Raw genomic sequence first — 141,011 nt, 5'->3', positions numbered from 1 at the left:
GTGTGGCTCTTGAAGTCTCCACTGCCCTGTTGGACAACTTTGAGGAGGCCATTCTCTCTTTAAATCATTGCTCCAAAGCTTGGAGAATGCATTTACAGTTAAAGTTGCTTGCTTTCCACCTCTCTCTCTCTCCCCCATCAGTTTTCCTTCCCTCCTTCCTGTCGTGCAACTCTCAAACATCTGACTTTTATTCTATGTGGCTCTTATGTTAAGCAAGTTTAACACAAGGGGGATCCTTCCATTCCTTGGAGAGCCCCAGGATTTGGGTTTATTCCCCCACTGGCGTCCATGTGCTCTTATTTCCACCGCTCCCTTTTGGGTTTGTCCTGCCTCTTTCTCCTTGGCCTCCAATACTTTACTGGGTTGCTCTCCCTGACTTCCCAAACCATTTCCCTCATTCTTTATATAAGACGATACTGGATTTATACCCCGCCCTATACTGTGAATCTCAGAGCGGTCACAATCTCCTTTACCTCCCCACAACAGACACCCTGTTAGGTGGTGCTGAGAGAGCTCTTGCAGCAGCTGCCCTTTCAGGGACAACTCCTACGAGAACTATGGCTGACCTGAGACCATTCCAGCAGGTGCAGGAAGAGGAGTGGGGAATCAAACCCGGTTCTCCCATATAAGAGTCCACACACTTAAGCACTACACCAGGGGTGGCCAAACTTGCTTTACGTAAGAGCCATATAGAAAAAAGCATCAGATGTCTGAGAGCCACAAGATATGAACATCAGATGTTTGAGAGCCACGAGACAGGAAGGAAACAAAGGTGGAAAGAAAGCAAATAGATGGGGGGAGGGAGCTAGAGGTGGAAAGAAAGCAACTTTTAACTTCAAATGCATTTCCATGCCATCAGCTGGCTTGGCTTGGATTAGTGATTTAAAGAGAGAAATGCCTTCTCCAAGCAGCCAACAGAGCAGAGGGGGGGGCTTCAAGAGCCACACAGTATGTGTGAAAGAGCAAGTTTGGCCATGCCTGCACTACACCAAACTGGCTCTCATATCCTCGCTAGGGCTGTCAGCTCTGGGTTGGGAAGTACCTGGTGATTTTAGGGGAGAGGTTTGGGGAGGCACCTCAGCAGGTATAACGCGATCGTCCACCTTCCAGAGTAGCCATTTTCTCCAGGTGAACCGATCTTTGTTGCCTGGAGGTCAGTTGTAATCCTGGGAGATCTTCAGCTACCACCAGGAGGCTGGCCACTTTATCACTCCTATCTCTATTCCCTGGCTGTCTTCCTTGTGTTCCCTTACCCCCCCCCCCCCCTTTAGACTCCTATTTTCAGCTCTATGACCTCTATCGTGTTCACGCGAAGCTGCCATATACCAAATCAGGACATTAGCCCATCAAGGTCAGCGTTGTCTATACTCAGAGCAGCAGTACCTCTCAATGGTCCCAGGCAGAGATCTTTCTCATCATGATCCTTTTCATTGGAGATGTGAGGAATTACACGCCAAGCAGAGGAGCTTCCAGTGAGCCACAGCCTGAATTCTTAATTCTGCTCCCTCAAACTCCCCAACTTTCTCCTACGTACGCACCCAGTGGCCTTCTGGACACCGGGTACATCCCGTATAGCTCAAGCTATTAATTAATTTAGTTTGTTTGATTTGCATCCCGCCCTCTCCGCTGAAGCAGACTCAGGGGCAGCTCAAACATAATAGAATAACAATAAAAACAGTTAAATTAAACATTAAAATAAACAGTGTAAACCATTTGGTGCTAATTCCGTATGATTTAGGTGTTCTTGGACATCCAGTTGGATCTAATACTGTGGTGGTGGTCGTCGTTCAGCTAAAAGCTAACCGAAACAATATTGTCTTGCAAGCCTTGCAGAGCTGGGAAATTTGATTTTCTTGGCCTCTTCCGTGGTTTATTTCTTATCCGAACCAATGTAGGAAAAAAATGGGGTAAACGGAAAATTCTTTCCCCCTATCTGGTGACGTTTACTTACTACAACTCAAGTCAGGCTTGCCTCGTCACCCGTACAATCCTATCGATTACTGGGGTTCGGTCACCCTGTATTTTGACTGCATTGCAAAGTGATGGTTCTCGAGGCTGGGGAGAGGTCCGTATTCTTTCGTTTTTAAGTTCCGAAAGGTTTGTTATGTGGCTACGATGCAGGAATATCCACTCTGCTGTTGAGGCTTCCTAAATATCTCAAGGCCATTCGCACACACACACTCAGGGCAACCCAACTTTACAGGCTTGTTTTAGAATGGGATGGAGGACGTGAGTACGTTGGGTGCCTACCAGAAAGAAAAGCAAGGTATAAACAGAGCTTCAGTGGTCTTCGGCATGCGGGAGATCCCAGGCTCAGTCCCTGGGAGCTCCAGTTGAAAAGGTCCGGTGATAGGAAAGACCTGAGACCATAGAGAGCCACTGCCAGTCTGACTAGACCAGGGGTGGCCAAACTGTGGCTCTGGTGCTAAAAGTGGCTCTTTCACACATACTGTGTGGCTCTTGAAGCCCCCAGCACCCCATCAGATGGCTTGGAGAAGGCATTTGTCTCTTTAAATCACTTGTCCTAGCCAAGCTGGCTATTAAAGTTAAAGTTGCTCTCTTTCCACTTCCCCGTCCTTGTTTATTTTCCTTCCTTTCTGTCCCTCCCTCCCAGACATCTGACATTCATGTCTTGCGGCTCTCAAACATCTGAGATTTATTTTATGTGGCTTTTACGTTAAGCAAGTTTGGCCACCCCTGGAGTAGGCAATACTGACATTGGTGGAGTGGTGGTCAGATTCAATATAAGGTAGGTCTGTGCATTCATATGAGAACAGAGATTGAATCAGCCATGATTTTCAAAGTCTGCGATGTTCAGAGTCTGTGGACATGTTTAATTACTCCTCAAATGGTTTTCTTGGTTGTCTCCATGGAAGAGAATATATTTTTTCCCATAGGAATGGTAAGCAACTTCTCTGCTGTTCCGATTAATGGCTTCACCGCTTGGGAATTAATTTATCTGTTGTAAGATACAATCCGTTTTTTAAAATCTGTATTTATATTATCTCAGTTGTGGTTCATCTTAACTTAAATGGTTTTTTTTAAAATAAATAAATAGGTCAGTCCTTTAAAAAAAACAAATTCATGGGGGCCAGGTCTTTGTCGGCACATGCTAGCTCTTGAGGAAAGGATTTGGACTTTGATGACAGGATGCTGGGAATGAAGGGCAGCTGCTGATTGCGGATTTTCTGACAAGGGAATGAGAACATCAGAGAAGCCATGTTGGATCAGGCCAATGGCCCATCCAGTCCAACACTCTTGTGTCACACAATAGCCAAAAAAACCCAGGTGCCATCAGAAGGTCCATCAGTGGGGCCAGGACACTAGAAGTCCTCACACTGTTGCCCCTCCCAAGCACCAAGAATACAGAGCATCACTGCCCCCAGACATAAGAACATAAGAGAAGCCATGTTGGATCAGGCTAATGGCCCATCCAGTCCAACACTCTGTGTCACACAGTGGCCAAAAACCCCAGGTGCCACCAGGAGGTCCATCAGTGGAGCCAGGACACTAGAAACCCTCCCACCCCAAGCACCAAGTACACAGAGCATCACTGCCCCAGACAGAGAGTTCCAACAATATGCTGTGACTAATAGTCACTGATGGACCTCTGCTCCATATGCTCATCCAAAATGAGGAGGGAAGGTGGCTCAGTGGTAGAGCATCTGCTTGGTAAGCAGAAGGTCCAAGGTTCAATCCCTGGCATCTCCAACTAAAAAGGATCCAGGCAAGTAGGCGTGAAAAACCTCAGCTTGAGACCCTGGAGAGCCACTGCCAGTCTAGCTAGAGGCTCTGGCTCAGTAGCAGAGCATCTGCTTGGTAAGCAGAAGGTCCCAGGTTCAATCCCCAGCATCTCCAACTAAAAAGGGTCCAGGCAAGTAGGCGTGAAAAACCTCAGCTGGTGACCCTGGAGAGCCACTGCCAGTCTAGCTAGAGGCTCTGGCTCAGTAGCAGAGCATCTGCTTGGTAAGCAGAAGGTCCCAGGTTCAATCCCCAGCATCTCCAACTAAAAAGGGTCCAAGCAAGTAGGCGTGAAAAACCTCAGCTGGTGACCCTGGAGAGCAGCTGCCAGTCTGAGTAGACAATACTGACTTTGATGGGCCCAGGGCCTGATTCAGTATAAGGCAGCTTCATATGGAATGACTGTCAAAGGCATATATAGCCACGCGATTCTTAAGTTCACCAAACTTTGTGACAACCAAGGCCTCTCTTGAGATCCCATTCCAGAGGTAAAACAAAGGACTCCAGATTGGTTCCTGTGGAGTAGACGGAACCAGCCGTCTGAGTCAGATCCGTAAGAGGCTTAATTAGCTCCAGCTAGGAACCAAGCAAGATTAGCCAGTACTTAAAGGAGATATTCCGGTGGGATGCCTGCAGGGCTCTTGTGAGTTTAATTTATATTTATAGCCCATGTTTTTCTCTGGTAATGAAGGCAGAATAAGTTGGGACAGCCAACCAAGTAGAACATGCAAGAGAGGGTTTGATTTGTAGACATCTGGATGCAACCAGAGATGAAGCCAAGCATAGATATTGACCAGCCAGTTTGGTGTAGTGGTTAAGTGCGCAGACTCTTATCTGGGAGAACCAAGTTTGATTCCCCACTCCTCCACTCGCAGCTGCTGGGAGAGCCCTCTCAGCCCCACCCCCTTCACAGGGTGTCTGTTGTGGGGGGGGAGGCAAAGGAGATTGTAAGCCTCTCCGATTCAGCGAGAAGGGCGGGGTATAAATCTGCAGCCATCTTCTTCTAATACAAAAGTTATGTAGTGGGTACCCAGTTTGGCGTAGCCGTTAAGTGCACAGACTCTTATCTGGGAGAACCGGGTTTGATTCCCCACTCCTTCACTGGCACCTGCTGGAATGGCCTTGGGTTAGCCATGGCTCTCGTAGGAGTTGTCCTTGAAACGGCAGGTTCTGGGAGAGTTCTCTCAGCCCCACCCACCTCACAGGGTGTCTGTTGTGGGAGAAGGCGATTAAGGAGATTGTAAGCCGCTCTGAGACTTATTCAGAGAGAAGGGCGGGGTATAAATCTGCAGTCTTCTTCTTCTACACTTTTATCCCGAGCATCTTTCTGAACCACATAATTACAGTGCTACCCTATTTCCTGTGCACAAGGTCCTCTTGAGTAATTCCCTTTTGCAGGTTGACGTACAAACGTAAAAGTCTTCTCCTTCCTTGACCCTCTGCCCCTTTCCTCTTTCCAGGTTCTGGGGACCCGAGATGGCTGCGCAGTCCGCCCCGAAAGTTGTGCTCAAGAGCACCACCAAGATGTCCCTCAACGAGCGGTGAGGAACCCCCAACGGCCAACTACAGCTCATTAAGATTTTTTTTTTTTCCTCTCTCTGCTTATTTGTCACTGTGTTGAGTATCGAGAACCAGCCTGGTCCTTGCCCTGGTTTTAAATCTATCCCGATGCAAAACGGAACAGGCAGCTGCCGGTTGGCTCCTGCCCGGAATCCCACAACAAACGATGGTGCACGAGGTTAAAAAGGGGCAAAGTGGTCTTGTCTCGTAGTAACACTGAAAACGTAATGTGGTGGGATGTGTGCTCTTTTTTTTTTCCACAAAAAAAGGGAAACTTAGCGCTTTTCCTTTTCTTCCACATGTCGTTCACGTTACATAGGTGACCCTGCGGCGTGGTAGCATGTTGCCTAAGCTGCAGGAGGCCGGCTGCTGTGTCCGAGGCAGACGCACACCCGTGCGGTCTGGCCTGTAAGAGGCAGGCGAGCTGGCCACTCTGATCAGCCCGAAGGCTCCTTGGCCGCCCGCCTTGGACCTTGTAAGAGGCAAGAGCTCCGCTTCATCCAGCGTCTGCTTCCTTTCCTGTTGCATGCCCGCTCTTTTTTTTTTTTTTTACTTATTCCTTTCCTTTCCTTTTGTGTTCGTGAGATTACTTGTCCGACTATTCTCCATCTATGCGACACCCCCCCCCCCTTCACAGATTGATAGAGTTGGGTTTCTTAAAGTCGCTGGTTCCCCCCTTCGTCTGCTGCTTGCCGCTGGCTTCAGAGTGGAGCGTGATTCTCCCACTCCTCCACATGCTGGAGCGACCTTGGGTCAGGCACAAGTTCTCTCAGAGCTGTTCTTACAAGGGCATAAGAACATAAGAGAAGCCATGTTGGATCAGGCCAGTGGCCCCTCCAGTCCAACACTCTGTGTCACATAAGAACAGAAGAGAAGCCATGTTGGATCAGGCCAGTGGCCCCTCCAGTCCAACACTCTGTGTCACATAAGAACAGAAGAGAAGCCATGTTGGATCAGGCCAATGGCCCCTCCAGTCCAACACTCTGTGTCACATAAGAACATCAGAGAAGCCATGTTGGATCAGGCCAATGGCCCCTCCAGTCCAATACTCTGTGTCACATAAGAACATCAGAGAAGCCATGTTGGATCAGGCCAGTGGCCCCTCCAGTCCAACACTCTGTGTCACATAAGAACAGAAGAGAAGCCATGTTGGATCAGGCCAGTGGCCCCTCCAGTCCAACACTCTGTGTCACATAAGAACAGAAGAGAAGCCATGTTGGATCAGGCCAATGGCCCCTCCAGTCCAACACTCTGTGTCACATAAGAACATCAGAGAAGCCATGTTGGATCAGGCCAATGGCCCCTCCAGTCCAATACTCTGTGTCACATAAGAACATCAGAGAAGCCATGTTGGATCAGGCCAGTGGCCCCTCCAGTCCAATACTCTGTGTCACATAAGAACATCAGAGAAGCCATGTTGGATCAGGCCAATGGCCCCTCCAGTCCAATACTCTGTGTCACATAAGAACAGAAGAGAAGCCATGTTGGATCAGGCCAATGGCCCCTCCAGTCCAACACTCTGTGTCACATAAGAACATAAGAGAAGCCATGTTGGATCAGGCCAATGGCCCATCCAGTCCAACACTCTGTGTCACACAGTGGCTAAAAAAGATATATATAGATATACACACATATATACACACACTGTGGCTAATAGCCACTGATGGACCTCTGCTCCTCTTGAAGCTGGCTATGCTTGTAGCCGCCGCCACCTCCTGTGGCAGTGAATTCCACATGTTAATAACTCTTTGGGTGAAGAAGGACTTCCTTTTATCCGTTTTAACCTGTTCTCAGTTCTCAGGAGAGCCCTCTCAGCCCCACCTACCTCACAAGGGTGTCTGTTGTGGCAAGAGGAAGGGAAGGAGTGTAGTACAGGAAGAGTTGCCCAACCTAATTCCTTGGTGCAGCATTCCTGTTGAGCTCAAGTGCTTAGTTATTGACACTGTATTAAAAAAACGTTGGCCCCAACAGTGAAGCTGAAATTAGGCCTACTGAAATCAGGCTGATTCTAATCTGGAGGACTGGGCTTGATTCCCCTCTCCTCTTCCTCCACACGAGGCCTGCTGGGTGACCTTGGGCCAGTCACAGTCCTCTCAGAGCTCTCTCAGCCCCACCTACCTCACAAAGCGTCTCTTGTGGGAAGAGGAAGGGAAGGCAGTTGTTAGCCACTTTGAGACTCCTCAGGATAGAGAGAAGCGGGGTATGTAAAGTAATCCTTCTTTCTTGAAGCATGTTAATTCTCAGTCCGTTCCTCCCTCTCAAGTAACCCTGGGAGTTGCAGTCCTCTGAGGTCTTTTAACTAGGTCGTGACCTGGTATAAAAGTTTGACTAGGGCCAGTCTTCCAGACTTAGAATATCCCAGCCTTGTGGTTCCAACACTGCTTGATTTTAACAACTTGCCCCTGTAAACACCCTGTCTTGGCAGCTTGCGGTCTTTCAATTGGCACTATTCTTCCTATCTCTCTCTCTCCCACTCACCCACCCCGCTTCTCTTGTCTCCATCTCTGCTTACTGCTTCACGTTTTTCATCTCTGCCTTTCCGAAACGCAGATTTTTCAGCTTCTGGTTTTAATAACGCTGCGCCTAATCCGCACCTTCTGAGTGTCCCGTCCTTGCACGTTTCCTGAAAAAAAAAAAAAAAAAACCAAGGAAAAACGCGTCGCTCGTTGGCTGCGCGGCGCTAAGCGTGTACCACGTTGTCGCGTTTTTAAAAAAAAAGGCCCGTGGGACGCGGCTGCCCGCTCTTAAGGGCCGCGAAATGCCGATTGAAATGCTTTGTAATAAACCTCTTTCATTTAAACCACCCCCCGTTTTGTTCGACCTTGAAGCTTCACTAACATGCTGAAGAACAAACAGCCGATCCCCGTCAACATTCGCGCCACTATGCAGCAGCAGCAGCTAGCCAGCGCCCGCAACAGGAGGCTGGCCCAGCAGATGGAGAACAGGCCTTCTGTGCAGGCCGCCTTGAAGCTCAAGCAGGTGAGAGCGGGGCAGGGAACCCCCTGGGACTGAGCGGCCGGGGATGTTTGAGGCGGGGGGGGGGGGGCTGGCGTGAGAGAACAACGGAGGGGTTATCTCAGTCCACGGGCGGTAGGCCTCTCAGCCGAAGTGTAGAACCTCCTGGTTCAGAGGCAGTCTACCCTTGCAGGGCACGAGGAGCGGAAGAGTTTCTGGATGTAAGAGCTCGAAGCCAGGGCAGCTGAGCCTGTTAGGATCGATGCGCCCTCTAAGCCGGGGGTGACCAACGGTAGCTCTGCAGATGTTTGTTGGTTTGTTTTTGCCTACAACTCCCATCAGCCCCAGTCATTGGCCATTGTAGGCAAAAAAACCCATCTGGAGAGCTACTGTTGGCCACCCCTGCTCTAAGCAAGGGGTTAGGGTCAGGGTCTAAGCAAGGGGTGTCAAACTCATTTGTTGTTTAATTTCAACCTGTTGGTTCTGGTCTGACAACGGAAATAACTCCACGCCATCCTCAAGTGCCCCCAGTAGGATGTCCAAGACAAGAGTCTTTCAGAGATGGTTTGCCGTCGCCTGCCTCTGCTCAGAGTCCATGGAATTCCATGGTGGTCTTCCATTTCAGTACTAACCCCTGAGGAATTGTTTATCCCTGCTAGCCTTTTTCAGTTTGGTGCAGTGGTTAAGTGCGCAGACTCTTATCTGCGAGAATTGGGTTTGATTCCCCCACTCCTCCACTTGCACCTGCTGGCATGGCCTTTGGGTCAGCCATAGCTCTGGCAGAGGTTGTCCTTGAAAGGGCAGCTGCTGGGAGAGCCCTCTCCAGCCCCACCCACCTCACAGGGTGTCTGTTGTGGGGGAGGGAGATAAAGGAGATGGTGAGCCGCTCTGAGACTCTTCGGAGTGGAGGGTGGGATATAAATCCAATATCTTCATCTACCTCACAGGGTGTCTGTTGTGGGGGAGGAAGGTATAGGAGATTATGAGCCGCTCTGAGACTCTTTGGAGTGGAAGGCGGGATATAAATCCAATATCTTCATTTACCCCACAGGGTGTCTGTTGTGGGGGAGGAAGGTAAAGGAGATTGTGAGCTGTTCTGAGACTCTTTGGAGTGGGGGGCGGGATATAAATCCAATGTCTTCATCTACCTCACAGGGTGTCTGTTGTGGGGGAGGAAGGGAAAGGAGATTGTGAGCCGCTCTGAGACTCTTGAGCGGAGGGCAGAATATAAATCCAGTGTCGTCGTCTTCTTCAGAAGAGGCTATGAAACCTTCCTTTTTCAGCTGGTTTGAGGGGTTTCTTTTGTTTTATAAATAATTGTTTTCTTATTTTGCCCTGTTGTCGGCAGTTTTGAGATTCTGTTGTCCAAGCCAGGATATGAAGGAGTATTTAAAAAGGTAAAGGTAGTCCCCCCTGTGCAGAGACGTTTCTGACTCTGGGGCGATGTCGCATCACGACATTTTCACGGCAGACTTTTTACGGGGTGGTTTGCCATCGCCTTCCCCAGTAATCTACACTTCCCCCCCCCCCCCCCCAGCAAGCTGGGTCCTCATTTGACCGACCTCGGAAGGTTGGAAGGCTGAGTCAACCTTGAGCCGGCTACCCTGAACCCAGCTTCCGCCGGGTTCGAACTCAAGTCGTGAGCAGAGAGCTCGGACTGCAGTACCGCAGCTTTAAGAGAGCAGCTTCTTTCAGTCTCCCGAGATGGAAAAGAAATCTCTGCTCAAGGGAAAGTTTTGTTTAGCTGCAAGCTGTTTTGTGAACGGGAGATCTGCCTGGTTGGATGCAGTGGTGATTAAATATAGCACTCCACGTCAGTCCTCTAGCATGCGGTGCGGAAGCCCTAAAGGGACTGGCCGCATGGCTGGAATGGTGTTACCAACACTTAGACAAATAGTGTGATTCGGCTGGACCCCGAGAGATTTCTGAGGGCAGCAGAAGCATCTGTCTGAAGGGCTGTCATATAGAGGAGGGTGTGGAATTGTTTTCTGTGGCTCCGGAAGGAAGGACCAGAACCAGCAGGTTGAAATTAAATCAAAAGAGTTTCCAGCTCAACGTTAGGAAGAACTTCCTGAGCGTTAGAGCGGTTCCTCAGTGGAACAGGCTTCCTCGGGAGGTGGTGGGCTCTCCTCCCTTGGAGGTTTTTAAACAGAGGCTAGATGGCCCCCTGACAGCAATGAGGATCCTGTGAATTTAGGGGGAGGGGTTTGTGAGTTAGAGCCCCTTGGCCTAGCATGGTAAAGCTGCAGTGCTGCAGTTTGAGTTCTCTGCTCACGACCTGAGTTCAATCCCGGTGGAAACTGGGTTCAGGTAGCCGGCTGAAGGTTGACTCAGCCTTCCATCCTTCCGAGGTCAGTAAAAGGAGTACCCAGCTTGCTGGGGGTGGGGAGGAGTGGAGTACAGATGACTGGGGAAGGCGATGGCAAACCACCCCGTAAAAAGTCTGCCGGGAAAACATCGTGATGCGACATCGCCCCAGAGTCGGAAATGACTGGTGCTTGCACAGAGGACTCCCTTTGCCTTTAGTTGTGAGTTTCCTGCATTGGGCAGGGGCTGGACTAGATGAGCCTGGAGGTCCCTTCCGACTCTTACGATTCTACGATCCTTTTTTCCGCCCGTGCGAAAAGCCTGTATTTGTGGGTGTCCTTAGCATCCGTTGGCAGCGTAAGCGGCAGCATAGTTTTGCCAGTGAGAAGTTAGCTGCCCAAAGGAAGTGATGCGCGGTCAGACCGTTGTGTACAGCTGGAAGCAAGTCGCCTTTCCGACGGTGCCCAGCCTCTTTATAGAGCCAAGAGAAATCAGCGTCCTGTTTAAAGAAACTGACCTCGGTAAGGAAAACTGCATCTGAGCCGCCCCACAGGGGCTTTCCTGGGTGCCTTTGCCAGCCTGTTGTCTCTTTAAAAGACATCAGGTGATGCTATCGGTACGTGAAGCATTTGATGCTTAAGGGAAGACGACGACGATATTGGATTTATCTCCCGCCCTCCGCTCAGAGTGGCTCACAATCTCCTTTACCTTCCTCCCCCACAACGGGCAACCTCCGTGGTGGGGGGAGAAGATGTAGGCGATTGTATGCCGCTTTGAGTCTCTGATTCAGAGAGAAGGGCGGGGTATAAATCTGCAGTCGTCTTCTCCTTCTTCTAACTAGCTATTGCTGTGTCTGCTAGCACACTGCGTTCGATTTATGTATCAAAGACCGGCAGGCCTCAGATTCGGGAGGAGCTCACAGGAGCACAGCTCCTGAACCTTTCTGAGGGTTCCCCCCCCCCTCCTCCCCACCTACCTTGTCCACTGAATAGGGGGTGCAGCTGCATAACAATCCCAGGATTAGGAGAGCAGGCAGCCGGTCAGCCACCAGGGGCTTTGCCACACCCCCAGCAGCTCTCATTAACCCCTGGAGAAGCCCGTGTGTGATTTTGGGCGGCAGGTAGTTTGTCTGGCCTTTTGACCGGGGCGGGGCACCCAGGAGAGCCCCAGGAGAGCGAGGCCTGCTTGGGCTGGCTGGACCTCTAGCCAATCCAAGCAGGCCTCGCTCGCCTGGGGCTCTCCTTTCTTGCGTTGGGTTGCTTTTGGCTGGTGGGGGGTAGGTAGCAAATGCTAATGAGCTCCGCCTATTTTCCTACAAAACGACCTCTGAAGACCGGAAACTTAATTGTCCGGTATGCATTATGCCGGCGATGAAATTATCTGCGTTGAGGTACGTCCATTGAGACATCCTGGACCTGGCTTCAGTTTCCATTAATCAGCACTCTGAGCTCCGCTTACCCAGACCCAAGATCTGGATTTCTCCCTTTAGGGTTTAAGGGTTTAATAGCCGACTGTTGTTTCCGCCCTGACTCTCTTTCCTCCACTTTCCTGCCCCTTCTCCACAGCCTACACCTCCGTGCTGGTTGGTTTGCGTGGGGCTTTCCCCCTGTTTTAACTCTCTCTTCTTTCAGAAGAGCTTGAAACAACGCCTGGGGAAGAGCAACATCCAAGCGCGCTTGGGCCGACCGGCGGGACCTCTGGCTCGCGGAATGCTAGGGGCCCGAGGGCTGCCCATGGGTCAGAGAGGACTGCCCCGAGGAGCCATGCGCGGCGGGCGTGGAGCGAGAGCGTTGCTACGGGGAGGAATTCCCCTCAGAGGTGAGCGTGCGCGGCTTTAAAAGGACCCAGCACGTACCCGCATGATGCCTGAGTTGATGGCTTAAATCAGGGGTGGCCAAACTTGCTTAAGGTGAGAGCCACAGAGAATGAATGTTGGATGTTTGAGAGCTACAAGACACAAGCGTCAGATGTGGGAGGGAAAGAAAGAAAGAAAATGGGGGAGGTGGAAAGAACGCAACTTTAATTTTCAATGCATTCTCCAAGCCGCCAGCTGACTTAGCAGAGTGCTGTAAAGAGACAGATGCCTTCTGCAAGCCAGCCGACAAGGGTGTTGGGGGCTTTGAGAGCCACACAATGTGTGTGAAAGAGGCACAGTTTGGGCCACCCTCGGCTTAGGTGCTTTTCAAGAAGCACCCTTTCAGGAGACTTGTTGTCTTCCGAATACATCTCCGTTTCTCCCAGCTGATTCAGAATAGGTCTGTGTTCTTACTTGGCATAGTTCCAGTACCACACTTTTTGTTTTTCAGTAGCGTTCAGCAATATTTGAGAAACGCACGTGTGGCTAGCAGCAGGTGGAGGGGTAACAGCTGAAACAGGAGTCCATGAAATGCAAATTGCAAACTTGTAGAGCCTCAATTTGCCTTGAGGCTGTGCCTGAAAGGAGAGAAGGTTTAACCCTTGAACCTCTGAGGGGGGGAAAGCACCACCCTTCAAAGAGAAAAATGCCAACAAGGCAGTGTACCTGGCGTCAAGTTAAATTCCCTCCCCCTTTCCCGCGTGGCCCTAAGGCAAACTGAGCCCCTTCACTTTGCATTTTACAGGCTAAGAGTTGGAATCTTCTAGTCTTTGTGGTTGCAGGTTTCAGGATCGGTGAAGAAGCTAAGAATCCAAAAGAGAATTTTCAAAGACAAATTTAAAAATACAAATCCTATTGCATGAGTTTTTCCAAAACCCCCAATATTCAGTCCTTTAAAACACAGGTCCCCAACCCCTGGGCTGCGGACCGGTCCGTGGCCTGTTAGCGACCGGGCCACAGAGTGAGGCAGAGGCACCGCACGGCACCTTTCGCCCGCCCAGGTGGACCGAAGAGGCAGTGCAGCTACACTCCGAAGCCCCGCCTCTTTGATTCGCCTACATCCCGGGCGGGTCGAAGGGGCAGCGTGGCAGTGACCGTCGCTTACCCCTCATTTAAAGACCTCCATGGGGGGGGGGGACAGGGATGGGGTGTGAGGGCAGCCAAAACCCCAGCACCCCCACTGGTCCGTGGAAAAATTGTCTTCCACAAAACTGGTTCCTGGTTCCTGAGGCACTGCTTTAAATCATTGCATTAAGTGGAAATACCCCCGTTTGAGTCTCTGAAATCAGCTCACTTGTTCGTTCCCTCTCTCTCTCTCTCCTATCTTATTAAAGGACAAAGTTTACTTCGGGGCGGGCGTGGCCTCTCTCCTAGGATAGGCCTGAGAAGAGGAGGCCTCAGAGGGCGCGGAGGGCCTGGAAGAGGTGGGCTCAGCAGAGGCCCCATGGGGCGTGGCGGAATCGGAGGCAGAGGTGAGTGGAATGGGCTCAAAGGGTGGGAACGGCACCATCATATACGCCAGGGGTAGCCAACGGTAGCTCTCCAGATGGTTTTTTTTTTGCCTACAACTCCCATCTGCCCCAGCCAGCATGGCTGGGGCTGATGGGAGTTGTAGGCAAAAAACATCTGGAGAGCTACCGTTGGCCACCCCTGATATACGCTACAAAAACCCACCTGTGGGTTTAGTAGATAATATCTTATGCTTCCCTCTAAGCTGCAGAGCCTTGTGAGCAAAAATTCTACTTTGTGAGCTACTGGCATTAAAGCTGTGGGCTACTGCATAAATTAGTATGCTCTGGGGTCGTCCTTCCGGAGCTAAGACAAAAATGTGTGAGCTGGAGGCTAAAAATCTGTGAGCTAGCTCAGCTTAGAGGGAACACTGCTTATGGCATGGGCCAGAATAGTTTCTCGTTCTCAGGGAGGAGCAGATATCGGGGTGCGAGGGGGGGGGCAGCAACTGACTTAGGGCCTTCGTCAGCGAACGTAAGAGAAGCCATATTGGATCAGGCCAATGGCCCTCTCAGTCCAACACTCTGTGTCACCCAGTGGCCAAAAAACCCCCAAGTGCCATTCGGAGGTCGATCAGTGGGGCCAGGACACTAGAAGCCCTCCTACTGTGCCCCCCCCCCAAGCACCAAGAATACAGAGCTCTATCTATACCCCGTGGCTAATAGTCACTGATAGACCTCTGCTCCAGATGTTTATTCAACCCCTCTTGAAACTGTCTATGCCTGTAGCTGGCAGCACCCACGTGTTCATCGCCCTTTGGGTGAAGAAGTACTTCCTTTTATCTGTTTTAACCCGACTGCTCAGCAATTTCATTGAATGCCCACGAGTTCTCGTATTGTGCGAAAGGGAGAAAAGTACTTCTTTCTCTACTTTCTCCATCCCGTGCATAATCTTGTAAACCTCTATCATGTCACCCCGCAGTCGACGTTTCTCCAAGCTAAAGAGCCCCAAACGTTTTAACCTTTCTTCATAGGGAAAGGGTTCCAACCCTTTAATCATTCCCGTTGCCCTTTTTTGCACTTTACATGCTTTACCGTACATCAGGGAGCCCCAGCACATTTCCTGACACCCGTCAAGCATTTTCAGAAAGTGGGTGGGACTTTTGCCCAGCGAGGCCTCTGATTGAACATTGGCGATCCAACTGGCTGTGCAGGGTTGGTTTGTTTTTTGAGCGTTGCGTGGCAGCAGCTGCCACCACAGCACAAAGCTTTTATTTATTTAATCAGATTTATATCCCGCCCTCCCCTAACGGGCTCGGCATTATAAAAGCAACATAAAATTAAAGAACAGAATATACAATAAAATCATTTCCATACATTTTTATAGTCATTAAAAGTCCAAGATGCTCGTTGATGTTCTGATTATTCTGATGTTTCTGGTTTCAGTTATGTTAGTTCAGTGAGATTGTTGGTGCTGTGGAATAATCTTGACTGAAAGTGAGCTGCGGCAGCCATTTTGTGGCTGGCTCCACCTCCTGCAGCAGCCATTTTGCGGCTGGCTCCACCTCCTGCAGCAGCCATTTTGCGGCTGCGTCCACCGTGCATCCAACCAGACAGATCTCCCGTTCACAAAACAGCTTGCAGCTAAACAAAACTTTCCCTTGAGCCATTTTATGTTGTGAGCCGCCCTGAGCCTGCCCCGGCGGGGAGGGCGGGATAGAAATAAAAAATTATTATTATTATTATTATTATTATTATTATTATTATTATTATTATTATTATTATTATTATTATTATTTTGTGGCTGGCTCCGCCTCCTGCAGCAGCCATTTTGTGGCTGGCTCCGCCTCCAGCAGCAGCCATTTTGCGGCTGGCTCCACCTCCTGCAGCAGCCATTTTGCGGCTGCGTCCACCGTGCATTGTCCGGATTCCAAAGGTGCCTTCAGGCTCCGAACGTTTGGGGACTCCAGCCTCAGAGTTCCCACGCGCACACAGAATTAAAAACTAGGGCAGCCCGGAGTCCCTCGCATGAGGACAAGGCATGTGTATCAGCTGTCAGACCAGCACAGTCAGAAAACCAACCCCTCTTGTTCCCTCCCCACCAGGTCGCGGCATGGCAGGCCGGGGCAGAGGCGGCTTCGGGGGCCGCGGGAGAGGCAGAGGGCGAGGCAGAGGCTCCGCCCGCCCGGCCCTGACCAAGGAGCAGCTGGACAACCAACTGGACGCCTACATGTCCAAAACGAAAGGACACCTGGATGCCGAGCTAGACGCCTACATGGCCCAAACAGACCCAGAAGCCAACGACTGACGCCTGCTGCCCGGAGGCCCCTGTTGAGATAGTCTTGTCTGTTTTCCTCCCCACCGCCCCTTCTGTAAGCCATGAACAGCCACGGCTGATCAGGCGAAGCGTCAGGGGCGGGGGGGGCCTTGCCAGCCTGAGGGGTGGGGAGGGGCAGGAGCTACAACTTTAACGTGTTCCTTTTACATTTTGATACTCTGCTGTTGTACAAATTGTGGGGGGGGGGGGAGTTGTTTTTTTACATAAATATATACAAATGTTTCTTAGCTTGGAACATGAATGTGACTCGACCTGCCGTCCCCAGGTTGCTCGGTGAAGCGAAAGTGCTGAGCTGTAATCCGCCCTCCCCTTCCCTTCCCTATAAAGCAGGGAAACCTTGCATGTGTCACAGCTCTTTCTTTTCTCCACACACACATACATACACACACACAAAGCCTCGCTGCAGAAGGAAGGGCTCTGGTGCTGATGAACTGTGACCTCGAGGCGATGGCAGCTGCTTTACCGGTTGGATTTCCCAGCAGCGGCTCTCGTGTCTGCCGTCTTCACCTTTTTCCGCCCACCGATCCCTCCGTGTTCGGACAGGCTAGCTAGAGCCACAACCTCCCTCCTTCGCCTTCCCTCTGCCTTACCAATTTTTTTTTTAAAGTTGAGTTCTCAAACCGTGATGCAGCCAAACAGAGTCTCTGAACTTTACAGCTACCCTCTCCTTCGCATCGCCACTCTCGTTTCCAGCCCGCCAGCTGGATTTGCGTTCAGGATACCACACCGTTGGTTCGGTTCTGCCACGAAGATTTCTCGTAGGTTTTTTTTTTTTTTAAATCCTGTTCTGTTCCGGCGCGAAGAGCATCCTGTATTCTCTGGTTCACTGTAAAACAAAACCGCAAAGAAAAATAATAATTTGTGACTTTGAGCGTGCCGCTTCTTTATTTGAGCATCCGCGGCCGAGTTAGTTCAGCGTTTGCGAGAAGGCCATCATCGCAAGAGGTCGCAGTCCCTGCTGTATACAGCATCGATCAGGCCACACCTGGAGTGTCGTGTGCAGTTCAGGAGGCCTCACTTCAAAAAAGGATGCGGAGTGGAGCGGGCGCAGAGGATGAGCGATGGGGATGATCGGGGGCCTGGAGACCAAACCCTGGGAGGAAAGGCTTGGGAACGCTCAGTCCGGAGAAGAGGAAGTTGAGTGGGGGACATGATGGCTGTCTTTTGAATATTTGAAGGGCTGGCCCTTAGAGAGCCCCGTGGCGCAGAGGGTTAATGCTGCAGTACTGCAGTCCTAAGCTCTGCTCACAATCTGAGTTCAATCTCTGGGTTTTCAGGTAGCCAGCTCAAGGTTGACTCAGCCTTCCGAGGTCGGTCCAATGAGTCCCCAGTTTGCTGGACGGAAAGCGTAGATGACTGGGGAAGGCAACGGCAAACCACCCCGTAAAAAACCTGCCATGAAAACATCGTGAAAGCAACGTCACCCCAGAGTCGGAAACAACCGGTGCTTGCATAAGGGACCTTTCCTTTCCCCTTAAGAGAAGAGCAAGGAGCTGTTCCTGTCGACAACAGAGGAGAGGACTCGCAATCGTGGGTTTAAATTAAGGGTGGGAAGGTACCGGCTGGATAGGGAAACGATTTACAGCGGGAGTTGTTCAACCGTGGAATGGGCTATCTAGGAAGGTGGCGAGCTCCCCTCTCCCTGGCAGCCTTTAAGCAGCAGCCGGACGAACCTTTGTCAGGGATGCTCTGGGCTTAATCCTGTACCGAGCAGAAGGTTGGACTAGATGGCCCCTGTAGCCCCTTCCTACTCCGCGGACAGCCTTCTGTTTCGCCTTCTACGGACAGCGGTTACAAAATGGGCTTGACTCTTCGACCAAATCCTCCCCCTGCGCGCAAAGGTCTTTGGAGCCCTTCAGCCTCCTTTCAGAGGGTGGCCGTGTGGGCCCTGCTGTAAGATCAGTACTAGATTTGAGCCCAGTACTTCCGTAAAGAGACCGGTCAGATTTTTAGAGGGTTTGCGTTTGAAAGCCAGACTCTGACAAGAAGAGCTTTGTTTCTTATTATTTTAGGTAATTTATAGAATCAAAAGAGTTGGAAGGGACCTCAGGGTCATCTAGTCCAACCCCCCCGCACAATGCAGGAAACTCACAGACACCTCCCCCTAAATTCACAGGATCCTCATTGCTGTCAGATGGCCATCTAGCTTTTGTTTCAAAACCTCCAAGGAAGGAGAGCCCACCACCTCCCGAGGAAACCTGTTCCACTGAGGAACCGCTCTTAACAGCCAGGAAGTTCTTCCTAATGTTGAGCCGTAAACTCTTGATTTAATTTCAACCCACTGATTCTGGTCCGACCTTCTGGAGCCACAGAAAACAATTCCACACCATCCTCTCTATGACAGCCCTTCAAATCCTTGAAGATGGTGATCATATCACCTCTCAGCTGCCTCGTCTCCAGGCTAAACATGCCCAGCTCCCTCAACCTTTCCTCATGGGACTTGGTCTCCAGACTCCTCACCATCTTCATCGCTCTCCTCTGGACCCGTTCCAGCTTGTCTACATCCTTAAAATATGGTGCCCAAAACTGAACACAATACTGCAGGTGGTGAGGTCTTACCAGAGCAGAGTAAAGCGATACCATCACATCACATGATCTGGATACTATACTTCTATTGATACAGCCCAAGTTTGCATTTGCCTTTTTAGCCACCGCATCACACTGTTGACTCACATTCAGCGTATGATCCACTAAAACCCCTAGTTCGCGCTTTCCCAAGGATGGGCTCAGGGTGGATAATAACATTCTAAAAGCAGTGTAAAACAGTTAAAACCAGACAGATAACAACAGATCAGGGCTTTCTTCGAGCAGAAACGCAGTTCGGCTGGCTTGGCATCGGGGATGTGGCCTAACATGCAAATGAGCTGCTGGCTTTTTCTACAACAAAGCCCTCTACTAAACAAAGGTGATGTCAAGGAGTGTGGCCTGATATGAAAATGAGTTCCTGCTGGTCTTTTCTACAAAAAAAAAGCCCTGTAACAGATTCTCTCGGTTTGACTTCGCGAACGAAGATTTAAGAAGGGTGCAATAGTCCACGTCTGCTGCAGGCTCGCTGGTGGCTGACAAGACCAATGTGGGACAGGCAGGTCCGGCCACAGTGGCTGCAGGGAAAAGTCTGATTTGGGGTTGGTGCTGTAGCAGTGCGAGTCTTCCTCAATCTCCTTTTGTCCTCAAGACCAGCTATGCGTGCGTTCTCAAAAGAAGAGACAGCCTGGTGGATGGTGTGCCTCCATGCTTTGCGATCTGAGGCTAGGTCAGACCACTGGCGATGGTTGATGCGACATGTATAAAATTATAAAATGGCACCTCAGTTGGGCACGTATTATATGAACCGAGGATAGTGAATAAAATAAACTTACGTCATAGCACAGATGGGTATAGGGCCAGCCGATGGGAGTAGGACGCCCACTGCCTCAACCATAGGCCTGGTGGAATAGCTTCCTACGGAAGGATAATTCATGTGGAGGCCCAGATCTCAAGAGGGAGCTGATTCCACCAGGCTGGGGCCAAGGCTGAAAAAGCCCTGGCCCTCGTTGAGGCAAGACAGACGTCCCTCAGGCCAGAGACGGTCAGTAGATGTGTGCTGGATCGTAGTGATCTCCGGGGCACATATGAGGAGAAAGCTCATAGCCTGAAACTTCTTGCCGGTCTTTTAAGGTGCTACCAGACTCAAATCTAGCTATTTGCTGTACTTGTTTCGTCCAGTATTCTTCTGTCGCTCCATGGCTCCTTTCTCACTTTTAACATTTCCGCTTCCTCCAGCTTGTTGTCCGCAGCAGTGGCCCATAGCCGCCAATGTTCCCTCTTGTCAGTGAAGGTTCATTGAAGTTTCCAAATGAGCAGACTTGTTGTTTGAAACAAAGTTGCATTTATTGTATACTCCAAAGTTACCCCAACATGATAGTTATTGGAACTGATGGAGAGCAGTTCGAATCATTGGTATTTAACATCTACATCAAAGCAATAGCATCTACGTCCCAATTCCCCAAACAAAGGCTGCTTTTGCATGTGAGAGTTTCACACGGCTTCCCCCTTATCTTTTCCGTTGGTGGTTACAGTTCCCGGAGGCAATGTCCTTGCTGCCGCTGGGGAGGAGGTGAGAATCTGACAGACACTCTACTTCAAAGCAGGCCTAGCAACCTTTGATATTCTTGGGAAGCTACTCTCTACGTTGCCCCCCCTCTCTACTGTTCTATGGCTATAGGTTAGTGAGCATATATGCGCATTGATTCATACGGTTAGTAATCAGCAGTTAGCATTAACATCAATGAACAGAGTCTGACACCTCTAAGCTGCAGAGTTTTATGAGGGGAAAAATCTACTTTGTGAGCTACTGTTATTAAAGTTGTGAGCTACGGCATGAATTATTATGCTCTGAGGCCAATTTTTCCTGAGCAAAGACAAAAAAATGTGTGAGCTAGCTCACGTTAACTCAGATTAGAGGGAACGCTGATACTCGCCACACTGGGCCACAGGCAAGTTCCATAACTGAAAACCACATCATACCTCAAGGCCCCACCCAGTGGTTTGTCCTGGGATCACTGAGCTGCAGGCACAGGCTTGTTTCTGGTTCTGAGGTAAAAAGCAGTAAGTAGAAATGCTGATTTTTGTCCAAGCTGAGGTACAACAAACGTCCCTTATCAATGCGAGAGTTGTGATTCCTCTCTCTTAGGGACGCTTAAAACCTGAGCCTTCTCAAATTTTGGAGCACAGACTTTAAGAACATCAGAGAAGCCATGTTGGATTAGGCCAACGGCCCATCAAGTCCAACACTCCGTGTCACACAGTGGCCAAAAAAACCCCAAGTGCCATCAGGAGGTCCACCATTGGGGCCAGGACGCTAAAAGCCCTCCGTATGCTTATCCAATCCCCTCTTGAAGCTGTCTGTGCTTGCAGCCGCCGCCACCTGTGGCAGTGAATTCCAGGTGTTAATCACCCTTTGGGTGAAGGACTTCCTTTTATCTGTTCTAACCCGATCGCTCAGCAATTTCATTGAATGCCCACGAGTTCTCGTATTGTGAGGAAGGGAGAAAAGGACTTTCTCTGCCTTCTCTATCCCATGCATAATCTTGTAAACCTCTATCATGTCACCCCTGAGTTGATGCGTCTCCAAACTAAAGAGCCCCAAGCGTTTTAACCTTTCTTCATAGGGAAAGCATTCCAACCCTTTAATCATTCTAGTTGCCCTTTTCTGCACTTTTTTCCAATGCTATATCTTTTTTTTTTCTTAAACCAGAGAGAAATTCCTTTGGCAGAGGGGCTCGCCCAATAGCCTAAACATTAAGCGTGCTTCTGTTGTGGTTTTCAGTGGCAAGAGAGCGCTACCCTATGTGCATATGAAACCCTTAATTCCTCCGCGGTGCTGAGCGTCTAAACAACGGAAGCGCCTCTCTGTCACCACTTAAACCTGCTTCAAAGCCGATCCACTTATTTGTTATTTAAGGCAGATTACACAGAATACTATCGCGGCATGGGACCTTCTACAAAAAGTGCAACAGGATTTGACTTGTAGAAAATCTGGAACAAACCACCAATCTGAAACACATGAGGCAAAGCATTAGTATTCAGATGCTCCATTGAACAATGCAAAAATTATATAGTGTGAACCTCTTTAAAACAACAGATAGCTAACACCAGACAGAGGAATTTGGCCAGAAGGGTTCCAAAGGTCTACCCGACATAACATCACACAGAACAGCAGGAAAGCAAGAGTTTCCACCCGAATGCTTGACAGATGGCATTGTTTGAAGAAGTTATTTTAGCAACCCTTTTTTTAAAAAAAAAACTGTCCAGCAAAGCGCTCATGCTGGCCCGTTTGAAGTGAACAAGACTAAGAATCCTGCCCTCAATGAAACACTTAATTCCTCTGTGGCAGTGAACATCTAGACAACGGAGAGCCAGTTTGGTGTAGCAATTAAATGTGCAGACTCTTAACAGAGAGAACCAGGTTTGATTCTCCACTCCTCCACTTCCAGCTGATGGAATGGCCTTGGGTCAGCCATCGCTCTTGCAAGGATTGTCTTTGAAAGGACAGCTGCTGTGAGAGCCCTCTCAGCCCCACCCACCTCACAGGGTGTCTGTTGTGGCGGAGGAAGGTAAAGGAGATTGTGAGCCGCTCTGAGACTCTTCGGAGTGGAGGGCAGGATATAAATCCAATATCTTCATCTACCTCACAGGGTGTCTGTTGTGGGGGAGGAAGGTGAAGGAGATTGTGAGCCGCTCTGAGTCTCTTCGGAGGGCGGGATATAAATCCAGTATCTTCATTTACCTCACAGGGTGTCTGTTGGGGGGGAGGAAGGGAAAGGAGATTGTGAGCCGCTCTGAGTCTCTTCGGAGTGGAGGGCGGGATATAAATCCAATATCTTCATCTGCCTCACAGGGTGTCTGTTGTGGGGGAGGAAGGTAAAGGAGATTGTGAGCCGCTCTGAGTCTCTTCGGAGTGGAGGGTGGGATATAAATCCAATATCTTCATCTACCTCACAGGGTGTCTGTTGTGGGGGAGGAAGGTGAAGGAGATTGTGAGCCGCTCTGAGATTCACAGTGAAGGGTAGGATATAAATCCAGTTTCTTCTTCAAACTTTATAAAGTGGCCACGCTTCAGCCTATAAGTGCGATTTCTCCCCTGCCCTATATATTTAAAAGCATGGCAGAAAATAACCTAGATGTACTTAAACCAGGAGTGGCCAAACTTTCTTAATCTAAAAGTCACATAGAAGAAACATCGGATGTTCTCTACTTTTTATTCTATTGCCCAGGTTCACCATAGCTGTCCTCCCAAGGAGCAAACGTCTTTTAATTTCATGGCTACAGTCATCATTTGCAGCGATCCTGGATCCCAGAAATGAGAAGTCTGTCACTACTTCCATGTCTTCCCCTATTTGCCAAGGTGTGATGGGGCCAGATGGCCATGATCTTAGGGGGGTTTTATGTTGGAACATTTATAATAAAGAACTATAAATTAAAAATATAAATAGTTTAATAAAAATTATAAATGGGAAAAAATGTAAATAGTTTCAACTTTCTCCTACAATTCCGTTGTGGGTTTTTTTTAAAAAAAAAATTTCTGGGGGAGGCGCTAGTGGGCAGCTCGCCCAGGGCACCAAAAACCGGGCCTAGCTGATCTCTGCCAGCTGGAGATCAGTAGTAAAAGCAGATCTCCAGGCCCCACCTGGAGGTTAGCAACACTAAAGTTGCCACGAGTGTGTTTGGGGGAGAGGGAGCAGGATATAGATTTGATACATACGTACATTTTTTCAGACTTCTGAAGAAGAGTGCATGCACACACCGAAGTTTACACGCGTCATTAAACCTTGTTGGCTTCAAAAGGTGCCACTGGACTCAAAACTTGGTTCTAAAAATTGCAGCCGGGCATGATATCCTGCCTCAGATTTTCTTAGCCTTTCACATCTTGCTGGACTCTGGCTCTTTTCTGCTGCTAAAAAGGTAAAGGTATTACCCTGTGCAAGCACCAGTCGTTTCCGACTCTGGGGTGACGTTGCTTTCACAACGTTTTTACGGGGTGGTTTGCCATTGCCTTCCCCAGTCATCTACACTCCCCCCCCCCCCGCAAGCTGGGTACTCCTGGCTGAGTCAACCAGGAGCCGGCTACCTGAACCAGCTTCCGCCGGGATCGAACTCAGGTCGTGAGCAGAGAGCTGGGAATGCAGTCCTGCAGCTTCACTGCTGCTGCAGACCGAGAAACGCGGCTTCCCATCTTGATCTCTCTCCTTTTGTGCCGTGATATTGATTTGGGTAGCCACCAGGGAGCCAGCGTCCCAGCCTCCAACCTCTTCCGAAGATAGCATCTCCAGGGATTTCTGCAAGAGGAATTCGCGTATCAATTACAAGCAGACTCGCCGTGCCACGCCCAACTCTCCACCAGCCTGCTGGGCCGGGCCTTCTGATTGGTGCGGGCGCCGAAGGGCCGCCTGTGCCGACGCTTCTGGTTGGCTGGAGGCCTTCCGAGTTCTCACGCGCTCCATCGATTGATGCTTTTGTTATTTTGGCAGAGAAGCTGGGAGAGGAGAAGGGGGTGGGGGAGGCGGAGCCTATGGCTGTGAGTGGCCAGCGCAAAGCCAAGGGAACCTGTAGGGTTGCCAGGGCCCGCTGAAGAAATAGCTGGGGACTTTGGGGGTGGAGCCAGGAGCAAGGGTGTGACAAGCTTCATTGAACTCCGAAGGGAGTTCTGGCCATCACATTTAAAAGGACCCCATGCCTATTGTAGAGTATTGGAATCAGCACAGCGCCGCGCAACCCGAGCCGCCGCGGGTCGCCTTGCGCAGCGCGGGAAAGCCACCCCAATCAGCTCCAAGGGCGGGAAGTTCAACTGGCCAGGATTGGCTGGCCAGCAAAGGGGATGTTCCGGGATGTTTGTATATATTGGCGGACCCGACCGAGTGTTAACCAGTTCGGTAGTGTGCTAGCTATTAAATACTTATGCCTTCACCACGACTCGTCTCTCAGTACACTACACTGGCGACGAGGATGGGATCTAGCTAGGCCAGGCCACCCCGCGGGGAACCAGCCCTGGCCGGAGACGAGGAAGGCGAGAGACCGACGACCGAGCAGCCCGCCGCCACCATGGCGAACTCTAGCGTAACGACGGGCCACCTTGCTGAATTCAACCCAGAGCACCCCGAGAGATGGGAGACCTACACCGAACGGGTCGAGTGCTACCTGAGGGCGAACTTGATCACTGATGATGACCGGAAGAGAGACGTCCTGCTGAGCGTCTGTGGGGAAGAGACTTTCGAAATCGCACGAAACCTCTCCGCTCCAGAAAGGCTGACCGAGAGATCCTACGGGGAGATCGTGAGACTCCTCACGGGCCACTTTGCGCCCCAACCCTCCATCGTCGCCCGCCGATTCCTCTTCCACAAGAGGGACCAGAAGTCGGGGGAGACAGCGGCGGTCTACCTGGCGGCACTTCGGCAAATCGCCGGGAACTGCAGTTTTGATAAGAGGGACGAAGCCCTGAGGGACCGTTTCGTCTGGGGCCTCCGAGACGAACGGCTGCAGCAGAAGCTCTTCGCAAAAGAAGAGCTCACCCTACAACAAGCCTTCAACGAGGCGACGGCGTTTGAGAGGGCCACCAAGGCGTACGGCCAGCAACGCGGGGAGGCAGTACACCAGGGTGAAGCAGAGCCAGAGGTCCGAGCAGAGGGAGACGCGTTCCAGCTCCGACGACCGCAAAGAACCGACACACGGGCCCCCGCGAGGCCACGAGCAACGGAGAGGCCCACCGCCACCACCGGTTCCAGGTGCGCCAGCTGCGGCGACCCCCACGAGCGAAGGGACTGCCCGTACCGCCACCTGGACTGCCGCAGCTGTGGGAAGGGGGTGGCCAGCGGGCAAGGTGGAAGATGCATTCAGGCCATTCACGTCCAGGAAGGACGAGCTATCGACCCACAAGGGGTGCATACTCTGGGGGAGCCGGGTGGTGGTTCCCCCCCCCTTGCGCAGACAGGTGTTGGAAGATCTCCACGAGACCCACCCGGGCATCGTGAGGATGAAAGCCCTGGCCCGGAGTTACGTGTGGTGGCCAGGCATGGACGAGGAAATAGAGGGGTGGGTTAGGAGGTGCCAACCCTGCCAGGAGTCCAGGCCCAATCCGCCGTCCGCCCCGGTCCACAGGTGGGAGTCAAACGGGCGGCCGTGGTCCCGCCTCCATTTAGACTTCGCGGGGCCGCATCAGGGGCAACTCTTCTTTATACTGGTAGATGCTCACACAAAATGGTTGGAGGTGATCCCGGTCACCTCGACCTCCACCGCAGCAGCCGTCCGGGCGCTCAGAAGGGTTCTCTGCACACACGGGATCCCTGACACCCTAGTGACGGACAACGGCACGGCCTTCACCTCCCGGGAATTCCGAGAGTTCACCGAGAGGTACCTGATAAGGCACATAAGGTCCGCTCCCTTCCATCCAGCCACCAACGGCCAGGCGGAGCGGATGGTGCGGACCACCAAGGAAGCCCTAGGGCGCATTGTCCAGGGGGATTGGGACCACCGCCTCTCCGCGTTCCTGTTCCACAACAGGATCACCCCAAACCCCACAACTGGTTTCAGCCCCGCCGAGCTGCTCATGGGGAGGAAACTGACCACCCGGTTAGATAGGCTCCACCCGGACAGGGCGCCGGAGGTCGCGGGTCCCCCGAGGTTCGCGAGGCAGTAAGGGGATTCTTTCCGGGCGACCCGGTGTACGCGAAAAACTTCGCAAGCGGCCCGGAGTGGGTAGCCGGGAGGGTCCTGAGAGTAACCGGCTCCCGATCCTACGAAGTGACCACAGCAGGGGGCCAAGTACTGCGGCGACACATCGATCAGCTGCGCCGCCGCACCCTGCCCGAAGAGCCGGAGGCAGCCGGGACCAGGGAACTGCCGGAAACGGAGTCCCCAGAAGGGGCCCCGCCGACTCAAGAACAGCCCATATACGAGGTCCCCGGGGCCGCGGAACCCGTACCAGAGCCGCTACCCGACCCGGACCATCCACCGCCAGAAACGGAGCCACCCGCAGCTGGGTCGGGCTCCACACCAATAGCAACCCCGAGGAGATCAACCCGGAACGCAGGGCACCAACGTACCTACAGGATTATGTAGTTTAAACTAGGAGGGGAGGAGTGTAGAGTATTGGAATCAGCACAGCGCCGCGCAACCCGAGCCGCCGCGGGTCGCCTTGCGCAGCGCGGGAAAGCCACCCCAATCAGCTCCAAGGGCGGGAAGTTCAACTGGCCAGGATTGGGCTGGCCAGCAAAGGGGATGTTCCGGGATGTTTGTATATATTGGCGGACCCGACCCGCGTGTTAACCAGTTCGGTAGTGTGCTAGCTATTAAATACTTATGCCTTCACCACGACTCGTCTCTCAGTACACTACACCTATGATGAACATATGAAGCTGCCTTATACTGAATCAGACCCTGGGTCCACCAAAGTCAGTATTGTCTACTCAGACTGGCAGCGGCTCTCCAGGGTCTCAAGCTGAGATTTTTTTTCACACCAGTTTGCCTGGACCCTTTTTTGGAGATGCCAGGGACTGAACCTGGGACCTTCTGCTTACCAAGCAGATGCTCTACCACTGAGCTACCGTCCCTCCCCATAAATGCTTTCTTTGGGAAGCTCATAGAACTGAACCCCCTGGTCCAATCTTTTGGGGGAGGGGGCGGGTTGAGGAGAGGCACCAGATGCCATGCTGAATATTTGGTGCCTCTATCTAAAAAAAAATACCTCCCCCCAGCCTCAGATATCCACAGGTCAATTCTCCATTATACCCTATGGGAATCGGTCTCCATTGGGAATAATGGAGTTCCCAGCAGACACTTCTCTTCCCCCAGCTTTCTGATGACCCTGAAGCAGGGGGAGGGCCTCCAAACCAGGGGGTCCCCTGCTCCCACCTGGGGATTGGCAACCCTGCACATAACGTTTGGCGCTTGAAGCCCTCACTGCTCCGTCAGCCGATTTGGAAAAGGCATTTCTCTCTTTAAATCCTTCTTCAAGCCAAACCAGCCCGCAGCTTGGAGAAAGCAGTTAAAGTTGCTTTCTTTCCAACCCTCTCTCCCTCCCTTCCTTCCTCTGACGTTCATGTCTTGCAGCTCCCAAAAATCTTACATTCATTCTGTGTGGCTCTTACGTTCAGCAAGTTTGGCCACCCCGGGTTAGACAGTTTTATGCAAGATAGACCTATTCATGACTCTCTGGTATGCAGGTAAATGGGACCTTCCATGTTCAGAGGCAGTGTATCTTTGAATACCATAGCTGGGGGGCAACAAGGCGGGGGAAGGCTTATCACTCTGAGCCTTGCTTATAGGCCATCCGGAGGAATATGACTGGACAAGCTAGATCACAGGTTTGATCCAGCACGGTTGTTCTTATGGTCGCTCAAACCAGAGAAATACAGTGTATGTGGCCAAGTTTGTATATGGCCTCGGTTTCCAAGCGAAAATTTTAAATGGCATTTAGGTCGCCCAGCTTCTCCAAGGTGAGATGAGTTCAGCAATCTGCCTAATTATACCAGTGAACTATATTTCCATACATTTGTCCAGGGAGGGACGGGGACTCAGTAGAAGGTCCCAGGTTCAATCCCCGGCAGGAGCTTAGAGCAACGCAACTCCTGAACATTTCTGGGGGTTCCCCCTCCTCCTCCCCACCTACCTACCTTGTCCATTGACTAGTAGGTGCCGCTGCATAGCAATCCCTAGATGAGCTCCACCACCTGTTTTTCTACAAAATGACCCCTGAGTATATCTACTTCGGAATAATCAGGTTGGTAATCGGTGATTATGCAGGGGGTGGTTTTGAGCAGGAACGCAGTTCCAGCTGGCTTGGCACCCGGGGTGTGGCCCAATATGCAAATACGTTCCTGCTGGGCTTTCTCTACAAAAAAGCCCTGTGTGAAACACTGGTGATGTCAGAAGGTGTGGCCTAATATGCAAATGAATCCCTGCTGGGCTATTTCTGCCAAAAAAAAAAGGCCCTGGTGATATGAAAGCCTGAGACCCAGAAGAGGAAGAAGACTGCAGATTTATACCCTGCCCTTCTCCCTGGATCAGAGACTCAGAGCAGCTTACAATATCCTATATCTTCTCCCCCCACAACAGACACCCTGTGAGGTGGGTGGAGCTGAGAGAGCTCTCACAGCAGCTGCCCTTTCAAGGACAGTCTCAGAGCGGCCTACAATCTCCTTCATCTTCCTCCCCCACAACAGACACCCTGTGAGGTGGGTGGAGCTGAGAGAGCTCTCACAGCAGCTGCCCTTTCAAGAACAACCTCTGCGAGAGCTATGGCTGACCCAAGGCCATTCCAGCAGCTGCAAGTGGAGGAGTGGGGAATCAAACCCATTTCTCCCAGATAAGAGTCCGCACACTTAACCACTACACCAAACTGGCTCTCTGGAGAGTGGCTGCCAGTCTGAGTAGACAATACAGACTTTGATGGACTAAGGGTCAGATTCAACCTAAAGCAGCTTGTTATGTTTATATTCTGATCTCTGGACAGCTTTTGAAAACCCCTTCCTAGACAAGTGGAATGTGTCACAGGAATAAGCAGCTTTAAAAGGGGATTAGACGGATTCATGAAGGGTAAGTCCCTTGATGGCTACTAGCTAGTGTTACCAGCCTCCAGGTGGGACCTGGAGATCTCCCACTTTTGAGAGCCAGTTTGGTGTAGTGGTTAAGTGTGTGGACTCTTATCTGGGAGAACCGGGTTTGATTCCCCACTCCTCCACTTGCAGCTGCTGGAATGGCCTCAGGTCAGCCATAGTTCTCGCAGGAGTTGTCCTTGAAAGGGCAGCTTCTGGGAGAGCTCTCTCAGCCCCCCCACCTCACAGGGTGTCTACTGTGGGGGGAGAAGATAAAGGAGATTGTAAGCCGCTCTGAATCTCTGATTCGGAGAGAAGGGCGGGATATAAATCTGCAGTTTTTCTTTTACAACTGATCTGCTGGCAGGAGAAAATGGCTGGAGAAAATGGCTGCTTTGAAAGGTGAACTCTATGGTATGGTACCACGTTGAGACCCCTCCCCTCCCCTCCCCAAACTTCTCCCGGGTCCACCCGCAAAATCTCCAGGTATTTTCCAACACAAACCCAGCAACCCTACTTCTAGCCATAGTGACTGAGGGGAATCTCCCCATTCAGAGGCACTAAGTCTCTGAATCCCAGAGCCAGGAGGCAACCTCAGGGGAAGGCCTCGGCCTCTCGGCCCTGTTGTTGCCCACCTAGAAGAATTGGTTGGCCTCTGTGTGAGACAGGATGCTGGATTAGATGGACCCTCACTGGTCTGATCCAGCAGGATTCTTAGGTTCTTATGGTGGGAAGGCTTCAGCCCCTCTGCCCTGTTGGCCCTCCAGAGGAACTGGTTGAGGCCACTATGTGAGGCAGGAGGCTGGACTAGATGGACCCTCACTGGTCTGGTCCAGCAGGGCTCTTCTGATGTTCTTATGAGGGGAAGGCCTCAGCCTCTCTGCCCTGTTGTTGACCTTCCAGAAAAATGGGTTGGCCATTTTGTGAGACAGGATGTTGGACTAGATGGACCCTCACTGGTCTGACCCAGCAGGACTCTAAGGTTCTTATGAGGGGGAGGCCTCAGCCTCTCTGCCCTGCTGTTGGCCCTCCAGAGGAACTGGCTGGCCATTTTGTGAGACAGGATGCTGGACTAGATGGACTATTGGCCTGGTCCAGCAAGACTCTTCTGATGTTCTTATGTGTCTCCTCATTTTGGGTCTGAGAGAACCCCAGTCTTTTCCCGTGTCACCTCCAAAATCTTAAGAACTAGAAACCTGAAACCAAAGATGAATTTCATTTTGGTTGGAGAGCTTTGAAATGGGGGTAAATTGCCATTGGTTTATGAGTTTGAGCCAGAGGTGGTGAATCATCTGGTAACCTATTCCATTCCGATTGGGTTTTTTTTTTTTGTGGAGGTTTTTCCCCCTCAAAATTCTTGTTTTCATTTTATGGTTTGGATAAGGAAAGTGAGTGGGGAATGGGGTTGAGAGAAGAAGACATCCTGAGGCTGAGGCTGTGAAGAATCGTTCTCAGAAGTGTGCTCTCAATCACCACAGACTGGATTCCCACCCACCCCCCTCTTGTTGTGTCTGCTGAATCACCAAGGATCTTCCCAGCCGAGCTGTGTGCTGTGCCTGATCGTCTCTCGCCTGTGACTCAGAGATGGGCCAGGCCAGACAGTGGCCAACATAACAAAAACAGAGCAGAGGGGAGGGGAGGGGGAAGAGAAGACTTGCGCACAGGTTCTGTCTCACACACCAACGCACAACAGCTCTTGCCTGGCGAAGGCAAGGCCTCTGGTGACATTTGTGCTATGACCCGGATTGGAATAGGGGGGAACCAACCTTTCACTTCATCCCAAAAGTTTCATTGGCTGTGAAGGGAATTGGATAGCTTCATGAAGGATAAGTCTATCAATGGCTACTAGCCATGGTGGCTGAGAGGAACCTCCGCATTCAGAGGCACTGAGTTCTCTGAGTCGCAGTGCCCGAAGGCAGCATCACCGAGGAAGGCCTCGGCCTCTGTGCCCTGTTGTTGGCCCTCCAGAGGAACTGGTTGAGGCCACTGTGTGAGGCAGGATGCTGGACTAGATGGACCCCCACTGGTCTGATCCAGCAGGGCTCTTCTGATGTTCTTATGAGGGGAAGGCCTCAGCCTCTCTGCCCTGTTGTTGGCCCTCCAGAGGAACTGGTCGAGGCCACTGTGTGAGGCAGGATGCTGGACTAGATGGAGCCTCACTGATCTGATCCATCAGGGCTCTTCTAACTTTTTTTATCAGGGGAAGGCCTCGGCCTCTCTGCCCTGTTGTTAGCCCTCCAGAGGAACTGGCTGGCCACTGTACGAGAAAGGATACTGGACTAGATGGACCACTGGTCTGATCCAGCAGGGTGTTCTTATGAGGGGAAGGCCTCGCCTACATGCCCTGTTGTTGGCTCTCCAGGGGAACTAGCTGGCCACTGTGTGAGACAGTATGCTGGACTAGATGGACCACTGGTTTGATCCAGCAGGGCTCTTCTGACGTTCTTATGAGGGAAAGGCCTCGGCCTACATGCCCTGTTGTTGGCCCTCCAGGGGAACTAGTTGGCCACTGTGTGAGACAGTATGCTGGACTAAATGGACCACTGGTTTGATCCAGCAGGGTTCTTCTGATGTTCTTATGATGGGAAAGCTTCAGCCTCTCTGCCCTGTTGTTGGCCCTCCGGAGGAACTGGTTGAGGCCACTGTGTGAGACAGAATACTAGACTAGATGGACTCTCGCTGGTCTGATCCAGCAGGGCTCTTCTGACATTCTTCTGAGGGGAAGACCTCGGCCTCTCTGTCCTGTTGTTGGCCCTCCAGAGTATCTGCATGAGACAGGATGCTGGATTAGATGGACTACTGGTCTGATCCAGCAGAGCTCTTCCTGATGTAAAAGAGACTAAATACCCTTATCCAGATAGCCCAGGGTAGCCCCATCACATCTGATCTCAGGTGTCAAAGCAAGACCAACCCCAGTTAGTCCTTGGGTGGGAGCCCAGCAAGGAAGCCCAGGGTCACGATGCAAAGGCAGGAAGTGGCAAACCACCTCTGAGCCTCTCTTGCCTTGAAAACCCTACAGCATCACCATAAATGAGCAGTGACCAGACAGCACTTTGCAACAACGCCACTCTGACCTGGACCGCCCAGGCTAGCCCGATCTCTTCAGATTCTGGAAGCTAAGCAGGGCCGGTCAGCCCTTGCTTAGTCCTTGGATGGGAGACCTCCAAGGAAGTCCAGGGTTGCTGTATAGAGATAGGAGATAGTAAGCCACCGCTGAAATTCTCTTGCTTTGAAAACCCAATGGCAGGGGTGGCCAAGCTGTGGGTCAGGAGCATCATGTGACAGTTTGGTGTAGTGGTTAAGTGTGCAGTGCAGTGGTTAAGTGTGCAGACTCTTATCTGGGAGAACCGGGTTGATTCCCCACTCCTCCACTTGTGGCTGCTGGAATGGCCTTGGGTCAGCCATAGCTCTGGCAGAGGTTGTCCTTGAAAGGGCAGCTGCTGTGAGAGCCCTCTCCAGCCCCACCCACCTCACAGGGTGTCTGTTGTGGGGGAGGAAGGTAAAGGAGATTGTGAGCCCCTCTGAGACTCTTCGGAGTGTGAGGGCGGGATATAAATCCAATATCTTCATCTACCTCACAGGGTGTCTGTTGTGGGGGAGGAAGGTAAAGGAGATTGTGAGCCGCTCTGAGACTCTTCGGAGTGGAGGGCGGGATATAAATCCAATATCTTCATCTACCTCACAGGGGTGTCTGTTGTGGGGGAGGAAGGTAAAGGAGATTGTGAGCCGCTCTGAGACTCTTCGGAGTGGAGGGGCGGGATATAAATCCAATATCTTCATCTACCTCACAGGGTGTCTGTTGTGGGGGAGGAAGGTAAAGGAGATTGCGAGCTGCTCTGAGACTCTTCGGGAGTGGGAGGGCGGGATATAAATCCAATATCTTCTTATCTTCTTCTTCTTCTTCTTTTACACTTATTGTGAGGCTCTTGAAGTCCCCATCATCCTGTTGGCTGGCTTGGAGAAGGCATTTCTCCCCGTCTGTTTTCTTTCCTTCCCTCCTTCCTTCCCTGTGAAAGAGGGGGGGGAGAGATATATTCTGGGAAGAAGATCATAGATTTTATACGCCGCCCTGCTCTTTGAATCCGAGTCTCAGAGCATCTTACAATCTCCTTCCCCTTCCTCCCCCACAACAGACACCCTGTAAGGTGGGTGGGACTGAGAGAGCACTCCAGAAGCTGCCCTTTCAAGGACAGAGTCTCAGAGCGGATCATAACCTCCTTTCCCTTCTCCCCCGCAACAGACACCCTGTGAGGTGGGTGGGGCTGAGAGAGCACCCCCCAGAAGCTGCCCTTTCAAGGACAGAGTCTCAGAGCAGCTCATAACCTCCTTTCCCTTCCTCCCCACAACAGACACCCTGTGAGATGGGTGGGAACTGAGAGAGCACTCCCAGAAGCTGCCCTTTCAAGGACAGAGTCTCAGAGCGGCTCATAACCTCCTTTCCCTTCCTCCCCCACAACAAACACCCTGTGAGGTGGGTGGGGCCGAGAGGGATCTCACAGAAGCTTCCCTTTCAAGGACAAGTCTGCGAGAGCAATGGCTGACCCAAGGTCACTCCAGCAGCTGCAAGTGGAGGAGTGGGGAATCAAACCCGGTTCTCCCAGATAAGAGTCCGCGCCCTTAACCACTACACCAAACTGGGAGAGAGATCTGTCAAATAGTCCTGATTGCTAGATGGAACCTCCAGGTTCCAAAGCAGTGGTGTCTTTGAATGGCAGTTGCTGGGGGAGAGCGCAGCAGTCAGCGTTAAGGTTGCCATTTTTGGGTTGGGAAATTCTTGGGAATCTGGGGGTGGAACCTGGGGAGGGTGGAATATGAGAAGGGGAGGGACCTCAGCACAATACAGGGCCATAGAGAGCACCCTCCAACACTGCCATTGGGTGGGGGGATTTGGGGGTGCAGACTGGGAAGGGTGGGGTTCAGGAAGACGTGGCCCTGAGTGCTGTAAAGTCCACCTTCCCAAGCAGCCCTTTTGTTCCGAGGAAGCTGATCTCTGTCGTATGGAGATCCATTGTAATTCTGGAAGCTCTCCAGGCCTCTCCCGTTTGGAAAAGCAGTTGTCTTTCTGCCCCCACCCCCCACCACCTATAGGCCTTCCACAAAGCATGTGAAAAGGGTTGCCAGCCTCCAGGTGGGGACTGGGGATCTCCTGCTTTTCCAACTGATTTCCAGCTGGCAGAGCTCAGCTCCCCTGGAGAAAATGGTCACTTTGGAGGGTGGACTATAGGGCATTCGACCCTGCTGAGGCCCCTCCCCTCCCCAAACCCTGCCCTCTCCCGGATCCAGTTTGGTGTAGTGGATAAGTGTGATGACTCTTATCTGGGAGAACCGGGTTCGATTCTCCCCTCCTCCACTTGCAGCTGCTGGAATGGCCTTGGGTCAGCCATAGCTCTGGCAGAGGTTGTCCTTGAAAGGGCAGCTGCTGTGAGAGCCCTCTCCAGCCCCACCCACCTCACAGGGTGTCTGTTGTGGGGGAGGAAGGTAAAGGAGATTGTGAGCCACTCTGAGACTCTTCGGAGTGGAGGGCGGGATATAAATCCAGTATCTTCATCTACCTCACAGGGTGTCTGTTGTGGGGGAGGAAGTTAAAGGAGATTGTGAGCCGCTCTGAGGATCTTCGGAGTGGAGGGCGGGATATAAATCCAGTATCTTCATCTACCTCACAGGGTGTCTGTTGTGGGGGAGGAAGTTAAAGGAGATTGTGAGCCGCTCTGAGGCTCTTCGGAGTGGAGGGCGGGATATAAATCCAGTATCTTCATCTACCTCACAGGGTGTCTGTTGTGGGGGAGGAAGGTAAAGGAGATTGTGAGCCGCTCTGAGACTCTTCGGAGTGGAGGGCGGGATATAAATCCAATATCTTCATCTACCTCACAGGGTGTCTGTTGTGGGGGAGGAAGTTAAAGGAGATTGTGAGCCGCTCTGAGGCTCTTCGGAGTGGAGGGCGGGATATAAATCCAGTATCTTCATCTACCTCACAGGGTGTCTGTTGTGGGGGAGGAAGGTAAAGGAGATTGTGAGCCGCTCTGAGACTCTTCGGAGTGGAGGGCGGGATATAAATCCAATATCTTCATCTACCTCACAGGGTGTCTGTTGTGGGGGAGGAAGGGAAAGGAGATTGTGAGCCGCTCTGAGACTCTTCGGAGTGGAGGGCATGATATAAATCCAATATCTTCATCTACCTCACAGGGTGTCTGTTGTGGGGGAGGAAGGTAAAGGAGATTGTGAGCCGCTCTGAGGCTCTTCGGAGTGGAGGGTGGGATATAAATCCAATATTTTCATCTACCTCACAGGGTGTCTGTTGTGGGGGAGGAAGGGAAAGGAGATTGAGAGCCGCTCTGAGGCTCTTCAGAGTGGAGGGCAGGATATAAATCCAATGTCTTCATCTACCTCACAGGGTGTCTGTTGTGGGGGAGGAAGGTAAAGGAGATTGTGATCCACTCTGAGACTCCGATTCAAGGGCGGGGTATAAATCTGCAGTCTTCTTCTTCATCCGCTCCCGTAGTCTCCAGGAATTTTTCAGCACAGACCTGGCAACCCTAATTGAAACGGATGGCACTTAGAGTTGACCCAGCTTGGTTCTTACATAAAATTTGGGGACATGAGCATTCTTTTCCCCTCAACTGTTGCTGGCTAGGCACGTGTTTATTTTCAAAATTAAAACTGGAGGCCAACATCCCTTTTACAACCAAGTGGGTTTGTTTTTATAGGAATTACAAACAGCTGGCTGCCCAAAGAGCCTGTTCATTTCCTGTCTTCCTACCAAGTCACTGTTCACAACTGGATGGCAGACAGCTCATGGGTGTAACACGCAGAGGCCCAACGGACAGCCTCCTGAGACAGCAGGTGATTCCGCTGCCTGGCTCTACCAGGAGTGACCAGGTTGTTCAGTGGCCTCCTGAGCTCGTGTCAGAGTTACCTGCTCCCCACAGAAGTAGACCAGGAAGGTCAGAAGCATGCAGAGAAGCAGAGGGCAGCCTCCTTTCAGGAGCTGACACTCCCGGCTCAAGGGGAGTCTCTTTTAATGCCTGCTGATAAAAAACAGAAGCTGCCATCTGATCTAGGTTCCTCCCTTTGGGATACATTTACCATCTAGGCAGAAATCCAACAGGTTCATCCTCTAGGGTTGCCAAGTCCAATTCAAGAAATATCTGGGAACTTTGGGGGGTGGGGCCAGGAGATTTTGGGGGTGGAGCTAGAAGCAAGGTTGTGACAAACATCATTGAACTCCAAAGGGAGTTCTGGCCATCACATCTAAAGGGACGGCACACCTTTAAAATGCCTTCCATCCGCTGGAAATAATGGACAGGGGCACCTTCTTTGGAAGCTCATAGAATTGGACCCCCTGGTCCAATCTTGTTGAAACTTGGAGGGTATTTTGAGGAGATGCACTGGATGCTATGCTGCGAATTTGGTGCCTCTACCTCAAAAAAACAGCTTGCCCAGATACACACGGATCAATTTTCCATTATACCCTATGGGAATTGGTTTCCATAGGTAATAATGGAGTGCCCAGCAGACATTTCCCTCCCCCCCCCCCGGCTTTCTGATGACCCTGAAGCGGGGGGGGGGGGCTCCAAAGTGGGGGATCCCCTGCCCCCACCTGGGGATTGGCAACCTTATCCCCCCCCTCAACAGACGCCTTGTGAGGTAGGTGGAGTGAGAGAGCTCTCCCAGAAAGCTGCCCGTTCAAGGAGAACTACAAGAGCTATGGTTGACCCAAGGCCATTCCAGCAGCTGCAGGTGGAGGCCTGGGGAATCGGACCCAGTTCTTCCAGATAAAGAGTCCATGCACTTAACCACTACACCAAACTGCCTCTCATCAATAACAGAAGCTGCCATCCGATCTAGATCCCTCCCGTTGGGCCTCGTTTCCCCAGCCAGCCCGAAATCCAACAGGTTCCTCCCCGCTCCTTCCGCCTGGCGACGCGGCAGACCCACGCTTGTTCCACAACAACCCAAACATCCACGCCTCTTTTCCTCTCCCCCTCCTTCTGGCTGCCTGCCCGGGCTGGCAGAAATCTGCACCCGGACTTTGCCACGACGCAGGGGGCGAGCTGCACTGGTTGGATTTCGGCCTGCCTGCCGAGGAGGCCCAAGCGGCGAGGCTCCCTGCAGCCGGGGTGATGGACCCAGCCGCTGTTGGGGGGAATCCTCCTTTTCTCCCTTCCCCCCACCGTGCGCTCCCCCGGGCGATGCGGTTGGGAGCATAACTAGCAGGCGAGCGATTGTCTGGCTCGGCCGTGTTTAGTCTGCTCTGCCGCCGCCGCCTCCTCCTCTCCGATTGCACAAGCGGGGTGGAGGGGGAAGCCTGCCTGCCTTTCCGACCGCTCCGGAGGAGCGCAGACACCGCCTGGAGAAAGGCACCGCGCCCCCATGGATGCGCGCCCTGCTGCGCCCCTAAAGCGAGCCATGCGCCCCCCGTCTCCTTGGCGCGCCTAGCAGGGGCGGCGGAGAGCAGGTGAGTCGGGTTTGGGTTGGGGGAACCCCTCCCCTCCCTTCGCAGCCCTCCTGGTGCGGGGTCTGGGAAGAGTTTGGGGTCACTGGGGTGCCAGCCTCCCGGGGGGACCTGGGGATCCGCCGGAAAGAAGCACGGCTCCTCTCCAGTCTACAGAGATCAGCTCTGTGGTGGGGGGTGGAGGAGAGGGAATGGGTATTTTGGAAGGTGGCTTCTATCTAGGGTATTGCACCTCACTCTCTTCCCCTGGCTCGGTCCCCACATATCTAGGAGTTTCCTGGCTTGGTTCTGGCAACCCTCCCCCAATTCCCCGTCACCTCCTTCTGAGCACCCACAATCTAAGATCCCCCTGGATCAAGGTTTGCACCCAACTTATGTTGGTTTGGGGCTGCCCATAAGTTCTGGCTCCCCACGGATCAAAGGAAGTACTTCTTCACCCCAAAGGGTGATTAACACGTGGAATTCACTGCCACAGGAGGTGGCGGCGGCTGCAAGCATAGACGGCTTTGAGAGGGGATTGGATAAACATATGGAGCAGAGGTCCATCAGTGGACCCCCTGTATTGTTGGAACTCTCTGTCTGGGGCAGTGATGCTCTGTCTTTTTGGTGCTTGGGGGAGGAGGGGAGGAGGGGACAGTGTGTTCTTATGTCTGGAGCAGTGATGCTCTGCATTTTTGATGTTTGGGGGCAAAAGTGGGAGGGCTTCTGGAGTTCTGGCCCAGTTGATGGATCCTGATGGCTCTGGGTTTTTGGCCACTCTGTGAGACACAGCGTGTTGGACTGAATGGGCCATTGGCCTGATCCAGCATGGGTCCTCTTATGTTTTGATGTCTGAGGTAGAGCTGTTTTGCCTTCTTGGTGCTTGGGGGGCAAGAGTGGGAGGGCTTCTGGAGTCCTGGCCCTGCTGGTGGGCTTCTGGATGGCACCAGGTTTTTGGCCACTGTGTGACACAGTGTTGGACTGGATGGGCCACTGGCCTGATCCAACATGGCTTCTCTTATGTTCTTATGTGACACAGAGTGTTGGACTGGATGGGCCATTGGCCTGATCCAACATGGCTTCTCTTATGTTCTTATGTGACACAGAGTGTTTGACTGGATGGGCCACTGGCCTGATCCAGTATGGCTTCTCTTATATTCTTAGCATGATGACCCACTTCTCTTATATTCTTAGCATGATGACCCACTTCTCTTATATTCTTAGCATGATGACCCACTTCTCTTATATTCACGCAGCATGACAACCCACTTCTTGGGCCCAGAGGGAGAATCTGAGGCTGGGGGCCTCCAGTTTGGGCTGCCAACCTCCCAGTGATGTCTGGAGATTTCACAGGATTCCTGCTGACCTCCAGGCAACAGAGATCAGTCTCCCCCCCCCCCCACCAGAGGAAATGGCAGCTTTGGAAGGTAGACTGAACCATGTCCTTGCTGAGCTCTCTTCCCTAAATCCCACCTCCCCTAGGCTCCGTCCCCAAATCTCCAGGAATTTACCAAGCAAGAACTGGCAACCCCGGGCTTCCAACCTCTAACCCCACCCCCCCAAATCTGTGTCCCTCTTTCCTTTACCCCACTTCCCCAATCTTCTTTCTCACCAAGCTCCAAGTGCTAGACATGAGATCCCTTCCTCGGAAGAACTCAGGTGTCCTGCCCCACACCCACCTCATTGGCAGGACTGGCCCTAGACTTCCTGGCACCCTGGGCAAGGCTAACTTCTGGTGTCCCCCCCACACACTAATAACATCACCAAATCACACAGGAGTGCCCCATTTGGCATCCCCAGATGGCCAGTGCCCTAGACAATTGCTTAGTTTGCCTTGCGGCAGGGCAGACCCTGCTCAAAGGTGTATTTATTTGCCTTCCCCAACAAAAGAAAGATCCCCAAAAAGCTCTCCAAAAGATCCCAGCCATCATATTTTCCCCCTTAACCTCTGGCCACGTCCAGAAGCCAGGAGTCTTTGTCTTTCCTCCCTTGTTTTCCTGGGGAGGATCATCAATTGCACCATCCAGTCTCGAAAACTGAGCTGACTTTTACTTGCCGTCACTTACCTTCTAGTAGGTGTCTTCTAGTAGGTTCTTGCCGTCACTTGCCTTTCAGTAGGTGTCTTCTAGTACTTGCCGTCACTTGCCTTCCAGTAGGTGTCTTCTAGTCGGTTCTTGCCGTCACTTTCCTTCCTGTAGGTGTCTTCTAGTAGGTTCTTGCTGTCACTTGCCTTCCAGTAGGTGTCTTCTAGTAGGTTCTTGCCGTCACTTGCCTTCCAGTAGGTGTCTTCTAGTAGGTTCTTGCCGTCACTTGCCTTCCAGTAAGTGTCTTCTAGTAGGTTCTTGCCATCACTTGCCTTCCAGTAGGTGTCTTCTAGTAGGTTCTTGCTGTCACTTGCCTTCTAGTAGATGTCTTCTAGTAGGTTCTTGCCATCACTTGCCTTCCAGTAGGTGTCTTCTACTCGGTTCTTGCCATCACTTGCCTTCCTGTAGGTGTCTTCTAGTAGGTTCTTGCTGTCACTTGCCTTCCAGTAGGTGTCTTCTAGTAGGTTCTTGCCATCACTTGCCTTCTAGTAGGTGTCTTCTGGTTGGTTCTTGCCATCACTTGCCTTCCAGTTTGTGTCTTCTAGTAGGTTCTTGCCATCACTTGCCTCCCAGTAGGTGTCTTCTAGTAGGTTCTTGCCGTCACTTGCCTTCCAGTAGGTGCCTTCCAGTAGGTTCTTGCCATCACTTGCCTTCCAGTAGGTGTCTTCTAGTAGGTTCTTGTCATCACTTGCCTTCTAGTAGATGTCTTCTAGTAGGTTCTTGCTGTCACTTGCCTTCTAGTAGATGTCTTCTAGTAGGTTCTTGCCGTCACTTGCCTTCTAGTAGGTGTCTTCTAGTCGGTTCTTGCCGTCACTTGCCTTCTAGTAGGTGTCTTCTAGTAGGTTCTGTCCACTAGCATAATTACTAGGCTTCTCTTCCCCTTCCCAAGTGAGCCATGACAGGCTGTTCTGCCCCCTCCCTGTAGTCCTGTGGAAGGGGGAGGTGGTTGTCCACTCACCCCATCCCACCCCCCAACTTCACCCCATTCCCCAGATCTTGGCTTATGCTATTCCTCCAGACAGCTCTGAATTCCAGGGCCTTATCACTGGGGTATAACGAAACCATGGCAGAATCCAACGTCTTCCAAAACTTTGCATTTGTTTTTAAGCAAACGAGCAAGTTTCTGGACTCCATGGGTGCAAAAATAACTTCCAAAGCGTATAAGGATTACATAAGAACATAAGAGAAGCCATGTCAGGCCAATGGCCAGTCCAACACTGTGTGTCACACAATGGCCAAAAAAACAGGTGCCATCAGGAGGCCCATCAGTGGGGCCAGGACACAAGAAGCCCTCCAACTGTGCCCCCCACAAGCACCAAGAATACAGAGCATCACTTGCCCCAGACAGGGAGTTCCATCAATACGCTGTGGCTAATAGCCACTGATGGACCTCTGCTCCAGATGTTTATCCAATCCCCTCTTGAAGCCGTCTACGCTTGTAGCTGCCACCACCTGCTGTGGCAGGGAATTCCATGTGTTAAACACCCTTGGGGTGAAGAAATACTTCCAGGGGTCATTTTGTAGAAAAATAGGTGGTGGAGCTCATTAGCACAACTCATTAGCATATTCCCCGCAGCCAAAAGCAATCCGATGCAAGAAAGGAGAGCCCCAGGTGAGCGAGTCCTGCTTGGGCTGGCCTCATTCTCCTGGAGCTCTCCTGGGCCACACACACACACCCCAGTCAAAAAGCCAGCAAGTCACCCACCACCCAAAATCGCATAAGAAGTGGAGAAAGAAGAAGAAGATATTGGCAAGTGACGGCAAGTGACGGCAAGAACCTACTAGAAGGCAAGTGACGGCAAGAAAGGGTGGCGTGGGCTTCCCCAGGGGTTAATGAGGACTGCTGGGTGTGTGGCAAAGCCCCTGGTGACTGGCTGGCTGCTTTCCTGATCCAGGTATTGTTATGCAGCTGCACCTACTATTCAATGGACAGGGTAGGTGGAGAGGAAGAGGGGGGAACCCTCGGAAAGGTTCAGGAGCTGCGTTCCTGGGAGCTCCTGTTGAATCTGAGGCCTGAGTACTTCCATTTATCCATTCTAACCCAACCGTTCAACAATTTCATCGAGTGCCCACAAGTTCTTGTATTGCGAGAAAGGGAGACAAGTCCTTCTTTCTCTACCTTCTCCACCCCACGCATAATCTTGTAAACCTCTATCATGTCACCCCCGCAGTCGACGTTTCTCCAAGCTAAAGAGCCCCAAGCGCTTTAACCTTTCTTCATAGGGAAAGCGTCCCAACCTTTTAATCCTTCCGGTCATCTTTTTCTGCACTTTTCCCATTGCCCGACCAAATCTCAATAAAATTTCCAGCAGTTGGGGGTGGAGGATTGGAAGGGCCTTCGTTGTGTCTGGCCTCTTCCTACAGTGATAAAAAATTAAGCAATAGGTCGTGCTGGGTTCCTTTTGGAAAATAACTGGGATCCTATAAATCTGTGTTATGAACAGACGATGGACGACTGCTTGGAAGGGAACTTGGGTGAGCCTGTTTTCTCTTGGGAACAGCCGCTCCTCCGTGGCAGTGGCATTCCAAAGTCCCTGAAGCTTTGGGCGGTCAGCCAGCATGACCTCAGATCACCCCTGACTCCTCCAAGCCTTGAAAACGTAGCAAGAACCCTCATGGATCAGACTCGATGCTTCTCCAGCCCAGTAGGCTGTTTCCAGCTTCCACACGCAACCAGTGACTTGTGGCAAAGGCCTTTCCTGCTCACACCAATGTGGGACCAGCATCAAACACCTGTGAATATATGTCAGCCATACAGACGCCAATCCCCGTGGGGGCAGGGGATCCCCCGGTTTGGAGGCCCTCCCCCCGTTTCAGGGTCATCAGAAAGGGGGGGAGGGAGAGGAGAGGGAAAAGAATGGACTGCAGGGTCCAATTCTAGGAGCCCTCTTAAGAAAGTGTCCCTCTCCTTCATTATTAGTGGAGGGAAGGCATTTAAAAGGTGTGCGGTCCTTTTAAATGTAACGGTCAGAATTCCCTCACAACCTTGCTTCTGGCTCCACCCCCAATGTCTCCTGGCTCCACCCCCAAAGTCCCCAGATATTTTTTGAATTGGACTTGGCAACCCTCCTTCCCTCCCACCCCCACCCCCAAAAAAGTCTAAGGTTATCACCAGCCGCTCCTCAATGCTTATTGATACAGCAGTTCCTGTGTCAACAAAGGTTTTGTGCATTATCATAGAATCATAGAGCTGGAAGGGATCTCCAAGGTCATCTAGTTCAACCCCCTGCACGATGCAGGAAACTCACAAACACCTCCCCCCTAAATTCACAGGATCTTCATTGCTGTCAGATGGCCATCTAGCCTCTGTTTAAAAACCTCCAAGGAAGGAGAGCCCACCACCTCCAGAGGAAGCCTGTTCCACCGAGGAAGCCCTCTAACAGGAAGTTCTTCCTAATGTTGAGCCGGAAACTCTTTTGATTTAATTTCAACCCACTGGTTCTGGTCCTACCTTCCGGGGTCACAGAAAACAATTCCACACCATCCTCTATAGGACAGCCCTTCAGGTACTTGAAGATGGTGATCCTATCACTTCTCAGCCGCCTCCTCTCCAGGCTAAACATCCCTAGCTCCCTCAACCTTTCCTCATAGGACTTGGTCTCCAGACCCCTGTGGGCTCAGTGGAGCATACCTGGTTTCATTTTTTAAAAAGAAAAATCAAGTTTCTAGTCCTCATGAATTTGGAAATATATCTTCCTTAAGCTTTGTTTTCTTCCCCAGTATCTGAAGTATATCTGCTTTCATTTAAAAAAAATCAAGTTCCTAGTCCTGGTGAATCTGGAGATATATTTTATGTAAACCTATACCTGAAGCCACCTCCTCCTCTCCAATTGCACAAGGGGGGGGGGGGGAGTCTACCAAGTGTTGCCAAGGGTGGAATTCTAGCAGCAGCTCCTTTGCATATTAGGCCACACCCCCTGATGTAGCCAATCCTCCAAGAGCTTACAAGGCTCTTTTTTGTAAGCTCTTGGAGGACTGGCTACATCAGGGGTGTGTGGCCTAATATGCAAAAGAACTCTTGCTAGAATTTCACCCCTGAGTGTTGCCAACCTACAGGTGGTGGCTGGAGATCTCCTGGTGATCACAACTGATCTCCAGGGGACAGAGATCAGTTCACCTGGAGGAAGTGTCCACTTTGGAAGGTGGACTCTATGGCATTGTACCCTTTGAAGCCCTCCCCTTTCCTAATCCCACTCTCCTCAGGTTCTTCTCCAAATTTCCTGGGCTTTCCTAATCTGGAAGTGGCAACTCAAAAAAACCCTGCTTTATTATTTTTTTTTAAAAAAAAAAAATCTAATCCTGCTGGATTTGGAGATACATCTTACGAAAGTTTGGTTTCCCCTAACTCTTGCAACTGAAAATATCTGCTTTCATTTACCCCCCCCCCCCCCCAAGTTTCTAGTCTTCATGGTTCTGGAGCTATATCTTCATAGAATCATAGGGTTGCCAAGTCCAATTCAAGAAATATCTCAGTACTTTGGGGGTGGAGCCAGGAGACTTTGGGGTGCAGCCAGGAGCAAGGGTGTGACAAGCATAATTGAACTCCAAAGGAGTTCTGGCCATCACATTGAAAAGGACAGCACACCTTTTTAAATGTCTTCCTTCATAGGAAATAATGAAGGATAGGGGCACCTTCTTTGGGGCTCATAGAATTGGACCCCCTGGTCCAATTGTTTTGAAACTTGGGGAGCACTTTGGGGAGAGGCACTAGATACTATACTGAAAATTTGGTGCCTCTACCTCAAAAAACAGCTCCCCCAGAGCCCCCGAAACCTCCAGATCAATTCCGCCCATTATACCCTATGAGAATCGATCTCCACATAGGGAATAATGAAGTGCTCAGCAGATGTTTCCTCCCCACCCGCCCACTCCCTGTTTCTGGCAACTCTGAAGTAAGAGAGTGGCCCTCTCTACTCATGAGTTGCAGCCAACTTCTTCCAAGTAACACAGGACACCCCATCCCAAGAGGAAGCCTTTCAATCGGAGACTGAAGCCTCCGGAGGGGTAAAGTCACATGGTGGCTTTGGGGGCGGGGCTTCCCCCCTCCGGCCAGCTGACTGGGGGCGGGAAGGAGCCTGGGAAAGCGGAAGAACCCCCACTGGGACCTGGGGATTGGCAAGCCTTTAGAATCATAGGATTCGAAGGGGCCTCCAGGGTCATCTAGTCCAGCCCCCTGCACAATGCAGGAAACTTACAAATCCCTCCCCCTAAATTCACAGGACCCTCATTGCTGTCAGGTGGCCATCTAGCCTCTGTTTAAAAACCTCCAAGGAAGGAGAGCCCACCACCTATCGAGGAAGCCTGTTCCACCGAGTTCTTTCTAACGTTGAGCCGGAAACACTTCTGATTTAATTTCAACCCGTCGTTTCTGGTCCTTCTGGGGCGACAGAAAACAATTCTACACATCCACGATTCCACAATTCCGCATCTTACATGACTTGGTTTCCTCTCTCCCCCGCCTTCCAAGGGAATCGCTGCTGTCGCCATGTCCCTGAACCAGCCCAGCAGCAGCGACGCCTGCCTGAGCATTGTGCACAGCTTGATGTGCCACCGGCAGGGGTGGCGAGAACGAATCCTTCGCCAAGCGCGCCATCGAGAGCCTGGTGAAGAAGCTGAAGGAGAAGAAGGACGAGCTGGACTCGCTCATCACTGCCATCACCACCAACGGCGCCCACCCCAGCAAGTGCGTCACCATCCCAGCGCACCCTCGACGGACGTCTCCAAGTAAGTAGGCGCACCCAGCACATGGAGGGCCCTGCTCAACCACACTCTCCTCTCGGAGCCATGTGGAGAAGTTAAGACTCAAATCCAGCTAGACTTGAGGCTTTTGGGGCTCAGTGGGGGAGCATCTGCATTGAAGGCAGGTTCCAAAGACAGGCAGTGTGGTACAGGCTTCCCAATACCCCAGTCCCAGCGGAAGAAACCCGGTTTCCGGGGCTCCACCCTGCCCCCAGCCAGCTGGTTGGGTGGGGAAACCCCGCCCCCACAGCTACCACGTGCCTTTAAATCTCTGCAGGTTTAGAAGCCTGTAAACACCTCTTTTTTAAAAAAGTGTGTGTGTGCCTTTAAACTTGAGCAGGAAGTGAAAGCTGCATCGGGAGGGTGAGGCAAGAGAGTGTGAGAGAGGGAGTGAAGCTCAGTCCCTGCTTGCTTTCACTTTGTATAGGAAGCAGAGTCAGTAAGTGTTTGTGTGTGAGTGAGTGAGAGAGAGAGAGCAGGAGAGCACAGTCTCTGTGCTTGCTTTTCGGATTCGTTTCAGACGTCTTTTATAGTAACCTGTTTGATGAGGAAAACTCCATCTCTCTTTCTTTCCATCTGCCTGTGTTAAGTTGGTTGGAAATACAGCGGCTCCGGTGCATAGAGCTCCAGTGAAATCACAAAAGCGTGTGCTGGCAAACAAACTCTGTATATTTGGGCTGCTTTGTTAGTGTGGGTTCACTTTCGTTTACTGGAATCACAACTGCCACTGGGGACAAGGAAACGAAGGCCAGTCAGAGGAATTGCACTGCTGTGTTTTTATTTATTTTAGGGAATGGGAAAGTCTCCTGGCTCCACCCACAAAGTCCCCAGGTATTTTCTGACTTGGACTTGGCAACCCTAGTGTGGTGTGAAGCTAAGGATGTTGGACTAGGACTGGAGGAGACCTTGGTTCAAATCCCTGCTTGCCTTGAAACTTATTGGGAGACCTTGAGCCAGTCATTCTCAGTCTAGCCCACCTTGCAGGGTTGTTGTGAGGTTACACTGGATGAGCAGGCTCAACCTACCACAATTCTAGGGTTTGCCAAGTTCCCCTCTGAAGTCATCGCGCTAGCGACGTTTTGCGCCTGCCACTCTAGGAGAAACGCTATGGTACCATATGTTTTTCATATGGTATCATAGAGTTTTCCTCCCAAATTGCTAGAGCATCCAGGAAAACCAGAGTTTTCCCGGACGCTCCTAGAGCAGCCAGTGCGTGCCATCGGCACGATGACATACCTCCGAGTGACGTCATCACGCCAGTGACATCAGGGGAGGATCTTCAGGTTGGGAACCTCAAGGGTGGGAGAACCCTCATGTGGTACAGGAACTTGGCAGCCCTACACAGTTCTGAGCCTTCTCACATTCTATCAGGGAAGGGCCAAAAGTTAAACCTTAGCGCACCTGCTAGGCATACAAAAGATCCCATATTCAATCCCAGGCGTCTGGTGTTAGGCCTTTCTCTTAGCCCTGCGGAAAGCAGCTGCCAGCCAGAGCAGGCAATGGTGAACAAGGTGAGCCCAAAACCTGCCACTCTCTAAGACAGCTTCTTAAGTCATGGAAGGGCTTATGTGTGTGGTTTGTAGGGCGGGCTGGCCTACACATTCCCCACAGAAAGCAGCTTCAGATCTTTGCATTGAGTTGGGATGGCTTGTGTGTGGAGGAAGTGCCATCAAGTCACTCCCAAGTCATGGTGACTCTATGAATTAATGTCCTCTAAAACGTCCAGTCCTTAACAGCCTGCTCAGGTCTTGCAAACGGAAGGCCCGGGCTTCCTGGATTGAATCAATCCCTCTCCTGGAGGGTCTTCCCCTTTTCCTGACACTAGGGTTCCTATCCCCAGGTGGGATAACCAACAAACTGGCATCACAGTTCATATTATAGACAATAAAAGAAACAAACACTGTGATGTACTGACTGACAATGTTTAGTAAAACCATTTAAGAAAAGCCTTTTTAGAATCATCTTTTCATACTCTATGGTTTCTCCGGATGCTCTAGCCATTTGGGAGGTTCAAACTCTATTGTACCATAGAGTTTTACCTCTCGAATTGCTAGAGTGTCTGGCAAAACCATAGAGTTTTCCTGGAAAAGCCTAGAGCGGCCCCGCATGCGCACCACCATTTTAATGACGTCACTTCCAGGTGACATCATCACGCTGGACTTCCTCAGGAGTAGTCCTTCCTATTTTTTCCAGGGTCACCAGCCTCTTGTAACAATCCAATGTTAATGCTCTTCTGCAACATCTTTTACTTCAAGTTCTCTCATCCACCCAATGACACTTAACTGCATATATTTATATTAGGAGCTTAAGCCAGTCCTAAAGATCTTCTTTAACCAGATGCAAAAGCCTTCTGGAGCTGGCTGGCCAATTGCTCTCTGCAAAGAGCCCCGTGGCGCAGAGCGGTAAAGCTGCAGTACTGCAGTCAGAGCCCTCTGCTCACGACTTCAGTTCGAACCCAGCGGAAGCTGGTTCAGGTAGCCGACTCCTGGTTGACTCAGCCTTCCATCCTTCCGAGGTCGGTCAAATGAGGACCCAGCTTGCTGGGGGGGGAAGTGTAGATGACTGGGGAAGGCAATGGCAAACCACCCTGTAAAAAGTCTGCCGTGAAAACGTTATGAAAGCAACGTCACCCCAGAGTGGGGTGCTTGCACAGGGGACTACCTTGACCTTTTTACCCTTTTAATATTTTTATTAGAAGCCAGCCGTTCCTTTTGATGGCAGAATGCTCTCATACTCTCTACAATTTTTATTTTTTAATTTTTTAAATTTAGAGCAAGCCATTCCTATTTGACAGCAAAATGCTCAATGACACTTAAGTGTATAATTTTGAACAAGCCAGTCCTGTACATCTTCTATAACTAGATGCAAAAGCCTTCTAGAGTATGCTGGCAAATGCTCTAATCCACAGGTGGGGGCAGAAGACCCCCCCCCCCCCGGTTTGGAGGCCCTCACCTGCTTCAGGGTCATCAGAAAGCAGGGGGGGGGGAATGTCCGCCGGGCACTCCATTATTTCCTATGGAGACCAGTTCCCATTGGGTGTAATGGAGAATTGATCTGCTGGTATCCGGGGAGGCTGTTTTTTGGGGTAGAGGCACCAAATTTGCAGCATAGCATCCGGTGCCTTTCTCCAAAATACTCTCCAAAAAGATTGGACGGGGGGTCCAATTCTATGAACCCCAAAAGAAGGTGCCTCATCCTTCATTATTTCCAATGGAGGGAAGGCATTTAAAAGGTGTGCGGTCACTTTAAATTAGATGGCCAGAACTCTCCTTGGAGTTCAGTTTTGCTTGTCACAACCTTGCTCCTGGCTCCACCCCCAATGTCTCCTGGCTCCACCCCCAAAGTCCCCAGATGTTTCTTGAATTGGACTTGGCAACGCAACCTGTGGCTCCATTCCCCAATTTGGTGCCCACTCCATGTTTCAGGAAAACAGACAAGGCCTTTGACTGGTGGAGCTTGTGGCTGGCAGGTAGTTGCCGTCCTGAAACAGGTGCCACCTGAGGTAAAGTTCTGCATTTAGGTAGGAAAAAATCCAATGCATGGTTATAGGATGGGGGGAGACTTGTCTTAGCAGCAGTATGTGTGAAAAGGATCTAGGAGTCTTAGTGGATCATACGCTGAACATGAGTCAACAGTGTGATGCAGTGGCTAAAAAGGCAAATGCAATTTTGGGCTGTATCAAGAGAAGTATAGTGTCCAGATCACGTGATGTGATGGTATCGCTTTACTCTGCACTGGTAAGACCTCACCTGGAGTATTGTGTTCAGTTTTGGGGCACCACATTTTAAGAAGGATATAGACAAGTTGGAACGGGTCCAGAGGAGGGCGATGAAGATGGTGAGGGGTCTGGAGACCAAGTCCTATGAGGAAAGGTTGAAGGAGCTGGGGATGTTTAGCCTGGAGAGGAGGTGGCTGGGAGGTGATAGGATCACCATCTTCAAGTACTTGAAGGGCTGTCATATAGAGGATGGGATGGAATTGTTTTCTGTGGCCCCGGAAGGTAGGACCAGAACCAGTGGGTTGATATTAAATCAAAAGAGTTTCCAGCTCAACATTAGGAAGAACTTTCTGACCATTAGAGTGATTCTTCAGTGGAACAGGCTTCCTTGGGAGATAGTGGGCTCTCCTTCCTTGGAGGTTTTTAAACAGAGGCTAGATGGCCATCTGACAGCAATGAAAATCCTGTGAGTTTACGGGGAGGTGTTTGTGAGTTTTCTGCATTGTGCAGAGAGTTGGCCTAGATGACCCTGGAGGTCCCTTCCAACTCTATGATTCTGAAGTGGGAAATTCCCTGAGTGTTCCAGCCTCACTCCAGAGATGGAAATAGATTCAGATGGGTAGCCATGTTGGTTTGAAGTGACAGAAGATAGTTTGAGCCCGCTGGCACCTATAAGACCAACAAAGTTTAATTCTGGATGTAAGAGTTCATGTAAATTGCCGAATGTATGGATCTTAGAGTGGGGTTTTCTCCCATGTACCTTACTCTTGAAAGGTAGGCTAGGCTGAAAGAAAATGTCTGACCTGTGGTCACCCAGCAAGTTTTGTGGTTGACAGGGCTTTTTTTTGTAGCAGGAACTCCTTTGAATATTAGGCCACACTGTATAATAAGAGCTCTGTAAGCTCTTGAAGGATTGGCTACATCAGGGGTGTGTGGCCTAATATGCAAAGGAGTTCCTGCTACAAAAAAAAAAGCCCTGGTGGTTGAGTCAGGATTTGAACCCAGATCTTCATCATACGCCACACTGAACAAATGGCCACAGTAGGAGCTTTCCCCAACCCCCTTGGAAATGCTATTTAGTGTCGGGGACAATCACAGTTGGTCAATGATTTTTTTGCACGTGACTGAGGTATTGATTATCTGGAGGTATCGATTATCTGGAATTGTCACAAGAACTACTATCAATTATTATAAGATCTTGTTTTATCCGCCGCCTCATAAGAACGTAAGAGAAGCCATGTTGGATCAGGCCAATGGCCCATCCAGTCCAACACTCTGTGTCACACAGTGGCCATAAGAACATAAGAGAAGCCATGTTGGATCAGGCCAGTGGCCCATCCAGTCCAACACTCTGTGTCACACAAGGCCATAAGAACATAAGAGAAGCCATGCTGGATCAGGCCAGTGGCCCATCCAGTCCAACACTCTGTGTCACACAGTGGCCATAAGAACATAAGAGAAGCCATGTTGGATCAGGCCAGTGGCCCATCCAGTCCAACACTCTGTGTCACACAGTGGCCATAAGAACATAAGAGAAGCCATATTGGATCAGGCCAGTGGCCCATCCAGTCCAACACTCTGTGTCACACAGTGGCCATAAGAACATAAGAGAAGCCATGTTGGATCAGGCCAGTGGCCCATCCAGTCCAACACTCTGTGTCACACAGTGGCCATAAGAACATAGAGAAGCCATGTTGGATCAGGCCAATGCCCCATCCAGTCCAACACTCTGTGTCACACAGTGGCCATAAGAACGTAAGAGAAGCCATGTTGGATCAGGCCAGTGGCCCATCCAGTCCAACACTCTGTGTCACACAGTGGCCATAAGAACATAAGAGAAGCCATGCTGGATCAGGCCAGTGGCCCATCCAGTCCAACACTCTGTGTCACACAGTGGCCATAAGAACATAAGAGAAGCCATGTTGGATCAGGCCAGTGGCCCATCCAGTCCAACACTCTGTGTCACACAGTGGCCATAAGAACATAAGAGAAGCCATGTTGGATCAGGCCAGTGGCCCATCCAGTCCAACACTCTGTGTCACACAGTGGCCATAAGAACATAGAGAAGCCATGTTGGATCAGGCCAATGGCCCATCCAGTCCAACACTCTGTGTCACACAGTGCCCCCCAAAAATTTATATATATATACACACTGTGGCTAATAGCCACTGATGGACCTCTGCTCCATATTTTTATCTAACCCCCTCTTGAAGGTGGCTATGCTTGTGGCTGCCACCACCTCCTATGGCAGTGAATTCCACATGTTAATCACCCTTTGGGTGAAGAAGTACTTCCTTTTATCTGTTTTAACCTGGCTGCTCAGCAATTTCATCGAATGCCCACGAGTTCTCGTATTGTGAGAAAGGGAGAAAAGTACTTCTTTCTCTACTTTCTCCATCCCATGCATTATCTTGTAAACCTCTATCATGTCACCCCGCAGTCGACGTTTCTCCAAGCTAAAGAGCCCCAAGCGTTTCAACCTTTCTTCATAGGGAAAGTGTTCCAGCCCTTTAATCATTCTAGTTGCCCTTTTCTGGACTTTCTCCAATGCTATAATATCCTTTTTGAGGTGTGGCGACCAGAACTGCACACAGTACTCCAAATGAGACCGCACCATCGATTTATACAGGGGCATTATGATGAATACATTATGATGAATACAGGGGCCTCAGGCTGAATAATTGGCCACACAAAGCCACTGAGACTATGGTCTGTTCGGACACGCATGCTCTTCACTAGAACAACAAACGTATAGGCCTGGTTTAAAACGGAAAGTATTTTGGCAGCTGTACATGGCCCCAGCATCTGGACAAAGCTGTGTGTACGACACCAACGCACCCATGCAATGCCCATTCTGGTTGTGGGTATTTGGCACGCCAACACTTTGCAAATAGCTGCTCTTCCGAGGGATTGGCTCTGTTTAAATGCAAAATTGTTCTGGAAATCGGGTTGCCAGTCCCCAGGTGGGGATAGGAGATCCCCTGGTTTGGAGGCCCTCCCCTATTTCAGAGTCATCAGAAGGTGGTGGGGAGGGAGGGAAGTGTCTGCTGGGCACTCCATTATTTCCTATGGAGAGTGATTCCCATAGGGGCTAAGGGAGAATTGATCTGTAGGTTTCTGGGACTCTGGGGGGGGGTGTTGTCTTTTCAGGTAGAGGCACCAGATTTTCAGCATAGCATCCGGTACCTCTCCTCAAAATACCCTCCAAGTTTCAAAAAGATTAGACCAAGGGGTCCAATTCTATGAGCCCCCCAAAGAAGGTACCCCTATCCTTCATTGTTTCCAATGGAGAGAAGGCATTTAAAAGATGTGCGGTCCCTTGAAATGTGATGTCCAGAACTCTCTTTGGAGTTCAGTTATGCTTCTTACATCCTGGCTCCTGGCTCCACCCCCAATGTCTCCTGCCTCCACCCCCAAAGTCCCCAGATATTTCTTGAATTGGACCTGGCAACCCAAACTGGGAAGGACTTGTGACCCAGCTCCAGCACCCTGGAAATCAGACCTTCCCTTCATATGCAGCGCAGTGAGAGAATGAATCCACAGAGGGCACATGAGAGGTGCAATTTCATTTGAAAGTTCCCATTCACAAAGAAATATCCCTTCAAGAGAGAAATGCCATCACATCCGGGAGAAATAGACATCAGGGAGAAATACAGGGAGCCAGTTGGGTGACCTTGGATCAGTCTCTTAGATCTGTTCTCTCAAGAGCGGAATTCTCAATCAGAGCTCTGAAGAAGAAGAAGACCACAGATTTATACCCCGCCCTTCTCCCTGAATCGGAGACTCAGAGCGGCATACAATTTCCTATATCTTCTCCCCCCCCCCCCACAACAGACACCATGTGAGGTGAGTGGGGCTGAGAGGGCTCTCACAGCAGCTGCCCTTTCAAGGACAGCTCTGCAAGAGCTACGGCTGACCCAAGGCCATTCCAGCAGGTGCAAGCGGAGGAGTGGGGAATCAAACCCGGTTGGTAGAAGGAAGGGAAGGAGATGGTAAGCCACTTTGGGACTCCTTCTAGTTGCTAGAAGAAGACTACAGATTTATATCCCGCCCTTCTCTCTGAATCAGAGTCTCAGAGCAGTTTACAATCTCCTTTCCCTTCCTCCCCCACAACAGACACCCTAAGAGTTGGGTGGGGCTGAGAGAGCTCTCCCAGAAGCTGCCCTTTCAAAGACAACTCCTATTATGGCTGATCCAAGGCCATTCCAGCAGGTGAAAGTGGAGGAATGGGGAATCAAACCTGGTTCTCCCAGATAAGAGAGCTATGGCTGACCCAAGGCCATTCCAGCAGGTGCAAGTGGAGGAGTGGGGAATCAAACCCGGTTCTACCAGATAAGAGTCCGCACACTTAACCACTACACCAAACTGGCTCTCATGGCCCTTTCTTACATGCCCAGGGAAATGCTGGAGGTATCGGTTATCTGGGACTGTCACAAGAACTGCTATCAGTTATTATAAATCTCATTTTATCCAGATTTATTTTTACAGCAATTTGCCACACTTTGGGGCCAGTCAGCAATTTTTCTCTAGTTGGAGGATTTTTGCCATCTTCTGGGCATGGAGCTGGGTCACTGGGGATGTATGTGTGTGGGGGGAGGTATTTGCGAATTTCCAGCATTGTGCAAGGGGTTGGACTGGATGACCCTGGAGTAGGGTTGCCAAGTCCAATTCAAGAAATATCTGGGGACTTTGGGGGTGGAGCCAGGAGACTTTGGGGGTGGAGCCAGGAGACATTAGGGGCAGAGCCAGGAGCAAGGATGTGACAAGCATCATTGAACTCCAAGGGAGTTCTGGCCATCACATTGAAAGGGACGGCGCACCTTTTTAGATGCCTTCCTTCCATAGGAAATAATGAAGGATAGGAGCACCTTCTTTAGGGGCTCATAGAATTGGACCCCCCGGTCCAATCGTTTTGAAACTTGGGGGGGTATTTTGAGAAGAGGCACTAGATGCTATACTGAAAATTTGGTGCCTCTACCTCAAAACACAACCCCCCTAGAGCCCCTGATATCTGCAGATCAATTCCCGATTCCCTAAAACTGCCGGAGATTTAGAGCTGTGGGGGGTGGGGCTTCCCCCCCCCCCCCGCCGGCTAGCTGGCTGGGGGGGTTGGGGGGGGGAAACTTGTAAAACCAGGAGATCCCCCACTGGGACCTGGGGATTGGGAAGCCTACCCTGGAGGTCCCTTCCAGCTCTATGATTCTGCGATTCCACTCCAGACTAGTTGTCCTGTTTTGTGCTAGTTTTCTACTTGCAGAATTTTTTCCCTCCCTTCGGCAGCAGGGCAGTGTTAAGAATATGATTCATCTGCTAGACGGCTTGAAAAAATTCTGCCGCTTCTGAGCTTTTCCACTTCTGTCTATCTAGTATATTTTTATCCTTTCCTTCCTTCAAGGACCTCAGGACACCTTTATTCATTTCTTTATTCGCTTTGATTGTACCCCAATGTAGCTTCCATCATTCTCTCCTCTGTTTTATCAACACAACAACCCTGTGAGGTAGGTTAGGCTGAGAGGGTGAGAATGGCCCAGGGCTTCAATGGCGGATTTCTTGAATTGGACTTGGCAACCCTACTTGAAACCAATTGCCAATCACTTCCGTTGGGTGACCTCCAAAAAAGGATTATGAGGGGAAAAATGTCCTCTTTTCATTTTCATGTTTGTGAGCCGCGGAAGGAAGGGAGGGAGGGAGGGCCAGTTTGGTGTGGAGAGCCAGTTTGGTGTAGTGGTTAAGTGCGCGGACTCTTATCTGGGAGAACCGGGTTTGATTCCCCACTCCTCCACTCGCAGCTGCTGGCATGGCCTTGGGTCAGCCATAGCTCTGGCAGAGGTTGTCCTTGAAAGGGCAGCTGCTGTGAGAGCCCTCTCCAGCCCCACCCACCTCACAGGGTGTATGTTGTGGGGGAGGAAGGTAAAGGAGATTGTGAGCTGCTCTGACACTCTCCTTGAAAGGGCAGCTTCTGGGAGAGCTCTCTCAGCCCCATCTACCTCACAGGGTGTCTGTTGTGAGGGAGGAAGGTAAAGGAGATTGTGAGCTGCTCTGAGACTCTTTGGAGTGTAGGGCGGGATATAAATCCAATATCTTCATCTACCTCACAGGGTGTCTGTTGTGGGGGAGGAAGGTAAAGGAGATTGTGAGCCGCTCTGAGACTCTCCTTGAAAAGGCAGCTTTTGTGAGAGCCCTCTCAGCCCCACCCACCTCTCAGGGTGTCTGTTGTGGGTGAGGAAGATAAAGAAGATTGTGAGCCGCTCTGAGACTCTTCGGAGTGGAGGGCGGGATACAAATCCAATATCTTCATCTACCTCACAGGGTGTCTGTTGTGGGGGAGGAAGGGAAAGGAGATTGTGAGCCGCTCTGAGACTCTTCGGAGTGGAGGGCGGGATATAAATCCAATATCTTCATCTACCTCACAGGGTGTCTGTTGTGGGGGAGGAAGGTAAAGGAGATTGTGAGCCGCTCTGAGACTCTTTGGAGTGGAGGGCGGGATATAAATCCAATCTCTTCTTCTTAAAAAAAAAAAAAGAGAGGGAGCGAGAGGTAGAAAGAAAGCAATTTTAACTTTAACTAAGTTTAATTTCTACCCCACCCCTGATGTAGGTTAGGCTGAGATGGTGAGACTGGCCCAAGGCTTCAATGGCAGAGTGAGGATTTCTTGAATTGGACTTGGCCACCCTACTTGAAACCAACTGCCAATCACTTCCGCTGGGTGACCTCCAAGAAAGGATTATGAGGGGAAAAATGTCCTCTTTTCATTTTCATGTTTGTGAGCCACGGGAGGGAGGGAGGGAGGGAGGGAGATGGGGAGGGAGAGGTAGAAAGAAAGAGACTTTAACTAAGCTTAGTTTCATGCCCAGGGCTGGCCCTAGACTATCTGACAGCCCAGGCAAGGCTAGCTTCAGGTGCCACCCTGCACCGATAATGTCATCGAGCCATACAGAGGGGGTTGCTCAATTTGGCACCTCTATAAGGCTGGCGCCCTAGGCAATTGCCTAGTTTGCGTAGTGTCAGGGTCATCTCTCATCATGCCCCCTATCATCTTTTTTCCTAAACTAAAAAGCTCCAAACATTAGAGCTTTTATTCGTAGGAAAGATGCTTTGACTCCCTATTAATTTTGCTTCCCCTTTTCTGCAGCTTTTTCCAGTTCAGTGGCATCCTGTGAACTCTACAACAGGGGCGGCCAAACTCGCTTAACGTAAGAGCCACATAAATGAAACGTCAGATGTTTGTGAGCCGCGGAGGGGCGGGAGAGGTAGCGATTAAAGTTGCAATTAAAGTTGCTTTCTTTCTACCTCTCCCTCCCTTGGCTTACAGAAGTGATTTAAAGAGACGGATGCCCTTTCCAAGACGGCCAACGGACGGTGGGAGCTTCAAGAGCCACACAATAAGTGTGAAAGAGCCACAGTTTGGCCACCCCTGTACTAGACCGACACTCGAGAGCCAGTGTGGTGCAGTGGTTAAGAGCAACAGACTCTAATCTGCGAGAAACGGGCTTGATTCCCCACACCTCCTGGGGAATCCACACACCTCCTGGGTGACCTTGGGTTAGTCCCAGTTCTCTTAGAGCTGTTCTCTCAAGAGCAGTTAGTTCTCAGAGCTCTCTCAGCCCCACCTAGCTCACAGGAGAGGAAGGGAAGGAGATTGTAAGCCGCTCAGAGACTCCTTTGGGTAGTGAAAGGCAGGGAAGAAAAACTCGGGTGGAATTCTAGCAGAAGCTCCTTTGTATATTAGGCCACACCCTCCTGATGTAGCCAATCCTCCAAGAGCTTACAAAAAAGTGCCTTGTCACTCCGGGGTGACGTTGCTTTCAATGTTTTCACGGCAGACTTTTTACAGGGTGGTTTGCCATTGCCTTCCGCAGTCATCTACACTTCCCCCCCCCCCCCCAGCAAGCTGGGTACTCATTTAACTGACCTCGGAAGGATGGGAGGCTGAGTCAACCTCGAGCCAGCTATCTGAAAACCCAGCTTCCACCGGGGATCAAACTCAGGTCGTGAGCAGAGCTTAGGACTGCCCCGTGGCGCAGAGTGTTAAAGCTGCAGTCCTAAGCTCTGCTCACAACCTGAGTTTGATCCCGGCGGAAGCTGAGTTCAGATAGCCGGCTCCAGGTTGACTCAGCCTTCCATCCTTCTGAGGTCGGTAAAATGAGTACCCAGCTTGCTGGGGGGGAAGTGTAAAAGACTGGGGAAGGCAATGGCAAACCACCCCGTAAAAAGTCTGCCGTGAAAACGTCGTGAAAGCAACGTCACCCCAGAGTCGGAAACGACTGGTGCTTGCACAGGGGGACTACCTTTACCTTTTTACTGCAGCTTTACCACTCTGCGCCACGGGGCTCTTTTTTAAAAAGGCGTGCAGTCCCTTTCAATGGGATGGCCAGAACTCCCTTTGGAGCTCAATCACGCTTTATACAACCTCGCTCCTGGCTCCACCCCCAAAGTCCCCAGATCTTTGCATTTTGCAACACTACTTCCAAAGCAACCATTTTCTCCAGGGCAGCACCTTAAAGGCCTTGAAATTGCAGGGCGGGGGGGAGGCGGGGAGACTTGCTTTGCAAAAAAAGGGGGGGGGTCTCTTTTTTGTCCCTTCCCCCTCCTTAAGTTTTGAGGTCAAGCCAGGCTAGGCTATGAAGTCATTAACCCGTCCTCCGCGTCCCCCCCCCCACTCATCTCCCCTCTTTTTCAGCTGCTTCCGCCCCCCTCCCCACGCCCAGAGGATGAGTCACTGTCTGGTTCTTGGCGCCGCGGGGAGGAGGGGGGGCTGTTGTTATGTCTGGAATTAGCGGCAGCCAGAAGCCTGGGGGTGGGGGGGAGAGAGAATTGAGTGCAACCTCCCTGCCCCTTCTCCTGCTGCTGAAAGGGGGGGGGGGGGGAGAGGAAACCCTCATTTCATCATCCTCGTTGCACGGAATGGGAGGGTGGATTCTTTGGTGGAGTGTAGGGTTGGGGGGGGGGGGGGCTGCCCCACGGAATTTGGGAAGGAGGCGCTGAGCTGCTGGCAGATTAGGTCGGATTTGGAGGTAGGGTGGCTAGGTTTCTCTCCCCCACCCCAGCCACCGGCCAGATCCAGGCTGAGAAACGCCTGGAGATTTGGGGAATGGAGCCTGAAGAAGACGGGGACTTCAGTGGGGTACAAGGCCATAGATTTCAACCTCCAAAGCAGCCGTTTTCCCCCTCAGGGGAACTGATCGCTGTGGTCTGGAGATAGGGTTGCCAATCCCCAGGTGGGGGCAGGGGATCCCCTGGTTTGGAGGCTTCCCCCCCCTCGCTTTAGGGTTATCAGAAAGAGGGGGGAGGGAAATGTCTGCTGGACATTCCATTATTCCCTATGGAGACCGATTCCCATAGGGTATAATGGTGAATTAATCCGTGGGTATCTGGGGCGGGCTGTTTTTTTTGAGGTAGAGGCACCAAATTTTCAGCATAGCATCCAGTGCCTTTCCTCAAAACACCTTCCAAGTTTCAAGAGGATTGGACCGGGGAGGGGGCGGGTTCCAATTCTACGAGCCCCCAAAGAAGTTGCCCCTATCCGTCATTATTTCCGATGGAGGGAAGGCATTTAAAAGGTGTGCGGCCCCTTTAAATGTGATGGCCAGAACTCCCTCTCAAACATCTTAACACCATTTATTCTGTATGCCTCTTACATTAAGCAAGTTTGGCCACTCTTGGTCTAGAGCAGGGGTGGCCAATGGTAGCTCTCCAGATGTTTTTTGCCTACAACTCCCATCAGCCCCAGCCAGCATGGGGCTGATGGGAGTTGTAGGCAAAAAACATCTGGAGAGCTACCGTTGGCCACCCCTGGTCTAGAGAGCGGTATTGGGTCATTCATATATATCCCAGGGAATTTCCAGGTTTCCCAAGCCAGTATCCGCCTGGAACTTTTTCAGCTTGGGAAAACAGGGCAGGTGAGAAGGCCATGATCCTGAACCTTAATGAGCACTGCGATTGTGTTACGTCAGACATGGAGGAGAGACCCCAGACGCAACCTACGGACTCTGTAAGCTCTGGAGGCAATGCCCCCCTCCACTCTTAGTCCAACCCTCTTTCTTTCTTCCTCTGCCTCAGTTTCTCTCCAGGTTTCTCTTTATTCATTCTCTGCACTAAGCAAAATGCTCAGATTTTTCCAACACGCTTGTATTTAATCAGTCATGGAAATGGGAACGAGCAATATAGTCGTTGCAGGACTATGTCAGATGTCCCCATGGTTTACACTCTTAGGCATTTGGAGGGGCGAAATATTGGATTTTTGAGTTGAAGTGTTGTTATAACGGTGATCTGTTTTGAATAACAAGCAACAGAGTTAATTGGGGGATAGAATACTTCCCTCATTACTTTGGCAGCAGTTTATTGCTGTTGTTGCACATGTGTTATTTCACTTCTATTATTGTACATTCTTGCTCTTTGCTATTGAACATCTTTTTTTGCCATCTTCTGGGCCTGGAGCAGGGGTCACTGGGGGTGTGGAGGAGAGGTACTTGTGAATTTCCTGCATTGTGCAGGGGATTGGACTAAATGACCCTGGAGGTCCCTTCCAACTCTATGATTCTGTTATTCTAACGTTATTATACATTTGTTATTGCACATTTGTAATGCAGTGATCACTGTGCATTGCTGTTGCACATTGCTATCACACTTCAGTAGCGATTGAACCATCTCCCTCTACCTGGCTGACCTGTAGAGTCAAAGCTATGGGCTTGTCGTTTCCATTCACTGATTGTTCCTCCAGATTCTATTCTGTTCTAACTGAAAGACCCACCCTCTCTCCCCCGCCTGATTCTGCAGGTCGCAGGGCGTAAAGGCTTCCCCCATGTGATCTACGCCCGTCTCTGGCGCTGGCCAGATTTGCACAAGAACGAACTGAAGCACGTCAAGTTCTGCCAGTTCGCCTTCGACTTGAAGTACGACAGCGTCTGTGTGAACCCCTACCACTACGAGCGAGTGGTGTCACCTGGCATCGGTGAGTGGGTGAGGGAGACGGAGACATGTAAATTCAAATCCGACATCCCAGAAAGCCAGGCGGTGTGGTGGTTAAGAGCAGCAGACTCTAATCTGGAGAACCGGGTTTGATTCCCCACTTCCTCCACGTGCAGCCAGCTGGGTGATCTTGGGCCAGTCACGGTTTTCTCAAAGCTGTTCTCTCAGAGCTCTCAGCCCTGCTGACCTCACAGGGCGTTTGTTGTGGGGAGTAGAAGGGAAGGAGATTGTAAGCCACTCTGAGACTCTTGAGTGAAGGACAGGGTGTAAATCCAACTCTTGGTAGTGACTGAACCACCTCACTTAGACTCCACCTGTCTGACCTGCAGAGTCAAAGCCAGTTTGGTGTAGTGGTTAAGTGTGCGGACTCTTACCTGGGAGAACCGGGTTTTGATTTCCCACTCCTTCACATGCAACTGCTGGCATGGCCTTGAGTCAGCCATAGCCCTGGCAGAGGTTGTCCTTTAAAGGGCAGCTGCTGTGAGAGCCCTCTCAGCCCCACCCACCTCACAGGGTGTCTGTTGTGGGGGAGGAAGGGAAAGGAGATTGTGAGCTGCTCTGAGATTCGGAGCGGAGGGCGGGGTATAAATCCAATATCTTCCAATATCCTCTTCTTCTCCTCCTCCTCCTCTTCTTTTCCTCCTCCTCCTCTTCTTCTCCTCCTCCTCTTCTTCTTTTCCTCCTCTTCTCCTCCTCCTCTTCTCCTCCTCTTCTTCTTGTCCTCCTCGTCGTCGTCGTCTTCTTCTTCTTCTCCTCCTCCTTCTCCTCCTCCTCCTCCTCCTCTTCTTCTCCTCCTCCTCCTCTTCTTCCTCTTCCCCCCTGAAGGATGACCTTGAACCTTTCTCAGCCTCCTTCTCTCAGCTTAACCAACCTTGTAGGGTTGTTGTGAGGAAAGCACCATGTGACCCTTCCTGAATGCTGTGGAGAAAAGGCAGGGTACAAAATGTGACTGACAGATTTGGTTCATGGAACCCTAGGCCATATACTCGGATAGAACCCAAACTACCATGGGTCTAGGTTAGGGGCTCACAACTACCGGCCCAGAGTCTCAGTGCTAGTTCAGAAGATGCAGGCAAAGGGCTCTCTTCTTTATTTCCATTCCCAATTGTGAGCAGCAACAGGGTCCCTGGGTGCCCTTTGCCTCTCATGGCATTCAGCTCTTATTTTGCTTCCCATGATGGACTACAGAGTAAGACCAAGGCCTTCATTGCTATGGAGAAGAAATCTTGAAAGAGCCCTTTGCCCAATTGCCAAGGCAACCTGACCTTAGATACTGATCAAAATTCTGGTGCACAGATACAATTCTGGTCACCGCACCTCAAAAAAGAATATTATAGCACTGAAAAAAGCGCAGAAAAGGGCAACTAGAATGATTCAAGGTTTGGAACGCTTTCCCTATGAAGAAAGGTTAACACGCTTGGGGCTCTTTAGCTTGGAGAAACGTCGACTAGGGGGTGACATGGTAGAGGTTTACAAGATTATGCCTGGGATGGAGAAAGTAGAGAAAGAAGTACTTTTCTCCCTTTCTCACAATACAAGAACTCGTGGGCATTCGATGAAATTGCTGAGCAGACAGGTTAAAATGGATAAAGGGAAGTACTTCTTCACTCAAAGGGTGATTAACACGTGGAATTCACTGCCACAGGAGGTGGTGGTGGCCACAAGCATAGCCACCTTCAAGAGGGGGTTAGATAAAAATATGGAGCAGAGGTCCATCAGTGGCTATTAGCCACAGTATATATGTATATATTATATATGTGTGTGTATGTGTGTGTGTGTGTTTGTGTGTGTATATATATATATATACATACATATACACACACATATATATTGGCCACTGTGTGACACAGAGTGTTGGACTGGATGGGCCACTGGCCTGATCCAACACGGCATCTCTTATGTTCTTATGGCCACTGTGTGAGACAGAGTGTTGGGCTGGATGGGCCACTGGCCTGATCCAACATGGCTTCTCTTATGTTCTTATGGCCACTGTGTGAGACAGAGTGTTGGACTGGATGGGCCACGGGCCTGATCCAACATGGCTTCTCTTATGTTCTTATGGCCACTGCGGGACAGAGTGTTGGGCTGGATGGGCCATTGGCCTGATCCAACAGGGCTTCTCTTATGTTCTTATGGCCACTGTGTGACACAGAGTGTTGGACTGGATGGGCCATTGGCCTGATCCAACACGGCATCTCTTATGTTCTTATGGCCACTGTGTGACACAGAGTGTTGGACTGGATGGGCCATTGGCCTGATCCAACATGGCTTCTCTTATGTTCTTATGGCCACTGTGTGAGACAGAGTGTTGGGCTGGATGAGCCATTGGCCTTATCCAATATGGCTTCTCTTATGTTCTTATGTTAAAAAGATTCTCTTGGTTGTTTTCAGGGGCTGTGATTCCACACACTAAGTATTGGGCTTTCAACCCACTTTAAATGCACTTTCCAACTGGATTTCACAGAGTCAGCTGACCGTTGGGAAGTGCCCTGGAGGCGGATTGAAAGTGCATTATTTAGTGTGTGCAACCGCAGCCAGGGAGTGTCTCATTCTGTACATGCTCAGACGCACTTTCCTCGAATAGTGGCAACAGACAGCGTGCAGCAAAGCTGCAAAGATAACTGATAAATCCATTCTCTGTTCTCTCTTTCTAGGACTGAATATCCAGAATACAGGTGAGTGCTGATGTCTAGACTGGGGGGTGGTCAACAAAAGGGCCAGGGAGGGGTTTCTGTCACAGGCAGGGGACTCTGGGGAGATCTTCAGAATATCATTATGACTCCCCTTCTCCAGTCCTTTACAAAGCAGGCAGAAAACTCAGCAGGTGTGCTTGAAGCCCTGCATGGAACAATGGGGATGTCCTGTTTAAAACAGTGGTGGCGTCAGGGAGGTGTGGCTTAATATGCAAATGAGCTCCTGCTGGGCTTTTTCTACAAAGAAAGCCCTGAGTGAAACATTGGTGGCGTCGGGGGGGGATGTGGCCTAATACACAAATGAGTTCCTGCTGGGTTTTTCCTACAAAATAAAGGCCTGTGAACAACTGAACGGAGCCTCCATATTCAGGGGCAGCGTACCTCTATTCAGTATTCCCTCTAAGCTGTGGAGTCCTGTGAGCAAAAATTGTATTTCATGAGCTACTGGCATGAACATTGTGAGCTAGTGCATGAATCAGTTTGCTCTGGGGCCATCCTTCGTGAGCTAAGACAGAAATGTGTGAGCAGGAGGCTAAAAAACGGTGAGCCAGCTCACACTCACTCAGCTGAGAGGGAACACTGCCTCTAATTCTACCGCTTGCTGTGAACCGCGCCGGACCTGTACAGTCTTCCCCCCTCTAGCCCCTCCCGCCCGGCTAGTAAAAGAGGAATTCATCCCCGATTGCATTCACATGGAGATCCAGGCACCCCCGCCAGCTGAACACCCTGGTCCCGGGAGCAAATCCAGCCACCCACCAGGAGACCCTTTCCAGCCTCTATCGCCGCTTCAGGTCTCCGAGTCGCCCCACCCTCCTGTCGGCATCTACCCAGCTCTGCCCTTGTCTCCCCCAGGTAAGATTTTTTCTTGGCAGGCTTGATCATTATCTTCAAATCTTCAAAGGGCTGTTATCTAGAGCAGGGGGGGGCCAAACTTGCTTAATGTAAGAGCCATACAGAATAAATGTCAAATGTCTGAGAGCCGCAAGACATGAATGTCAGATGCCCGAGAGCCACAAGGAAGGAAAATAGAAGGGAGGAGGGGTGGGAGAGGTGGGAAGAAAGCAACTTTAACTCTCAATGTGTTCTCCAAGCCACTGGCTGGCTTGTCTCGGAGGAGTGATTGAAAGAGACAAACACACTCTCCAAGCTGGCCGACGGTGCTGTGGGGGCTTCAAGAGCCGCAGTATGTGTGAAAGAGCCACGTGTAGCTTGAGCCACAGTTTGGTCACCCCTGATCTAGAGGTGGTGTGGAATTGTTTTCTGTGGCCCCAGAAGGTCACAGAAGGCAGCTGAGAGGTGATAGGATCACCATTTTCCAGTACTTGAAGGGTTGTCCTATAGAGGATGGGGTGGAATTGTTTTCTTTGGCCCCGGAAGGTAGGACCAGAACCAACGGGTTGAAATTAAATCAAAAGAGTTTCCGGCTCAACATTAGGAAGAACTTCCTGACCATTAGAGCAATTCCTCAGTGGAACAGGCTTCCTCGGGAGGTGGTGGGCTCTCCTTCCTTGGAGGTTTTTAAACGGAGGCTAGATGGCCAGGGCTTTTTCCCAGCAGGAACGCACAGGAACTCAGTTCCAGCTGGCTTTGTGTCAGGGGGTGTGGCCTAACATGCAAATGAGACCTTGCTGGACCTTTTCTACAAAAAAGCCCTGCGTGCAACAAAATAGTGACCTAGGGGGTGTGTGGCCTAATATGCAAATGAGTTCCTGCTGGGCTTTTTCTACCCCAAAAGCCCTGTAGATGGCCATCTGACAGCAATGTGGATCCTGTGAATTTAGGGGGAGGTATTTGTGACGTTATGAGCCCCGTGGCGCAGAGTGGTAAAGCTGCAGTACTGTAGTCTGAACTCTCTGCTCACAACCTGAGTTCGATCCTGGTGGAAGCTGGGTTCAGGTAACCGGCTCCAGGTTGACTCAGCCTTCCATCCTTCCGAGGTTGGTAAAATGAGTCCCCTGCTTCCTGGGGGGAAAGTGGAGATGACAGGGGAAGGCAATGGCAAACCACCCCGTAAAAAGTCTGCCGCGAAAACGTCGTGATGCAACGTCAGCCCAGAGTCGGAAACCACTGGAGCTTGCACAGGGGACTACCTTTACCTTTGGAAGAGCCCCGTGGTGCAGAGTGATAGCTGCAGTACTGCAGTCCTAAGCTCTGCTCACGACCTGAGTTCGATTCCAGCGGAAGCTGGTTCAGGTATCTGGCTTCAAGTTGACTCAGCCTTCCATCCTTTTGAGGTCGGTAACATGAGTACCCAGCTTGCTGGGAGGAAAGCGTAGATGACTGGGGAAGGCAATGGCAAACCACCCCGTAAAAAATCTGCCGCGAAAACGTTGTGAAAGCAACGTCACTCCAGAGTCGAAAACGACTGGTGCTTGCACAGGGGACTTTTCCTTTACCTTTTTTTTATTGTTTGTGAACTCCCTGCATGGTTGGGGGGTTGAACTAGATGGCCCTGGTGGTCTCTTGCAACTCCATGATTCTCTGGAGGGAAGATGAAGGGATGTCTTCTGCCCCCACTCTCCTAAGGTAGCAATCCTCTGAAACAAGCCTTTTATTTTTCCTTCCATCAGGGCCTCCAGGAGGGCCTCTGCTCCCCCTTCTGCATGGGGAGAGTCTTCTGCAGATCTCCGCCTCCTCACACGCCCCGGCCCCTTCCCCGGCTCCCGCAGGAGCGCAGCAAAATGGCTGCCCCCCAAAACTGTCATACCCGAGTAAGTATCTGGGTTGGAGGGTGGGATTCATGAATCTGAGGGGAACAGAAGAAGACCTTTGGTCTGTCGAGGTCAGTCTCATCTACTTAGATTGGCTGCTATTCTCCCGGGTCTCAGGCAGAGGTCTTTCCCATCAGCTCCTACCTGGCCCTTTTAGATGAAGAGGCTGGAGATTGAACCTGGGACCTTCTGCATGCCGAGCCGATGCTCTGTCACTGAGCTACAGCCCTCCTTGGGGTCTCAGGTGGAGGGCTTTCACATCATACGCTACCTGATTCCTTTAACTGGAGATGCCAGGGATTGAACCAGGGACCTTCTGCATGCAAGGCAGAGGCTCTTCCACTGAGCCACAGCCTCTTCTGAGACTAGCTGCAGCTCTCCAGGGTCTCAGGTAGAAGCCTTTCGCCTCATCTACTGCCTGGTCCTTTCAACTGGAGATGCCGGGGATTGAACCTGGGACCTTTTGCATCCCAAGCAGATGCTCTACCACTGAGCCACAACCACGACTCTGACCAGTGGAAGCTCTTGAGGGTCTTCGTTAAAGCCCTTTCTCATCACTTGCTGTTTGATCCTTCCTTCTAACTGGAGATGTCGAGGATTGAACCTGGGGTCTTCTGCATGCCAAGCAGAGGCTCTTCCACTGAGCCACAATCCCTCCTTATGACTCTCTAGTCTTTCCCATGACCTCCTGCCTGGTCCTTCTAACTGGAGATGCCGGGGATTGAACCTGGGACCTTTTGCATCCCAAGAAGATGCTCTACCACTGAGCCTTTAAAGCCCTATGTGGCCAAGGACCCATTTACCCGAGGGACCGTCTGTCCCCACACATTCCCCAGAAAATGCTGAGATCTGGATCCCAACATTTCCTAGTGATCCCCGGGCTGAAGGAGGCGAGACTGTCGACCACCAAGGATCGGGCCTTTTCAGTGGCAGCCCCCTCCTGGTGGAACCAATTGCCGGAAAAGGTTAGGGCCTTGCGGGACATCGCTCATTTCCGCGAGGCCTGTAAGACCGTTCTCTTCCGGCAAGCCTTTAGCTGACTGTAGGAGAATCCTGGAAGAATCCTGGAACAACCGTCGTCTCAAGAATGAGCAGCATCTAATCTAGCGCCAACTGTATACTGTTTTTAATTTAGATTGTTTAATGATTTTACCGATTTTATTGATTTTGTGATTGCGATCATTGTCCTGTGATCTGATGTAAGCCACCCTGAGCAGAGCAGAGGTCCATCAGTGCCTATTAGCCACAGTGTATGTGTGTGTGTGTGTATAATTTTTTTGGCCACTGTGTGACACAGAGTATTGGACTGGAGGGGCCACTGGCCTGATCCAACATGGCTTCTCTTATGTTCTTATGGCCACTGTGTGAGACAGAGTGTTGGACTGGAGGGGCCACTGGCCTGATCCAACATGGCTTCTCTTATGTTCTTATGGCCACTGTGTGACACAGAGTGTTGGACTGGATGGGCCACGGGCCTGATCCAACATGGCTTCTCTTATGTTCTTATGGCCACTGTGTGACACAGAGTGTTGGACTGGAGGGGCCATTGGGCTGATCCAACACGGCTTCTCTTATGTTCTTATGGCCACTGTGTGAGACAGAGTGTTGGACTGGAGGGGCCACTGGCCTGATCCAACATGGCTTCTCTTATGTTCTTATGGCTACTGTGTGAGACAGAGTGTTGGACTGGAGGGGCCACTGGCCTGATCCAACATGGCTTCTCTTATGTTCTTATGGCCACTGTGTGAGACAGAGTGTTGGACTGGAGGGGCCACTGGCCTGATCCAACATGGCTTCTCTTATGTTCTTATGGCCACTGTGTGACACAGAGTGTTGGACTGGAGGGGCCATTGGGCTGATCCAACACGGCTTCTCTTATGTTCTTATGGCCACTGTGTGAGACAGAGTGTTGGACTGGAGGGGCCACTGGCCTGATCCAACATGGCTTCTCTTATGTTCTTATGGCCACTGTGTGAGACAGAGTGTTGGACTGGATGGGCCACTGGCCTGATCCAACATGGCTTCTCTTATGTTTTTATGGCCACTGTGTGAGACAGAGTGTTGGACTGGATGGGCCACTGGCCTGATCCAACAGGGCTTCTCTTATGTTCTTATGGCCACTGTGTGAGACAGAGTGTTGGACTGGATGGGCCACTGGCCTGATCCAACATGGCTTCTCTTATGTTTTTATGGCCACTGTGTGAGACAGAGTGTTGGACTGGATGGGCCACTGGCCTGATCCAACAGGGCTTCTCTTATGTTCTTATGGCCACTGTGTGAGACAGAGTGTTGGACTGGATGGGCCATTGGCCTGATCCAACATGGCTTCTTTTATGTTCTTAAACATAGAGGAGGCAGTGCCAAGACAGACGGACAAGGGGGCCCAACTCAGTATCCGAGAGCTTCACCCGTTCTCTATCCTTCATTTCTCTCCTTTCCTTCTTTGCCGGGTTTCTGCAAGACTCAGCAAACAGCTGGACCGGGACCGGAAGTGCCCCGAGCTACTCCTTGGGAGGAAGGGGTCGGCAGCCCACCCCTCCGTCGCCCCCCGCACCGCAGCAGCAGCAGCAGAACGGACGGAGTCGTCCACCGCAAACTCCCCTCCATCACCAAAGCCATTACTGTATGTCCAGGCAAGCCAAGTGCGGGAAGGGCGAAAAGGGAGAGGGGGGAAGACGGAAGGTGTCGGGAGCAGGGGTGGAATTCTAGCAGTTGCTCCTTTGCATATTAGGCCACACCCCCTTGATGCAGCCAATCCTCCAAGAGCTTACAAAAAAGAGCCTTGTAAGCTCTTGGAGGATTGGCTACATCAGGGGTGTGTGGCCCAGTATGCAAAGGAGCTCCTGCTAGAATTCCACCCCGGTCGGGTGTGCTTTCTTTTCTTTTCTTTTCTTTTTAAACTCCCATTTTAAGAAAGGGTCTCCTAGCTATAACAAACTGCAGTAACACTGGTGCAGTCTCATGACCGGGACTTTTTTTTGTAGTAGGGATTCCTTTGCATATGAGGCCACGCCCCCCCCTGATGTAGCCAATCCTCCAGGAGCTAACAGTAGGCCCTGTAAGAAGAGCCCTGTAAGCTCTTGGAGGATTGGCTACAACAGGGCTGGGGGCGGGGGCTAACATGTAAAGGAGTTCCTGCTACAAAAAGAAATAAAGAAGCCCCGTTTGGAACACTGTCTGGTCCCCATATCTCCAAAAGGACATTGCGGAATTGGGGAAAGGACAGAGAAGGGCGACCAAGATGATGAGGGCGGTTGGAGCACCTAAAAGGAAAGGCTGAAGAGTCAGGGGCTGATTTTTCACTAGCCTTACCTCGCTCTCACTAGGGTTGCCAATCCCCAGGTGGGGGCAGGGGATCCCCCGGTTTGGAGGCCCCCCCCCACCCCCCCGCTTCAGGGTCATCAGAAAGCGAAGGGAAATGTCTGCTGGGAACTCCGTTATTCTGTATGTCTGGGAGCCGGAGGGGGGGGGGGGTCTGGCACCCCTAGCTTTAGAGGAAGAATGATTAATTAATTAATCAATTAATTAATTAATTTTGTGAATTTATAGTCCGCCCTTTCCCAAGATGGGCTCAGGTCAGATTACAGCACAATAAAACAGTTTAAAATTGCCCAATCAAACGGTTAAGAATTAAACGGCTGAAACCGTTAAATACAAATGAGAAAAGGCGGCGTGGGTGATATAAGCATCCTTCACAGACTGAGACACAGGACCCAGTGAGCGCAGGGAGGCCAATTAGACGGTGTGAGGACGTCCGCCTGCCTCAGCCAAGCGCCAGGCAGAACAGCTCCGTTTTACAGGCCCTCCGGAATGGTGGTAGTTCCGGTAGGGCCCGAATCTCCTTGGGGAGCTGATTCCACCAGGTTGGCCTGGTCGAGGCAAGCTGGACGTCCTTTGGTCCAGGGACAGTCAGAAGATGTTGGTTGGCCGCTGTTGTTGCTGGAGTAATAAATGGTTTATAAATTCACACCCGGCGTCAGTCAACTTAAAATGTTATAATTTATCTAGCAGCCTTCCTTTTTTTTAATTAATGTTTTTATTTTACTCCTCAGAACTTCGTGTGATGCCCCCTCATCGGATATTTCAGTCCCAATCCCTTAGGGCTGCCAAGTCCAATTCAAGAAATATCTGGGGACTTTGAGGGTGGAGCCAGGGGACTTTGGGGGTGGAGCCAGGAGACTTTGGGGGTGGAGTCAGGAGCAAGGTTGTGACAAGCATAATTGAACTCCGAAGGGAGTTCTGGCCATCACATTTAAAGGGACAGCACACCTTTTAAACGCCTTCCCTCCATAAGAAATAATGAAGCATAGGGGCATCTTTTTGGGGGTTCACAGAATTGGACCCCCTGGTCCAATCCTTTTGAAACTTGGAGGGTGTTTTGGGGAGAGGCACTGGATGCTATGCTGAAAATTTGGTGCCTCTACCTCAAAACATAGCCCCCCCCCCGAGTCCCAAATACTCTCAGATCCATTCTCCATTATTCCCTATGAGAATCAGTTTCTCTAGAGAATAATAGAGTGTCTAGGAGACATTTCCGTCTCCCCGTCCCCACTTTCTGATTACCCTGAAGTGGGGGGAGGGGCTCCAAACCAGGGGATCCCCTGCCCCCAGCTGGGGATTGATAACACCTGAAATAAACCACGGCGTTACTTAAATATTGCAAATTCAATATCTTCAAAATTCACACACAGTGTGTGTGTATATATAAAATATTTTGCCACTGTGTGACACAGAGTGTTGGGCTGGATGGGCCACTGGCCTGATCCAACAGGGTTTCTCTTATGTTCTTATGGCCACTGTGTGACACAGAGTGTTGGACTGGATGGGCCGTTGGCCTGATCCAACACGGCTTCTCTTATGTTCTTATGGCCACTGTGTGACACAGAGTGATGGACTGGATGGGCCAGTGGCCTGATCCAACATGGCTTCTCTTATGTTCTTATGGCCACTGTGTGACACAGAGTGTTGGACTGGATGGGCCGTTGGCCTGATCCAACATGGCTTCTCTTATGTTCTTACGTTCTTATGTTCAAATGAATGCCCCACAAATATGACTTCTGTCTCATTCATATATTCTCACTCATCTCTCATAAACCAAAATTCATTCAAATGTCCATGAATACAGCACAGCACAAAATACAGATTAAGCTGCAATTGCTGAGAAGGTACTACAGTCCACTGTATTAATTCCTTTAGTTAATAAACGTGGACAGTACCAATAAATGTGCTACTTCTTGGGTAGCACATTTATTGGTACTGCCCATGTCTATCAATGGAAGGAACTATACAGTGGACTGTGGTACCTTCTCAGCCATTGGAACTTAATTTGTATTTTGAGCTGTGCTGTATTCGTGGACATTTGAATGAATTTTGGTTTATGAGAGATGAGTGAGAATATATGAATAAGATATAAGTGATGATGATGATGATGATGATGATGATGATGATGATGATGATGATGATGATGATGATGATGATGATGATGATATTGGATTTATATCCCGCCCTCCACTCCGAAGAGTCTCAGAGCGGCTCACAATCTCCTTTCCCTTCCTCCCCCACAACAGACACCCTGCGAGGTAGATGAAGATATTGGATTTATATCCCGCCCTCCACTCCGAAGAGTCTCAGAGCGGCTCACAATCTCCTTCCCCTTCCTCCCCCACAACAAACACCCTGTGAGGTAGATGAAGATATTGGATTTATATCCCGCCCTCCACTCTGAAGAGTCTCAGAGCAGCTCACAATCTCCTTTACCTTCCTCCCCCACAACAGACACCCTGTGAGGTAGATGAAGATATTGGATTTATATCCCGCCCTCCACTCCGAAGAGTCTCAGAGCGGCTCACAAACTCCTTTACCTTCCTCCCCCACAACAGACACCCTGTGAGGTAGATGAAGATATTGGATTTATATCCCGCCCTCCACTCCGAAGAGTCTCAGAGCGGCTCACAATCTCCTTTCCCTTCCTCCCCCACAACAGACACCCTGTGAGGTAGATGAAGATATTGGATTTATATCCCGCACTCCACTCCGAAGAGTCTCAGAGCAGCTCACAATCTCCTTTACCTTCCTTCCCCACAACAGACACCCTGTGAGGTAAATGAAGATATTGGATTTATATCCCGCCCTCCACTCCGAAGAGTCTCAGAGCGGCTCACAATCTCCTTTACCTTCCTCCCCCACAACAGATACCCTGTGAGGTAAATGAAGATATTGGATTTATATCCCGCCCTCCACTCCGAAGAGTCTCAGAGCGGCTCACAATCTCCTTTCCCTTCCTCCCCCACAACAGACACCCTGTGAGGTAGATGAAGATATTGGATTTATATCCCTCCCTCCACTCCAAAGAGTCTCAGAGCGGCTCACAATCTCCTTTACTTTCCTCCCCCACAACAGACACCCTGTGAGGTAGATGAAGATATTGGATTTATATCCCGCCCTCCACTCCGAAGAGTCTCAGAGCGGCTCACAATCTCCTATATCTTCTCCCCCCTACAACAGACACCCTGTGAGGTGGGTAGGGCTGAGAGGGCTCTCACAGCAGCTGCCCTTTCAAGGACAACCTCTGCCAGAGCTAATGGCTAACCCAAGGCCATTCCAGCAGCTGAAAGTGGAAGAGTGGGGAATCAAACCCGGTTATCCTAGATAAGAGTCCGCACACTTAACCACTACACCATACTGGCTCTCTTTGTGGAAAGAGCCCCGTGGCGCAGAGTGGTAAAGTTGCAGTACAGCAGTTGCTCACGACCTGAGTTCAATCCCAGCGGAAGCTGGGTTCAGGTAGCTGGCTCCAGGTTGACTTAGCCTTCCATCCTTCTGAGGTCGGTAAAATGTGTACCCAGCTTACTGGGGGGAAAGCGTAGATGACTGGGGAAGGCAATGGCAAACCACCCCGTTAAAAGTCTGCCGTGAAAACAACGTCACCCCAGAGTTGAAAATGACCGGTGCTTGCACAGGGAACTGCCTTTACCTTTTTTAATATTTGTGGAGCGTTCATTTGCAATATTTAAGTAACGCAGTGGTTTATTTCAGGTGTTATCAATCAGTACACTGCTGTTTCCATTTTGCCCACCTGGGAATTTGCAACCCTAGTTACAAAACAGCCCATGAGGAAACCAGAAGAAAAGGGACCCACCCTTCATTTTTAGACCCATGCATAGGGATGATCCCCTTCCTTGTAAAGAAACCTTCTTGTGATGCTTCCTTATTTGACATTGCTGTCCCGGTCCCTCTTCAACTGAAAATTCAGATATGTTCCATAAATCCTAATGTTTCCTTCTCAGCCGGCCCACGTGTGTTGCTGCGCCCCAGTGCCACGTGTGACCCCTGACCCCCGTGTCTTGTCTTTGGTATTCAGGGCCCACCCACCACAGCTCTGCTCCTTACCAGCATCCGGTTTCCAGCCACCCTGGTAAGCGGACGCCTCCCTCACTCGCCCTCACCTCCCTCCCTTACTCGCCCTCGCTTTCCTTTTAGGACCAGGCCCTCCTGGAATTTTAACTCTCGCCTCCCCGCAGGCCCTGAATTCTGGTGCTCCATTGCCTACTTTGAGATGGACGTGCAGGTGGGCGAAATCTTCAAGGTGCCCGCCAACTGCCCGGTGGTGACCGTGGACGGCTACGTGGACCCATCGGGGGGCGACCGTTTCTGCCTGGGGCAGCTTTCAAATGTTCACCGGACAGATGCCAGCGAGCGTGCCAGGTGAGGGAATGCGTCCAGTAGCGTGCTGGTTTGTGCATGCACCATGCAGAAAAGGAATACGCGCTCTGTAAATGCATAACCAGTTTCCAAATGATTTATTTCAACGAAGGAATCATAGGAGCTGTAGTTCTAGAGAAAGACCACAAAGTAGGGTCGCCAATCCCCAGGTGGGAACCCAAAGATACACAGGACTAGAGTTGCCAATCCCCAGGTGGGGGCAGGGGATCCCCTGGTTTGGAGGCCCTCCCCCCGCTTCAGGGTCATCAGAGAGCGGGGGGAAGGGAGGGAAATGTCTGCTGGGAACTCTATTTTGGTGTAGAGAGCCAGTTTGGTGTAGTGGTTAAGTGTGCAGACTCTTATCTGGGAGAACCGGGTTTGATTCCCCACTCCTCCACTTGCACCTGCTAGCATGGCCTTGGGTCAGCCATAGCTCTAGTAGGAGTTGTCCTTGAAAGGGCAGCTTCTGGGAGAGCTCTCTCAGCCCCACCCACCTCACAGGGTGTCTGTTGTGGGGGAGGAAGGTAAAGGAGATTGTGAGCCGCTCTGAGACTCTTTGGAGTGGAGGGCGGGATATAAATCCAATATCTTCATCTTCTTCTTCTATTATTCCCTATGTAGATGTATTCCCATAGGAAATAATGGAGAATTGATCTGCGGGTATCAGGGGCTGTGGGGGGGGGGGCTGTTTTTTTTAGATAGAGGCACCAAATTTGCAGCATAGCATCTGGTGCCTCTCCCCAAAATACCCTCCCAGTTTCAAAAAGATTGAACCAGGGGGTCCAATTCTATGTGCCCCCAAACAAGGTGCCCTATTCATTATTTCCTATGGAAGGAAGGCATTTAAAAGGTGTGCCGTCCCTTTAAAAGTGATGGACAGAACTCCCTTTGGAGTTCAAAGATGCTTGTCACACCCTTGCTTCTGGCTCCACCCTCAATGTCTCTTGACTCCACCCCCAAAGTCCCCAGATATTTCTTGAATTGGACTTGGCAACCCTACACAGGACAATCATGGATAAATTCATCGGCACAAAAGTCCATACAGTCCGTACGGCCGTGGGGAGCCTACAAGAGCTGCAATATACAAGTATTGGATTTTGTTATTGCTTATTCAGCACTTTATTGGGACAAGCACTTTTTGCACTAGCACTTTTTGTAGCCAATGACTGCGTGGACTTTTATGCCAGTGAATTCAATGTTGTTACTGTTTGTATATGCTAGTTGCGAGTTTTGTGCTTCACCCTATTATGAGTATTATGATTGTTATGTAAAATTGGTATTTATAAATGTGAGATTGCTTGTTGTATTGTATTTGTTAATTTAGCACAGTTTTTGGATTTTCAATCCTCAAGTGGGGGCAGGGGATCCCCCAGTTTGGAGGCCCTCCTCCCACTTCAGGGTCGTCAGAAAGCAGGGGGCGGGGGGGGAAGGAAATATCTGCGGGGAACTCCATTATTCCCTATGGAGACAGATTCCCATAAGGTAGAATGGTGAATTGATCTGGGGGTCTCTGGAGCTCGGCGTGGGGAGGCTGTTTTTCGAGGCAGAGGCACCAAATTTGCAGCATAGCGTCTAGCGCCTCTCCTCAAAACACCCTCCAAGTTTCAAAAGTGGCCTGATCCAACATGGCTTCTCTTATGTTCTTATAATATTGTGAAAGAGCCACATGTGGCCCCTGAGCCACACTTTGGCCACCCCTGGACTATACGAAGGGAAGCCCAATTTGCCCCCAAGATTCCCATTGATTCTATTGTAAGCAAACGTGTGCTTTTGGAGGGGGAGATAAGAACATAAGAGCATAAGAGAAGCCGTGTTGGATCAGGCCAATGGCCCATCCAGTCCAACATTTTATGTCACACAATGGCCAAAAAATTCAAGTGCCATCAGGAGGTTCACAAGTGGGGCTAGAAGACCTTCCACTTTGCGCCCCCCTCAAGCACCAAGAACACAGAGCATCACTGCCCCAGATAGTTCCAATAAAATGCTGTGGCTAATAGCCGCTGATGGACCTCTGCTCCATATTTTTATCCAGTCCCCTCTTGAAGCTGGCTATGCTTGTAGCCGCCGCCACTTCCTGTGGCAGTGAATTCCACATGTTAATCAGCCTTTGGGTGAAGAAGGACTCCCTTTGATCCATTTTAACCCTACTGGTCAGCAATTTCATCGAATGCCCACGAGTTCTTGTATTGTGAGAAAGGGAGAAAAGTACTTCTAGAAAGGGAGAAAAGTACTTTTCTCTGCTTTCTCCATCCAATGCATAATCTTGTAAACCTCTATCGTGTCACCCCGTATTCGACGTTTCTCCAAGCTAAAGAGCCCCAAGCGTTTTAACCTTTCTTCATAGGGAAAAGGGTTCCAACCCTTTAATCATTCTAGTTGCCCTTTTCTGAACTTTTTCCAATGCTATAATATCCTTTCTGAGGTGCGGTTATCAGAATACATTGCCTAAGTCCTTCAGTCAACGCCGCAGTAGCAAGGCAGCGGGTCTCTTGCACTCAACTCTTGCCTTCTTGCAGACTGCACATCGGGAAAGGGGTTCAGCTCCAGTGCCGCGGGGAAGGGGACGTCTGGATGCGGTGCCTGAGCGACCACGCGGTCTTTGTGCAGAGCTACTACCTGGACCGGGAAGCTGGCCGTGCTCCAGGTGACGCCGTGCATAAGATTTACCCCGGCGCTTACATCAAGGTGAGAACGGCAGCTTTTCAGTGCACTAGAAAGCACCAGCTGCAACAAAATGGTACAGCTGGTGAGAGCCAGTTTGGTGCAGTGGTGAAGTCTGTGGACTCTTATCTGGGAGAACCGGGATTGATTCCCCACTCCTCCACTTGCAGCTGCTGGAATGGCCTGGGGTCAGCCATAGGAGTTGTCCTTGAAAGGGCAGCTTCTGTCAGAGCTCTCTCAGCCCCACCTACCTCACAAGGTGTCTGTTGTGGGGGTGGGAAGGTAAAGGAGATTGTAAGTGGACTCTTATCTGGGAGAACCGGGTTTGATTCCCCACTCCTCCACTTGCACCTGCTAGCATGGTCTTGAGTCAGCCATATTTCTGGCAGAGGTTGTCCTTGAAAGGGCAGCTTCTGTCAGAGCTCTCTCAGCCCCACCTACCTCACAAGGTGTCTGTTGTGGGGGTGGGAAGGTAAAAAAGATTGTAAGTGGACTCTTCTCTGGGAGAACCGGGTTTGATTCCCCACTCCTCCACTTGCAGCTGCTGGAATGGCCTTGGGTCAGCCACAGCTCTCGTAGGAGTGGTTCTCAAAAGGGCAGCTGCTGTGAGAGCCCTCTTAGCCCCACCCACTTCACAGAGTGTCTGTTGTGGGGGAGGAAGATAAAGGAGATTGTGAGCCGCTCTGAGTCTCTGATTCAGAGAGAAGGGCGGGGTATAAATCTGCAGTCTTCTTCCTCTATCTAGTCCAGGGCACTTTTTAAAAAGAAAAGGCCCAGCAGGAAAACATTTGCATATTAGGCCACATCCCCTGGTGCCGCCATTGTTGCACACAAGGTTCAGCAGGAACTCATTTGCATGTTAGCCCACACCCCCTTATGCCAAGCCAGCCGGAACTGCATTCCTGGGTGTTCCTGCTCAAAAAAGTCCACTACACGTGCATGCTTGTAGCCTAGCCGTTAGCAGCCTGGTGCTTTCACACATGGCAAATAATCCACTTTCAATGCTCTTGCAACTGGGTTTTACTGTAAGAAACAGTGAAATCCGCTTGTAAATGACTAAGAAGAGCCCTCCTGGATGTCTACGCCTGTGGCCATCACGACATCCATTTGTAGCAGGAGCTCCTTTGCATATTAGGCCACACACCCTGCTGTAGCCACTCTCCTGAAGCTGACAGTAGGCCCTGTGCTAAGAGCCCTGCAAGCTCTTGGAGGATTGGCTACAGGGGTGGAATTCTAGAAGGAGCTCCTTTGCATATTAGGCCAGACACCCCTGATGCAGCCAATCCTCCTGGAGCTGACAGTAGGCCCTGTACGAAGAGCCCTGCAAGCTCTTGGAGGATTGGCTACAGGGGTGGAATTCTAGAAGGAGCTCCTTTGCATATTAGGCCAGACACCCCTGATGCAGCCAATCCTCCTGGAGCTGACAGTAGGCCCTGTACGAAGAGCCCTGCAAGCTCTTGGAGGATTGGCTACAGGGGTGGAATTCTAGAAGGAGCTCCTTTGCATATTAGGCCACACACCCTGATGCAGCCAATCCTCCTGGAGCTGACAGTAGGCCCTGTACGAAGAGCCCTGCAAGCTCTTGGAGGATTGGCTACAGGGGTGGAATTCTAGAAGGAGCTCCTTTGCATATTAGGCCAGACACCCCTGATGCAGCCAATCCTCCTGGAGCTTACAATAGGCCCTGTACGAAGAGCCCTGAAAGCTCTTGGAGGATTGGCTACAGGGGTGGAATTCTATCAGGAGCTCCTTTGCATATTAGGCCACACACCCTGATGTAGCCAATCCTCCTGGAGCTTATGGTAGGCCCTGTCCTAAGAGCTGTGTTTTGCTCTTGGAGGATTGGCTACATCAGCAGGGTGTGGCCTTATATGCAAAGGAGTTCCTGCTACAAGAAAAAGCCCTGGGTACATCCACTGGCAGGGAATTCCCGATTTTAATCACTCTCTGGCTGTGATTTCACGCACGCTAAATAATGCAATTCCAAACCACGTTCGATGCACTTTTCAACTGGATTTTTCTGTGTGAACTGGCAAAATCCAGTTGGAAAGTGCATTGTTTAGCGTACGGGATCGCAGCCTCCATGTAAAGAAGTATTTCCCTTTGACCCATCCTGAATCTACTGCCTTCAGCTTGGATGCCCTCCAGTTCTAGTCTTTTAGGAGAGGGACAAAAAGTGCATGGAAGCGCATTAATCAGTGCGCAAGCGAAGTCGTGAGTCTCCAAGCGTAGGGTGCAGCGGAAAAGATGCCCACGGTGCAAATGGCTTAAGAAAGCAGGCTCTAGGAAGTGAGTCAAGCTGCATTTCCGATAGGTGCACTTGTTTCCCATCATCCCCCCGGCCAGTTAGATTGTATGGGATTTTGTGGTGCTTTGGACGCTTGGAAAACCTCCCTGGCCAGCAAGGTAGAAATTGTTGCACAAACACCTTCAGCTCTCCTGGGCGGGAACCTGTTTCTCTTTCTATCTGAAGAGGGCTGCCAAGCTCCCACCGGGGACAGGGGATCCCCCAGTCTAGAGGGCCCTAACCCACTGCTGGAGCAGGTCACCAGGGGGAGCCCGGCTGCACGACACGCCCTGCGTGATGACGTCACCTGGAAGTGATGTCATCGCACCGGGACTCTCTAGGAATTGTGGTAAAACTCTATGGTACCATAGAGTTTTATCCCGAGCCCTAGATCGTCCCTGGCATGGCGTCTCCGGCCCAATGATGTCACTTCCAGCGGAGGGACTTGACAACCCTATATCTGAAAAGCCAAAACGGACACAGACAAGCATATGCTTGGAAGCAAATGTTGATTTTTCGACTGCAGAGCGAGCTCCGCTTTCCCCTGCTTTTGTTCCTCCACCTGGCTGCGATTCCAGCATGGATTTTTATTCTCATCACCATTGCTTCAGACAGGCTTTTGCCTGGTTTTACATTCCCCCCACCCCAGGCACTTATCATTCGTCATTTAAATCTGAATTCAGTGCCTTTAAGAGGGAAAAAAAAGCCCTTATGTGTTTGAAAAGGGAGGGTGAGAACCATCCAGCGTTTCTTTGGGCAGAGAGGGCTTCTCGGTTGCAAGAAAGGCCCGCCAATCGGCATCCTGCCTAGCCAGATGCGGAGGCGGGGTGGATTTGTAACTGTCACAAGCGGTGTTCCCTCTAAGCTGAGTTAATGTGAGCTAGCTCACAGTTCTTTAGTCTTCGGCTCACACCTTTTTTGTCTTAGCTCAGGAAAAATGGCTCCAGAGCCAGCTAATTTATGCAACAGCTCACAACTTTAATGTCAGTAATGGACACAACAGAACTCTTGCTCGCCACCAGGCTCCACAGCTTAGGGGGAGCGTTGGTCACAAGGACCAACCAATCAGCACTGTTCACAGCCAGATAGAAAGGTCGGGTGAATTTGAGATGAAGGCTAAGGACAGTCAATCAGCAATCCACACAGTCAGCTTCGGGAAACCAGAGGACTTGATTGACCCGGGGCAGGGTAGCCAAACTGCGGCTGGGGAGCCACATGTGGCCCTTTCACACATACTGTGCGGCTCGCCCCATCAGCCGGCTTGGAGAAGGCATTTCTCTCTTAAAATTAAAAGTTAAAGTGGCTTTCTTTCTACCTCGCCTTAGATGGCTATTTGCCTTTCTGCCCGCCTTCTAGGCTTGCGGCTCTCAAACATCTGACGTTCATGTCTTGCGGCTCTCAAGCATCCGACGTTTATTCCGTGCGGCTCTTACGTTAAGCAAGTTTGGCCACCCGTGGCCTGGGCTGTTCTGTTTAGTAGTCTGTGCATCCTTCAAAAAAAAAAAAGAGAGAGAGACGGATTCGCAGTGGAAGCTGCCATCAGAGAGATGTCCACTGATCCTAAGCATTTCTATACCTTTCTCCTGGAGTTGTTTTGTAGAAAAATAGGTGGTGGAGCTCATTAGCATAGCTCATTAGCATAACTCATATGCCGCCACCCCCCACCAAAAGCAACCCAATGCACGAAAGGAAAGCCCAGGCAAGCGAGGCCTGCTTGGGCTGGCTAGAGATCCATAAGACCCAAGTAGGCCTTGCTCGGCGGGGGCTCTTCCGGGCCCCAGTCAAAAGGCCAGCAAGCCACCCGCTGCCTAAAATCTCATAAGAAGTGGAGAAAGGGTGGTACGGGCTGCTCCTGGGGTTAATGAGTGCCGCTGGGGGTGTGGCAAAGCCCCTGGTGGCTGGCTGGCTGCCAGCTCTCCTAACCCAGGGATTGTTATGCAGCTGCACCTCCTATTCAATGGACAAGGTAGGTGGGGAGGAAGAGGGGGAACTCTCAGAAAGGTTCAGGAGCTGGGTTCCTGTGAGCTCCTGCTGAATTCAAGGCATACTCATCCGCAGTTGGCAGGAGCTGCCTCTCCCCCAGTGGGCCTTCTTTTCCCCAGTCATGCAGTTCTTTTAAACTGCTGGATGTCCTATGTGCGGTTAACAGTTGCTTGGTAGGCAGGAATCCACCGCTTCTCTGGGAGATAGAGCCTTTTTCCTCGACCACCTGTATTGGAAGACAGGGAACTCTCAGAAAGAACATAAGAACACAAGAGAAGCCATGTCGGATCAGGCCAATGGCCATCCAGTCCAACACTCTGTATCACACAGTGGCCAAAAAAATCAGGCGCCCTCAGGAGGTCCATCAGTGGGGCCAGGACACTAGAAGCCCTCCCTCTGTTGCTCCCCCACAAGCACCAAGAACATAACATAAGAGAAGCTGTGTTGGATCAGGTCAGTGGCCCATCCAGCCCAACACTCTGTGTCACACAGTGATCAAAAAACCCAGGTGCCGTCAGGAGGTCCGCCACTGGGGCCAGGACACTAGAAGACCTCCCATTGTGCCCCCACCCAGGCACCAAGAATACAGAGTATCACTGCCCCAGACAAAGAGTTCCAACAACATGCTGTGGCTAAGAACATTAGAGAAGCCATGTTAGATCAGGCCAGTGGCCCACCCAGTCCAACACTTTGTGTCACACAGTGGCCAAAAAACCCAGGTGCCATCAGGAGGTCCATCAGTGGGGGCAGGACAGTAGAAGCCCTGTAGCTTTAGTAGTTTGATGCTATAGAACATTTGTAAGTGTAGAACAACTTCCATTTTCAGCTACAAAAATTGCTGAGTTTGGGATTTTTTTATTTTTTTCCCCCGTTCAAGTTAAGATTTACTGTTCTGACTTAGAGAAAAACATATGTGGTATATTTAGTATAAGCACTTTATTCAATTAAATTAATCAGGGATGAAAAGCAAAAATCCCCAGTGGGATAGGAAGGGGGGCAGTGGATTTCCTTGGTTTGAAGCCCTTCCTCTCACTTCAGGGGGGAAATCAGAAAGTGGGCAGAGGGGGGGGGGAAATTTCCATTTGGCACTCCATTATACCCTATGGAGACATAAGAAGAAAGATTCGGGAGCTGTGCTCCTGTGAGCTCCTGCTGAATCTGAGGCCTCCCCCACCTTGCCCAAAACCAAAAGGAGGAGAGAACACAGATAAGGAACCGCCTTTTAAATGCAAAATGGCTGTGTTCTGTAAGACGCTACGCTTCAGTTATGTAAATAATTATATTCAGAGGTAGGGTTGCCAAGTCCACTTCAAGAAATATCTGGGGACTTTGGGGGTGGAGCCAGGAGACATTGGGGGCGGAGCCAGAAGCAAGGGTGTGACAAGCACGACTGAACTCCAAAAGGGAGTTCTGGCCATCACATTTAAAAGGACCGCACGTCTTTCAAATCCTTTCCCTCCATAGAAAATCATGAAGGATAGGGGCACATTTTGGGGGGCTCATAGAATGGGACCCCCTGGTCCAATCTTTTTGAAACTTGGGGGGTATTTTGAGGAGAGGCACTGGATGCTATGCTGCAAATTTGGTGCTTCTACCTCAAAAAACAGCCCCCCCAGAGCCCCAGATACCCACGGATCAATTCTCCATTATTTCCTATGAGAATAAGTCTCCTTAGGGAATAATAGAGTTCCCTCCCACCGTTTTCTCTCTTTCACTCACACACACACTTAACTGTCTCTGGTGCCTCCAAAACGAGGTTTGGAAAGTACAGGGGTTACGCTGCTCTCTTTTACACACACACACACACTTGTCTGAAACGAAAGCAAAACAAGGAGGGGCTGCACTCCGATGAGGTCAGCTGTTGCTAACCCTTCCCCATGAAGAACTTCCTGCTTCCTGCTCCAATTTAAAGGAACACACACATTTTTAAAACCAGACCTGTCTGCAGGTCCTGCCGGAGATCTAGAGGTACATGGTGGCTGTGGGGGGAGGGGAAGCCTATTCAGAGGATCTGCCACAAGCCTCCGGCCCACTTGCAAAGGGGCTTCTTGTAGTCCTGGTGGTACACTCCCGCTGATGGGGATGAGCGTCCTGATCCACTCCCTCTTTGTTCTTTGAAGGAGAGCCAGTCTGGTGTAGTGGTTAAGTGCGCGGACTCTTATCTGGGAGAACTGGGTTTGATTCCCCACTCCTCCACTTGCACCTGCTGGAATGGCCTTGGGTCAGCCATAGCTCTGGCAGAGGTTGTCCTTGAAAGGGCAGCTGCTGTGAGAGCCCTCTCCAGCCCCACCCACCTCACAGGGTGTCTGTTGTGGGGAGGAAGGGAAAGGAGATTGTGAGCCACTCTGAGACTCTGTCCTTGAAAGGGCAGCTGCTGTGAGAGCCCTCTCAGCCCCACCCACCTCACAGGGTGTTTGTTGTGGGGAGGAAGGTAAAGGAGATTGTGAGCCGCTCTGAGACTCTGTCCTTGAAAGGGCAGCTGCTGTGAGAGCCCTCTCAGCCCCACCCACCTCACAGGGGGGTCTGTTGTGGGGGAGGAAGGGAAAGGAGATTGTGAGCCACTCTGAGACTCTGTCCTTGAAAGGGCAGCTGCTGTGAGAGCCCTCTCAGCCCCACCCACCTCACAGGGGGTCTGTTGTGGGGGAGGAAGGGAAAGGAGATTGTGAGCCGCTCTGAGACTCGTCGGAGTGGAGGGCGGGATATAAATCCAATATCTTCATCTACCTCACAGGGTGTCTGTTGTGGGGGAGGAAGGGAAAGGAGATTGTGAGCCACTCTGAGACTCTGTCCTTGAAAGGGCAGCTGCTGTGAGAGCCCTCTCAGCCCCACCCACCTCACAGGGGGTCTGTTGTGGGGGAGGAAGGGAAAGGAGATTGTGAGCCGCTCTGAGACTCGTCGGAGTGGAGGGCGGGATATAAATCCAATATCTTCATCTACCTCACAGGGTGTCTGTTGTGGGGGAGGAAGGTAAAGGAGAATGTGAGCCGCTCTGAGACTCTTCGGAGTGGAGGGCGGGATATAAATCCAACATCTTCATCTACCTCACAGGGTGTCTGTTGTGGGGGAGGAAGGGAAAGGAGATTGCGAGCCACTCTGAGACTCTTCGGAGTGGAGGGCGGGATATAAATCCAATATCTTCTTCTTCCTCTTTCCCCCCAGGTGTTTGACCTGCGGCAGTGCCACCGCCAGATGCACCAGCAGGCAGCCACGGCTCAGGCAGCGGCGGCGTCAGGCAGCGGCAGTGTCTGGGAACATCCCCGGGCCCGGCTCGGTGGGAGGCATCGCTCCGGCTGTCGGTAGGTGTTGGGTGGAGGCGGGACATGACCCCGCTAGAGAGAATTCAGAAGGTCTTTGTGTTGGGTCAGAAAAAAAGGTTCAGGCTTGCTCCAGAATTATAAACTTCGTTGGTGTTGAGAGCATGAAGGCTGTCGATTAGGAATGGCTCGCTCCATATATGAGAAAGAGCTCTGCGGCGCAGAGTGGTAAAGCTGCAGCACTGCAGTCTGAGCTCTCTGCTCACGACCTGAGTTCGATCCCCGGTGGAAGCTGGGTTCAGGTAGCCGGCTCAAGGTTGACTCAGCCTTCCATCCTTCCGAGGTCGGTAAAATGAGTCCCCGGCTTGCTGGGGGGGAAGTGTAGAGGACTGGGGAAGGCAACGGCAAGGAAAGGAAAAGGAAAGGTCCCTGTGCAAGCACCAGTCTTTTCCGACTCTGGGGTGACGTTGCTTTCACAACGTTTTCACGGCAGACTTTTTACGGGGTGGTTTGCCATTGCCTTCCCCAGTCATCTACGCTTTCCCCCCAGCAAGCTGGGGACTCATTTTACTGACCTTGGAAGGATGGAAGGCTGAGTCAACCTTGGGCCGGCTACCTGAATCCAGCTTCCGCTGGAATTGTACTCAGGTCGTGAGCAGAGATTTCAAACACCTCAGTGCTGTAGTACTGCTACTTTACCACTCTGCACCACGGGGCCGCAGCTAACCACCCCATAAAAAAAGTCTGCTGTGAAAACGTCATGATGCGACGCCACCCCAGAGTCGGAAACAACTGGCGCTTGTACAGGGGACTGCCTTTACCTTTACTGCTCCACATATAAAAATCACAGAGAGCATTTAGCCAGAAAATCCAGAGAGCGTGTACATCCGGTAAGAGAAGAGGCTTAGGACTCCCAAATGTATACATGTATTGAGAGCTTGAAATGTCATCAAAAAGGAACGGCTTGCTCCGATTATAAACAGTGAAGAGAGCATTTTGCCAGCAAAATCCCAGAAGGCTTTTGCATCTGGTTAGAGAAGAAGTTTAGGGCAGCCCCGTGGCACAGAATGATAAAGCTGCAGTACTGTAGTCCGAGCTCTCTGCTCATGACCCGAGTTTGATCCCAGCAGAAGCCGGGTTCAGGTAGCCGGCTCAGGTTGACTCAGCCTTCCATCCTTCCGAGATAGATAAAATGAGTAGTCAGCTTGCTGGGGTGGAAGCGTAGATGACTGGGGAAGGCAATGGCAAACCACCGCGAAAGTCCTTTTCTCCCTTTCTCACAATACAAGAACTCGTGGGCATTCGATGAAATTGCTGAGCAGCCAGGTTAAGACGGATAAAAGGAAGCCCTTCTTCACCCAAAGGGTGATTAACATGTGGAATTCACTGCCACAGGAGGTGGTGGCGGCCACAAGTATAGCCACCTTCAAGAAGGGTTTAGATAAAAATATGGAGCACAGGTCCATCAGTGGCTATTAGCCACAGTGTGTGTGTGTATATAAAATTTTTTGCCACTGTGTGACACAGAGTGTTGGACTTGATGGGCCGTTGGCCTGATCCAACATGGCTTCTCTTATGTTCTTATGGCCACTGTGTGACACAGAGTGTTGGACTTGATGGGCCATTGGCCTGATCCAACATGGCTTCTCTTATGTTCTTATGGCCACTGTGTGACCCAGAGTGTTGGACTGGAGGGGCCACCGGCCTGATCCAACACGGCTTCTCTTACGTTCTTATGGCCACTGTGTGACCCAGAGTGTTGGACTGGAGGGGCCACTGGCCTGATCCAACAGGGCTTCTCTTATGTTCTTATGTGACACAGAGTGTTGGACTGGATGGCCACTGGCCTGATCCAACATGGCTTCTCTTATGTTCTTATGAAAATGTTGTGATGGATGTCATCCCAGAGTCGGAAAGAACTGGTGCTTACAAAGGGGACTACCTTTACCTTTTAGAGAAGACGCTTAGGACTGGCTTGATCCTATTAAAAAAATGTAAACACTTGAGTGGTGCCGATAAGAGGAGTGTTTTCTTTAAAAAAGTCAAGACGCTGCAAAAAGCATGGACTACGAATTGCAAAAAGAGGCTGATAACCTCGAAGGAAATGCAAACACTCCCGAGGAAGTCATTGACAAAATGAGCTTATATCCGGGTGCCCGTGATATGGACCCTTCTCGTATTGTTGTAAAGTTGTACGTCTTTATAACGCATATGATAGTTTTACGTGACTCTTTCAAAGTTTTACTAAACATTGCTGGCCTGTCTGTCGCAGTGTTCGTCTTTTCGTATTGCCAGCATATGAACTGCGATCCCATTTTGCTGGATGGTGGGCCAACACGGCTGTCAAAAAGTCTGGGCAGTTGCGTCCAATGTGGATTTAAGCAGGGGGGTGGGGGGGTTTGTAGCAGAAACTCCTTTGCATATTAGGCCACACCCCGTGGTGTAGCCAGTCCCCCTGGAGCTTACAGTAGGCCCTGTACGAAGAGCCCCGTAAGCTCCAGGAGGATTGGCTACATCACAGGGGTGTGGCCTAATATGCAAAGGAGTTCCTGCTACAAAAATAGCCCTGGATTTAAGGTAGGGTTGCCAAGTCCAATTCAAGAAATATCTGGGGACTTTGGGGGTGGGGCCAGACTTTGGGAGTAGAGCCAGGAAACATTGGGGCGGAGCCAGGAGCAAGGGCGTAACAAGCATAATGGAACTCCAAGGGAGTTCTGGCCATCACATTTAAAGGGACAGCACACCTTTTCAATTCCTTCCTTCCATAGGAAATAATGGATAGGGGCACTTCTTTTTCAGCTCATAGAATTGGGCCCCCCTGGTCCAATCTTTTTGAAACTTGATGGGTATTTTGGGGAAAGGCACTAGATGCTATACTGAAAATTTGGTGCCTCTACCCCCAAAAACAGCCCCCCCCCAGAGCCCCAGATACCCGCGGATCAATTCTCCATGATTTTCTATGGGAATAAATCTCCATAGGGAATAACAGAGTGCCCAGCAGACATTTCCCTCCCCTCCCCCAGCTTTCTGACGACCCTGAAGCGGGGGGGAGGGCCTCCAAACCGGGGGATCCCCTGCCCCCACCTGGGGATTGGCAACCCTGGATCCAGAGGCAGCTCTGGGCTGTGTTGTCTGCCTGCCTCTAACCTCCAGCTCCGGGGGGGGGGGCACCTCTGGGCTCCCTGGTTGAAGCCTCTGGCTCTAGAGTGACTCCGGAGTTCCTGAAGCGTGGCCTCTCTGGATGCTCAGCGAGGTCTTGCCGCAACCAGCAGAAGGGTCGTGGGCGGGTCCCAGCATCATGGGAGAATTTTCTAAAAAACCCCTACAGCCTCGTGCACTTGCAGAAGTTCAGATCACCCGGAAGGGACGTCATTGTGTCAGGGATCTTGCACGGGGGAACGTGCTGGTTTCGGGTGAACTCTGAGATTAAATCGGGCGTCAGCCATCGAGTTTGCCTGAAAAACAGAGCGTTCCCCTGTGTGAGTTCTCTGGCATGACGATGTCACTTCTAGGGGATGCTATCCTGTCGGGGACATCACCCAGCGAGGTCCCTGTTTAGGGGAGGGGTTTTCCCCACTGGGCCACCTGGTCTCTGGTGGAGAGGAGCCCCCCAAACGGGGGAACCCCTGAGGGCTGGCAATCAGGGCTTTTTTTTTTTGGTAGCAGGAACTCCTTTGCATATTAGGCCACACCTCCCTGATGTAGCCAATCTTCCAAGAGCTTACAGGGCTCTTATTACAAGGCCTACTGTAAACTCTTGGAGAATTGGCTACCTGAGGTGGGTGTGGCCTAATACGGGGGTCGTTTTGTAGAAAAATATGCGGGGGAGTTCATTAGCATAACTCATTAGCGCATGCTCCCCACCAGCCAGCCAAAAGCAACCCGATGCAAGAAAGGAGAGCCCCGGGCGAGCGAGGCCTGCTTGGGCTGGCTAGAGATCCAGCCAGCCCAAGCAGGCCGCGCTCACCTGGGGTTCTCCTGGGCCACCACCACCACCCAGTCAAAAGGCCAGCAAGCTACCCACCACCCAAAATCACATAAGAAGTGGAGAAAGGGTGGTGCGGGCTTCTCCAGGAGTTAATGAGGGCTGCTGGGGGGGGGCATGGCAAAGCCCTGGTGTCTGATTGGCTGCCCGCTCTCCTAATCCAGGGATTGTTATGCAGCTGCACCTCCTATTCAATGGACAAGGTAGGTGGGGAGGAGGGCAGAGAACTGTCAGAAAAGTTCAGGAGCTGTGCTCCTGTGAGCTCCCGCTGAATTCAAGGCCTGGCCGAATATGCAAAGGAGTCCCTGCTAGGGTTGCCAAGTCCAATTCAAGAAATATCTGGGGACTTTGAGGGTGGAGCCAGGAGACATTGGGGGGCGGAGCCAGGAGCAAGGGTGTGACAAGCAGAATTGAACTCCAAGGGAGTTCTGGCCATCACATTTAAAGGGACAGCACACTTTTTAAATGTCTTCCTTCCATAGGAAATAATGAATAGGGGTACCTTTTGGGGGGGCTCATAGAATTGGACCCTTGGTCCAATCGTTTTGAAACTTGGGGGGTACTTTGGGGCGGAGGCACTAGATACTCTACGGAAAATTTGGTGCCTCTACCTCAAAAAAACAGCCTCCCCAGAGCCCCCGAAACCTCCAGATCAATTCCGCATTATACCCTATGAGAATCGATCTCCACATAGGGAATAACGGTGCTCAGCAGACGTTTCTGGCGACTCTGAAGGGAGGGATTGGCCTCTCTACTCACGAGTTGCTGCCAGCGTCTTCCAAGTAACACAGACACCCCATCCCAAGAGGAAGCCTTTCAGTTGGAGACTGAAGCTTCCGGAGGTGGAAAGTCACATGGTGGCTGTGGGGGCGGGGCTTCCCCCCTGCCGACCAGCTGACTGGGGGCGGGAAGGAGCCTGGGAAAGCGGAAGAACCCCCGCTGGGACCTGGGGATTGGCAAGGCCTAGTCCCTGCTGCAAAAAATAGCCCTGCAAGTGGCAAACCCCGCCGGCAGCTGAGCGCCATGCTCCGCTAAGCTTCCCTTCTTCTGCCCTCCAGGCCTCTCAGCAGCAGCCGGGATCGGGGGTGGACGACCTCCGCCGCTCTGCATCCATGCGACTCAGCTTCGTCAAGGGCTGGGGGCCGGACTACCCGCGGCAGAGCATCAAGCACCACCCCATGCTGGATCGAGGTCCACCTCCACCGGGCCCTGCAGCTCCTGGACGAGGTCCTCCACACCATGCCGCTGGCCGACCCGGGCCCCGTCAACTAGAGCGGAAGGGAGCAGAGCCCGAGACCTCGCACGCCTCCCTGTCGTGGCCCCCGCGCAGGCCCCGCTGGGGCCGTCAGCACTGTGAAAGAGAGCCTTGACCCCTCCCCCTTTCGACGCCCGTTGAAGAGGGACAGATCCCCGTAGTCCTCGAAGGGCCTGAGGCGGTGGAACTTTCTGTCAGCTACCACGGGAGACGCGACTCGTCCTGTCCTGAGACCAGCCGTGACGTGAACGAACCAGGAGGGCCTCCCCTTGCTCGGATCCTCGAGCCATTACAGACTTGTTTTGAGGACCTTCTCGTTTGCCCTGCAAAGCTCTAAAGTGGCCAAAGATGAACTGAGAACAGTGCACAAGTGCCCCGTCTCCCGTACCGTTACCCAAGGCCGGATTAACAATTAGGCCAACTAGGCACCGGCCTATGGCCCTCACACCTTTAGGGGTCCCTAGGCCAGCTTTCTCCCACCACTTTCTCTCCTGCTTGCAGCCCTCCAGCCTGCACGCCTGGCCAGCAACTGAGCCGCTCTTTGCCCGACTTGCCTGGTGCGGCTGCTGCCGGCGCTGTTGCCAAGTTTGCCCTTCTCTGACTCTCCCCCGCAGCTTTCTCAAAGGGGCTTTTTAAAAAGGTGCCTGCAGGCTGCAGTGAGGGCTGCAGGCAGTGGGGCGGGCACTCCGACTGAGATAATTTGCAAGGGGGCCCCCAAGATTTTGACTGCCTAGAGTTTAATCCAGCACTGCCCTTATCCTACACGGCCCTCGTTTGGTGTAGCGGTTCAGTGCGCGGGGCTCTTATCTGGGAGAACTGGGTTTGATTCCCCACTCCTCCTCCGCCTGTACCTCTTGATAAGACCTTGAATGAGTCACAAGTTCTCGCAGAGCTGTTCTCTCAGGGCAGTTTCTGTCAGAGCTCTCTCAGCCCCACTTCCCGCACAGGTTGATTGTTGTGGGAAGGGAAGGAGATTGTAAGCCGCTTTGAGACTCCGAGTGAAGGGCAGGGTCTAAATCCCATCTCCTCCTCTTCTTCCTCTCGTCCCGAGGTTTATTATTGTGCTTTAAATATCAATCAGCCAAATAATTGACAATGCCAAAAAACACCCCACCCGGAACCCCCTCCCACCAAACCTGCCAATGGGGGGCTGAATTTCTAACATGCCCAATGTCCAACAGACATGCAAGTCGCAGTTACCCATTCCTTAGCTGGGGGGCCATCTGTATTCCATAGGACTGCCAACACCCTGGAAGGAATCCCTCATGTCCAGGTCCTATTGTCCACCTCTGGGAAAGAAAGGACCTTTTTGCCCCCTCCTTCAGGGTAGGGCCAGCAAGCGGGTGGGGGGACTGAACAGGAGATTCTGGGAGAGGGCAGGAGGGCTCCGGCAGTGGGGACTCCAAAGCGAGTGCCGGGTGAGCCACCATCACATTTAAAGCAACTGGGAAATGCTTTCCCTCCATTAGAAATAATGGAGGATGGGGGGCACCTTCGTTTGGAGCTCAGAGATTGGACTGCCAGGTGCAATATTGTTGAAACTTGGGGGGTTTCTTGAGGAGAGGCACCAGCAACTTATGTTGAAAATTTGGTGCCACTATTTAAAAAAAAAACCAAAGCAGCCCCCTCCCAGAGCGCCAGATACCGCAGATTGATTCTCCATTATACCCTATGGGGACTGGTCTCCATCGGGTATAATGGAGCATCCAGCAGCCATTCCCTCCCACCCCAACCCCGCGTTTTGATCAGCCCCGAAGCAGAGGGAGGGGCTCTATACCAGGGGGTCCCATGCCCCCCCAACGGGGGATTGGCAGCCCAAATCCACGGTGGTGGGGGGTGAAGCTGCCCCCGGTTGCATTGGAGCCCACGATTCAACAAGTCAAAAGGCAGAAAAACCAAAAACCATTGAGGCAAATAAATAAATTATACAAGATACAGAACGAGCCATCGAATTACTAATGTGCTTTCTTTGTGGGCGGGAGGTTGATTTTTATAGGTTTAACGACGTGGGTTTTACCCGGTCTGTTTCGATTTGTAGCTGCCTCGGCCGGCGGAAAGCTGGGATATACGTTTTGTAAAATAAAATAAAGGCTGTTATTTTTGGTCGAGTTTGCTGCGTTTCATGCACGTGCAAAAATAAAACATAAAATTAAGCCCCAGGCGTGGTACTCGTGTACCAGACAGTAGCATCACCTTACAGCTTCGTTAGCAATTGGCTGAATAATGACAGAAAAAAATGAGCAATCCGAAACAGGGCTTCTTGGAAGTGAAGTCCCATTGAATTCCTTGGGGCTTACTCCCAGGAAAGCGGATTTAAGAGGGTTGCTGACTCTGTTCCCGGAGACTTTGGGAGTGCAGCCTGAGGAAGGCGGGGGCTTGGCAAGAGGTGAGGACTAAAGTGGGGTTTGATGCCATAAGACTCCGCCCTCCAAACACGCCATAGCCAGAAAAATTTAGGTGGCTGGGCCCTGGGGCCCAAAATGACATCACACTAGGGTTGCCAAGTCCAATTCAAGAAATATCTGGGGACTTTGGGGGTGGAGCCAGGAGACATTAGGAGTAGGGTTGCCAAATCCCCAGGTGGGGGCAGGGAATCCCCCGGTTTGGAGGCCCTCCCCCCGCTTCAGGGTCGTCAGAAAGCGGGGGTGAGGGGAGGGAAATGTCTGCTGGAACTCTGTTATTCCCTATGGAGATTTATTCTAGGGTTGCCAAGTCCAATTCAAGAAATATCTGGGGACTTTGGGGGTGGAGCCAGGAGACATTAGGTGTGGAGCCAAGATCAAGGCTGTGACCAAGCATAATTGAACGCCAAAGGGAGTTCTGGCCATCACATTTAAAGGGACGGCACACCTTTTCAATTCCTTCCTTCCATAGGAAATAATGGATAGGGGCACCTTTTGGGGCTCATAGAATTGGACCCCCTGGTCCAATCTTTTTGAAACTTGGGGGGGGGGAATTTGGGAGAGGCACTAGCATGCTATACGGAAAGTTTGGTGCCTCTACCCCAAAGAACAGCCACCCCCCCCAGAGCTCCAGATACCCGCAGATCAATTCTCCATGAATTTCTATGGGAATAATCTCCCATAGGGAATAACAGAGTTCCCAGCACACATTTCCCTCCCCTCCTCCCCGCTTTCTGACGACCCTGAAGCGGGGGGAGGGCCTCCAAACCCGGGGGATCCCCTGCCCCCACCTGGGGATTGGCAACCCTAATTTATTCCCATAGAAAATAATGGAGAATTGATCTGCAGGTCTCTGGGGGGCTGTTTTTTGGGGTTGAGGCACCAAATTTTCAGTATAGCATCTAGTGCCTCTCCCCAAAATGCCCCCCAAGTTTCAAAAAGATTGGACCGGGGGTCCAATTCTATGAGCCCCAAAAAGGCGCCCCTATCCTTCATTATTTCCTATGGAAGGAAGGAATTGAAAAGGTGTGCCGTCCCTTTAAATGTGATGGCCAGAACTCCCTTTGGAGTTCAATTATGCTTGTCACACCCTTGATCTTGGCTCCACCCCAATGTCTCCTGGCTCCACCCCCAAAGTCCCCAGATATTTCTTAAATTGGACTTGGCAACCCTAATTAGTGGTGAAAATTTGGTACCTCTACCCCAAAAAAACAGCCCCCCCCCCCAGATACCCGCAAATCAATTCTCCATGATTTTCTATGGGAATAATAGCTTTCCCAACAGACACTTCCCTCCCCTCCTCCCGCTTTCTAATGACCCTGAAGCGGGGGGAGGGCCTCCAAACCGGGGGGATCCCCTGCCCCCACCTGGGGATTGGCAACCCTATCTGGAGATCAGATGCAATCCCTCGTCAGTCCAGGCCCCATCTGGAGGTCTTACAAAAGAGGAAACTGCAGTGTGAAGGATGCAACTTGAGAACAAACGCTGCGCAAGACAAATCCCAATACTAATTCATTCAACAATCATATTCATATCACATTAACATCACTAGTTCATCCATTTATACTGGATTATTTTCCACAAGTATCATATCCAGGAGTTGTTTTGTAGAAAAATAAGTGGCGGCTTTCATTAGCATAACTCATTAGCATATGCTGCCTCCCCGCCCAACCAAAAGCAACGCAATGCAAGAAAGGAGAGCCCCGGGTGAGCGAAGCTCCTCGGGCTGGCTAGAGATCCAGCCAGCCTAAGCAGGTTTCGCTTGCCTGGGGCTCTCTTTGGCTGCCCCTCCACCCATTCAAAAGGCCAGCAAGCCACCCACCGCCCCATATCACATAAGTGGGCCTCAACATGGTCCAGTGCCGCAGAGCCGATTTGGAGGCCCTCTGCCTACTTCAGAGTCATTAGAAAGCGGGGGGAGGGAAATGCCTCCCGGGCACTCCATTATGCCCTATGGAGACCGATTCCCATAGGGTATAATAGAGAATTGATCCATGGGTATCTGGGGCTCTGGGATGGGGGGGTGCTGTTTTTGAGGTAGAGGCACCAAAATTTCAGCATAGCATCCGATGTCTCTCCCCAAAATACCCTCCAAGTTTCAAAAGGGTTGGACCAGGGGATCCAATTCTATGAGCCTCCAAAGATGATGCCCCTGTCCATTATTTCCAATGGAGGAATGTGATGTGACGTAATTGTGCTGGCCAGAACCCCCTTTGGAGTTCAATTATGTCTGTCACACCCTTGCTCCTGGCTCCACCCCCAATGTCTCCAGATATTTCTTGAATTGGACTTGGCAACCCTAGCTGCAGCTCAGTTTAATTCCAGATAATCTCCAGCCACCATCTGGAAAGCACGATGCACTTCTTTTTTTTTTAAATTAGCAACAGTAGCAGACCTTAATTTAAAAAAATGGTTAAAACAACACTTCTTAAAACCCCAAGCATTAAAAGTCAGGCACTAAAGAAGGGACTACATTTCCCAGAGACCCATGCGCAGCGACTAAAAACCAGAGCTCACCGGAACTTCCGGTCTGTCTCGGCGCTGGTTTCCCCCTTCCCTTCTCGACCAATTGCAAAAAATGCGCGGGGTCGGGGTTAACCATAGAGGCCGCTCTGGGACTAGAGCGACACCGCCCTGAGTCCGGAAAGAGGAACGAGCCGTCTTCCGTTTTCTCCCCCAAGCCGGAAGTTGAAGTGGCGAGTCGCTCCAGCCCAACCCAGTGGCCTCTCCCCGACCTCCCTGTGAGCCTTTGCGCTCCAGCTCTCTGGCTCTGCCTTGACCAAAGTTCTCCCGGCGGGCTTTGCGGCCAAAGTTCTCCCGGCGAGCTTTGCGGCCACTCAGGCCAAGGGATGGCGGCGGCGGGGGCTCCTGGACTGGCCGCTCCTTCGGGGCCGGGGAGCCCGGTGGGTCCCGCTGCCAGAGACCTCTTCGCGGAAGGCCTGCTCGAGTTTCTGCGCCCGGCTGTGCGGCAGCTGGACGGCCACGTCCATGCAGTCAGGTGGGCAGGACAGGCGGGCGTCCGTCAGGTGCAGCTGCTGCATCTAGGGTTGCCAGGTCCAGTTCAAGAAATACTTGGGGGTGGAGCCAGGAAACTTTGGGGTAGAGCCAGGAGCAAGGGTGTGACAAGCATCACTGAACTCCACAGGGAGTGCTGACCCTCACATTTAATACTAAATTGGGAGGGCTTGCAAATACAGAAGACGACAGAAACAGGATGAACTTGACAGGCTGGAAAACTGGGCTACAATCAATAAAATGAATTTTAACGGGGATAAATGTATAAAGTTCTGCATTTAGGTAGGAAAAATCCAATGCATGGTTATAGGATGGGGGAGACTTGTCTTAGCAGTAGTATGTGCGAAAAGAATCTAGGGGTCTTAGCGGATCATACGCTGAACATGAGTCAGATGTGTGATGCGGTGGCTAAAAAGGCAAATGCAGTTTTGGGCCGTATCAACAGAAGTGTAGTGTCCAGATCATGTGATGAGATGGTATCGCTTTACTCTGCTCTGGAAAGACCTCACCTGGAGTATTGTGCTCAGTTTTGGGCACTACATTTTAAGAAGGATATAGACGAGCTGGAATGGGTCCAGAGGAGGACGACGAAGATGGTGAGGGGTTTGGAGAACAAGTCCTATGAAGAAAGGTTGAAGGAGCTGGGCATGTTTAGCTTGGAGAGGAAGTGGCTGAGAGGTGATATGATCACCATCTTCAAGGACTTGAAGGGCTGTCATATAGAGGAGGATGTGGAATTGTTTTCTGCAGCCCCGGAAGGTAGAACCAGAACCAATGGGTTGAAATTAAACCAAGAGTTTCCGGCTCAACATTAGGAAGAACACAATGCAAGAAACTCAAGACACCTCCCCCTAAATTCACAGGATCTTTATTGCTGTCAGGTGGCCATCTAGCCTGTTTAAAAACCTCCAAAGAAGGAGAGCCCACCACCTCTCGAGGAAGCCTGTTCCACCGAGGAACCGCTCTAACGGTCAGGAAGTTCTTCCTAATGTTGAGCCGGAAACTCTTTTGATTTAATTTCAACCCGTTGGTTCTGGTTCTGCTTTCTGGGGCCACAGAAAACAATTCCATGTCCTCCTCTACATGAGAGCTTGAAGATGGTGCTCCTATCACCTCTCAGCCTCCTCCTCTCCAGGCTAAACATCCCCAGCTCCTTTAACCTTTCCTCACAGGACTTGGTCTCCAGACCCCTCACCATCCTCGTCGCCCTCCTCTGGACCCCTTCCAGCTTGTTTATATCCTTAAAATGTGCCCAAAACTGAACACAAAACACCAGGTGAGATCTTACCAGAGCAGAGATTTTCGTCGCCCTCCTCTGGACCTGTTCCAATGTGGGAGACCCGAGTTGGAACCCCCACTTGTGCTACAAAAGTTTGCCAGGTGACTTTTTGGGCCACTCACACTGTCTGCGTAACCCACCTCGCAGGCTTGTTGTGAGGATAAAACGGAGAAGAGAGCCGTGTGAGAAAAGTTGGGGGAAAAGATGGAGTACCAATGAATTAAATAATTTTAAAATACTGTATGATTCTGTCTTGTGCCTATCTTCTCTTACTCTCTCCTCCCCCTCCTTCCTCTCTGGCAGGGAGAGTCAAGTGGAGCTACGAGAACATATCGATAGTCTGGCCACAGGTAAGCACACTAGTAGTCAACTGTCAGGAGGAGTATAAGCAGCCAGATCACCCCTGCTTTGCAGGGCCACTCTTGAGCATAAAAGGGTCGTCGTTAACTCCCCATTCCATTCCTCTGTTGCCGGCTCTCAGGGGTTACCTATCACGTGGGCAGGCATTAAAATCGCCTGGTTCTAAGCCCCGAAAGCAGTGGGACCCAATGGTTTTGTTTTCTGTTCCCCGCTCAGAGCTTTGCCGGATCAACGAAGACCAAAAAGTAGCCCTCGACCTGGACCCTTACGTCAAGAAACTGCTCAATGCCCGCCGCAGAGTCGTCCTGGTGAACAATATCTTGCAGAACACGCAGGTGAGAAACAGGTGGGACCCATCCCTGCGGCAGCTGCGACGGCCCGGGGGCCACGCCGGCTCGCCGCTATTTGTCGGACGTGTCAGCTGCCAAGCTGCCATCTGAAAAACTTTTTTTAAAATGTCTTGAGGGAGCAAGGGCCTGTTACGAGGGCTGAGGTGGACTCTGGCTCTGCTCCGGTGCCAACGCTGAGCCCGCAAAACAGGCGGATATGTAGATGTGGCCTTGAAGTTGAAAAGTGTAGCAGCCCCTATGCAGGCTCGTTACTCGTTACTCCTGTGTTACCTTTCTTACCGAGTCCGGTACAAGGTGCTGGTTATTACCTTTAAAGCCCTATATGGCCGAGGACCTGCCTACCTTAGGGACTGTCTCTCCCCACATGTTCCCCAGAGAGTGCTGAGACTGGGCTCTCAAAATCTGCTTGATATCCCCGGGCCAAAAGAAGCCCGTCTGAAATGCACCAGGGACAGGGCCTTCTCGGTAACAGCCCCTTGCTGGTGGAACCAGCTGCCGGAGGTGAGGGCCCTGCGGGACCCTGGCCAGTTCCGCAGGGCCTGTAAGATGGCCCTTTTCCGGCTGGCCTACAACTAACTGGCATTGGAAGCTCTATAGAAGATTGCAGTGTAGTATTCTGATAGGTCGCTTGTTTTTATGTTTTACCATTTTATTGTTTTAACGGTGTAATTTGTTGTATTTTAAACCCAAAACCTATGTTAGTTCTTATGTGTTGCAAGCCACCCTGAGCCACTTTGGTGGGAAGGGCGGGATAGAAATTGAAATAAACGGAAACTGAATGCAAGAAATAAACTGGGGGTCTGGTGCTGAGACCAAGCCGGGCAGCCCAGGCGAGTCCCATCTTGGAAGCTAAGCAGGGTCACCCTAGGATGGGAGACGAAGAAGGAAGGCCAGGAGTTGATACACGTTGGCTCTGAGCCACCTCTGAACATCCTGTGCCCAGAAACCCTGCAGGTTCGCTGCAACTCAAGAACAGAAGAGAGGCCATGTTGGATCAGGCGAAGGGCCCATCCAGTCCAACACTCTGTGTCACACAGTGGCCATAAGAACATCAGAGGAGCCATGTTGGATCAGGCCAATGGCCCATCCAGTCCAACACTCTGTGTCACACAGTGGCCATAAGAACATAAGAGGAGCCATGTTGGATCAGGCGAAGGGCCCATCCAGTCCAACACTCTGTGTCACACAGTGGCCATAAGAACATCAGAGGAGCCATGTTGGATCAGGCCAATGGCCCATCCAGTCCAACACTCTGTGTCACACAGTGGCCATAAGAACATAAGAGGAGCCATGTTGGATCAGGCCAGTGGCCCATCCAGTCCAACACTCTGTGTCACACAGTGGCCATAAGAACATAAGAGAAGCCATGTTGGATCAGGCCAGTGGCCCATCCAGTCCAACACTCTGTGTCACACAGTGGCCATAAGAACATGTTGGATCAGGCCAATAGCCCATCCAGTCCAACACTCTGTGTCACACAGTGGCCAAAAAACCCAGGTGCCATCAGGGGGGCCAGGACACTAGAAGCCCTCCCACTGTGCCCCCCACTCCAAGCACCAAGAATACAGAGCATCCCTGCCCCAGACAGAATTCCATCTGTACCCTGTGGCTAGTAGCCACTGAATGTTGGCACTTTACAAAGAGTTGAGATATAACTGGAGTTCAGTGACGCCATTTGTGAAGTACGTTGTCCCTGTTTTCACAGGAGCGTCTGAGGAGACTCAACCACAGTGTGGCCAAGGAGACAGCCCGCAGAAAGGCCATGCTCGAGGCGACTGGAAGTTACCCGCAAGGTTCCCCCAGCAAGTGAGGACCAGACCAGGGCGCCGCTTCCGGCAAGTGGAGAGATGCCGTCAGCTGGTTTCGGGACCGCAGTTTTCTTGCTCGCGGGTGCTAAGCAGCTTGGATTGACTGGAGGGGGATCACACTGGAGTGGGGGGACCCGGAGAGACAGCACTGGCCCAGGAGGCTGCATAGAGTTCACTGAAGGATTCATCCAGAGCCTCGCATGTGAAGAGGCAGCATCAGTTACGCTTTTCTGCAAGCCGCGCAGCAATGTGGAGTTAGTGCAGTTATGGCTTTGGAGAGTGTTAAGAATGCTTGATGCCAGTGCAATAAAAAAACACCACTAATCCCTACAAGACCCGGATCTCTTTTCTACATAGCTAACGGGGGTGGGGAGGGGGGCTTTCCACTTCCCTGCCACAGGAAGTTTATTTATTTGTTACTTTTAGATTTCTATCCCGCCCTCTCCACAAGCCGACTCAGGCCGGGTAACAGTCAATTCAAAAACAATTTTAGGTTACAATTTAAAACGATAAAAGGAACGTAAGAGAAGCCATGTTGGATCAAACCAATGGCCCATCCGGTCCAATATTCTGGGTCACACGGTGGCCAAAAAACCCCAAGTGCCATCAGGAGGTCCATTAGTGGGGCCAGGACACCAGAAGCCCTTCCACTGTTGCCCCCCCACAAGCACCAAGAATACAGAGCATCACTGCCCCAGATATAAGAATATAAGTAGCCATATTGGATCAAGCCAATGGCCCATCCAGTCCAACATTCTGGGTCACACGGTGGCCAAAAAACCCCAAGTGCCATCAGGAGGTCCGTTAGTGGGGACAGGACACTAGAAGTCCTCCCACTGTTGCCTCCCCAAGCACCAAGAATACAGAGCATCACTGCCCCAGATATAAGAGAAGCCATATTGGATCAGGCCAATGGCCCATCCAGTCCAACACTCTGTGTCACACAGTGGCCAAAAAATCCAAGTGCCATCAGGAGGTCCATCAGTGGGGCCAGGACACTAGAAGCCCTCCCACTGTTGCCCCCCACCCCAAGCACCAAGAATACAGAGCATCACTGCCCCAGACAGAGTTCCATCTATACCCTGTTGCTAATAGCCATCGATGGACAATAAAAATACATTTCATGGTAATGCTCGAAACTTCAGTATAGGCGGGATCATAAGCTTTCTTTCTTCTCAGTGATCCTACGGCTATCCTAATGCCTGAGTGATGTCGCTCAGCAGTGCAGGATGGCAGTCCTCTCCCATATAGGTATTAAAGGCCTGTCAAAATAATTCAGATTTACAGGCCCTGTGGAACTGGGAGAGATCCCGCAGGGCCCTTATGGCCTCTGGGAGGGCGTTTCACATTTCTGGTGCTGCCACCGAGAAGGCCCTGGCCCGTGTAGAGCAGTCTGGCCTCCCTTGGTCCGGGGACAGATAGCAGATTTTGTGTCCCTGAACGCAGTGCTCTCGGGGGGAACATATGGAGAAAGGCAGTAGACAGACAGGCAGGCCCTCAACCATAAGTTCAGCCACCGGTTTCATTCTGTGAGCGGCTTCTGCTGAAAGAATATTGCAAAGTCTGGTCCCTGTCTCTGGATATCTCCATCTATGGACTGAGGCCATGCTGATTCTTCTACGCACCTCAGGAACCCCCCCTCAAGTTTGCAGGTTTGGGAGGGAGGGAGGGTGGTAAAATTCCCAATGTAAAAAAAAGCATTTGGCTGTGAATACTTGAGTTCTGTGACAGCTGTTGTGACCAGCAGTAGGGCAGGTGCCCGAGGCCACAGCCCCCCAGACACAACTGCAGAGCACGGGGAGGGGAGACGGGAGTCTCCCCGCCACCCCCGGGCTGAATTTCACAGGTCCTCCGCTTGTTTCACTTAACAATGGAAGAAAGGTAAAAAAACACAGCAAAATATGCTGTAGTGCAGCAAGGAGGGAAGTGGTGACCAGGTTTCTCCTTTAATCAGTGCTTAGATGTGTGTGCTTTCACACGCCTTTATTAATTTCCTCACAGTTCCCGTCTTTGCTAAAGACAATGTATGCTGGGGGTCCTGTGTTCTTTGTACAGAAAGATGGAGTGAGCAGACCCACCAGCGATCCGCACTGGTCCTTAAAACCATGGTCCCAAAGCAGAAAAAGATGCTAAGCTGTTTGGTCAGTCCAGAAGCTGGCTGAGGAGGGAAAAACTTACAAGTATTACCTTGTGCTGCATGATAGTATGGAGGTTACAACTGTATGTTATGTGCCATCAAGCTGTTTCCAACTTACGGCAACCCTCTGAATTAACCTCCAAACAGCCTGCTGCTCACAGCCTTGCAAACGGAGGGGGCTGTGGCTTCCTTGGTTAAGTCAATCCATCCATCTCATGTTCAGTCCTCCCCTTTTCCTAGCTTTACTGTCTTTTCCATAATGTGAAAAAAAGTACAATAGCCTGTTTAGTCATTTTAGCTTCTAGGGAGAATTTGGGGTTGATCGGCTCTGGAACCCACTTATTTTGTCTTCCTGGCGGACCACGGTATCCATACACTCTTCTCCGATACCACATTTCAAATGAATCAGCTTCTTTTTTGTTAGCTTTCTGACATTAGGAATGATTGGATGTGGAGGAAAGAAGTTAAAAGTTGCGCAATGTTTCCTGCACGATGCAGGAAACTCACGAACGCTTCCCCCTAAATTCACAGGATCTTCATTGTTTGTCCCTGGCTGGCAGTTCTGGGGGACAAAGACTGTCAGCCCGGAAGGAGCTTAGGGGGAAAAACTCCTAGGACAGGGGTGGCCAAACTTGCTTAACGTACTAGCCACACAGAACAAACATCAGATGTTTGAGAGCTGCAAGACAAGGCGGCAGGCGCTAGATAGGGGAAAGATAAGAGATAGAAAGAAAGCAACTTTAACTTTGAATGCATTCTCCAAACCGACCTATGGGGTAGTGGGGGCTTGGAGAGCCACCCAGAGTCACTTGTGGCTCCTAAGCCACAGTTTGGCCACCCCTGTCCTAGAACATGTATTTTCCTCACTTAGCCCCAAATGACGAGGGAAGTAGACAGGTTTCTTTCTACCCTCTCACATATACTCTCCTTGGAGCAGTTTGGTCTACTGGCCCAAGATGTTTTTACAGCAACAGAGTACCTTCCAGCACACCAGGATGTGCAATGGGTCATCCTCTCCCCTAGCTGTGTGGCATCTGGAAGTCTTGACAGCTGGGTGGCATTTGCTAAGCAATAAACAACCGCTAATTATTTCTTTTTAAAAAAAATCAGTATCTCGGCTATTTGCTATTTTCTGCAATGAGTTTCAACTTTTGTCGAGAAGGTTCTGAACGAATCATCGGGACGGCAACAGAAACAGACGGCGTTTAAAAAGAGGGGGAAGAACTTTTTTTTTTTAATGGGGAGAACTATAAAAACAACACGATTAAACAAAACACAGAAAGGACGCCGGCTTGGTCCTGTGCTGCAGCTTCGAGCTGGTTCAAGCTTCCACGGCGGGGGCGTGAGGAGAAACCGAACTGCAAGACAGAAGGAGACAGCCCTTAAACCTGCTCCAGTCCCGTCCCCCCGCACCGATGAACTAAGCCTCCATTTAAGGTGAGTCTGAATTGGGCCTGGCCGTCTGCAGCCGCTGAGGGGGGATCCTTGCCTCTTGTCCCCGGTTGGCAGTTCTGGGGGACAAAGATTGTCGGCCCAGAAGGAGGGGATGAGGGGGCACACCGCTGGAATGAGAAGGCTGGGAATGCAAAGGGATGGAACGAGCGATAGTTTACCAAAAAGCTGGTGGGAAAAGAAAACCCACAACAGCAGGGCCTTTGAGATCACATATGAATCGGCCTTCTACTGACTCAGACCCTGGGTCCATCAAAGTCAGTCTTGTATTCTCAGACTGGCAGCGGCTCTCCAGGGTCTCAAGCTGAGGTTTTTCACGCCTACTTGCCTGGACCCTTTTTAGTTGGAGATGCCAGGGATTGAACCTGAGACCTTTCTGCTTACCAAGCAGATGCTCTACCACTGAGCCACCGTCCCTCCCCAACGTATATGAACATATGAAGCTGTCTTATACTGAATCAGACCCGCGGTCCATCGAAGTCAGTCTTACCTACTCAGACTGGCAGCGGCTCTCCGGGGTTTCAAGCTGAGGTTTTTCACACCTATTTGCCTGGACCCTTTTTAGTTGGAGATGCTGGAGATTGAACCTGGGACCTTCTGCTTACCAAGCAGATGATCTACCACTGAGCCACCATCCCTCCCCTAACTGGCAGTGGCTCTCCAGGGTCTCAAGTTGAGGTTTTTCACACCTATTTGCCTGGACCATTTTTAGTTGGAGATGCTGGAGATTGAACCTAGGACCTCCTGCTTACCAAGCAGATGCTCTACCACTGAACCAACGTCCCTCCCCATGGCTCCCCATGTCCTAGGCAGAGGTCTTTCCCATTTCCTGCTGCCCGGTCCTTTCAACTGGAGATGCTGGGGACTGAATATACGAACATATGAAGCTGCCTTCTACTGACTCAGACCCTGGGTCCATCAAAGTCAGTATTGTCTGCTCAGAATGGCAGCGGCTCTCCAGGGTCTCAAGCTGAGGTTTTTCACGCCTGTTTGCCTGGACCCTTTTTAGTTGGAGATGCCGGGGATTGAACCTGTGACCTGCTTATGAAGCAGATGCTCTACCACTGAGCTACCGTCCCTCCCCTTGAACTTCAGATTTCAAACCAAGATCCTGCTACTATCATGTAGTGCCACATGACCTGCTCTGACCTATCACAGTTAAGAGCTTCCTCTTTTAGTCAGGCTGATTTCTCTGTACTACTCCCCTTTTGCCAGCATCTCTTGTCTTGTCACAATGTGACATCTCATATATGGACATACGAAGCTGCCTTCTACTGAATCAGACCCTCAGTCCATCCAAGTCAGTCTTGTCTACTCAGACTGGCAGCGGCTCTCCAGGGTGTCAAACTGAGGGTTTTCACACCTACTTGGCTGGACCCTTTTTAGTTGGAGATGCCGGGGATTGAGCCTGGGACCTTCTGCTTACCAAGCAGAAGAAGATGATGATATTGGATTTATATCCCGCCCTCCACTCCGAAGAGTCTCAGAGCGCCTCACAATCTCCTTTCCCTTCCTCCCCCACAACAGACACCCTGTGAGGTAGATGAAGATATTGGATTTATATCCCGCCCTCCACTCCAAAGAGTCTCAGAGCGACTCACAATCTCCTTTACCTTCCTCCCCCACAACAGACACCCTGTGAGGTAGATGAAGATATTGGATTTATATCCCGCCCTCCACTCCAAAGAGTCTCAGAGCGGCTCACAATCTCCTTTACCTTCCTCCCCCACAACAGACACCCTGTGAGGTGGGTGGGGCTGGAGAGGGCTCTCACAGCTGCTGCCCTTTCTAGGACAACTTCTGCCAGAGCTATGGCTGACCCAAGGCCATTCCAGCAGGTGCAAGTGGAGGAGTGGGGAATCAAACCCGGTTCTCCCAGATAGGAGTCCGCACACTTAACCACTACACCAAACTGGCTCTCAGATGCTCTACCACTGAGCCACCGTCTCTCCTCTCAAAGCCGCCCTGAGCCTGCTTCGGTGGGGAGGGCGGGATATAAATCGAATAAAATAAATAAACACAAATAAATAAACCTGGCAAATTACTCCTGGGTCTCCATGGTCTCTTCTTCCTCCCCAGCGGCGGTTTCTTCCTGATTCTCCTCCTCCTCTTCCCCCTCCTTCTTCTCTGGTGGCTTCTCATAGGCCTTCTCCGAGGGGGTCACGATCACCCCATCCCAGGTGGACATTTCAGTGGCCAGGTCTGCAAAGCAACACAGAGATTGCTATAAGAACCTTGGGGGGGGGGGGTAGGTAGGTAACAAGACCCCAGTCTGCTGCTTCGTAACTTTTTTGTGTCGAGTCTGTGGAGCATTTCTTATAGGAAGCGTCGAGACAAACCCCTGAACTGCAGCACCTGAATCATTTTATTCATGGGTATTTTGGTAATGGATACCCAACAAAGGAATTTGCAAGCACATACAGCACTCTAAGAACATAAAAAAAGCCCTGCTGGGTCAGACCAGTGTGGCCCTTCTAAGTCTAGCATCCTGCCTCACAGAGCAGCCGCAACCAGTTTCCCTGGAGGGCTGATAACGGGGCAGAGAGGCCGAGGCCTTCCCCTCAGAAGAACATCAGAAGAGCCCTGCTGGATCAGACCAGTGAGGCTCCATCTAGTCCAGCCTCCTACCTCACACGGTGGCCTCAGCCAGTTCCTCTGGAGGGCCAACAACAGGGCAGAGAGACCAAGGCCTTCCCCTCATAAGAACATCAGAAGGGCCCTGCTGGATCAGACCAGTGAGGGTCCATCTAGTCCAGCCTCCTGCCTCACACAGTGGCCTCAGCCAGTTCCTCTGGAGGGCCAACAACAGGGCAGAGAGGCCGAGGCCTTCCCCTCATAAGAACATCAGAAGGGCCCTGCTGGATCAGACCAGTGAGGGTCCATCTAGTCCAGCCTCCTGCCTCACACAGTGGCCTCAGCCAGTTCCTCTGGAGGGCCAACAACAGGGCAGAGAGGCCGAGGCCTTCCCCTCATAAGAACATCAGAAGGGCCCTGCTGGATCAGACCAGTGAGGGTCCATCTAGTCCAGCCTCCTGCCTCACACAGTGGCCTCAGCCAGTTCCTCTGGAGGGCCAACAACAGGGCGGAGAGGCCGAGGCCTTCCCCTCATAAGAACATCAGAAGGGCCCTGCTGGATCAGACCAGTGAGGGTCCATCTAGTCCAGCCTCCTGCCTCACACAGTGGCCTCAGCCAGTTCCTCTGGAGGGCCAACAACAGGGCAGAGAGGCCGAGGCCTTCCCCTCATAAGAACATCAGAAGGGCCCTGCTGGATCAGACCAGTGAGGGTCCATCTAGTCCAGCCTCCTGCCTCACACAGTGGCCTCAGCCAGTTCCTCTGGAGGGCCAACAACAGGGCAGAGAGGCCGAGGCCTTCCCCTCATAAGAACATCAGAAGGGCCCTGCTGGATCAGACCAGTGAGGGTCCATCTAGTCCAGCCTCCTGCCTCACACAGTGGCCTCAGCCAGTTCCTCTGGAGGGCCAACAACAGGGCAGAGAGGCCGAGGCCTTCCCCTCATAAGAACATCAGAAGGGCCCTGCTGGATCAGACCAGTGAGGGTCCATCTAGTCCAGCCTCCTGCCTCACACAGTGGCCTCAGCCAGTTCCTCTGGAGGGCCAGCAACAGGGCAGAGAGGCTGAGGCCTTCCCCTCAGAAGAACATCAGAAGGGCCCTGCTGGATCAGACCAGTGAGGGTCCATCTAGTCCAGCATCCTGCCTCACAAAGAGGCCTCAACCAGTTCCTCTGGAGGGCCAACAACTGGGCAGAGAGGTTGAGGCCTTCCCCTCATAAGAACATCAGAAGAGCCCTGCTGGATCAGGAGGGTCCATCTAGTCCAGCATCCTGCCTCACACAGTGGCCTCAACCAGTTTCTCTGGAGGGCCAGCAACAGGGCAGAGAGGCCGAGGCCTTACCCTCATAAGAACATCAGAAGAGTCCTGCTGGATCAGACCAGTGAGGGTCCATCTAGTCCAGCATCCTGCCTCACACAATGGCCTCAACCACTTCCTCTGGAGGGCCAACAACAGGGCAGAGAGGCCGAGGCCTTCCCCTCATAAGAACATCAGAAGAGTCCTGCTGGATCTGACCAGTGAGAGTCCATCTAGTCCAGCATCCAGTCTCACACACTGGCCTCAACCAGTTCCTCTGGAGGGCCAACAACAAGGCAGAGGAGCCAAGGCCTTCCCCTCATAAGAACATCAGAAGAGTCCTGCTGGATCAGACCAGTGAGGGTCCATCTAGTCCAGCATCCTGCCTCACATAGTGGCCTCAACCAGTTTCTCTGGAGGGCCAGCAACAGGGCAGAGAGGCCGAGGCCTTCCCCTCATAAGAACATCAGAAGAGTCCTGCTGGATCAGACCAGTGAGGGTCCATCTAGTCCAGCATCCTGTCTCACACAGTTGCCTCAACCAGTTCCTCTGGAGGGCCAACAACAAGGCAGAGGGGCCAAGGCCTTCCCCTCATAAGAACATCAGAAGAGTCCTGCTGGATCAGACCAGTAAGGGTCCTTCTAGTCCAGCATCCTGCCTCACACAGTGGCCTCAACCAGTTCCTCTGGAGGGCCAACCACAGGGCAGAGAGGCTGAGGCCTTCCCCTCACAAGAACATCAGAAGAGCCCTGCTGGATCAGACCAGTGAAGGTTCATCTAGTCCAGCATCCTGTCTCACACAGTGGCCTCAACCAGTTCCTCTGGAGGGCCAACCACAGGGCAGAGAGGCTGAGGCCTTCCCCTCATAAGAACATCAGAAGAGTCCTGCTGGATCAGACTAGTGTGCCCCATCTGGTCAAGTATTCCATCTGGCAACAGTGGCTGACCAGTTCCTCCAGAGGGCCAACAACGGGGCACGGAGGCTGATGTCACCTCCTGGCAGTGAGATTCAGAGGCTGACTGCCTCCGAATGTGGAGGCTCCCTTCAGCCACCATGGCTAGCAGCCAGTCATAGACATATCCTCTATCAATCAGTCTAGTTCCCTTTTGAAGCCATCTACTTTTAGAAGAGGGACTAAAACACACACAGAAACCTGACCACCACTGTTACCTCCAACATGTTGCTTCATGCATGCCCTTAACGATAGAACAAAGTCTCAGGTCCAGTAGCACCTTTAAGACTCGACAAAGTTTAATGTTGGGCATAAGCTTTCAAAGCTTGCATGCACACAGAAACTTGCATTCAAAATTAAACAGAGTCCAGTGGCACCTTTAAGACCAACACATTTTTATTCAAGGTATGAGCTTTCATGTGGCACGCACACTTCATAGATATAATATTAAAATCATTCTATCTGGAAGCTCATATCTTGAATAAAACTTTGGTGGTCTTAAAGGTGCCCCGGACTCTTAACTTTGCTCTACTGCTTCAGACCAGGGATTGGGAGCCACATGCGGCTCTTTCACACATATTGTGCGGCTCTCAAAGACCCCACCACCCCATCAGCCAGCTTGGAGAACGCGTTTGTCTCTTTAAATCACTTTGCCAAACCAAGCCAGTTGGTGGCTTGGAGAATGCATTTAAAGTTGCTTTCTTTCCACCTCTCCCTCCCCAATCTATTTGCCTTCTTTCCTTCCTTTCTGTAGTGCGACTCTCAAACATCTGATGTTCATTTCCTGCAGTTCTCAAACATCTGACATTTCCTTTATGTGGCTCTTAAGAAGACTGCAGATTTATACCCCACCCTTCTCTCTGAATCAGAGACTCAGAGCGGCTTACAATCTCCTTTACCTCTCCACCCCACAACAGACACCCTGTAAGGTGGGTGGGGCTGAGAGGGCTCTCCCAGCAGCTGCCCTTTCAAGGAAAACTCCTGTGATAGCTATGGCTAATCCAAGGCCATTCCAGCAGCTGCAAGTAGAGGAGTGAGGAATCACACTCGGTTCTCTCAGATCGGAGTTTGCACACTTAACCACTACACCAAACTGGCTCTCCAAGTTTGGCAACCCCTGCTTCAGCCTAACATGGCTACGCCCACCTGAATCTACTCTTAACTATTTTTCCCCACCTCCTGCTCACGCATAGAAACAACAGGCCTTGACTCCCCAACACTACCAGGTTTCCCTCCCACCCCCTCATTCATCTCCTAGAGTTCCTACTTACAGCTGGCGTCTCCTTCCTGCCCGAGGATCTTCCTGTAGCCACCGTGAGAGAGAATGCGGACCAGGGTTTGAGCCGTGTAGCACACCATGTCCTGCAGGTGTTGGGGAGAGGGAGAAACATGTTTATGTTTAGTTTATTTGCAATTTATATCCCGCCCTTCCCACCAGGTGGCTCAGGGCGGCTTACAGCATATAAAATCTAACATAAAAATATAAAAATTTAAACATTTTACACAGTTAAAACATTAAAAACATACAGCAGTCTTATAAAACTACACTCAGTTTCAGGTGCCGGTTAGTTGTAAGCCAGCCAGAAGAGGACTGTCTTACAGGCCCTGCGGAATTGGGCAAGATCCTGCAGGGCCCTCACCTCTTCCGGCAGCTGGTTCCACCAGGAAGGGGCCATTACGGAGAAGGCCCTATCCCTAGTAGATTTCAAGCGGGCTTCCTTTGGCCCGGGGACAACGAGGAGGATGTATGGCACTTAGCATCCATTCCTTCTACCTCTTTCCAGGGGCCTTTCAAGGGCTTCCTAGATTGATGGCTAACATCATCCTGAACCAGTCACAGGCTCTGTGCTTAGGAGCCACAAGGCAAATACACAGAAGAACTTAAGAGATGCCATGTTGGACCAGGCCAATGGCCATCCAGTCCAACACTCTGTGTCACACAGTGGCCAAAAAAACCCCAGGCGTCATCAGGAGGTCCACCAGTGGGGCCAAGAAACTAGAAACCCTCCCACTGTGCCCCCCCCCCCGCAAGCAGAGAATACAGACTATCACTGCCCCAGATAGAAAAATCCACCAATACCCTGTGGCTAACAGCCACTGATGGACCTCTGCTACACATCTCAGTGTGTACATAATTTGCCTCTCATGTAGTCTGTGGCACACCTCAGTTATACCTGCTGCTTTTATAACTTGGGCAGTTATCACCAAAGCGGGCAGGTAAAGCTCTACAGGCCCCGAATATACATGTTACCGACATTCATGGTCATACAAGAAGGTGCCTCTTGACCATAACACTTTTTTTTTTTTTGGTCATCAAGTCACAGCTGAGTTACGGCGGCCCCACGGGATTTTAAAGGCAAGAGGCGTTCAGAGGTGGTTTGCTACAGCCTGCCTCTGCGTCCCAGCCCAGGTATTCCTTGGAGGTCTCCCATCCAAGTCCTGGCTAGGGACAGCTGTGCTTAGCTTCTGAGATCTAATGAGATGGGCTAGCCTGGGCTATCTAGTTCAGGGCTTATAGAATAGAGAAATGTTTTAAAATACAGGAGTCTAAACGAGATTCTAGCAGCCCCGTGGCTCAGAGTGGTAAAGCTGCAGTACTGCAGTCCAAGCTGTGCTCATGACCTGAGTTCGATCCCGGCGGAAGCTGGGTTCAGATAGCCGGCTCAAGGTTGACGCCGCCTTCCATCCTTCCGAGGTCGGTAAAATGAGTCCCCAGCTTGCTGGGGGGAAAGTGTAGATGTCTGGGGAAGGCAATGGCAGACTACTCTGCCTAGAAAACATTGGTGCTATGATGTCGCCCCATGGGTTGGTAATGTCTCGGTGCTTGCACAGGGGATTACCTTTACTTTTTTACACAACCTTTAAAGGCCTCGTGGCGCAGAGTGGTAAAGCAGTACTGCAGTACTGTGGTCTGAACTCTCTGCTCACGACCTGAGTTCGATTCCGGCGGAAGCCAGCTCAAGGTTGACTCAGCCTCCCATCCTTCCGAGGTCGGTAAAATGAGGACCCAGCTTGCTGGGGGGAAAGTGTAGAGGACTGGGGAAGGCAATGGCAGACCACTCCGCAAAAAGTCTGCCGTGAAAATGCCATGATGCGACGTTACTACCAGAGGAGGTGCGAGCCCTGCGAGACCTGAATCAGTTCCGCAGGGCTTGCAAAACCGCCCTCTTTCAGCTCGCTTTTAAGATGGAACCCGGTTAATTGACATCTAGCCATCCTCTACATATCCTGAATTGTAGCACCTTAATTAATAACTTATAATGTTTAAATGCTTTATCTAACTTTTAACTTAATTTATGACTGTAACCTAACTATATTTTATATTTTAAATTGTTTTTATAGGATTGTATTTTATTGTAATCATGGTAAATACCATGTCCTGCGAGCCACCCTGAGCCTGCCTTTGGCAGGGAAGGGCGGGATATAAGAATAAATTTATTATTATTATTACTCCAGAGTTGGAAACGACCAGTGCTTGCACGGGGGACTACCATTACCTTTACACAAGAGATCACGAGTTCCACAACAAAACCAGAGGAGCCTACATGCAGTTATCGCTCCAAAAGTAGTTGACATTGAGCATTTATATAATTAAGTATGCGCTGCCTTGGCTACTTTTGCAAGGCTAATCCCACCTGGCTGGATCTCAAAAGTGAAGTGCATGAACACACCATAAAGCTGCCATCTATTGAATCAGACTGTAGTTCCACTAAAAGTCAGTACTGCCTACTCAGGTTGGCAGGAGCTCTCCTGAGACACAGATTGAGGTCCTTCACATCACCTTTGCGACTAAGAGATGCTGGGGATTGAACCTGGCACCTTCCGCATGCCAAGCAGATTATTTACCATTGAGCCACGACCTCTCCCCAGTTGGCAGGAAAGGAAAGGTCCCCTGCGCAAGCACTAGACGTTTCAGACTCTGGAGTGATGTCGCTTTCACAACGTTTTCACGGCAGACTTTTTACGGGGTGGTTTGCCATTGCCTTCCCCAGTCATCTACGCTTCCCCCCCCCAGCAAGCTGGGTCCTCATTTGACCGATCTCGGAAGGATGGAAGGCTGAGTCAACCTGGAGCCGGCTACCTGAACCCAGCTTCCGCTGGGAATGAACTCAGGTCATGAGCAGAGCTTAGGACTGCAATACTGCAGCTTCATCAGCTCTGTAGACAGCTGGCAAGAATTTCTTAAACTGGCAGAGAGAAGCCCCATCTGCAATTCCTGTTGCTCACTTAAAAACAAAAAAAGGTAGTCCCCTGTGTAAGCACCAGTCATTTCCAACATTGCTTTCACAACGTTTTCACGGCAGACTTTTTTACAGGGCGGTTTGCCGTTGCCTTCCGCAGTCATCTACGCTTCCCCCCCCAGCAAGCTGGGGACTCATTGGACCGACCTCGGAAGGATGGGAGGCTGAGTCAACCTCAAGCCGGCTACCTGAAAACCCAGCCGAAGATCGAACTCAGGTCGTGAGCAGAGCTTAGGACTGCAGCACTGCAGCTTTCACACTCTGCGCCACGGGGCACACCACCCAGGAAATCCAGAGTTGCTACCTGGAGGCAAGCAATGGCCAACCATCTCTACCTCTTGCCTTGAAAATCCTAGGGGACCACCATGAACCAGCTGCGGCTTGACAGCACTTCCCACCACCAGCCTTGTACCACAGACCACAATTATACCCTGTGTTGCCGAAGTGGAGAAAGATGGGAGGAGCAAAGGCTGCAAGGACAGCGGCTGGCTGAAGGCCACCTGGGGAGTTTTATAGCAGAGACAAGATTTGAGGTCTCCCGACTCTTTATATTTTGGGTTAAAGAGGACAGCCCAGGATCGGGGTTACCTGCTGCTCCAGGGTCATGACCGTGTGGACTCGGAAGTTCCCACTCTCGCAGGGGTCTGTGATGCCGACGGAGCCCGGGAGGAAGAGCCCTGCTGCCAGGATCTGAAGGCAACGCCTGCCAATGAAACGAGGTGATATCAGAGAGGCACTGTGCAAGTCGGCCATGACGCGACTGAAGTCACAGGAACACGTGAAGCTGCTTTCTACTGAACCAGACCCTTTGGTCAATTGAGGTCAGTGTTGTCTACACCAGGGGCTCCTATCAGGCCCCCGGAGCAACTCACTGTCATCTGTTTCTTTCTCCCTCTCTTGCTTCCTTCTCCATCACAGCTTGTCTTGCTAGGTTTGCTTGACAGCACAGCAGCTACAGAGCAAAGCCTCTATTCTCTCTATTGGCTGAGGCTCCTCCCTTGGGCAGGAAAGGGGGGGGGGAGGCAGAGCTTGCTGTGCCAGGCTCTCTCAAATGACAGCTTTAAAGATTTTTTAAAAAAATTAATTGTGTTTTATCTGTGTCCTTTATATCTCTGCTACCCAATCTTAAATAGGCACACGCATGGCCCGGCCCAACAAGGTCTCATTAATGTCAGATCTGACCCTCATAACAAATGAGTTTGACACCCCTGTTTTACACCATTTAGCTGCGGCTTTCCAAGGTCTCAGGCAGAGGTCTTTCTTCTCACCTACTGTCGGGATCTTTTTAAACTCGAGATGCCAGAGAGGAAACCTGGGACCTCTGCATGTCAAGCAAATGCTCTATTGCTGAATCGTGGGTCCCTTACCCAAACGATGACAAAGTGGTCTGGAGTACTGTATGCTGTTCTAGAGGCCTCACTTCAAATGAGGAGGGACATGAATGCTCTTTTAAGTATGTGAAAGGCTGTCCCTTAGAGAAGGGCAGGGAGCTGTTGCTGTTGACGGCAGAGGAGAGGACTTGCAATAATGGGTCTAAATTAAGGGTGGGGAGGGACCAGCTGGAAATTAGGAAAAACTCCCCCCCCCCAAGTAAGAGTTGTTTGGCAGTAGAATCAGCTACCAAGGGAGGTGAGGAGCTCACCATCCCTGGCAGTCTTTAAGCAGCAGCTGGACAAGCTGCGTAGATGCTCTAGGCCAGGGGTGTCAAACATCTGGCTTGGGGCCGAATCAGGCCCCTACCAGGCCCCTCTGCAACTGGCTGTCACCCGCTTCCTTCTCCCTCTCTCCTGCTTCCTTCTGTGTAACAGCTTGCTTAGCAAGGCTTGCTCAATCGCACAGGGGGCTAGAGCAAAACCTCCACTTTCTCCATTGGCTGAGGCTCCTCCCTTGGGAAGGAAGAGCTTGCTTTGCCAGGCTATCACAATCGCACAGCAGAGCTACGGAGCCAAGCCTCTCTTCCTTCTGTTGGCTGAGGCTCGTCCCCCTCCTGGTCCCTTGGGGAAGGCAAGAAAGAGCCGGAGCTTCCTTTGCCCGGTTCCCTGGATCCCAGGGGAGAAATACAAAGCAAGCACCTTTAAGACCAATGAGTGTTAATGTTTTAAGCATGTTTTAAGGTTGTTTTTTTTTAAAAAACTTTGTGTCCTTTATAAAGTTTGTATCTCTGCCTGTATGGCCCCTTCCGACTCGTGTGATGCTACGGCCAGGATTTGATGGTGAGCGCTTAACATCTGGAGGGAGTCCTAAGAGAACCGAGCACCTGCTTGAACGACAAGGGCTGGGTGAACCCCACCCAGAGACAAGCTCAGCATTGCGCTGAACCTAATTCCAAGTGTCTTCCACACTGTCAGTGGGACACAGAAGAACAAGCCCATCCACCTGACCTTCAACTCCAATGGGCCCGTGACAGAAGACTGGAAAGGGGCCAACAATGGGACAGGGGTGAACAAGGAGGAGATACAAGGCACTGCGCCTTTGGAGAAGTTCAACAGAGATCTCCTTTCTGGTTCTCATGACCGTCACGGGGGAGGAGACAGGACACGGCGTGTTCATTGAAACCATACCTGTATGCAACATTGAGAGACAGGGGCTGCCGGGTTGGGTTGTTCATCACAGCGTAGTTTCCCTAGAGCAAACCGTTAAAGAGTTCAGCAATACGGGATCCAAACACCCTCTTCCCTTTGCTCCTTCACCCGCTTGTCCTCAATCGGCGACTGTCTGACACTTCCAAGTCCCTGCATCTTTCCCCTCCCCATCTTCTTTACCCTCTCCGTATTCGTTACATCAGGGGGGGCCAAACTGTGTCTCGGGAGCCACATGTGGCTCTTTCACACATATTGTGTGGCTCTCGAAGCCCCCACCGCCCAGCTGGCTGGCTTGGAGAATACATTTAAAGTTAAAGTGGCTTTCTTTCCACCTCCCCTCCCTCCCCACCATCTATTTCCCTCCCTCCCTCCTTGTGGCTCTCAAGCATCTGATGTTCATGTCTCGCGGCTCTCAAACATCTGACATTTAGTCTATGCGTCTCTTACTTTTAAGCAAGTTTGGCCACCCCTGCGCTATATTCTTAATTAAACGACCCACACGCTTTAAGAATATAAGAGAAGCCATATGGATCAGGCCAATGGCCCATCCAGCCCAACACTGTGTCACACAGTGGTCAATATATGTGTGTGTGTGTGTGTGTGTATACATACACACATATACATACATATACACACACATATATTATATATACATACTGTGGCTAATAGCCACTGATGGACCTCTGCTCCATATTTTTATCTAAACCCCTCTTAAAGCTGGCTATGCTTGTAGCCGGCACCACCTCCTGTGGCAGTGAATTCCACCCTTTGGGTGAAGAAGTCCTTCCTTTTATCCATTTTAACCTGACTGCTCAGCAATTTCATCGAATGCCCACAAGTTCTTGTATTGTGAGAAAGGGAGAAAAGTACTTCTTTCTCTGCTTTCTCCATCCCATGCATAATCTTGTAAACTTCTATCGTGTCACCCCGCAGTCGACGTTTCTCCAAGCTAAAGAGCCCCAAGTGTTTTAACCTTTCTTCATAGGGAAAGTGTTCCAAACCTTTAATCATTCTAGTTGCCCTTTTCTGCACTTTTTCCAATGCTATAATATCCTTTTTGAGATGCGGTGACCAGAATTGTACACAGTATTCCAAATGAGACCACACCATCGATTTATACAGGGGCATTATGATACTGGCTGATTTCCCCCGCGATGATTCAAAGGGAGAGAAGCAAAAGTCCACCTCTGCCCACACACCTCTGAGCCTCCCCAACCAACTACTCCAACCGATCAACTAAAGAAGTACCATGGCAGTATGTAACAAAAGGAGGGGGGGGAGACATCCCCTCCCCACCCACGTACCAGTAGGTCAAGGATCCAGGGCGTGAGAGGCTCAAAACCTGGGAACCGCATCCTCAGGTCCTTCAGCAGACGGATCAGGACCTTCACCCTGGCAGAGGAAGGCAGAGAACTTTCAGGGGGGAACTTCTCTTAGATCAGAGGGGGAGCGGCAAGATCAACCGCCACCCACCCACACGTATCCTCTATAGCGGCCCTCGCTCTTCGAAAACGTTCAGGACGTTTCTATAAAAGTAACAGGGCTGCACTGTAAGAGAATGATCCAGGAAGACATTTTAACAGAGGGAAATGGGACCGTGGAGGATGCTACTACTATGTATTGCCCAATACTGTCTGTTTCTATTTTGCTATGCACAGTGTGTTTCTACTTAATGTGGACTATAAAGACATTTTAACAGAAGGAAACGGGACCATGGACCAACGCTCCCTCTAAGCTGCAGAGTCTTGTGAGCAAAGATTCTACTTGGTGAGCTACTGGCATGAAAGTTGTGAGCGTCTTCATCAATTCTTGTGCTCTGGGGACATTTTTCCTGAGCTAAGACAAAAATGTGTGAGCCAGAGGCTAAAAATCAGTGACCTACCTCACGCTAACTCAGCTCAGAGGGAACACTGCTGTGGACCGCTATTGTATCATGTATCATCTGAAGCTGTCTGTTTCTATCTTGCTACGCATTACGTTTCTACTTAATGTGGACTGTAAAAACACTTTAACAGAGGGAAAAGGGACCATGGACCATACTAAAAATAATAATAATAATAATAAGATAGTCCCCTGTGCAAGCACCAGTCGTTTCTGACTCTGGGGTGACATCACATCATGACATTTTCACAGCAGACTTTTTATGGGGTGGTTTGCCATTGCCTTCCCCAGTCCTCTACACTTTTCCCCCAGCAAGCTGGGTCCTCATTTTACTGACCTTGGAAGGATGGAAGGCTGAGTCAACCTTGAGCCGGCTACCTGAAAACCCAGCTTCCGCCAGGATCAAACTCAGGTCATGAGCAGACTGCAGTACTACAGCTCACCGCTGTGCGCCATGGGGCTCAGGACTATACTACTACAATCGCATTATGTATCATCTGATACTGTCTGTTTCTATTTCTATGCGACATTAAACATTTCTGCCTTGTCTCAGACGTCTGCAACCTGAGTCCCATCAAACGGCTTACTGGATGCCCTGTGATCCTATCGATTGCACTGGCTTTTGCTGTGTAGTCCACCTCGAGCCTCAAGTGAGAAAGGCAGACTACAAAGACATTTTCCAGCTGGAGGGCCGCATCTAGACGCCCGCCCTGCTCTGTGCCGAGCGAGAAGCAGAAGAGAAGCCGATTTTTCCCCCATCTCCCTCTGCAGGTGATCACCCAGCTCCCCCCAGCCTCGCAAGGGCGCCAAGACTTACGTGGACTGGGAGGCGTTTTCCTCAAACCAGCGAGCGTGCCGGATGGCTGCCAGGGCGCTCTGCAGCACCTTGATATCCACTTAGGGGTCGGAGAGAAGGACACACAGACAAAAAAAACAGGAATTCAGCATAAATCACAGCCAGTTCAGAGGGGTGATGTCCCAACTACGAAGCTTGGCGCACCACAAATGGCGCAAACCTTCCACTGCCGGGCTCCTCTCCTCCATTACCCCAACGCAACCGTTGCTATAGAACAGTGCGCTCTTCCCCCCCACCCCAACCCTCCCCTCTCCAAAAAGCCAAGCAGTGGAATTTCCTTACGGTGTAACTCCGGGTCCAGCTTGCGGAGGTTGGGCGGCACGGTTGTGATGAGGATCTTCACCGTCGCGTCAGCAGAGCTGATTTCGAAGCCTGTCTCGTTGGTGAGCATCGTCAGCACTGAGGGGGAAACCAAACCCGTGTTAGTTATGGAGGAGCCACAAATGCCGGTACTTGGGGAGCAGGTTCTTTTCCCTCTCAGATTGTCCGCCCTACTGAAGGGCCTTGGGTCTAGGCGTCGTACATGAGAAGTAACGTCTACTTGAGGAAGAAAACAAATGTTCCCACATAACTGAGCTAGAACACGGTGGCCAAACTGTGGCTCGGGGGCCACATGTGGCTCTTTCACACATATTGTTTGGCTCTTGAATCCCCCTCCGCTCTGTCAGCTGCTTTGGAGAAGGCATTTGTCTCTTTAAATCAGGGGTCCCCAACCTCCGGGCCGTGGACTGGTACCTGTTAGCAACCAGGCCGTGAGTTGTATAATTATTTCATTATATATAACAAGGTAGTAGTCGTAATAAGAGGAGGAGGAAGAGGAAGAAGACGACATTGGATTTATATCCTGCCCTGTACTTCAAATTTCAGAGTCTCAGAGCGGCTCACAATCTCCTTTCCCTTCCTCCCCCACAACAGACACCCTGTGAGGTAGATTAAGATATTGGATTTATATCCCGCCCTCCACTCTGAAGAGTCTCAGAGTGGCTCACAATCTCCTTTCCCTTCCTCCCCCACAACAGACACCCTGTGAGGTGGGTGGGGTTGAGAGGGCTCTCGCAGCAGCTGCCCTTTCAAGGACAACCTCTGCCAGAGCTACGGCTGACCTAAGGCCATTCCAGCAGCAACAAATGGAGGAGTGGGGAATCAAACCCGGTTCTCCCAGATAAGAGTCCATATATATGAACATACGAAGCTGCCTTATACTGTTTCAGACCTTTGGTCCATCAAAGTCAGTAATGTCTTCTCAGACTGGCAGCGGCTCTCCAGGGTCTCAAGCTGAGGTTTTTCACACCTATTTGCCTGGACCCTTTTTTGGAGATGCCAGGGATTGAACCTGGGACCTTCTGCTTCCCAAGCAGATGCTCTACCACTGAGCCACAGTCCCTCCCCATACACTTAACTACCACACCAAACTAATAGAAATAAAGTGCACAACTGTATCATCTCAAAACCATCTCCCCTCCTCCCCCCGCCAGTCCATGGAAAAATTGTCTTCCACAAAACTGGTCCCTGGTGCCAAAAAGGTTGGGGACTGCTGCTTTAAATCATTTCTCCAAGCTAAACCAACCAATGGCTTGGATAATGGATTTAAGTTGTTTTCTTTCCTCCTCTTCCTCCCCATCTATTTGCCTGCCTTCTTTCCTTTGTTCATGTCTTGCAACTCTCAAACATCTGACATTCACATCTTGCGACTTTCAAACATCTGACGTTTATCCTATGTGGCTCTTAGATTAAGCAAGTTTGTCCACCCCAGGCTAGAATAATTAAAGGGGGCACGGTGGACACAGAACAATACCAAACGCACAACCTAACTGTGAAATGCGCTGCAAATAGCTATATGTACTCAAACTGCTTAAAAAAAAAACCCATAATACTTCAATAAAGTTAGATGAACATTCAGTATATTTGTAGATGCCTTTTATATATTTTATCAAAAATCCACCATGAATCACTAGCACATAAGAAGATGATATTGGATTTATATCCCACCCTCCACTCCAAAGAGTCTCAGAGCAGCTCACAATCTCCTTTACCTTCCCCCCCACAACAGACACCCTGTGAGGTGGGTGGGGCTGAGAGGGCTCTCACAGCAGCTGCCCTTTCAAGGACAACCTCTGCCAGAGCTATGGCTGACGCAAGGCCATGCTAGTAGCTGCAAGTGGAGGAGTGGGGAATCAAACCCGGTTCTCCCAGATAAGAGTCCGCACACTTAACCACTACACCAAACTGGCTCTCCCCAAACAACATATATACAGAATACTAATTGGGGGCAGGGTTCCTTTATTTCCCATGTTTGCTTATATTAGGGGGGGGGGCAGGAGCTGTAGCAGCTGTGGGACAGCTTTCTACTCAAGGTCAGACTGGCTGCTGACCATGGCTGGACTGTTTTGGTTTCACGTTATTGAAAAGCAACGGTTCCTAACCTTTTCGGTATGGTGGCCCGCAAGTCCAAATTGATGTGGAATTATGATCAGTTCAGCACCAGCCCAAGGTTTTTTGGCAAACGTACGGGTGGAAAGGAATCAAAGGGTCAAAATTACTGATTTTACTGAGCAAATTAAAAAAAAAAAAAAACAACTCTTGCCAAATACTGACAAATTGCTGAACAATTCCAGCCTATCGATACATTAGCATTTCAAAAGCAAAACTGGAACTCCATTGAAAAATTTAATGATCAGCATCTATCACATACCTTTTTATTGAAGAAAATATTTTTAGGAAGATAGGATGATATTTTCACTACCGTGCAAAATTTAAGGCAAAAAAAGATTCCCTTTTCAAAATTATCACATACTCCGAAACAGAAAATCTGTCTTCTCGCTGGGAAGTCATCATGTTTCCCCCAAAATCCAGTAACACAAACAAAGCAAAACAAAAAACAAAAACACCCCACAAATTGCATTCAAGGCAACGAAGTAATACTGACTTAAAAAAAAAAAACCCTGAGAAATTAATGAAAAAGTAAAGGAAAGGTCCCCTGCGCAAGCACCAGTCGTTTCCGACTCTGGGGTGATATTGCTTTCACGACGTTTTCACGGCAGACTTTTTACAGGGTGGTTTGCCATTGCCTTCCCCAGTCTTTTACACTTCCCCCCCAGCAAGCTGGGGATTCATTTGACCGACCTTGGAAGGATGGAAGATTGAGTCAACCTTGGGCTGGCTACCTGAATCCAGCTTCCGCCGGAATCGAACTCAGGTCGTGAGCAGAGGGCTCCAACTGCAGCACTGCTGCTTTTCCACTCTGCGCCACGGGGCCGCAAGAAATTAATGACCAAGATGAAAAAGCACTGACGTTGACTATTTCCCACCCCTGTACGCTCGGCGAAATATGGCGTGGGCACCCATCCACTTCAGCTTTCCATTTTCTACAGTAGCTAACCAGCGGATATGCTGAGAAACCAACAAACACTGCACAAGGGGCAGCTGCGCCCACCACAAACCTGAAGCAAGTGGCATTCTGACATACACAACACGCACTCCAACCTTTGAGTCCCCTCCCCGTCTCCTTTACTCCCTCTAATCCCCCCCCCCCCCGATTCTAAGAAACTCAAGTCTAGTAACCATCGGGACACATTTTGTTTGATCAATATGAGTACGTGGTGACAAGGGAAAATGTCAACTAATGCACAGAAGATATTGTTTCCAGGGTCAGATCTCGGTTTCCAAATTACAATCTAAATCAATGGAAAGGAGAGAGGCGGCCGTCAGGAAGGGCTGGCTCCTGACTTGCATTCAGAGGCTTTGTGACACACAGTTTGGCAGCTTGTGATCCAGCTCAGGTCTTTCAGGCTTAAGGTTACAAAGATTGTGACCGTACTTCAACCTACAGCTCTCAGCTTTGAGGGAAGAATCCGGTTCCGCTTGGCCTCCCCTTCTGCTCCGGCCGATGTAACCAGCAGGTCTTTGATGCTAAGGGGTAGGGAACGTTGGCTCTTCAGATGTTTTTTCTTTGCCTACAACTCCCACCAGCCCCAGCCATTGGCCATGCTGGCTGGGGATGATGGGAGTTGTAGGCAAAAACCATCTGGAGAGCCAACGTTCCCTACCCTGTAACAACCGACCTAATTACCAATTGGTCTGTGCTGGGGAGGGGGGGACAGGCCGGGGAGAGAAAGAGAGAGGAGGGAAGGGGAAAGGGGAGGAGAGGAGAGGAGAGGGGAGGGGAGGAGAGGGGAGGGGAGGAGAGGAGAGGGGAGGAAAGGAAAGGAAAGGAAAGGGGAGGAAAGGAAAGGGACTTCAGACCATCCTGAACCAACCTTCAGTAGGATCCTGGGCTCTCAGGCTCTCCACGACTTTGTTCCCCAAGGCAGCGACAGCTTCCACTGGAGAAGGAAGAAAAGGATCAGAAGGCCTCCATGCTCAGCCACACCACCGCCCCATCCCCCCTGCCATGGCATAGGGAAGCTTACATGTGGGCAGGATTTTCAGGATCACCACCAGGTCAGCCACGTTGTGCCCAGTCATCATGGTGCCCTTCTTGTAGGACCCCACCTGGCGCACCTCTTCGATTTGCTGGTGGGGAGAAAGTAAAAGCGGGAGTTGGGGCAGGCTGGGTTCTTGGTCCGATCTGCCGCCACATGGCTTGAATCCTGTGGAGCCGCTCATCTTGCAGGCTCCAGAGGAGTCCGCTAGCTAGCAGCACTCTCAAGTTTGGATTCCAAAATCTGACCCTCGACAAATACTTCTAGCTGGATCAGAATATAAAATATAGGACGTTCTGTCTTGACTCTGTTGTGAACATATATATGGACATACGAAGCTGCCTTCTACTGAATCAGACCCTTGGTCCATCAAAGTCAGTCTTGTCTACTCAGACTGGCAGCGGCTCTCCAGGGTCTCAAGCTGAGGTTTTTCACGCCTCTTTGCCTGGATCCTTTTTAGTTGGAGATGCCAGGGATTGAACCTGGGACCTTCTGCTTACCAAGCAGATGCTCTACCACTGAGCTGCCATCCCTCCCCTGAATGAAGCTGCCTTCTACTGAATCAGCCCCTTGGTCCATCAAAGTCAGTATTGTTTACTCAGACTGGCAGCGGCTCTCCAGGGTCTCAAGCTGAGGTTTTTCACGCCTATTTGCCTGGATCCTTTTTATTTGGAGATGCCGTAGATTGAACCTGGGACCTTCTGCTTACCAAGCAGATGCTCTACCAGTGAGCTGCCATCTCTCCCCTGAATGAAGCTGCCTTCTACTGAATCAGACCCTGGTCCATCAAAGTCAGTATTGTCTACTCAGACTGGCAGCAGCTCTCCAGGGTCTCCAGCTGAGGTTTTTCACGCCTATTTGCCTGGACCCTTTTTAGTTGGAGATGCCAGGGATTGAACCTGGGACCTTCTGCTTACCAAGCAGATGCTCTACCCCTGAGCTGCCATCCCTCCACTGAATGAAGCTGCTTTCTACTGAATCAGACCCTTGGTCCATCAAAGTTAGTATTGTTTACTCAGACTGGCAGCGGCTCTCCAGGGTCTCCAGCTGAGGTTTTTCACACCTACTTGCCTGGACACTTTTTAGTTGGAGGTGGCGGGGATTGAACCTGGGACCTTCTGCTTACCGAGCAGATGCTCTACCACTAAGCCACCGTCCCTCCCTGTTGTGATGTGAGCAAAAAGAAAACCCATCTGGCCAACCCGAATGCAGAGAACTGTCATGAACCGGGGATTGGGAAGGGGAAGACTCACCACTTCAAATGTTCCAGGAGCCACGATCAAGTTATCGATCACATTGTTGATCTTGGTCACCAACGAGAGGATAGAAGCCTTAGCAGCGGAGGGGGGGGGGGCGGAGAAACAGGCATTAAATTATTACCACTATTTGGACTTCATTCATGATTTAAAACCAAAAAACAACCTGGCTTGGATCCATGCCATTAGCAGCCGCACTTTCCCTCAGTGTAAAGAGCAGCGAAGGCTCCTCTCACGGAAGGGGTAGTGCCCGTTTGTGAAACAGGCCCACAAGACCCAATGCAGTGCGTCTCCCTCCGTAATCACAAAAAGCTCAAAACAAGGAAGCCGAATGGGAGTTAAGATGGGCACCGTCTACTGTCTTGCGCAACAGAAGCCCTCAAGGGAGAGAGACCCAGGGTGTAACTGGTGTCGGTCAGCAGCAGAACAGTGAGACTAAAGACCTATGCTAGGGGTTTTGGTGCCCTAGGCGAGCTGCCCACTAGCACCCCCAACCCCGCCCGGAAATTTAAAAAACAGGGAATTGTAGGAGAAATGAAGAAACTTGAAACTATTTAGACCAGTGGGGAGAGACTTTTGCAGATAGGCACACAACTGGAGAAGAAACACATTTTCTTTTCTTTTCTTAAAATTCTTTGGATGGTGCCATTGTTAATGTTCAGGTTTGACCCTGAAAACACCCACTTTATTTTAAACTTTTCAGGCCACATGGAGGGCGAGCTCCATGTTTCTATTGTGTGCAACTTCTTAATTCTTATAAATGAGCTGGAAGTGCAAAGTCATCAAATGAACCCAAGCCCCCCACCAGAGCCTGGCTGCCACGAGCACGGCAAAAGCCTCGGAGCGTTGTCTCCTCGAAGCAGCGAGGCACGACTCACTTGTTCAGCTGAAGTCGGAGCGAGATCCTGGTTTCTCTTCAGCAAGGCTTCGCTGAAAGTTGTCTCGTCCGGGGCCGGCTTGACACGCGGGAAAGCCATCTCGCACTGAAAGCAGAATACTTTTGGTTATAAATATATAGTAACACAGGCCAGAAAAGAGCCCCGTGGCACAGAGCAGTGAAGCTGCAGTACTGCAGTCGGAGCCCTCTGCTCACAACCTGAGTTCGATCCCGGCGGAAGCTGGGTTCAGGTAGCCAACTCAAGGTTGATTCAGCCTTCCATCCTTCTGAGGTTGGTAAAATGAGTACCCAGCTTGCTCAGGGGAAAGCGTAGATGACTGGGGAAGGCAATGGCAAACCACCCAGTAAAAAGTCTGCCGTGAAAACGTTATGAAAGCAATGTCACGCCAGAGTCGGAAATGACTGGTGCTTGCACCTTTACCTTTTTTTTACCATTTAACACATGCCTTGACCCGGATGGCCCAAGCTAGCCCTATCTCATCAGATCTCAGAAGTTAAGCAGGCTTGCCTCTGGCTACTGAATGGATGGGAGACCTCCACGGAAGACCAGAGTCGTGACAAGCTGGCAGAATGTCTCTTGCCTTGCAAACCCTACTAGGCCACCATAACTCAGCTGTGAATTGACGGCACTTTCCTCCATCACAGGAACACAGATGCACAGGGCGCTACGTGAGTGTCTAGCGGCAGGGCTTTTTTTCTAGCAGGAGCTCCTCTGCATATTAGGCCCCCTGATGCAGCCAATCCTCCAAGAGCTCTTAGCACAGGGCCTACTGTCAGCTCCAGGAGGATTGGCTACATCAGGGAGGTGTGGCCTAATATGCAAAGGCGCTCCTTTTAGAATTCCACCCTTGTAGCCAATCCTCCAAGAGCTTACAGGGCTCTTCGTACAGGGCCTACTGTAAGTTCCAGGAGATTGGCTACATCAGGGGGGCGTGGCCTAACACGCAGAGGAGCTCCTGCTAGAAAAAGAGCCCTGTCTATCAGTATCCTTTGAGAGTTCTCATGTGCATCCTGACCATTCAGTGACTGTAGTGTCAAATTGCAATCCATGCATGTGAAATGGCCAATAGGGGTCTCACCTCAAGAACCAATATATAGAAAGAATGGGGGGGGGGGGGGGATTCACAGGGTTCACACATCTGCTACCCCACACTCAAGACCCCATTCTGTAGACACCAATTTCCTTGCCGAGTGGTAACCTAAATTTAATTGAGGGGGGGCGGGGTTGTGACTTGGAGTTAGTGAGATGTTTTTCTTCGTTGGGTCGCTTTGAACAACTGTTTTTTGGTCCAACAAGATACGAGCTGTTTCAATAAATACAAATAAATCAACACTAGCATTGACACTAGAACCTAATAGGCTTTGGAAGGAGACTGGACAGATTCATGAGGAGGTTAGGTCTATCAGCGGCTACTTGCCACTGAGGCAGGATGCTGAACTAGATGGACTCTCACTGGTCTGATCCAGCAGGGCTCTTCTGATGTTCTTATGAGAGGAAGGCCTTGGGCTCTCTGCCCTGTTGTTGGCCCTCCAGAGGAACTGGTTGAGGCCACTGTGTGAGGCAGGATGCTGGACTAGATGGACCCTCACTGGTCTGATCCAGCAGGGCTCTTCTTACCTTCTTACGAGGGGAAGGCCTCAGCCTCTCTGCCCTGTTGTTGGCCCTCCAGAGGAACTGGTTGAGGCCACTGTGTGAGACAGGATGCTGGACTAGATGGACCCTCACTGGTCTGATCCAGCAGGGCTCTTCTTACCTTCTTACGAGGGGAAGGCCTCAGCCTCTCTGCCCTGTTGTTGGCCCTCCAGAGGAACTGGTTGAGGCCACTGAGTGAGACAGGATGCTGGACTAGATGGACCCTCACTGACCTGATCCAGCAGGGCTCTTCTGACGCTCTTATGAGGGGAAGGCCTCAGCCTCTCTGCCCTGTTGTTGGCCCTCCAGAGGAACTGGTTGAGGCCACTGTGTGAGACAGGATGTTGGACTAGATGGACTGTCACTGGCCTGATCCAGCAGGGCTCTTCTGATGTTCTTATGAGAGGAAGGCCTTGGCCTCTGTGCCCTGTTGTTGGCCCTCCAGAGGAACTGGTTAGAAGCAAAATCCCCGACACTAAGCAATATACAATTTACTATTTAATAAGTTCCACACTGCAATGTGTTCTGCCCAAGTGGTCCCAGACCGAGACCCTGGGTATTTATTACTCGGTTTCAATATCTTTCTTCAGTGGTACAGGCTTCAATCAATTTTTTCGGACACCTATCTAATTGAATGGTGGCTTAATTCCACATATTGTATAATTTGAAAGTGGGTATAAAGGAGAAAATTCAGGAATAGAAGAGAAATAATTCCCTGAAGGTTACTTGATAACAGAAAAAAGACCTGATATCTTAAACCAATAATTTGCTCGATGTCCAAAAAAAACTGAATTTGATTGTACAAACCATCACTCCATTTTTTGTGATTGTTAGGAGCTGTCTGAGACAGGACGCTTGACAAGGTAAACCACTGGTCTGATCAAGCAGGGTTTTTAAGTCCTTATGATTCTGGGGCCAAGGAATAGGGGATGTTTTTGAAGTACCAGTGGCAACATCCCCAGCCCATCACTGCTTGTTCCATTGCTATCCAAAGCTGTTCCTTGAAATGCTCAGGCCTTCCAGCGGAAAGCAGACAGAAGGATGCAGCAACTTTGACTCTGTCCTGGCAGCTCCTGGATTTCCCAGCAGTCTCTGCTTTCAAGTTCCCAAGACTGGAGGTGGGAGGTGACACCCTCACTGTGAATTGTTTCAAATCGAGAACGCAAAAGCACGCACGTCAGGCTCACTTACCACATAGAAGTCAAACGGGATGTGAGGCACGAAGGGTCGGAACCTGGAATGCAGTTAAACAAAAAAGGGGTGAGACCAGGCTGGGTTTTACACACAACACGGTTACCCTCCTAACACACTGAGGTAAGGCAAACCAGAATACAGGGACTCATCCAGAGCCTTCACAAAGAAGAAGGCCTCAGCCTCTTTTGCCCTGTTGTTGGCCCTTCAGAAGAACTGGCTGAGGCTACTGTGAGAGACAGGAGGCTGGACTAGAATCTAGTTCAGCCTCCTGTCTCACAGTAGCCTCAGTCAAACAGGGCTGGCGAAACTGTGGCTCGGGAGCCACATGTGGCTCTTTCACACATAGTGTGGCTCTTGAAGCCCCCGCCGCCCTGTCATTTGGCTTGGAGAAGGCATTTGTCTCTTTAAATCACTTCTCCAAGGCAAGCCAAGCCAAATGCACTTAAAGTTGAAGTTGCTTTCTTTCTACCTCTCTGTCCCTCCCCCATCTATTTTCCTTCCTTCTGGCTCTCAAAACATAAGACATTCATGTCTTGCAGCTCTCAAACATCTGACATTTATTCTACGTGGCTCTTATGTTATGTGAGTTTGGCCACCCCTGGACTAGATGAACCACTGGTCTCTTCTGGTTCATTTTTTTTTTTTTTGTGGGGGAAATATGAGAAAGTTTGTCAAATCCTAGAGTTCAGCAGAATTCTCAAGAGGGGGTTTGAGCGATGGAGCCCAGAAAGAAGCGGGAGGGGGGTTAAGAAAGAATGAGCACAATAAAATTTAGAGGTTCTGGAGCTCCTGCCCAAAATGAGGCCTGGGAAAATGCATTTAATGATTAAATGAGCCCTTGTTGATTTAAATTAAGCCACTCTGAAACACTCGAAGGATGGGATCTGCAAACAGCCTAATATACCGCTTGGCCAATACAAATTATCAACCAGGTCACGTTTTATTCATTTTTAACTGGAAACTGCACAAATAAAGCAGAAAGGGGGATGAAGGATTGTCAGGATAGGGCAGGGAATTTCTTGCTTCAGGCAGCCTGACAGCCACAGCTGGAAGGTCCTGAGATGGAACAGGTGGCCAGCAAGCTATAAATAGTGCCGCTTGCAGCCAATGGAAGACGATATCTCCCCAGGCAGACAAGACAAGGCCTCCAAAGCAAGAAGCTGCCATTACATCTTCAGCAGGAGGGATAAATCCAGAGCGAGAGCCCCACATCCTGCGAGGCTCTAGGGTCAGCCGAGCCACAGATCGGGGGAGGACAAAGCTGCCTAAAGGTAGGACCAATCTCCTTTCGTTTGTGCAACTGACTTTCCTGCTGTTTCCTTGGATGGTATGTGGTGGAACAAGGCCTCGCTGAGGGTTTCAGAGCTTCGAAAGGCTGTGTTTTATCCCCCTGGAGAACCACACGGCCCATGCCCGACTTACCCGCTGCCGGGACCTCCCCGGGAACCAAAACGCCCACCACGGCCACGGCCTCTGTCGCCCCTGAAGGAAAATAGGGAGAAAAATGTGGTTCAGAACTAACAGGAGCCATAATATACCTCCCACCAATATGCAGCACCCTTTACTCCCTTCTCCGGTCCCACAGGGATGCTATTAACATACATGCTTTGCAGTCCCACCTTCATGGAAGCCTCTTCAGTGTAGTTCCCCCAGGGACCCATTTATAGACAGCTCATTCCCCACCCCGTTTGCTCCTCCTGCATCATTTGGTGCCTCCTCTCCAGACCCTGATGGACTGCTCAGACCCTCCGCAAGCACAATGATGCCTTAAGGCGCTCTTCTTGGGAAAGACTACCCGTTTTTGGCTCTACGCCACTCTCTATTTTCCCATGGATCCTCCAAAATGCCAGCGCTTCAGGGTCCAAAGTTCTGTCATAGTTCCTCACCTACACACTGCCTCCCCGACATTACACCCTACCCCCCCTTGGCCCAAATTACTTTTTCCCACACCTTTCAATGCCCAGCTCATGCTCAACTAAAAAGTATGCATGTACACTACGGAACCCACCTCACTTCTAGCCCTACAGTGAACGCACGCACAATCCATGTATACTTGCTTTTTAACGTCGGTTAAATAATTCTCATGCTATATAATTCTCATGCGTGTACAGCTGAATACATCACACACCCCACATTTATCCAGGTATTGGTCCCTGGCTTTGCTTGCTAAGTCAACACATGCTGGCTTTTTCCTTAAACCCTGTTCACAAGTTACTGCGCACACACAAACACACACACATCTGGTACATGGACAAGTGTACATCTGTTCATAAGAGCCTATTTTGCAGCTGAAACATCAAACCAGTACCCAGATAAATGTGCGATCTGTATTATATATGTGTTAAATCTGACCGAATTAAAGTGCCCGTACATACACAAAATCCAAGTGCACACAATACATAGATAATTGTATATATGTGCAATAGAAGAAAAATAATATCTAGTAATATCTTTTAAAATAATTTTGGTTCTAACGTCTGCTTAAGGCAATAGCCACATGAGCAGTGATAGAAAGAAAGATGATAGATGGATACTGTAACTTGCAAACAGAACTCTGTAATGTCGAATAGACTGGATGTATACAGACAAGATGCACACGTGTTCATTAGTCTGTGTGAACAGGGCTTCTGAAGAGACCCCACACCTCACCCTTATTATTAAATGCCGAAATCTACTAGCTTAGTTAACTCACAGAACAATCTTAAACAGAGATACTCCAGTTTAAGCCTGCTGAAATAAATTCAAGAGTAACACTTTGTGGGACTACACTGCTTGCCAACCTCCAGGGGATGCCTGGAGCATTACAACCAATGTTCCATCTAAGCTGAGTTAGTGTGAGCTAGCTCACAGTTTTTTTAGCCTCCAGCTCACACATTTTAGTCTTAGCTCAGGAAGGATGACCCCAGAGTACAATAATTGATGCAGTAGCTCACCACTTTAACGCCACGAGCTAACCAAGTAGAATTTTTGCTCGCAAGACTCCACAGCTTAGAGGGAACATTGATTACAAGTGATCTCCCATCCCAAGCCCCGCCTTCCAAATCTCCTGGACTTTCCCATCCCAGAGTTGACACCCTAGGAGCATTCCTGCCCCCCCCCCCCCCGGACCAGAAGTGGTCTGTCCTTGTTCTCAGCCACACTGGCCACCAACAAGCCTCCTCTTTCAGCTCTGCTTTGAGCAGACCCTCTCATTTATTTATTTGGGGGGGGGGGGGGAAGGAATCTTATAGCCCAAACTGGGACTCGGGAGCCACAGGTGGCTCTTTCACACATATTGTGAGGCTCTCAAACCCCCACTGTCCTGTTGGCCAACTGGGAGAAAGCATTTCTCTCTTTAAATCACTTCTCCTACAGTTACAGCCATAGCATCACCTTACTTTCACTTGAACTCTGGTTTACAAAAATCTGAGACATTTTAATAATGGGAGAAAATCACGGCACAACTTTCCTTGTCCGACATTTACCCCAAGGTCACATCTTTTGAAAAAAATGGCTTCCGTTTCTGGAATATACTAACTCTAAAAACATCTTACCGATTGACACAACTTACCTTCAGTTTCTCTCACTATAATTCTTTATAACTTATGCTATCCCCTCTTTCTTTTTTATTTAAGCAGTCCCCTTCATTTGGCTTGGGATGGAGCAAGGCATTATTCTTAGCTTAAGAGTCAAAAATTCTAGCCCAACTCTCAGTTAATTTATCAGTTAATCAAGGATAATTTATCAAGGATAAATTAACTGAGAGTTGGGCTAGAATTTTTGACTCTTAAGCTAAGAATAATGCCTTGCTCCATCCCAAGCCAAATGAAGGGGACTGCTTATATATATATATATATAACTGGACGCTATCTTAAATGCTAAATGTTCTACAAAGTTATATATACCATAGTACTTTATCCACAGTGGAATTTTGTTATGTGTGGAATTAATCAACTTGATACTACATCCAACAAAGTTCTGCATAACTTGGAATTTTTAAAATAAACTTATCATATGTTCAAAAAAAGCACTTCCCCAAGCCAAGCTGGCCTGCAGCTTGGAGAATGCATTTAAACTTAAAGCTGCTTTCTTTCCACCTCTCCCTCCCTCTCCCATCTATTTTCCTTCCTTCCTTCTCTCAAACATCTAACATTTATTCTACAGGGCTTCTTACATTAAGCAAGTTTGGCCACCCCTGTTATAGCCTGACCTCCTATTGCCAAAGGGGCTCAAACTGGGACTGCCCAGCCATCGTCGCCCAGCTCTAGCGATAGACTGCCTCGGCACATGGAGGGTCCATCCCTCGATCCCCTTGGGACTAACAGCCCTTTCCCCACTAGGGTTGCCAAGTCCAATGCAAGAAATATCCGGGGACTTTGGGGGTGCAGCCAGGAGCAAGGGTGTGACAAACACCATTGAACTCTAAGGGAGTTCTGGCCATCACATTTAAAGGGACCGCACACCTTTTCAATGCCTTCCTTCCATAGGAAATAATGAAGGATAGGGGCACCTTCTTTGGGGGCTCACAGAATTGGACCCCCTGGTCGAATCCTTTTGAAACTTTGAGGGTATTTTGGAGGGAGGCATCAGATACTATCCTGCAAATCTGGTGCTTCTGCCTCAAAACAACAGCCCTCCCCCAGATACTTACAGCTCCATTCCCCATTATACCCTATGGGAATCGGTCTCCCTAGTGCCCAGCCGACATTTCCCTCCGCTTTCTGATGACCCTGAAGTGGGGGGAGGGCTTCCAAACGGAGGGATCCCCTGCCCCCATCTGGGGATTGGCAACCTCACTGCCTCAGCACATGGAGGGCCCATCCCCCGCTCCCCTTCGGAATAACAGCCCACGGGCTTCCTACGGCCGGCGGCGCCCTTTCCCCACCCTCAGAGCCCCTTCTCCTTCCCTCCCTCCCCGTCCAGGCCCGCCATTTCTCTCTCCTCGCCTCATGGTTCCGCCGAACAATAACCGTCGCCGCTCCCGCTGAAGGAAAAAATGAGACCCAAGCCGCCGGGCCTACTTCGGCGCCACTCTTTTACAAGCGTCGTCGTGATTGGCTAACGCCGGCAACAAGCGCCGTCGCTATTGGTCGTTTCACAACTCGGCCAGTCGCGCGCGAACGGCCCGCCTTTCCCTGTGAGGTTCTTTTGTTCCATTGGTCATCTCGAACCATCAATCATTCGAATCGCGCTCCCTGCGGACGCGCTCTCTCCCCCCACTAAATAAGCATCAGTCAACCAATTGCGAAGTCGGAAGCGGGAATTCTAACCAATGAGTTGCTGAGAGAGGGAGGGGCGGAGCAAACCACCGCATGGGTGATGATGAGTGCGCGTGCATGTTCTCGGAAGCGCTGTTGCTTGGAGGCCAGTAGGGGGAGAGAAGGAGGTCGACGCGAAGGAGAGAAGAGCAAGGTTTAGTTAGTACGCATGCGTGCAGCTCCTTAGAACCATTATAGAGCCTTAATGCAGACTAGTTAGCCGGGCAGCAGAGTGGCGCAGCGGAAGCGTGCTGGGCCCATAACCCAGAGGTCGATGGATCGAAACCATCCTCTGCTAGCTGATGTAAATTTTTGAAAACAGTTTTTTTTCTAAAGTTTTCCATGGTACTTTTAAAATTCACAAACATAACACTGAATTGAATTGTGTTGACATGCTCAAACAAGGGATATTGGCTGATTATCTCATATCATATGCTAAACCTATCTTCCACTATATTTTAATATTTTTTTTCCTAATGGCAAACTAGAATGATGTATATATTTATGTTACATGTTAAACGGTATATCAGTTGGACAGGAAAAACTTCTGGGAAAGAAATGCCATCTTTTTGACCCAGGTTTCTTAGCAGTGGAATAATTAACAGGCATTCTCACATTCTGACATGTTACTGTTTTATGGTTTCCCACCCCTAATGCAACCCAGATCGAAGGTTTTTTTGAATTTGTTAATTTTACTATTCTGCTATTGGTTTTTAACTTTGTACCACTTGGCGCTCCAAACCCCACCAGCTATATGTAGCTCTGCTCGCTGTACCTCATTGCTCGTCTGAAGAAGTGTTTTAGGGTTGCCAATCCCAAGGTGGGGACAGGGGATCCCCCGGTTTGGAGGCCCTCCCCCCGCTTCAGGGTCATCAGAAAGCAGGGGAGGGGGGAGGGAAATGTCTGCTGGGCACTCCATTATTCCCTATGGAAACCGAGTCCCACAGGAAATAATGGAGAATTGATCCATGGGTATCTGGGGCTCAGGAGGGGCTGTTTTTTGAGGTAGAGGCACCAAAATTTCAGCATAGCATCACATTCCTCTCCTCAAAGCATCCCTCAGGTTTCAAAAAGATTGGACCAGGGAGTCCAATTCTATGAGCCCCAAAAGAAGGTGCCCCTATCCTACATCTCTGCTGGAGGGAAGGTATTTAAAAGGTGTGCAGTCCCTTTTAATGTGATGGCCATAATTCCCTTCAGAGTTCAATTATGCTTGTTGCAACCTTACTCCTGGCTCCACCCCCAATGTCTCCTGTCTCCACCCCCAAAGTCCCCAGATATTTCTTGAATTGGACTTGACAACCGTAAAGTGTTTACGCACACGAAAGCTTACGTTCTGAATAAAACTAAGTTGGTTGTAAAGGTGCAATCGACCCCTATTGTTATAACACTGAAATCAAATACCACATCGATGCATTTATGTGGCTTTTGGCATTGTTACACTGATGGCCTTATTTAAGGGATAAATACTAGTCTAATTTTTTTTAAAAAAAAAAACCTCTAACAAACTCATATTCAATTGTCATCCTGCAAGCACTTTAATCCAGGGTGTCATAGGGTTGCCAAGTCCAATTCAAGAAATATCTGGGGACTTTGGGGGTGGAGCCAGGAGACTTTGGGGGTGGAGCCAGCAGCAAGGGGGTGACAAGCCTCATTGAGCTCCAAACTTAGGGAGGGACAGTGGCTCAGTGGTAGAGCATCTGCTTGGGAAGCAGAAGGTCCCAGGTTCAATCCCTGGCATCTCCAAAAAAGGGTCCAGGCAAATAGGTGTGAAAAACCTCAGCTTAAGACCCTGGAGAGCCGCTGCCAGTCTGAGAAGACAATACTGACTTTGATGGACCGAGGGTCTGATTCAGTATAAGGCAGCTTCATATGTTCAAACGGAGTTCTGGCCATCACATTTAAAGGGACCAGACACCTTTTAAATGCCTTCCCTCCATTGGAAATAATGAAGGATAGGGACACCTTCTTTGGGGGCTCATAGAATTGGACCCCCCAGTCCAATCTTTTTGAAGCTTGGAGGATATTTTGGGGAGAGGCACTGGACGCTATGCTGCAAATTTGGCGCCTCTACCTCAAAAAACAGCCTCTCCAGAGCCCCAGATACCCACGGATCCATTCTCCATTATACCCTATGGGAATCGATCTTCATAGGGAATAATGGAGTGCCCAGCAGACATTTCCCTTCCCCCTCCTTGCTTTCTGATGCCCCTGAAGCCGGGGGGAGGAGGGCCTCCAAACCAGGGGATCCTCTGCTCCCACCTGGAGATTGTGTAACCAAAGTAGAGAATCACAGTGAAGAAACGCAGGCGAAACAAAGCATAAAGCTGGCGTGATATTCAACCTCCCAAAAAATTAAACCAAGAGTCCAAAATTATGCAAAAGTACCAAATACAATGGTTTTACACTCAGCGAAGGCAATCACTTCCAATCCCTCCAAGGAACGATATTTCATCAGGAATCCAATTCCTTCTTCTTAAGCAAATGAATGCCAGATACAAGAAAATTGATAGTACAATATTATGCAGTCAGCAATCCATAAGGCAACAGGATTGTACTATTGTTCCTGTTTCGCATTGTTAGCTTCTTCAAACTTCTCACAATTAATATTCACATACTGGGTAAGAACGCCCTAAATTTCAAACACAGAGTAACACTCCAACAGTGAAATTTATGGCATTCTTACCCAATATGTGAATATTAATTGTGAGAAGTTTGAAGAAGCTAACAATGCGTTTGAAGACGCTAACAATGGTACTTTTGTATAATTTTGGACTCTTGGTTTAATTTTTTTGGAGGCTGAATATCACGGCAGCTTTATGCTTTGTTTCCCCTGCCCACCTGGAGATTGGCAACCCTAAGTGTCAAACTCCTTTGTTATGAGGGCCGGATCTGAGGTAAATGAGACCTCGTCAGGCCGGGCCATGGCAGGCCGAGCCATGTGTGTACCTATTTAAGATTAGGTAGGACACAGCCAATTAAAAAATTTAAAAAAAAACCCTTTAAAATAAAAAATGCTTAAAACATTAGCACTTGTTTCAAAATTCAATGGGGAGCAAGTTGTGTTCGCAACACTGATTAGTTTTTGCAATTCAGTATCTAAAATTTTACATTTAATTGGATAATATGCATTAGGGAGCATGTAGAAACATTAAAACATTAGCAGTTGTTGGCCTTAAAGGCAATATTCCCTCTAAGCCAGGGGTGGCCAACGGTAACTCGCCAGATGTTTTTTTGCCTACAACTCCCATCAGCCCCAGCCATTGGCCATGCTGGCTGGGGCTGATGGGAGTTGTAGGCAAGAAACATCTGAAGTACCGTTGGCCACCCCCACTCCAAGCTGTGGAGTCTTGTGAGCAAAAATTCTACTTCGTGAGCTACTGGCATTAAAGTGGTGAGCTGCTGCGTAAATAAGTTTGCTCTGGGGCCATTTTTCCTGAGCTAAGACAGAAATGCATGAGCCGGAGGCTAAAGAACTGTGAGCTAGCTCACACTAACTCAGCTTACGGGAAGCATTGGTTGTAATGTTGAAAGATTCTCAGGCATCACCTGGAGGTTGTGTAAATCACAAGGGAAGAACACCGGAAGTTACAAACCAAGAAAAATGTGTTCTTTGAAAATGAATCACAATGCTTAAAGAAGACTTTCACTATTCACTATCGATAACACGATTCCCAGGTAAAATTTAATTGCAGTAAGTCATTTTCTTTCAGTGGCATTTGGAGAACTGCTAAGCGTTGGTTCCAGATTATCGAAGTATATTGATCACAAGAAGTTATTAATCGAAACATGAAATTTTACCTGGGAATCGTGTTATCAATAGTACTTCTCTTCTGTATCTGAATCCTTTCTACAGAACATTCATAGCATCGTTGAATATCATTTTTGCGAGGAGAAGTCTGTGTGTCGACAAGAAACTACTTTTGAGTAGTGCATCCTTATGGGCAGAATCGGACCGGTTCCGTCACAGACTCTTACGTGATGTACTTTTCTACCTCCTACTGACTCCTTTATTGTTGCTTTGTTTATATAAATATATTTGTTTTGTGAGTGACTTTAAGTGCTCTACTGAAAGAGTGGTTTAGTTCTCTAAGTAATGTTCATTTCGTAAATAAAATTAGCGAATTTGAAAGTCTTCTTGAAGTGTTGTGATTAATTTTCAAAGAACACATTTTTTCTTGGTTTGCAATCACCTGGAGGTTGGCAAGTTACAGACTATATTCAGGGGAACTGCTCTGCTACATTTTTATTTATTTGTTTTAAGGAATGGAAAGATCTCCTGGCTCCATCCCCAAAGTCCCCAGATAGTTCCTGAGTGGAACCTGGCAACCCTACAGGTCAAGCAATTCATTGTAGGGTTGCCAATCCCTAGGCGGGGGAAGGAGATCCCCCAGTTTGGAGGCTCTCTCCCTGCTCCCTGCTTCAGGGGTCTTCAGAAAGCAGGGGGGAGGGAAGAAATGTCTGCTGGGCACTCCATTATTCCCTATGGCAGGGGTGGCCAACGGTAGCTCTCCAGATGTTTTTTTGCCTACAACTCCCATCAGCCCCAGCCATTGGCCATGCTGGCTGGGGCTGATGGGAGTTGTAGGCAAAAAACATCTGGAGAGCTACCATTGGCCACCCCTGCCCTATGGAGACCAATTCCTACAGGACCTCTAAGGAGTTGGAAGCCCGGAAGAAGTCCGCCTGTATGTGTGTCACCTCAGAAGGCTTAGAAGACTTGGGAAGGGCTTGCTGTTTGAAAGGGGTGTGTGCCTTTAAATCTCCAGAGCCAGGCTGAATGGGGGCAGGGCAAGCCTGCAGAACAACATGGCTGTTATGAGAAAGGGAAGGAGTTCCCCACCCTCTGTTTGTTTTACAGCCCCTCCAGAACTTGTTTGAACAGAAAAATAGAGAGCAAATAGTAAAGTAGAACGTCTGGTTTCCCTGTGTTAGTCTGAAGAACTTGGTTGAGTATACAGCATTCAAGAACTCCCATGATGAGTAAATTGTCCCAGTGAGACCACAAGATGTGTGCTTCCAAACTGTATTTATTTTGGCTGTGCTCTGTGTGTGTGTGTGAGAGAGAGAGGGAGGGAGGAAGTGCAGTCAGCTGGTGGGGAATGAGGAAATGAAGTCTGTATTCAGGGGAACTGTACTGTTGTATTTTTATTTATTTGTTTTAGGGAATGGGAAGGTCTCCTGGCTCCACCCCCAAAGCCTCCTGGCCCCACCCACAAAGTCCCCAGGTGTTTTTTGTGTTAGACTTGGCAACCCTAGGGTGCGGTAGGAAGCAGGGGTGGAGAAGGAGAGGTAATAGTAATAGAGGTGAAGGAGAGGTAACAGTAATAGAGGTGACCAGGGCCTTCCTCAAGTGACCATTCTTCCCACGTAGAGGGAAGAAGACAGATAAAGTGGTATTTCCCCCAAGATGGGAAAACCGCCTCTCCTATCCCACACCTCCCCTGCTTTCAATCGCAGCCTCCACGTCGTGCTTTTCTTTTCTTTTTTAGTCAGTCAGGAAGGTAAACGGTTATTCCACCTCACACCTGAAGCCTTTCAGCAATGAACCATTTTTTAAACAAATCTGAAGTGGAGTTAGGGTTGCCAAGTCCAATTCAAGAAATATCTGGGGACTTTGGGGGTGGAGCCAGGAGACTTTGGGGGGTGGAGCTGGGAGCAAGGTCGTGGCAAGCATAATTGAACTCCAAAGGAGGAGTTGTGGCCATCACATTTCAAGGGACTGCACACCTTTTAAATGCCTTCCCTCCATTTGGAAATAATGAAGAATAGGGGTACTTTCTTTTCAGGCTCATAGAATTGGATCCCCCTGGTCCAATCCTTTTTAAACTTGGAGAATGTTTTGAGGAGAGGCATCGGATGCTATGCTGCAAATTTGGTACTTCTACCTTAAAAATCAGCCCCCCAGAGCCCCAGATACAAGTGGATCAATTCTCCATTATGCCCTATGGGAATTGGTTTCCATAGGGAATAATGGAGTGCCCAGCAGACATTTCCCTGCCCCCCCCCCCGCTTTCTGATGACCCTGCAGTGGGGGGAGGGCCTCCAAACCAGAGGATCCCCTGCCCCACCTGGAGATTAGAAACATAGGCACCAAAAGCTGTGTACAAAACAATTCGATGAATATATCACACCATGAATTCATATATATAATTCATCAGCCTTTATCGATATTTTCATTCCATTATATATCAGAATATTTAAGCTATATTTACAGTCCAGTCTCTTCAAGATAAATGAAAAATACCCACTCCTGGGCGCTCAAAATAAACAAAGGTACCAACTTAGGGTTGCCAATCCCCAGGTGGGGGCAGGGGATGCCCCGGTTTGGAGGCCCTCCCCCCGCTTCAGGGCCGTCAGAAAGCGGGGGGAGGGGAGGGAAATGTCTGCTGGGAACTCTGTTATTCCCTATGGAGACTTATTCCCATAGAAAATAATGGAGAATTGATCTGCTGGTATCTGGAGCTCTGGGGGGGGCTGTTTTTTAAGGTAGAGGCACCAAATTTTCAGCACAGCATCTAGTGCCTCTCCCCAAAATATTCCCCAAGTTTCAAAACTATTGGACCAGGGAGTCCAATTCTATGAGACCCAAAAGAAGGTGCCCCTATCTTTCATGATTTCCTATGGAAGGAAGGCATTGAAAAGGTGTGTGGTCCCTTTAAATGTGATGTCTAGAACTCCCTTTAGAGTTCAATTATGCTTGTCACAGCCCTGATCCTGGCTCCACCCCCAAAGTCTCCTGGCTCCACCCCCAAAGTCTCCTGGCTCCACCCCCCAAAGTCCCCTGGCTCCACCCCCAAAGTCCCCAGATATTTCTTAAATTGGACTTGGCAACCCTATACCAACTCCTGCCGTAGAGTAGACTTCCAGCTGCATTCTTATTCTTTCAGGCAGCAATACGCTGTTCAACCGGTAAAGCAACACGATTCCGGCTATCTTCGTGTTTCATGTGACTAATGAGCGCATGCCTATGAGAGCAGTTGCCTAAGCACAGGCTCCTAGTTCATAAACACCATCAGTAGAAGTGCCTACGTTTCTAATTATCTGGTTTTCTGTAGTGGTTTACCCACCTGCAGACTGGCAACCTTACTGAAGTTCTTTTTGACTGAAACCGCTTTGGGGGACAAACTCATCCAAACCCCTAGGTGGCAATGTTGCTCTTTGCTTACTTCCACTTTCCCAAACTCCTGGAAGGAATTCTTTTTAGCTGTAGCAGGTTGAAAGATTTGGAGCTTGCCCCGATGTGTGTTCTCAGTGAGAGCAGGCCTAGACAGCTTTAAAAGGAAATGAGAAGCATTCATAGTCTACCAGTGGATACTAGCCATGGTGACTAAAGGGAACCTCCGTATCCAGAGGCAGCCAACATGTGAATCCCAGTACCAGAAGGAAACATCAGGAGAAGGTCTGAGCCTCTGTGCCGTATTGTTGGCCCTCCAGAGGAACTGGTTGAGGCCACTGTGTGAGACAGGATGCTGGACTAGATGGACTCTCACTGGTTTGATAACAGCAGAGCTTATTCTTATGAAGCCCTCAGCCTCTCTGCCCTGTTGTTGGCCCTCCAGAGGAACTGGTTGAGGCCACTGTGTGAGACAGGAGGCTGGATTATATGGATCCTCACTGGGCTGATAACAGCAGAGCTCTTCTGATGTTCTTATGAGAGGAAGGCCTCGGCCTCTCTGCCCTGTTGTTGGCTCTCCAGAGGAACTGGTTGAGGCCACTGTGTGAGACAGGAGGCTGGACTAGATGGACCACTGGGCTGAGCCAGCAGGACTTTTGTGATGTTTTTATGAGAGGAAGGCGTTGGCCTCTAGGCCCTGTTATAGGTTGTCCAGAAGAACTGGCTGGCTGTTCTGTGAGATGGGATGCTGAACTAGATGGACCACTGGTCTGGTCCAGCCAGACTCTTCTTATGTTCTTATAAGAAGAAGGCCTCAGCCTCCCTGCCCTGTTGTTGGCCCTCCAGAGGAACAAGTTAGCCACTGTGTGAGACAGGATGCTGGACTAGATAGACCACTGGTCTAGTCCAGCATGGCTCTTCTGATGTTCTTATGAAACGAGGGCGTCAGCTTCTGTGCCTTGTTTCAGGCTGTCCAGAGGAACTGGTTGGTCAGTGTGTAAAACAGGACGTTGGATTAGATGGACCACTGGTCAGATCCAGCAGGGTTCCTTTGATGTTCTTCTGAGGGAAAGACCTCGGCCTCTTTGCCCCGTTGTTGGCCCTCCAGAGGAAATGGTTGGAGCTACTGTGTGAGACAGGAGGCTGGACTAGATGGACTCTCACTGGTCTGATCCAGCAGGACTCTTCTGATGTTCTTATGAGGGCAAGGCCTTGGCCCCTCTGCCTTGTTGTTGGCCCTCCAGAGGAAATGACTGAGGCCAGTGTGTGAGACAGGATGCTGGACTAGATGGACCCTCACTGGTCTGATCCAGCAGGGCTCTTCTGATGTTCTTATGAGGGGAAGGCCTTGGCCTCTCTGCCCTGTTGTTGGCCCTCCAGAGGAACTGACTGAGGCCACTGTGTGAGACAGGATGCTGGACTAGATGGACCCTCACTGGTCTGATCCAGCAGGGCTCTTCTGATGTTCTTATGAGGGGAAGGCCTTGGCCCCTCTGCCTTGTTGTTGGCCCTCCAGAGGAAATGACTGAGGCCAGTGTGTGAGACAGGATGCTGGACTAGATGGACCCTCACTGGTCTTATCCAGCAGGGCTCTTCTGATGTTCTTATGAGGGGAAGGCCTAGGCCTCTCTGCCCTGCTGTTGGCTCTCCAGAGGAACTGGTTGAGGCCACTGCGTGAGACAGAGTGCTGGACTAGATGGACCCTCACTGGTCTGATCCAGCAGGGCTCTTCTTATGAATTCCTGAAACCTAGCAGAGGGCGGGTGTGCTAACTGAGGGTTCTCTTGCTCTGCCCCTGCCCCATGGCTGTGGTGTTGACATACGTTGAGCTTCTCTTGGGAACCCTCCAAAGCGGCCACTCTCTGAATGTGCCTCTATGCCTTCTTTTGTGGGGTGCCAAAACCACAGCTAGTCTCAGGAAACACAGTAGCTGAGTCCAGAGGGGCCAAAATTGACGGGACAGCCACATTGTTCAGATGGGGTTGGCAATTCTGGGCTGGGAAATATCTGGAGATAAGGGGGGTGGAGTCTGAGGAGAGTGAGATTTGGGGGGGAGGGGCTTCAATGGGGTATAATACCATAGAGTCCACCTTCTGAAGCGGCCATTTTCTCCAGGGGAAATTATCTCTGTCTCCTGGCTAGAGATCAGTCATCTTCCCAGGAGATCTCCAGCCACTACCTGGAGATTGGCAACCTTATCTCTGAGGAAAGGATTTACTATTGGCACAAAACGGCAACATCATAGTGAGGAGCATGAGGAGACCTGACCCTTCCTCTGCTCTTTTCCATCTTAACTTCTCCATGCTCTATTGGTCACTTCTAAGGTTGCCAGGTCCAACTGAAGAAATATCTGGGGACTTTGGGGGCGGAGCCAGGAGACTTTGGGGGTGGAGCTAGGGGCAAGGGTGTAGCAAGCACAACTGAACTCCCAAGGGAGTTCTGGCCACCACATTTAAAGGGTCCACATGCCTTTTCAGTGCCTTCATTTGGAAATAATGAAGGATAGGGGCATCTTCTTTAGGGGCTCATAGAACTGGACCCCTTGGTCCAATCTTTTTGAAACTTGGCTGATGTTTTGGGGAGAGGTACTGGATGCTATGCTGAAAATTTGGTGCCTCTGTCTCAAAAACAAGACCCCCCAGAGCCCCAGATTCCCCTGGATTAATTCTCTATTATACCCTGTTAGAATCGGCCTCCATAGGGTATAATAGCGTGCCCAACATACATTTCCCTCCCTCCACACCGCTTTCTGATGACCCTGAAGGGGGAGGGGCTCCAAACTGATGGGTCCCCTGCCCCCAACTGGGGATTGGCAACCTTACCTCCCCACACACAAAAGATTCCCACCAGTTAGAAAACTACATAAGAGAAGCCCTGTTGGATCAGGCCAATGGCCCATCCAGTCCAACTCTCTGTGTCACACAGTGGCCATAAGAACATAAGAGAAGCCATGTTGGATCAGGCCAGTGGCCCATCCAGTCCAACACTCTGTGTCACACAGTGGCCATAAGAACATAAGAGAAGCCATGTTGGATCAGGCCAGTGGCCCATCCAGTCCAACACTCTGGTTCACACAGTGGCCATAAGAACATAAGAGAAGCCATGTTGGATCAGGCCACTGGCCCATCCAGTCCAACACTCTGTGTCACATAAGAACATAAGAGAAGCCATGTTGGATCAGGCCAGTGGCCCATCCAGTCCAACACTCTGTGTCACACAGTGGCCATAAGAACATAAGAGAAGCCATGTTGGGTCAGGCCAATGGCCCATCCAGTCCAACACTCTGTCACACAGTGGCCATAAGAACATAAGAGAAGCCATGTTGGATCA

The 141,011-nt window shown here is 50.5% G+C and overlaps 3 protein-coding genes, 2 non-coding genes and 1 pseudogene across 8 annotated transcripts in view; 4 read left to right on the top strand and 2 right to left on the bottom strand.

Annotated features, from left to right (window-relative positions):
• Positions 1–17,075, top strand: part of CHTOP (chromatin target of PRMT1) — a 17,669-nt gene extending 594 nt beyond the window's left edge. Inside the window, exons 2-6 of one of the 3 annotated variants that reach the window (XM_060255695.1) lie at positions 5,202–5,282; positions 8,130–8,280; positions 12,198–12,381; positions 13,753–13,890; positions 15,972–17,075. In XM_060255695.1, the coding sequence (XP_060111678.1) occupies positions 5,218–5,282; positions 8,130–8,280; positions 12,198–12,381; positions 13,753–13,890; positions 15,972–16,174 (741 nt within the window). In that variant the 5' untranslated portion in view covers positions 5,202–5,217 and the 3' untranslated portion in view covers positions 16,175–17,075. Of the gene's footprint in view, positions 1–5,201; positions 5,283–8,129; positions 8,281–12,194; positions 12,382–13,752; positions 13,891–15,971 lie in introns of all 3 variants that reach the window. The other 2 variants (XM_060255687.1, XR_009556230.1) reach the window with 2 other exon arrangements.
• Positions 17,076–45,257: 28,182 nt separating this feature from the next.
• LOC132583924 (mothers against decapentaplegic homolog 4-like) lies at positions 45,258–88,758 on the top strand (annotated as a pseudogene).
• Positions 65,901–65,969, bottom strand: TRNAA-UGC (transfer RNA alanine (anticodon UGC)). Its single transcript has one exon. It is a non-coding gene; the product is annotated as a tRNA-Ala (tRNA).
• Positions 88,759–93,763: 5,005 nt separating the features above from the next.
• On the top strand, positions 93,764–98,288 carry SNAPIN (SNAP associated protein). The gene is made up of 4 exons (XM_060255664.1): positions 93,764–94,141; positions 95,741–95,787; positions 96,014–96,132; positions 97,853–98,288. Exons 1-4 carry the CDS (start codon positions 93,993–93,995, stop codon positions 97,955–97,957), a joined length of 420 nt encoding a protein of 139 aa, XP_060111647.1. The 5' UTR covers positions 93,764–93,992; the 3' UTR covers positions 97,958–98,288.
• Positions 98,289–101,296: 3,008 nt separating this feature from the next.
• On the bottom strand, positions 101,297–130,503 carry ILF2 (interleukin enhancer binding factor 2). 2 transcript variants are annotated; one of them, XM_060255644.1, is made up of 15 exons: positions 130,253–130,503; positions 126,750–126,809; positions 125,325–125,367; positions 122,481–122,585; positions 121,600–121,677; positions 120,335–120,437; positions 120,182–120,247; positions 116,208–116,324; positions 115,887–115,965; positions 114,493–114,580; positions 113,168–113,229; positions 111,195–111,309; positions 107,637–107,727; positions 103,590–103,746; positions 101,297–101,450 (listed from the first exon to the last, which is right to left on the bottom strand). In XM_060255644.1, the coding sequence occupies exons 1-15, from the start codon at positions 130,255–130,257 to the stop codon at positions 101,414–101,416; spliced, it is 1,206 nt and encodes a 401-aa protein (XP_060111627.1). In that variant the 5' UTR covers positions 130,258–130,503; the 3' UTR covers positions 101,297–101,413. The 2 variants fall into 2 exon arrangements, with proteins under 2 accessions (XP_060111627.1, XP_060111636.1); XM_060255653.1 differs by lacking the exon at positions 101,297–101,450 and having other exon boundaries at positions 103,573–103,746; positions 130,253–130,385.
• Positions 130,504–130,790: 287 nt separating this feature from the next.
• TRNAM-CAU (transfer RNA methionine (anticodon CAU)) lies at positions 130,791–130,862 on the top strand. The gene has a single exon. It is a non-coding gene; the product is annotated as a tRNA-Met (tRNA).
• Positions 130,863–141,011: the final 10,149 nt, after the last annotated feature.

This window comes from Heteronotia binoei, chromosome 1 (genome assembly GCF_032191835.1).
Source record: "Heteronotia binoei isolate CCM8104 ecotype False Entrance Well chromosome 1, APGP_CSIRO_Hbin_v1, whole genome shotgun sequence".
Taxonomy (NCBI): domain Eukaryota; kingdom Metazoa; phylum Chordata; class Lepidosauria; order Squamata; family Gekkonidae; genus Heteronotia; species Heteronotia binoei.
Note: the sequence above shows the minus strand (reverse complement) of the source record. Positions and strands in the feature narration are given on the sequence as shown.

Coding starts and splice junctions, on each gene's coding strand:
- SNAPIN (XM_060255664.1), top strand. CDS start 93,993: ATGGCGGCGGCGGGGGCTCCTGGACTGGCCGCTCCTTCGGGGCCGGGG. Junction 95,788..96,013: donor TATCGATAGTCTGGCCACAG/GTAAGCACACTA, acceptor TTCCCCGCTCAG/AGCTTTGCCGGATCAACGAA. Junction 96,133..97,852: donor ATATCTTGCAGAACACGCAG/GTGAGAAACAGG, acceptor CTGTTTTCACAG/GAGCGTCTGAGGAGACTCAA.
- ILF2 (XM_060255644.1), bottom strand. Junction 120,438..121,599: donor CTCCTGGAACATTTGAAGTG/GTGAGTCTTCCC, acceptor TCTCCCCACCAG/CAAATCGAAGAGGTGCGCCA. Junction 103,747..107,636: donor GCAGGAAGGAGACGCCAGCT/GTAAGTAGGAAC, acceptor GTTGCTTTGCAG/ACCTGGCCACTGAAATGTCC.